Here is a 144,179-nt window from a genome sequence, read left to right as displayed (position 1 = left end):
ATTTCCTTACTTTGAATATGGGGGTGGGGGCAGAGATCAGTGTCTAACAAGTCGAATATTCAATAAAGCAAGAACATGCAAGTCTTCTGCTTTTGCTGGTACTTCATAAGAACCACTTTTGTTGTTCTCTTTGTTGATCTCATTTGTACACTTCCAAACTTCACTGTCACCAAAGAAAATTCTCTGAAGGAAATCACAAGGACAACACTCCACAGCCACAGAATAGCTAAGAAATAATCTGCAGTAGCACTTGTTCCCTTCTCACATACAAAATGTGAAAGACAATTTATTCCTCACAACCTTCTCCTCCACTGTCTTAGTAGTTTTAATCACCAGTTTAATTCTTCCTTCCAGCATTCTATGATCTGTCCAAGTGAGATATTACAGCAATGTTTTTCAACTGTCTGGAAGTCATACTACTGCAACCTCCAGATCAAATCGACAAAGCTAGTTGAACAACTGAATTAAACTCAAAGCAGGCAATATCAATGTAAACTGAGCAGAAGCAACTCTTTGGTCACCTAGCTAAACTATTAAGGAGTAATCATGAACAAACAAATGGAAGTTGAGAATTTATCAGGAATTTTTCCAAAATCAAATGAAATTAAAAATCTAAGTTCATGAACACAGCTTTGACCATCTTGGCTTACTGTTCTTCAGGCTTCTATTTTGAGACTTAACTATGAGTAAATGCGCTTCAATGTGTTCAAAGATATTCTAGACAACAAAGTTTCAGATCTCACAATTCATTTATACATCTTTTGAAGAGTCTGCTCAACCAACAGCAGGTATATCTACATAGACTTACTTCATCATATTGCAATGACATCAGAGTCAGACTCTTCACAAGAACTTTTAAACTGCTCTCAAATAAACATTTTAGATCCATCTTCTGATAGGCAGTAGATATACCTTTCCTTGTTGTTTTCATCCCAACAGGTATCAGGAAATACATACAAAAAAAATCACAGAAAACAAGCAACATGTTTCTCTATGAACCAAATTCTGGATTTTTAAAACAAAAAGATGTGAAACATAGTTATTTAAAAATATACTTTACAACTTCTTTATTTTTTCTCTAAATTATTTTTTCTTACAGATGGGATGTCTGGTAAACTGTAGTAAATTGGCATCCAGTTCCAGTGAGCCCCCCTCAGAAAGCAGCTTTCATTTCCAGGAGAAAATTTTTACTTAGTGGCTAAAAGACTTCCAAATTAATGATCCAGAACAGTCCAAGAGCATTTAAAAGTCAACAACACATAAATTAGCTAAGTAAAATTAAAGTATCTGAGGTTGATTTTGAGGATATAAAATCATAACTCAGACTTCCAAATCCTGTTTAATTTTCTTATAGAAATTCTGACTAAAAAACCAGTCTGTATCAAAATACTATGTCCCACAAAATCCATCACTGAAACCCTGAACAGAATTTTTTGTTAAAGGCCAATTTTTTTTCCCTTGACCATCTTTTTGCTAAATCAGACTTTTAATCAGAGGGATTAAAAGATACTCATAATTCACCCTCATTTTAGATTTACTTTGACATTTCTTAAGGATGCTAGAGCTTAGTCTAGCCAGCTCTTGGGTGGAAGACTTTCAGCCTAGGATTATGTGGCCTATAGGGCTGGTGGATAGGTCACATTCTTTCCTCCAGCTATACAAATTGATGTCCTAATACCATTTGAGATGGTACTATTCTGTGAGTAGACTCTTTTTTCAAATAACATGTAACTCTTCATCAATAAGTACCATTGTATTGTTTGACAAAAATGTGGCATTAACCCATTCTTTAGCAAATCCAGGGAATTAACTACTTTAGTCCCATAGCCATTTCAACCAGTTTCTTTTGATTTGGTTTATATATAAAAGCTTATATATAAAACTTATACTGTTGCTGTTAGAATATAGATCTTCATGTATATTTTAAAGTTTGTTTTGCTTTCTAAGTAGCGTTTCATTTGAGAAAACCTTTGAAAACATTCAATAGAATATCCACTTGTAAAAGCTCTGAGAGCTTTTAGAAGCTTTTAGAAGGCTCCAGATGTGTATAAAGAATTAGTTAATGAGGCAAAATCTAAAATCTCTTTTTGTGCTGTAGATAAATCAGACTCATGACACTCTGCTACCTAATATGCTAATTGCTGTAAGAATATATGGATTACTCTTTCTTTGGAATGTACGATTCACACCTTCCTTCATTTTTCTTTTTGGGCATCACTGCTACACAAGGATCCATGAATGAGAATTCACTGAGACAAGACATTTATTTCTTCAGAGGACTGAAAAGGAGAAATTTGGACTGCAGTGCCAAATGTACCATTAACATTCTATGACCATTTTATTCTATGTGCCTCAATTTCACCTAGAAAGAAATAGAGGGCAATATTACAGGTATTGACACAATTAAACTGTGGCATCCAAGTGTCTTATTACCCCATACATATTTCACAAATAAATAAAGTGTATATGGGCAACCAGATTTGCTTTCCAAAAAATGTAAAGTAGAAATAAGAGGATGCCATCCATTCTTATTGACAATTTGATGACATTCTGAAAGCATTTGGCATTAGACAAGCAGTGTGATTGAGCTAATTAGTAATGACGTTCTTAAATACCACACATTATTTAAAAAAACCCTAATAATAAACAATCCATTTTCATGATAGGGAAGCCACAATACTCTCTAGACATTAAAGCTATATTTTGCCAAGCATTTCAGGTTCCACTTATTATAATAGGATATTTGTTGAAACTGCATTCACAGGTTTAGACTGACTTTATAAATAGTATAATACACTACAATAGACAGGTATTGGATTTATCATGAACACATTTCATGGAATGTAGCTCTCTATTAACTGCCAAACAAAACAAAGAAAGTTTCAAAATTGGGGGAGGCATAGTGAGTTTTGTTTTGTCTTTTTTCCTACACCCCCTTCCCCCTCTTCCTAGCTTGTTTGTTCACTTACACAGTCTGTCCTGTGGAAGAATATTTCACATTCCTCTTCCTTGGTCTCCAATTTTCTATCTCATATGAAAGATAACGAGAACGGGCCAGGTAGCAGAGGCAGAGCTTGCTATGGTTAAGAGGGCAGGAGAGTTAGTGGGCAGCAGGGGACCAGAGCCATGCCTTGCCTTCACAGTACTGCAGCCTGCACAACCTCAACTGCCTTTTAGAAGGGCAGGTTATGTCCAAGAGGAGGAGTAGTCATCAAACAGCTCCATGGGGTTGTTGTAATAACACTATTCCATTTGTTGTCATCTTAGGCTCTGGAGAAAACTTTTGAGTAATGCTGAGTTTACATAGCTGCAGAAAGTTTGGTGAACTTCAGTTCATTCTGAGGCCTGTTAACAGCAGGAAAAGTCCAGCCTACAGCTACAGAGGATTCACTGCTTGATGACATTAATAAGATCCAGATCCAAGAGGTAGACACAGCTGTGATCTTCCATATCCTCTGCCCTGCAGGGTGAGTATGATAAAGCTTTTCATCCCCTTTATAATGTTCCCACACCCCACTCAAATGCTCAGGGTGAGGGGAGAACAGGAGAAATTAGTGCCTTAATTTTGCATTACTAAAAATTTGTAAACAATCTATGAGCAGGTAAAGCTTAGAGAGACTGCTGAAAAGGTACTCCAGCCTCACCAACTTTATAAACAGATACGCTCATTAGAAACAGATAAACAGAAGGTTTTTACAAATAGCAAACCCAGGACAAAAAAACCCCACATGCATAAAGAGGCTGATGTTAGAGTTTCTTTGATAAAGTCAAGATTCTGTAAAACAAAACACATTAAAAAATCTTAGGATGCACTAAAATATAGACATACTTAATAAAAGTGATTTCTGTGCCTACATAACTTATGACTTAAAAAGTGTGGTTTTCATGGACACACATATTACCACAATGTTTAATGAAATGCCCTTGTATTTTGTCATTATATTAGCATCACAGCTGAAAAATAGAGAACAAAAGTATCTGAGGAAGAAAAATAAATGTTCCTCTTGAAGTGTTTTAGCTTCCTCTTTTCAAAAAATTCTTCCATTTCTAATACAAGCAATTACATTAGGGGAAACAATTTGCTTAGTGTCAACTGTCATTTACATATAATTTTTATATAAAACAACTTCATATCCCAAGCTACGGAGACTAAGCAATTTACATTCTCCATTCAGGAAACAGAGAGGGCCCTATTCTGACAATAGTGGCTTGTGGGTAGCCACTGGTCACTAGTGGTATTTCTGCAGAGGTTAGCAGGATTAAGTCCTAACCTGTGCACCTGACTTCAAACCAACTAGGAAAATCTGCATAGACAACAGATATTTATCCTAAAGTTTAACAGCAACACAAAGGAACCACATCAGAGAAAACACAAGAGCCCTTTTGAACTGTATTTATTATTGTCAGGAAATGTATACCTTTTATCTCATGTAATGGAATATTTGGGTTTATTAATTCTAACTGTAATGGGTAGAACAGTAAGAAGCAGTTCAGTTAATAGTTCATCTTTTAAATTCAGAAGACATTGCTATAGTTGAAGAGATTATCAATAGAAGACACAAAAGATAAAGTCATTAACAATCTCAAAGATTCATTTATCATTACTCTAAACCAGCAGCTTCCAGCAAAAAAATTCTTTACTTTATGACTGATGAAAAACTACTATTACTACAAACTTTCTAGTCAGGAGCTGTTTACAATCCTTATAAAAATAATTCATTATCTAGTTTTTAAATAATTTTCATGGAATACACAGATTTTACTGCATAAAACTGAAGTTCAGAAGGAACTATTATCTCTAAATTAGTGAGTATTATTTTTTTTTCTCCCTTTTACATTACTTGTATTTTCAAAATGTGCATAACCATCAAGGAATTTAGCAGTTGTCTAATTCAGAGTTGCTATCCATGGTTGGCCCTGACTTTAATCATCTCAGTTTTGTGCCTATATCATGCCATAGAGTTGGAATCTCATTTAGGTGCCACACTGTAAACACTAGTAAAAAAGGCATTGCCTTCAAAATGAAAGTAAAAGAATAAGTAAGTCTTTGAAGGTGCAGAAAGTTCAAATGTTGCAGATGGTTCCTATCAAAAGACTGATACCTGGATGTGGCTTTATTGGAAAACTCAATGTTTATAAAATAATTTGGTCTTATATTTAAAGGTCATGTAAGTAAGCAAATGAGTAACATTAAATTAGTCACAAATGTTCTTAACATTTTGGTTTGCACCAGTAGAAAGTTGTCTCATACTTTACACATCTGACAAAGTGTTACTTCTTATTTTTAAAGCAATAAAAGCTTTTGAGCTGTTTCAGTCCTCTAATATTCAAATGGGAATTGAGACATGGCCTTAAGTCATATTTGGCATGATCTCCTACTCTTCCTCCCAATAGTAAAACTTACTGCTGAATTTCCCATTAAATTTCATAGCAATGTTCTTTGGACACAACTGGATAAATTCTACCCAGATTTACACTCTGGAATCCCAAGTAGAGACAGTAGGGATGCAAACTACAGCCCAGCAGTTATCTGCCAAAAGGTGGCATGCTGTGATGTGTTTGCTTGCCATCAGGATACTGCTGTGGAGAAAAATAATATTACAGTTATCCCAAGCACATGTTCAAACCCACTGCTCATACTTAGAACATTTAAGCAGTGTTTGGTTCAAAGAACACTAATCTGAATGTATGGAGAGTTATTTTTATGCAAATTACACCTTTGCCGGACACCTTTGCTGGTTGTTATAACCAACAAGTTATAAGAAATTCTGAACCAAATACAACAACATTTAACAAAACCCTAGCAGCATGTTTTTTGTAGAATTATTTTCATTTCAAAGCAGTGTTTGCCCAAGGTATGTTCAGTTTTTGTTTGCAATGTTCAAATCTACAATAGGTTTTGTCTTGATACAAACTGGCTTCAGTTTGTAGGTCATTTTGTTAGCATAAAGCCTAATTATTGGATTCACAATTGTATTTGAGTCCTCTTTTTCCATTTTGGGCATAGCTCTGCTGCTGAAAAAAAAAAATTACAAGGAAAGACAAGATATGCTCAAATCTTTTTTTTGTAGCATATGTCAAATAGTAATACATGGGTTCCAGTTCCTGCTTCAGTGATTGTCTGAAGCAAAATTCCAATTGGTAAAAAACCTCATGGCATCCTATCCTCTTGACAAAATACATAATAATATCCAGAAAGCTTAACACACTACATAATATATTTCAAAACCAGAACCACACTTATTTTCAGACATCTAATTCTCTAACCTTTTCCGTGATTGTAAGGAACTTTGGTCATCACATTTTCCACCCATCTCCCTAAGTAAACTTGACAAATATCTGCCAAGAGCTCAGAACTCCATATAGAGCAGACTCAGAGATTGCCACCGACTCCAACACTCTATAGAGTTCCTCCCACCATTGACATATAGAAAGAGGCTGACACCTCCAATCTGATACAACCTTAATAGCCTTAAAATATCTGTAAATATGAATTTGAATGCCAGTATAATTCATCTATTTAGTGTAAATTTAAATGCATGTAAATTTAAATCCATGTGAGAGCATTAAGGTCCTGTACTTTCTTCAAGGATTCCTCAGTTAAAGGAAATTGCAAAACTCTTGCTTATTTCACTGGGAGAAGAATTTTTTCAGAATTCTTACCAGGGACTACATCCTGTTATGCATGTTTTCTACATGAGAATCGTCTATATTCAAAAGTATTTTTGCAATGGGAATTAACACAAATAATGAGGCTCACAACACAGAATCCAGAGCAGACAGTCAGTTCTGTTTCTCAGCCCCTATCAATTGGCCATCTTATTTAGTCCCAACAGGCTAGTTATAACCCATTTCACAGGCTTCAGAAAGTAGGAAAGGTCCAACAACATTTAGCTGAAAAAATAATAAATGTGCAAGCTGAGCAGAGTGTCTAGGTTACTTCATTAACAAGTCCTAAGCATACACATGCTCAGTGGAAAATTGTGCACAATCACACTGTAGGACATTGTACTAACCCAAGCAGCTCTCACTGCAGTTGCTTTGTGTCCTCATGAAACAGTACTGTCCATTCCTCACAGTAAAAATAGTTAAATTTTCTGGTTGGACACGTCTTGCACAATGCTAAAGTCTTGGTATACAACCATTTCTAACACTTCCATAATTAACTTGAGCTCTGCCTTGTAGGGTGTTGGGGAAGGAGCAGGAGGAGAGAAAAAAATGTGTGTTAAATATTGTAAGATTTCCACTGTTTTATATGTAACTTCAGAAAGAGAGAACTTCTACATAAGGTCATTCTCATGGTTTTCATTATCATGTATAGTTAATCAAAAACACTTCAACCCCATGCAACCAACACACTGCAGAATATTAAGAGGGTATAAAAGCATCCTTCTCATTTGGAAACTAATTATCTTGGTAAAAAACGAAACAGTTTTTTGAAAAAGTACTGTAGTGTCAGAAAGGACTTGTTGATACCTCAGATTTACAATGTGTGCATACAAATGAAAGCCAATTTTTCTTCTGTTGAAGGTAATGGCAAAAGTCAGTCTCCAGTGCAAGCAGATCAGTCCTTTAACATTAGACTTAAATCTTGAAATAAACAGAATAGCTATGTAGTGCCTCAGATATTAAAAAAGGTGGGGGGAGGAGGGAGCTTTAGTTGCATTTTAGGCACTTAATTCTAAAATAACACTGAAAATCCTTCTTCAACATCTCCCTCAATTTTGCAGTGTCTCTGGTATTGTGAACTGTGTTATCTATTTGCAGTTTTACACAGACTAAACAGCTTCTTTCTTAAATATTTTACTGCTCCAATTTTACTGCTCCATCTTAACTTACTACTTAACTATGGACAGTTACAGACCTGACACTTTAGGGCCAAGACTCTTCCATTTAGCTATGGAGGTCTACAACATAGATGTCTCTTTCTGACATTGTCAGCAAGAATGTTTCTAGGGTTAAGAGAGATCAAATTGCTGTAATTAGTGGATTTTGGGACACAACTCCCATGATTTACTCAGAAGTATTGTGTCACAAATTCCACTCACTCTATCATCATCAAGACAAGTACCTCAGAAGTTCATACTTAGAGATAAGTAAGAAGAGGTCTCCCTATTTCTTGTCAAGCACTCACTGAGAACATCCACTGAACAGCAGTTGAAGCAGGATCTGCATAAAATGCGGTAGCAATTCCTTTCGTTTAGGAGGTATCTTGAAGTGCTGCCTTCACTGTTATACCAAGAGATCAGAGCACAGATGCAGGTTATGGACAAATAATTTGCTATCTGAGGACATTCCAGTTCATATCCCCAGACATGCCAAACCTTTCCACTTATTCACTAGTCTAATGACTACATCAGATTGATGGTTTCACACCCTGTTGATGGAGCTATTTCACTAAGCAATCAAACAATGTATTTTGATGGAAGAAGAATGCAAAAAGGAGTAAGGCTTAATGCAGCATGGCATGCAAAATCCCAGTCTGAACAGACTCCAGAAGCATCCTTTCTTCTCCATGGGAAACCTACCTCTCAGCATGAGCCCACATTCCCTTCTCTCACAAGATGGCCCTGCTCCAGTGTCTCATTCATATGGCATTCCATGACATTTCTAAATTAAGATCCCTCTGAAATCTTGAATAAAATGCATGAAACATCCAAGAGCAGAACAAATCCCACCTTTATTAACCACATTTCACACAAACTAGCTTGTGTGACTCTAATCAGCTGGTTCAGATTCTGTCTTGAGGTGTTTGTCTATATGAAACTGATATTAATTTGAGGTTACTTTAAGTGCATCAGTTTGATAAGAATACTGCTTCCTTAAGATGTGCTGAGTCTTCTGTCATGACCTTACAAGTGAAAACTCCTTGGCTAGATCCTATAACTGTATGGGAAACCAATAAAATTCTCAGCAAGGACCTTAATGTCTTACAGGAGTTTCTGATGAATGGGAACTCTAATTTGAAATTCTCCCATGTTGACTTGGATTAAAATTAAAATAGGTAAAATAAAGAAATAATTTTTAAAAAAAATCCTACCTTATAGTATTTTTAGAATCACCGAATCAGAGAACAATGATCTCAAAAACTTAGTACAGAATAAGTCCCAAGTCTTTAAAATTGCTACAGATGCCTATCACATACTGGGATATTTTAAGAGTTATTCTGTTGCACCAATTAATAATAGATAGAACACATTAGAATGGTTTTATTTACTCAGCTTTCTGTCACATGAAACTAATCCACACATACATTATTGAGAAATAATGTGCACCTCTCCAGTTCACAGCATCTAAATTATGCAGAATTAGAAACAGCTGACAAACCAATACACATAACTACTTATCCTAGGAGATATCACTGTATTTGTTGCCAGCATACTTGGTGAACTCGATCTGAGTAAAACCTGCAGTTTTATATATGGATGGGGTTTTTCTATAGAAACCACAAAGTCTGGCTTTCAGATCGATAACACTCTTCTACTCAGATAAAATCTGTTAGAATTAATTTAAAGGTATACAGAAGCATCATTTGAAAGCAATCATGTGGCCTTATAAAAATAAAAAGTTTTGCAGCATTTTAGAGAATATTAGCTTGCAAATGATTCAGTACAGCATTGCACTATAGTTGTTTCATCATCAATAAATAACCTTCTAGCAATGCTTTCTCATGCCTTGTTTTCACAAAGCAGTGTTTATTTTCATCTAGGAATGAAATGCAACATTGTCAAGCAATGTCTCTCAACAGTCATGAAGTATTTAGGACAATATTCACCTGAGAGCATCACCTAGTACAGATTTTCAAAGCAATAATCTTAGGTTACATTTGCATTGGGTTTCCAAGAGAAGTATGAGTTTTCCTATGTCGATACATGAGGCCAAATTCACCTAAACATTTCACCTAATTCATATGTGGAATGAATTTGGGCTATTCTCTAATTTCTTTGGATTAGACTTTGCATCTTCAGCTTTATTAGGTAGAAATAGTTATCTGAGAAACCCTCATCAGAATATTCTTTGTTTAATGTTACAGTATTACAGGGAAAGATACAAAATTTTGCATAGTTTGTTACACACTGTATGCTCTGCCAGTTATGGCTGAACAGCTGAGATGAACAATTCATAGGGCCAACCTTGTGAGGTTTGGGGCTTTTTTGATCACTGGGGCAATACAAGTACGAGATGAGTGCTTAAAACCCTAAAAGCAAGCCATTCGTCAAATACTGAAATCTAAATCCCATTTTATTATGTTGTCAATGAACTGCTGAGATTCTCCTTTGCTTGTTAACATGATAGCAGACAGATGAGAAGAAATAAAAAGTACTGGCCTGTGAAAGGCAAATCAAAAGGAGAGATTGAAGTGATTTCTCGAGTTACTCAGGTGAGTCTTTAAGCCCCAGCCAGTGACCCAGCTAGTGGTCAAAACGATGCAGGTTCCATTTGGTTGCTCAGCACTCCTAGACACGGCATCCGTCTGCCCAAAAGGCTGAGAATTTTCAGTTTCTTTGTAAGCTTACTGAACAATAAACAAAAGAGGGGAATTTGATACTAACTAAACAGAGACTGAATAGTCAATAACACTGTATAAACTTTTTCAAGTCACAAACCTTTATGCAGTAGGAGCAACTTTGCAAGTTACTAAAGTCTTCTACGGCAAAGATTTATTTTCTTGTTCCCTCCTCTCATTTTTTAGGTGTAAAATGTATTTTTCTAAATTGGAACCCTCAGCTGTTGGCAAACAACAGCACTGAATCACTAACTTCCATAAAAGAAAGGTAAACTATAGACTAAATAGAAGTTAAAGTCAAGATAATAGGAGTATTATGGTTAGATAGAGAGAGGTACTTAAATGTTTTGCAGAACTAAAAATTAATACTTTAAATAGAACAACGATGTTTTAAATCAATTTTATTACTTTCAACACAAAAACCTTTGTCGGGTCTCTAATTCTTAAATTTAAAGAAGTTCTTAAAATACCACTATCAACACTTTAAATAAAAATATATATCAAGTTCCGTGCTATCATAACTCAACAACTATGAAATGAGATGGCATGTGAAGAAGAAACACAAAGGACAAAATACAAACATAAGCATATCTGTACAACAATTCTGAGTGCAGTTAACCAGAGTTTATAGACCTAAATCCGAACACTCTTACAGAGAAAAAATTATTGTATGCATCATGGTGTATACTTTTCAGAATACATTAGCTGTCAAGTTTAAATAATACCTTACATGCCCTTTTCTTAACTTGCAGAACTAGCTTTATGAAACCCAGCTGTTTGAAATGAAGCCTGGACTAGCAGTGCCATCTAGCATCTTTTAAAAAAACCCAACAACAAAATCCCTGTGCACTTCACAGAAGTGGTAGGTTAGTTTTTATTAAGACTATCAATCTTTGTAATAGATCTATGCATCAAGTCATAACCCACAAGTGAGCAACAGGACATGTTTTGATAATCAATGTATTACCAAATATAATATCTGTACACGTCACAAACCATCTGGACAATAAAAATGTCAGAGAAAACTCTAGCCCTTAAAAGAGCTGAACTGAGACTGGGAACAAGAAGGCTGCATTTACTCATGCACTGTTGGGTTATAAGACATGGATAGCACGAAGCTGTGATAAAAATGGGAAGTGGGAACAGCAAGAGCTTTTCTTCCCTAAGCAATACAAAATATATAGAATGCTTTAGGTGGCCAAAGAAAATAGTTGCTCACACCAGAAAGAGAAACAACTGTTTTGCATGGTTTAATAAATGAATTCCGCATTCTGATATCTAATAGACTTCTGCTTTGCACAGGTATATATTGACATGTAACAATACATATTAAATATATTAATTTCTTCCTCTCTGTATGGAGTTAAAAGGCTTAAAATTTACAAAAGTATAACAGCAAGCAAAAATTTACCCACTTTTATTGTTTGTTGAACAGAATGAATTGCTTGGCATGGCATAAGACAAAACATAAAAACAAATACAGCTTCTCAGAGCTTACAGTATGGAAGACAGGCTCTGAAATGACAGGATGTACTGGGAAGCCTTGAAACACACTCATAACTATCGTCATTGTTAGGAGCAAGCCTTTAGAAGGAGCTTAAGTGTAAACAAGGATGAGAAGACACTGTAGTATAAGGAGCTCAGAGAAAGAGAAGTGAGTAGCTATTACAAGCTAGCCACAGCAGCCCCCTGGCACAATAGTGTGTAGTTACAGGTGCAAGCACACACCTTTGTCTCTCACAATCATTCCTATGTTGCATAAAACAGAGGAAATCATTTCACACGTGTCATAATCAGACTATGAATCTTTCAGTAGAAAGATCTTGAAGAACCATTACATTGCGAAAAACTATGAATTTTTTGAAACAGATTTCATCTGCCACTGTTTTCCCCTGACTCTGTCCATTTTTTGTGTGGATATTACCTGAGAAAAGTGTTGTAGATCTAGAAATGTAAATTCAAGATACAGCTTAAAATACCCTAGATTATGCTGCTTATTATTGTTCATTGTTATAGTGTTCATTATGCTGTTCAGTTATGTCAATGTAGCTGTTTGGCAGCCACTGTAAAGTCACCTGTAACTATCTCAAAATCATTCTGTTAGCAGTCTCAGTAGAAATGTTATATACCTAGATATACATTTAGCTCATTTTCTTTCAAAAACAGGTGTCTTTTATGAGTCAAAATCTACTTATTACAGGTGATATTATATAAAGCTTTGAGATCTTCAACTATGCCACAGCATATATCTGAGTTAGATGCAAACACTAAATACATATTGAATATATTCCCATTTTCCTTGTTAGGATGTGGACTGTTTGATTGTTTGTTTTCCCAAAACACTTTTTTTCCCAAAACTCATTTTTTTCCTGGAGAGAAATGCCACTCTGTAAGAACAGTTATTTTTTAAATATAACGTATTTGCAATATTTGCAAAAAGACCAGTAGGTTTTACATAAAGCAGTGAAAAAGCAGTCTGTCAGTACCATAGTTTGATAAAACATTTTTACTTTTGTAAAAAAATATACAAATGGTGGCAGCATGGCGTGTGTTTGCCAGTACAATCACTCTGTCTTCAGACTTACCAACAGAAAGGAACAAGCACTTGGAAAGAGAGTCTAAAGGAAATGTGGGAATGGAGACATGGCATATGTTTTACAGAGCTCCCTTCTGCCCTCGGTTGCGTATTTGAAGCTTTCTAGAAAGGAAACACTATGAGGTAGTAACCCAGGCAATGTTTTCTTTTCACACTCTTAGAATTTCTGTTTAAATAAATGCAAGTTAGTATCTTGCCTTTTTGTTTTGTTCTAACTAAGAAACTTTTCATTTCTAATTTTATTTGCATTTATTTGCATTTTATTTTATTTGCAGCAGCCAACTGCTGTGATTGGGAATTCATCTCTACAGGGTCTCTGTTTACAAACGTTGGGAGGCAAAGTACCTTGTATAGACCAATTTAGCTACTTATGCAGATCACATCAGATTATTCACAGGACTCATCATATCCCTGTAGAACTCAGGGCTTGATATGAGAGTGCTACCATTTGTTAAGCATCATCCCTTTAATGCTTAAATACTAATACCATTTCCAAAGTAAACCAGTAACAGAGAATAAAATACACAGATGGGGGAAACACATTCAAATCAAACACCCACACACAACTCTAACCTACTAGCACAAAACTGATTAGCTGACTAAGGCCACTGAGAGCATAAGCACAGGATGTTTTCCTAGAGGGAGGAGGGGCTAGCTTGACCTTTTAATTTATAAAAGGAAACCACACACCCAGGTGTTGCAGCTCTGCTCACTAGGAGCAATTAGGACATAATCTGGGTTGTTTATTTTGTTGGGTTCAGAGGTCCATGCTGAAAGATCAAAAAAGACTTATAGTCACTCAGTAAACTCTATGCATGTGATGTTTTTCAACTGACTTTTCTGTTGGTACTGCTTGGTTATTTGTATGCTTGGAAAGAAAAAATAGTCTCTAAGTAGACTAAAACACGGCAAATTGCCCCTTCAGGTTGATTGAAGTTTTATTTTAAAGGAAAAGAAACTTGAAAAGAAATTTATGCCTATAGAGTGAGCAGCAGCCATTTAGTTAAAGGTGAATTATTAAAACTGATTCAGACAATCATTTCTAGGTGAATTTCACTTTCATTGAATACTTGGTGAATTAAGGTATATTGTTATAAACAAACTTAGTAAAGAGATTGATGTAATGTATTTTAAACCAGTAACAGACCTCAGAGGCTAGAACAGTCCTGCTTGTTATCTATAGAGACATATGAACAAAACCAGCCATCAACTACAACAGGTGCTTTAAGGGACTCTTTGGGCAACAGTGACACTAGTGTCACAGCCAAAGTTGCGCAACTTTGCCAAAATTAAAAAGTCAAGCTTGTGTGGCCTTTCTGAGCAAAACTATGCCAGCATGGCAAGACAAGTTGGGCAGTATTTCAAAGAAACGTCTCCAAAGATTTACAGATGCTGTCATAAAAATGCTGCCAATTAATGTGGTCTCTGGTTTCTTTACAATTGTCCTGCATCAAAGATATGCATAGTAGACCCTTTGATCATGATACTGTTTCAAGGATAAATCTGACTTTTAGAACTTAAGTTCTTGTTTTGGCGGGGTTTTTTTTGTTTATTTGTTGGGTTTTTTTAGTGGAGGTGCATAGTGTGGTGTCTTGAACAATCTTCAAGCAAGAAAGAGTCCTTCTCCTCTACTACAATGCTCGGTATTTATCTGCCATCAAGTCCTTACAAGTGAGAAGGGTAAAAATAGGCATTCTTCACAATGAATTCCATTCCAAATCTTTTTGATTCCTTATCAATACCTTTTCTGTGGCTACTGTTCTTGAAGCTACAGCAGTCCTTGGCCAACAGGATGGCAGTCCAGCCATACAGTAGAAACCCTCTGAAATCATGAAAAGAAAGATGCCAGAAACTCTCCAATAAAGTTACTGCAATGACTAACAACAGGCTGGGATACTGCAATCCAATCACTACTCTTGCAAAGACTTGTACACAACCTCAAACTGACATACTGTTAGCCTGATGCAGAAAACGCTGACATTAACTGAGATGTTTTTCCAGTTGATGTGATAAATCTTTGACTCAGGAATTGTAAACAGCCTTGTTTATAGGAGTTGGGTTTCTTTCAGTAGGTGAACTCACAGAGATTATGACAGCAGCACCTACCTGGAACATGTTGGGATATGGCAGCCAAAAGGATTAGAAAGGAATTACTACAGAAAAAATACCTTTTTTCTTGAAATATTGTTTATTTCCAGTGTTTGGTGACTTTCAATCCTACGTAACAAGAAAATTTAAATAAAGACAAATTGACTGGTCTTTGTTTTCACTATTTAGAAACTTTCTCTCTAAGGTTTTCAAGAAAGGAAAATAAAAACCAATCTAACATCTCAAACTTCCAAAACAACCCGTAAGCTTAGGCATGTCCATTTTTTTTTTCTTTTTTTTTATTCCACAGAAATGAAGCAAGTATATTTTTCTAAAGAAAACTGCATACGAAAAAATTGGCACTGTAAGTTCTGGTTCACTGCAACATCTTCTTCTGTTCCATTCTGACTAACTTAAAGACCAGTGATGTAGAAATGTCAGCCCTCATTTTATATGACATTGATATTTTCTGAAGCTTTGATACTCTAAGACAAAAATTACAACATAATCAGTTCTGCTATCTTTAGCTTCAATGAAGAAAAACTATGGCATTCTGTAAGATTCACAAACTAATTTTTCTTTCATCAAAGCTAAAAGCTAATTTGCCCAAGCACAAACAGGAAAGACAAAGAAAATCTGTCTCTGAAGGCATCTGTTGTTGTTATGAATACAAATTTACATGAATTTTTGTTCTTTTTAACTGATGGAAAAGTTTTAAATCTCAAAAATACAGTAAGAGCACAAAATAAGATTAAAAAGTGTCAACATTTCATCCAAAAATAAATTTCCTGAACCTAGACACCAATTGTTTCACTTTTATGTAAATGGAACATGTTTTCATTGTTTCAATTCTGATTTATTTTTTCTAGGGGGAAGAGTAAGGCTATTGTGCAGATTCCCAAATTTCTCATCCATAAACCAGTGGACATCATAGTCAGATCTTGTTCCTCTTCACAGTATTAACTAGAATTCACTGTTGGAGGCTTCTGGAAAGTTACTTTTAACCACAAGTTATTGTACTACCTGCAGGAATTGTGTGAAAGAGAGGTAAGGGAAATACGATCTTTCTGATGCATACATTGGAAGGCAAGATAGATCTGATAGCCACAACAATTATTCCAGGCTGTAGTGTTTATGAATGAAACAGAATATTAGTCAATAAAGGATGTAAATTTTGTTCCATATTTTAAAGAAGGCCTACCATGTACAGAGCTACTGAGTTACAAGGCTGGTAGTAAATTAAAAGAAAGGCGAGATATAATTGAGAAATAGAGAAGCAAATTCAGTGATTCCTTTCATAGAATTTTGACCTACTTAAAATGAGCAAAATAGCAGTTGAGCAAATTCTTATAGTCAGCTAATCCAAAGTAAGTGGGCACTACGTGGGAAAAAAGAATTTGCACTATAGACAGAGAGAGTAGCAGACTCAGATTCTGGACATTTGGCTTTTACTTGGTTACTAGCCTTCTAGATTGCCTTGAGCAAGTCACTTCATAGAATCATAGAATCATAGAATGGTAGGGGTTGGAAGGGACCTTTAGAGATCATCTAGTCCAATCCCCTTGCAGAAGCAGGTCAACCTAGATCAGGTCGCATAGGAATGTGTCCAGGCAGCTCTTGAAGAGCTCCAAGGAAGGAGTCTCCACAACCCCTCTGGTCAGCCTTTACCACTGCTCCCTCACCCTCACAATGAAATAGGTTTTTTCTTATATTTAAATGGAACTTTTTGTGTCCCAGCTTCATCCCATTACCCCTTGTCCTCTTGCTAGCTACCATAGAAAAAAAGGGATGTCCCAGTCTCCTAACACACATCATTTAGATATTTGTAAATATTAATAAGATCTCCCCTCAGTCTCCTCTTTTCTAGACTAAACAGCGCCAGTTCCCGCAGCCTTTCCTCGTATGAGAGATGTTCCATTCCCATGATCATCTTGGTGGCCCTACACTGGACTCTCTCCAGAAGTTCTCTGTCCCTCTTGAGCGCAGGAGCCCAGAACTGGACACAGGATTCCAGATGAGGCCTCACCAGGGCAGAGTAGAGGGGGAGAAGAACCTCCCATAGCTTGTATCTCAGTTTTGTAGTGTGTTACATGGATTTCCTCCGAAAAGCATTTTGAGATCTCTTGGTTATGTTCTCATGGATAAAGTGCATTGTTTCCATATTTTACTGTGATCTTATCCTTTTTGAAGGCAAAATGTAGTTTTGGCATGTGAGATATAATTTCTCCCACAGCACTAGCCTTAGGCAATTAATGTTAACCCAGGGCTGTTTGCAGTATCCAAACTGGTATTTAAGGCAGACACGCATCTGATCAACTGAACTTTTGAAAACCTTTACTCAGAGTCTATTGAAAGGGCCTCGGGCTTCAACAAAGGTGCTTTGGCACCTACAGATCAACTTCTAGTGTGTAAAAAATTACCTAAGCACCTAAAACTGGACAGGACCAAGCAACTCTGCACATTAGTGCATACTTTGTATCATCATGTAAGCACATGTCCTCTTAAAATCTTGAAATTAAATCTGCTTATTTCCATAAGGGATTTGATACACTGGGTGTTAAAAATCATATGTGTGAGGGGACCTGAATTTCAGTGCCTGCTTGAACTGCTACTTAATTATTTTGCATTAGGCAGTCATAAAATGCATAAACAAACCATGGAGCAATGACTGGAACCTAGATCTTTATTTTAAGAGGAAAACTTTAACCCTAGGCCACAGTTGGTGTTTTTATGGACATAAGTGCATGCAAAGTGGAAAACTACATTAGAATTGAGTAAAAAGAGGGGGTATTATGTCATCTAATATGGCCTAAGCACTTTGTTGGAATGGAGATGCAAATCTGAATCCTCTTCAGGCAGAGAGATTTGAAATTAAAAGTGCCATCAAATTAGTAAGAACCTGTGGATGAAAAGCAATTACCACTTGTGCTTTAACCTCTGTTTCAAAGTATTGGTTCCTACTTTATTTGGATAGAGATTTATCTGAAGTATTTATCAATTTAAAGGAGAAGAAAGCAGAAACAGCACCTGAGTCTCCAGTAGACTAGTATCCATATCAAAATGTTTTCTCTTAGGTATAGAGACAACAATCTAGATGCAACAGGCTATAGTCTCTTCTAGAGGAGCCAAGCATCTGATACTTTGGGGTTATGATACTGATATCACAATGCTGAAATCTTTTATTATTATCAAATTCTCATGGTAGTAATATTGTACAGAAACAGGAGCTCATTTGTAGATATGATGGTGTCTCCAGACACCTAGCAATTTTTTACACTTCTCACAGTGTTTTGGTTCAGATTCTAACTACACAAGTCATATATTTTCTCATAAAAATGTGTAGAAAATAAAATGGTTTAGATATCTTGCACTTACCAGTGAGAAATTACATTCTGAAAGTCATATAAAGGCATAACTAGTAACTAGTCTGGCATGAATCAAAGAATATCCACATCTAGTTCAGGTCCTTAGTACCTTAACCTGCTGTAATATTTATTTCAGTTGATTTCAATAATGTTGACAAAAAGCTGTTAGTGGAAGGAGCAGGGAGTGAGAGTATGCATATGCATACACGTTTCTGAAGAGGTAGACTCAGTAAGGATTTGTAGCAGTATGAATTACGTCTTCTGGAGGTTTTATTGTTGAATTATTTGTTTGAATGATGATGTTCTGAGGATCCAATTAGTTCACCATTTTTCATATGTTTTACCTACACAGAAAATATCTCAAAATTTGGTTCAACATAAGACAAAGACAAGACTTCAAGCTGATGGAGTATTTACACAGTCAAATGGCAAGAGCTATATGACTAAACAGGCTGTGGAACTGGTCTAGGGCAAGTGATAGGACAAGGAGTAACGGCAAGAAGCTGGAACACATAAAGTTCCATTTAAACATAAGAAAAAATTATTTTACTGTGAGGGTGATGGAGCACTGGCACAGGCTGCCCAGCGAGGGTGTGGAGTCTCCTTCTCTGGAGACCTACTTGGACGCATTCCTGTATGACCTGATTTAGGTGGACCTGCTTTTGCAGGGGGGTTGGACTGGATGATCTCTAAAGGTCCCTTCCAACCTCTACCATTCTATGATTTGCAGGACATGTATTGTTAATGCAGCCTTGAGTAAGAGTGACAAGTAAACAGTATAATGACAGAAAAAGCCTTTCTGAATCACATAGCATCTCGTGACTCCTTTCCTCTCTTTTTACAAATAATATCACCAGGAAAAGAACCCTTCCACTAACTTAGCACCAGAGGAGTAAGAGGAACTTAGTCTACCTATTCTTTGCTACCACCATCTTCAGCTCAATACTTTGGTGAGCCAAGCATATAAACATATCACTCCTCCCACAGCCGCCATAGCAGACCAACGTCCAAGGCAGTAGAATGAAGGTAAATGAAGAGATCCTCTTTTTCTCAGCTGTAAGGATGCATTCTTCAGACTAATTGGTTACAAATGTTTATTTAACAAGCAAAGTTATTCATATGTTACAGTAATGCAATAGTGATTCTTGAAGGTTTTAAAAGTTGTTCACTTGTCTTTCTGAATCAAAATCACCCAGCAATTACTATGGAAAAAGAAAACAGTACTTAAAGCAAATGTCATTTTTAATCTAGAGGAAAAATGCATCTTAAAGTGTAATGGATTGTTAGTATTCTTTTCTTTTTTCTTTTTTTTTTTTTAACCAGAAAGTAAACTCTCTATATGAATGCATAACATAGCTAAAAAAATCCCAAACAAACAAACAAATACCTAAGGAAAAGAAATAAAAGTAGAAGCATTTTGCTATTTTGATTTTTTTTTCACTCAGGTATGCTCAAATAGTCGTACTCTCTGATGAGTATTCAGTGCACTGTGTGGACCAGACTGCTCCATTGAATTCCTAGTGGATGTGCACAAGTGACACAAATAGATTACAGTGAAAAAAATATATAAACAATGAAAAAAAAATAAGCATACACTAAATGAACATTACTCTTCTGTAGTCTACAATGGGAATTTCCTGGCAATTTCTAGAACTGCCACACCCTGAAATATTTTCTGCAGTTTGGTCACTGCAGGAAAACCACACAGAGTCTGTTGAAGTCAACTTCCCAGAACCAGCTGAAATTTGAGTTCTGTTTATTCTGTTTTTTGTAGAATTAGAGTTTTAGAGAGAGAATCCTTATAAAAAGAAAGGGAAAATAAATTGTTGTGAAAGGATGAGAGAGCTTGCACTGTTCTTGCTTATGCTGTAGTTTCTCAGGAATCACCACTTAGTAATGCAAGAATTTTGCTAAGGTTTTAATTGAGATCTATTTGCTTTCTTCAAAATCATAAAAACTGTAGGGAAATAATCCAACAATGGTCTAAAATGATCCTTGCACCAGATCAGGTCCACCTCAAGCAACCCAATAAATCTCTAACTTAATTTTGAGAATTACCATGGAAAAGATCGTAAAACCTAGTTGTTCCTTGTAATGCTCACCAAAAGCATTGAACATTGTGTCCATAATAATGACCTTCTCCTGAGAGGATACATAATGGCTATTTTGGTACGATTCTTTCCAGTTATGAAAATGTTAGCATCTCACAAGCTTGAAAATGTGCCATGCAAATTCAGGCTTTTACGCTCGTATTTTAACTAGGTTTTAATCCCTTTAAAATTTAGATAATTCTACTCCTGATGCCCAGATTTCTGCAAGGAGAATTATACACTTGAGGAATTTTTAATAAGCCACCTGAATGTCTTATTAGGAAAAGCTGAATAAACCTGCCCTAAGAGTACTTAAACACACATGTAGCTTTGAACATGTGCTGTCATACTGAAATTTATTGAAATATGCAGATGCTTAAGCACAGGCACAAAAAAATTGTCTAAATGACTGGCAAATGGCTGATAGATGTGTAGGGCCAAGCCCACTTTTGCATGAAGAATGCTAATGATTAGAGACTCTTATTTATGGGTATTCTTCATCATAATTTAATGAGTTGTATTTATTTCCCTGAAATTACCTCTTCATAGATAGGACTTACATATTTGCTGCTATTGTAGAGGACAGTACTTTTTACACATTAGCTGATGTCGATTGATTTGCTTTTGTCACAAATACAGGCTGGACTTACCATTCTTAGTGTCAGGCTGCTCCCTAATCTCAATTCTGTCCAGTGTTCAGAAAGGAGATCTACACGTGTCAACAGTCTATTAAAATAACTGTGGAGATGACATCAGCATCATCACTACAGATGCTCCTTGTCAAGTATGGGACAGGCTGTTTTCAAGGTCTGCATTTCTGAACAGATCTCCAAGAACAAGTTTTGGAGGATGTATGACTTCTGCCTCACATTTGAGGATACCAAGCAATTGCAAAAGAATGGAAGGATACTTATTCTGAAAGTTACCAGGTTGTCCAGTGGAGATGTGCATAATTTCTCAGATTAAGACTTCTGGAGGAGCAAACTGTAGACAAAAAAAAAAAAGACCTTTTTTTTTTTCCCCTCATTCCCTTTTCCTCAGACATATGACTTTTGGTAGATTATCTCATTATGTGATTTGTTGACAAATTTGAACACATGTCCATAGGGAAGCAGGAAAAATAAGTAACTAAATTGTATGGACTGAGTTAATATATTGTTTATAGATGCTTTTTAATTTTTTTCCACCTGATTGTAACTCAGTAACCATGAATCTAGCTATCTATCTCTCATGCCTAGAGTTTTTTGTAAGGAGTGTTTACCTGCCACTTTACTTACTAAGTAACTAACTAACAGAATTGTTAATTAACTGAAGAGTTTTCTGCTTTTTGGTGTATGTCTGATATCAACAAGTGAAGCTGACCTGGAGCAGGCAGAAGCAAGGGTCAGCACTATTTTGTTAAATAGTTTGTACAACAGACTCACAGAAGTTCAGAAAACATTAAAAGCACTTGTGTTGAATAACAGTGTTATATGCCTTGGAAGTTAAGTAAACAACTTTACCCTTGCATCATCTGTGGATATCATAGCTTGACCTATCTAGTCAGCCCTTCCATATGTTTTTCTCTGCTTAGACAGCATTTTGTATTAAACAGTGCTTTTCCACACAAAGAAATCAACATCAACCACAGCTAAGTGGCACAACTTGCCCTTTGTTGTTTATATATTTATCATTCAGATACACAAAAATGACTCAAAGACTACATTCTTTTCCCAGTAATTATGTGAATAGGATAACTTGGTGATTCAGGGATGGAAGGAATACCGAAAGCAAGGCAGCATCACAAGTAGAAGAGAATGAAATGGAAGTGTCCCTCTTCTTTGGCTTCTTCCTCCCATTCTTTGGGTGCAAGAAGCTCTTGTATGCTTTTAAAGACTGCTAGAACAATCTTATAGCATATACACAGTATCCTACTGCTTTTTATATCTCTTGGTTTGGCAATTTCTAGACTGGTTTAAGAGCTGCACTGAAAAAGAGCTGCAGCAGGTTTTAAATTTATTTATTTATTTATTTAAACACATTCAATGATGGTATTCTACCAATTATTGGCATGTAGAAAACAATGTGTATAATTTTTAAACTCCTTTACTCTTAGCTACTTGTAGGATACATGAAATGTGGTGTCAAGTGTACTGAATCTGACATTTAGAAGCTAATTATTATCATTAGTAACTGGCAATACAGTAAAAAATCTACAATAATTTGGATCTGTGTGGCCAGTTGCTACCCATCTGCTGTAAAGAAAAATAATCTTTTTAAGTCTTGTAGAATGAATCGCGCTTCTGAGAGTTGCTTAAATCTTTAACATGATGTAAACATTTTAAATACAACTGGAAAGAAGATATATTGTTATCCTTTGTTTATGTGTTTTGATCTTAATAAAGAGCTAAACAATCTGAAAATAAATATAGACCTAATTAAGCTGTTTTTCCAAACCCATAATTAGAAGCTGGAGACTACTCTATAACAGATCATCTTTTAAAAGATTACAACTTAGCAGTAAGCTGACTTTGTGAGACTCATTCTTTAATACAGAAACTAGAACAGCAGTAGAGCCTGGCTATTCTTTCCGAAATCCAGGACTAGATAATAAGAGAGTGTATTATATGGGCAATTATAGTTGTGTCATGGAGTTCTTACTAATAATGCTAAGTGTACTAGTATGCCCTAGGGTATGAAGTGCTTAGGAAAATGTCCCATGTATTTGAGCTGACTCCGCATTTCAGTTTTGTCTTCACAGTATATTCAATGAGATGCGACCTGATCTAGATGGACCTGCTTCTGCAGGGGAGTTGACTAGATGATCTCTAAAGGTCCCTTCCAATCCTTATCATTCTATGATTCTATGATATGCTTGTCACGTATATGTGAAAACATATGGTCTTAGGGACGACGGTGTCTAACCCTGCACAGCACTTCTGGGGAAACGCAGGTGGAATGTGTTTAGGTTGCCTGTAAGAGATACTTTGCTATATGTACCTCAAATGATTCCATATGTAGGAAAGCTGACAGGTGCCTCCTGGCTCATGGCAGCTTAGTCACTGCCCACACAGCAAGAGACACGGGGAGCTGCCCCTTACTTCCCAGCCCTGCCACACACTTTTCCACTAGAAAAGGGCTCACTTCCATCACCGTTTCTCATGCTGAGAGGTACCTACTCACAGAAGTAATTCCAATGACTGCTACAAATTAACTGACAAAGAAGAGGCAGTGTGAGAGCTCCCTCTGCAATGTGTGAACTATTAACTAGCTCAGAGGGAGCCCAGCTGGCCACCCTGGTTGCCTGTGATGAGGCAAGCATGTTCAGCTGTTGGGCTGATGTTCCTAGCTGTCAGCTCTCTTTCAAATAGCTCCACAAGCAATGCCTAGAAAAGACTTCTTTGGTTCCCTCCAATAGCACTCAAGAATGATGGAGGCTAGCAGAGCTGTAGAGTTTTGTTATGGCTTTGTTGCCTTTCTGAAAGGGATCTTGGTTTGATCCGAGTAGCACCTCTAGATTGTTATCATCTTTCAGAATACATACCTCTGTTCATTAAAAAAGCTTGTATAACTTTTTTGGGTTTCTCTCAGTTACATTCCACACAAAGACCTTTTCCAGCAAGTTAATATATACAATTGAAAGATACAAAGATGACATTTTAGTATCAAATTATTGGCATTATTGAAAGTTTCCTGTTGATAACAGGACCTTCAGTGTCACAAGCAAACACCTTGTTTCAGATGAAGCTTTGGATCCTGGGAATGAGTAGTGAAAATGTTTACAGTGTATCTTCAGAAGAATTTATATAAAAAGTTACAATAACAAGTATGGAAAAAGATAAAAAATTGTCATTACTGTCATGATTATCCATTACAAAAGAAACTCACAGGTTTATAGGTTAATGTGGAGACAGAATATATGCTTTCCTCTTGAAAAAAATGAAGGGAAGGGAGGGGAAGGGAAGGGAAGGGAAGGGAAGGGAAGGGAAGGGAAGGGAAGGGAAGGGAAGGGAAGGGAAGGGAAGGGAAGGGAAGGGAAGGGAAGGGAAGGGAAGGGAAGGGAAGGGAAGGGAAGGGAATCCTAGTAGCTTTCCCCTTGAAAAAATTTAGGGGAAGGAAGGAAGGAAGGAAGGAAGGAGGGAAGGGAGGAAGGAAGGAAGGAAGGAAGGAAGGAAGGAAGGAAGGAAGGAAGGAAGGAAGGAAGGAAGGAAGGAAGGAAGGAATTTGCAAAGATCTGACTCTTCCTGGCAGTTTTTGACATTTTAGTTCTCCCTCTATGATACTTAAGTGTCCTGCATTCAGGGTAGTTCTGTATGAAGTGAAAAAGGAAAACAAATCCTCTAAGATTAAAATAATGCTTTGAAAATACTGTCTTTTTGTGCTGCAGAGTGTGCAAAACTGGCTGCCAGCAGACCATTACTAAGCATAGTCAGTATCCAATATAGGTACATAGCTATTTATTGCACTGCAGCTCAATATCTGGGAGTCTGTAGGCTCCTCTAGCTGACCTCCATAAAACGCTTTTTTTTCACTTACTTCTTTTTTTTTAAATAGCTGCATTTATCAAACAAAGACCATACAAAAATTTTCAAATGGCACACATATCTGTAATGTCATTGTCAGATACAGCATTAGCTATAAATATTATTAGCTTTTTAAGAAGAATAAACAGTTTTCTTAACTGTCTGCTTAAAACACAGCATTCTGACAGTTTTCCAATACATTCATGAAAGAGAAACATGTACTGTAAATTATAGGGCAAATGCTGCCTGATCCCATAATTTTTATATCTGTTCAAAAGATAATAACCTGTGCAATTCAAAGAGCTGCCATGTTTTGATTCTATTTCTTAAAGAAAAACAAAAAACAGAGTTCTTTCCACATAATCATTGCTTATTACCAATGGCAGTGCTGGCCCAGACAGCCCTCATTCTTCCACCTGATAAGAGTATGTCTTGCTTCTCCTGAGGACTAGCTTCAGCCTGGGTAGGGCACTTGGCTGCCCAACTAGTGACTCTGTAAACTGGCTGAAACCAGCTCTGCCTGAATTACATTTTGGTTATCTCAGACTCATTTTGCAAATGTCTGTTGTAAAGTCTAACCTAGAAACATAATTGGTTTTGAAATAAAAAAGTAATGCTGAAACAAGCATTCTTCCCAATTTTTGGATAGTTATTTGGAAAAGAGTGTTCTCAGAGGAGTAAATATGCTCCACACACTAGGAAATCTCACTGCAGGCAGCTGAAATAGTATTGTCATTCTATCTCTCTTATTCCAGCTTCAAACACATAGATGAGGTACACCAACTTCAGTCTTGATCTTTGACAACGTAAAGGCTTATTTTACATTTCATTCTATACATAAAATTCAAATAATATTAGTATTTTAATATTTTTAAATGTCATGAAGGTACATGAAATAGTGAAATATAGATATAAATACAATGATAGTGACTGTGTAGATTTCTCGGAAGAAAACAACTGTAACAATGATTTTTTTTTTTTTCTCAAGCTTTAAGACATACTTTCTTCAGATAAAATGCTATGGCCTTCAGTCCCTGGTGCTGATAGGAATGATCTTCACACTGTAATAATTGCAGCAAGTAACACTGTATCTCAAATGAAACAGGTTTTCTCATTGCTAGCTAGTGATTGTAGACTTTATGTGCTATTGCCTGTTCTAAATAACTGAGATTATTGTTTCATAACACTATTAAATTCTGCAGTTTGGAATTCACACATAAATGAAGGCACTTGAGCTGCTACTGGCATTTGACATTCCTCACCTCATTTCTGGCAGAGCTGCCTCCCTGGCAGTCACATTCCTGGCCCAAATCTCTCTCAATGAAATCTCTGGCAAATTTCCCAGCACCTTGAATAAGAACAGGATTGGGTCCCACGACCAGAAGATGCATGTGCATCTCCCATCATATGGTGAGCGGTAAATGTTCATGATTGCTATCTGGCAGTACAAACTGAGATGCTGGTGATATCTGAGCGAGAGTTGATTACATTAAAACTCAAAGGCATACACAGAATTTATTTGCGACACCAGAAAAGATAACACCTTGTTGAAGGGATATCACACAAGGCAAAGTCTATTCCAGCTACCTTCAAGTATTACTTCTCTGATTCAAGTTATCTACTTAACAAGGTAAGAAATAATTTTAAAAAGGAAAAAAAAAAAAAGTCCCAAAACATTTCTCTTTGCTGATCAAAAGAGAAAAATGTGGAATAAGTTATTGCTATACAAGCTATTTTGTTTGGACTATTTTTCATGAAAATATACCTCTGCAACTCACTTCTCTGTACATTCTTTGGAAAGAAAACAGGCAGAAAGGAAAATTCCATTCCCTATTTTTTTACACTTTTTGGACAGGGTTTTTTCAAATTTCATTCTGGACAAGTCACTGTAATTCAGCATTTATAAAACTGTAGTACAGGAAATATTTTACAGAATCTTAGAGCAGTAAAAGGCAAGACAGAAACACCATTTTAGAAGCAGCAGGTACCATTTCTAATCTAGGACCTATTCTGAAGGTAGCTGCTTTTCAAGCTTAGCAGTGGAACAATTAATAAAGGGACCCATTAAGGTCTGATTGTTGCTGCTAAAAAGAAAGGTTGAATTTCAGTCCTTTGAAGTAACTGAGAATGATTCAGGCCTCATTACAGAGATATAATCTACATTCATACATTTATGTTAGTGATTCAAATCTACTGGGACAGATTGAATTCCGTTAAATAGTGCATCTTTCCTGTGGAACTTTTCTCAGGCTTTCTCAGGCTAACCTAAGATGTGACCTGACAATACAAAGTAGTGGAGTATTTAGGGATTCAACTGTGCTATGAAAGAAAGGCTATACAGAAAGTAGAAAAAAAGAATGAGATACAATCTAAAAAGCTATGTCAGCTTTTCATGTGGACTCTGTTTTGTAAATGCCCTCCCTGTCATCACACAGGATAGAAGAGGACTCTATGCGTTGTAGTAGTTTTAAGTACTGCACTGAATACTGCACTTGCCAGAGGCAGATTTAATATGAAATTCCAGATATGTGCATTTTGTTCTTAACTACAAGATCTTACAGCCAATACACATCGAATCACAGTCTAGGAATAGGTCTAAGCAGAACTCTTCTTGATGAAATTCAATACAGTAACCACTTTTTTTAAAAGTAGTGGTTAAATATAGCTGTTTGATCCCCCAAAACTGCTATTTTCTCCTGCTCCCAGAGATCCTGCCATCAGGGATCCACCAGGGACCCATTGTATTTTCCAGCATTTGATAGGGAGGAAAAAAAAAAAAAAAAAAAAGGAAAGTTTCTTCAAATATACAATTTTAAATCATTATAGTAATTATTTATTATTTAAGCTATTTGAATCAAAAGAACTTAAATTTTAGAAATAATGTGTTGAACCCTTCATGACCTAGACTACAAGTGACCTAGACATCAACTTTGTAGACATACATGTAAGCTGTAAAGCATTCAGCAAAAAGTAGGCTTTTGCTTTTCATTTTGCTTTTATTTATTCTTTTTCTTAGTTGCCACAAAAGGAAAGTCTGAATTGGATCACAAAAAAATCTTAAATGCTTTGCACTCAGTGCAAATACATGCAGAATGAATACTCTGAAGTACCATAAACAACATCATAAAACATATTGATTCTAACATTAAATGGTTTCATTTTTAAGGCTGTTTAAATGTCACTCCCAGAAGCTGAACACATAAATTTAAGAGCAAGCTCTCTCCAGAATAAACACTATAATTGGAGAAAATAATTTCTAATTTCTGTTGTGAAGTTAACAATATATTTAACATTCTAATCTAATGAATCTGTCTAATTCTAGAACTATTTGTTCTTTTCTGCATTTTCCAAATGCCAAATGTAGCTGCATCAGCAGTTTCCCACTGAGTTCCATGGATCTGTGTTATTAAATTGCCTTTATTTCAAAAAACTTCTGGGTTTATGTGTTGAGATACTCACTGTGTTTCTGTATCTCGTTACCTTTCCACTACTCCATTTTCTTAGTGAATGTTCCATCTGCTTGCATTCCAATACAGTTATTTTACAATACTAGATACTGAATCAAAATTCAATGCCTTGCATACTGTCTGTATCCTGTCAGCCTCTTATTCCTTATTCTGGTGTTAAAAGACAATACATCACACGGAAGATGCTTGTTAGTTATTGGGAAAGTTGACAGTTCAGTGACAGGCTAAAAATATTACTCTGTTGTAACACTCAATATGTGAAATGACAAATCCATTAGGAGAGATGGAATTAAAGGATGAATCCATTAGAAGAGATTGAATTAAAACCAACAACTTCTTCCCCTCCAGGAAACTAATCTTGAAAAATTGCTTTAAAATATCCTTGAAAATGGAAAATTTGTTTCTTTCTGGCAAAGGAAACTGCATTAGTTTGGGTGTTTTGTTTTGGTTTGGTTTTTTTTTAAAAAAAAGCAAAATATTCAGACAGATTTTATGGGGAAACCTTTGCAATCCCAATAAAGCCCCTTTTACTTTGAAGTCAGATGCGTAATTCAGTAAATTACTCATGTGAGCAATTAGAAAATGGTCATTTAGGGACCCGATTTCTTTTGAGACAAGGAGGGTGAGGGTGGGAAAAGAAACAAAATAATTCTTGAGAGGCTTAAGAGGAAGAGCAGACTAAAGTGTGAACTTTTTTATTTTAGCAACGGAAGCGAGAAATCAGTGATTCATTAAAGGAGGGGAAAAGACCTCCATGGAAGCTGACAAAGAAGGAAAAGGAGCTAATTATGTCCCTTCCTTTTTTTCTTACTCTCTCTGATCAGCATATAATCTGCTTTTCTAGGGTCTGCCTGTAGCATATACTTCTTTCCAACCTCTCCACCGAACCCCTCCTCGAGCGGGGGGAGGGGGAGATCTAACAGGCAACAAGCTCCAGGTGGCTTCCTCAAGCACTTCCCTGCCAAAAAACCAAAATTAAATCCTCCGCTAGAAAACAAGTTTCTGTTGGGGGGGGGGGGAGGAATGAAGGGGGAGGGAAACCTCCCTAGAGGAGATTGGTTCAGCCTGCAAGACAGGGAAATTAGTAAAGCATGAGTCTCCAAGCCATCCTGGTGGCCGGCGCTCCGAGGAGAAGGACGCTTTAGGAGCAATTAGCAGCCAGCCGAAGGCGGCAGCTGCCGCGGCCGCCGCTGAGCCCAGGGGGAAGCAGAAGCAGCTCCCGGGGCTCCCGCCGCAGCAGGCAGCGCTCGCTCCAGCGGCAAGAGGGTTTCAGATGTCCCACCGCTGCTTGACCCCCTTCAAATAAGGGTTGACCACCAGAGGCACATCCCACCTCTGACTTGTAATCGCTGACATTTAGGCTACAGCTTCCAACCTGATTACAACCAAAGGGGGAGGGAAGGGAAAGGAAAGGAAAGGAAAAGAAAAGGAAAAGAAGGGAGGGGGACAAGTTGGGATTTTTCCCTCCCTCTCTCTGGATTGATTGATTTATTTTTTTTTTAATACTGTTCTGGAGAATTCAAAGCAAAACAAAGAAACTGCCTCCTCTGGAGTTGTCAGTGAGAGAGGACGAGTTGTGCAACTAGCTTGGGATTTGCAAAGAAGGCAAGGGGGTGGGGATCAGAAGAAGGTGCAAAGCCACAAAGTGTGAGTGAGTGTGCCTATGTGTAAAGGGGTATATGTGAAAAATACCTTCCAGCACCCCATTTTTATTTATTTTTGTTGTTGTTGTTGTTCACTTTGCTGTCATCTATTTTTCAGACCTTTCTGCATCTAAGATGGTGAAGAAAGGAGTGAGGAAGAGAACAAAATAACTACTGGGAAGTCTCAAAAACCAGGTTGGGGAGTCTGTGTGTATGTGGGGGGGGTGGGGTGGGGAAGAGAAAAAGGAAAGAGGATTAACCACAGCAACCCCCCCTCCAAAAAAAAAAAAAACAAACCCAACAGCTCTTTTTTCTGAGAGAGGACTCGAAGGATTAAAAGGCAGCAGCTTCTGAGGCGATTTGTCCCCTGAGTTATGGATGTTGGTGCACTTACTTCAGGCCAGATCAGAGCTCAGAGGGATCTAACCAGAAGCAGCAACCACCGGCTCTCCACTTGCTTTTTACCAGGTCTTACCCTTCCAGTATGTTTCTTTTGATAAGACTTTTTCCAGCGCCCAGAGTTTCAGTACAATGTGCAAATGGATACTGACAAATGGTGCCTCAGCCTTTTCCCACCTGCCTTGTTGCTGCTTGCTGCTGCTCTTCTTGGTGTCTTCTGTGCCTGTCACCTGCCATGACCTCGGCCAGGACATGCTGTCCCCGGAGGCCACCAACTCTTCTTCTTCATCATCCTCCTCCTTCCCCTCGTCCTTCTCCTCTCCTTCCAGTGCGGGGAGACACGTGCGGAGCTACAATCACCTCCAAGGAGATGTGCGCAAGAGGAAGCTCTACTCCTACAACAAGTACTTTCTCAAGATCGAGAAGAACGGCAAGGTCAGCGGCACCAAGAAGGAGAACTGCCCCTTCAGTAAGTACCGCTCTCTCGCCGCGGTGCCGGGCATGGGCTGCCGATCGCCCCGGTAGTCCCGCAGCCCCGGTCCCGTAGCATCCGACTCCCTCAACTAGGGAGCGAAGGGGAAGGTGATGCCTCAGTGGGGAGAAGTCGAGGGCAGAGGTCGAGTGGCATCCTCCGGGACCCCGCTCCCCGCCAGCCTCGATCTCTAGATCTCTGATTACATTGGTTCTGCAAATGGCTTCGCCAAGCACGGTTTATTTCTTTGCCTGGCAGGAGAACAAATTAGGAAGATTTGTAAGGATGTGGCGCGGAGCGTGTGTGTGTGTGGGGCATTGTCTCCGAATCTGAAAATCGTTATCCCTTGTCATTAAAGTGCCTCGATGAGAACGCTGCACTGGGACAATACTTCGATTTCCCCACTCACAGCCGCACGAGGGCTGTCTGCTCCACGCTCTCTTCTCCTCGAGCCCAGACGGGGTTGGTTTGGGACTTGTTTTGTTTTCTTCCCTCCGGGCTGTGATTTTCCCCGTCTGTGCGACCCGCCCGGGGGTGCACAGCGGGCGCGGGGACGGTGCGCAGCAGCGAAGCCGGTGCGGTGCAGCCGGCGCTCCCGGGCTGCAGCGCCGCGGTACCGCTGCGCGCCCCATTGTAAACATCTGCGGCCGGCTTCACACAGACCTCACACGCATTGCATTGTCTCTTCCCTTTTTTTTTTTTTTTTTTTTTTAAGAAATGATTTCAAAGTAAAAGTCATATGGCTGCTTCCACGGCTGAAGTTTCGAGCTTTTCTCTAGCACTAATTAGGCTTTTAGTAATGGCATGCTTCTGGTTATGTATTTTTGGCTGTCAGTGCTAGAAATATAACCTTTATTCGGATTTCCTGTCTGTGCAATCTCAAATTGAAGTAAGTGTAGTAAATCACTGTATATTGCATTGTAACTCTTAAGTGACTGTGTCCTGCTTATAGCAGCATGCTGAGAAAGTAAGCTGTGTTATGCAATTGTTGGAGGAAACTCTTCGACTTGCTTTGCCAGTGGAAAACCACGTTTTGGTTCTTGGGTTGTTTTACATAAATCCAGATAAACCTGAGGATAAACCTTCTGTTACATTAAAACAACTTAAAATAACTTGAGTAGATCCCTTGTTAGCTAGCATATAAAGAATGGGGTACTTCAGCAAATTGCCATACCCTATGATAGACATTACTGTTAATTCAGCTGTATTTCTATTTAATACCCATACTAAAGGCTTTCCAACAGGGAGCAGAAGGCTGCTGTAGCATGTCACTACTTCACTTACTCCACCTTGCAATCAAGTTTTATCATAGGCTTTATGTTTGTAAAAGTTTTAGATGTCAGAACAGCTGAGTCTCTCTGTATTTCATAGAAAGCCAAACTCTTGAAAGACAGAGCTATGACAAATTTGATGTGGAAATGCACTATGTTTCTTAAATTACCTTTGTTTTTGGATGGGGACAGCATCATTCCCCTAAAGTGAGATTGTGAAGGCTTTGCGTGCATATCTGAGAACATCTAGCCATTCTGTGTAGGACATTGCTGCCAAAAAGACCCTAAAGAGAACCAATCTGACAACAGTGTACTCAGAGGAGTAACTACTCATCTGAGCAGTATCACTTAGCCAGCAGACCTATTCAAGTGAGTAAAATTGCACACATGCATAAGCTTCTGCACAATTTTGCCAAGATGAGGTACAAAGCACTGAAATGCTCATATATGTATTTCTACTTTTTCAGTCTGCATACAAGAACACCTCCTGCAACTACATACTATGAATGTTTTTTCCTAGTTTTTCATTCAGTGCGTCAGGAAAAGAACTGGCATTCAGGGTGATGTCCTGGTTATTGTCACATCTGCAGAGAACCTACTGAAAGAGAGGAAAATTTAATTTGTTTCATATGAAAGCAAAGAAATGCCTTAGTAGTGTCCTGTCTCAAGTTTATGTGCAGTGAAAAAAGGACTTCCACTGTCTTAAAACTTGCAACTTGCTAGCTGCACTTCCATCACAAAGTCAGAACCAGTGCACAGCATCCCTAAATACAAAACAATTAGGATCTTGTTAGAAGAAGGTAGGTCAAACGGCTGTATATTTTTCTTTAATGGTCATTATAATTTGCAGTATGGAACTGTAATTCCTGTAAAAGCACATAATCTGAGACCCTTTAAGAATATATTTACTCTGCCTTTATTTCAAGGGTGTCTGTGTAGGAAAACATTCCCAGTAACTCATAAAAATCTATACTATTAATAACCTCAAATGTAGCTATTCCTTCATAACACTGCTGTAATCCCCAGCTGGATTGATTCCATAGAAGTCTATGGTATCTTTAAGATAGTATGAAGTATGTAAATACATATTAATAGATTTCCACCAAATGTAAAGGGTTATCTAGCCAGCATATTAAAATTGTAGGCTGATTAATGCTAAAGGTGATTTAATCTCTAATTTAAGTTCTCCTTTGAAACATGCTTTCCTAAACAAGTAGTAGTGATTATTGACACACATGACTTTTAAATGTTCTGATTTGAGGGGCTAATTTCTCATATGCTAACGTTTAAAACTCACTTATGCTGTAGCAAAACCTTATCTGTAGGGCTGTAAGATCACGATATGTTGTGTAATTAGACAACAGTTTTCATGGCTGGCTGCCAATTAAACACTGTCAAGTAAGAGGAACAGTTGGAGAAAGTCAGAATAAACATTCAGAAAACAGAACATAGTCTCCAGTATTTAAATGACTCAAGCAGCATTCATAGATTTGCTCTATAAATATTGTGTGGAGTGCACTAAATTAAAGTTTGGCAGATGTTTTTCCAACTTGATTGCTTGGAACCATTCCATCAGCCTTTCTCTACCTATAGGGCAATGGGAACAGCGATGGCTTCTGACTGCTTCCTCAGAAGTCTGGGGGAACTTGCAGCATTTGGCATAGACAGTGTCTGTCACTTGATAGTAGTATAGAGTAGTTTGGGAAATTTGTTTTATTGTTTCTTTAATCAGGAAGTTTGTCCTGAAAATGCTGTCATTAACTCATCCTGTAGCACCAAAGCTGTGAAGTCCCTTGCCCGTATTCTTGACAGAGCCGTTTGTGTGCATGAATAAGGAGAGCTATACTGCTCTAACTTAAGTACTTGCTGGAGGAGAAACAAAAGTAAAAGGCTTGCAAAGAGCAATACCAAAAACTTTCCCTATAACTTGAGATCAATGGTGACTGAGAGAAACTTAAGCTGTATATGAAAATTGAAAGATAGCTATATATGTGTAGATTCTGAATTTAGTTGCACACAGAAAGCTTTCTTGAAGATAATGAAATTCTTTGAGTTTAATGGCTAGCATGCCTTGGGCTGCATGATATATGATGAGCTGGTTGAAGAAAACTTGGAAGTATTTTTGAATGTTAGATTATTTTCAATAGACTTTTAAAGCAACTGTTAATAGTGCTGTGAAGCATAAAGACTTCAAGTTTACAGGACTGATCTTAATAGCTGAATACCAGTAACACAATAAGCAATGCTTAACTAACAGCAAGTAACCTGCAGTCTTGTGGAGGGAGCTTTGCCTGTGCAAGAACTGGTCGTTATTTAGGTAGGTGTTCAGGGGGTGGAGTCGGTGTCAGTGAGCCTGAGTGTTAGTGGTAAGAATTGCTGGAGCGATTCCTGCGGTTTTTGAAGGGAGCAGTGCTTTGCGAGGCCCACGGTAGATGGCGGCACAGCCACTGCCTGGCGTCACCTCTGCCTGGAGGAAGTGGATGAGAAGGGAATGGATGCTTGGCTGCATGAGCTAGTTTAGCTCAAGCAAAGCTAAACGGGCTTGCACCAGATGAGGGGCTATTAATTGGCCTTCTGAGCAGCCAGAATGGGCTAATCCAAACCGTGCAAAGGCAGTACAATTTCTGAACAAGAGTGTTTACAGGACGAGCTACCATGAAATAATTAACTGCTTCTCATGAGCTAACCCATTCCAGGCTTTTCTTCTGAATATGCAATTACTTTTTATACATAGCCTTAGGATCTACCAAAGTCCCTGATAGTCTTAGGTTTTGCTTTAGGTAGTGCGGTATTGGATTAGCAACACAATGACTAATACAAAAAGTTTTGAGACTCATCTGTAGCCAAAAAGATTGTAAATAATCTCTGTAACTACTAGAAATGCTGAACACTGCCACTGTGGGATTTAGGGGTGTGCACATATGCATGACATATAAATACAGATTTTTACTATATATTGGGTTATATACGTAAAGATAGAAATAAATGTGTTTAGATTAAGTATACACTGTTTGTTACTCAGATGTAGTCAAAACATAAAGCTTGATAGGTACTTTAACCTTGGCTGTAAAGCTCAAACCATACTGGAATACTCAGTGAAATATGTTCGTTCATGAATTAACATTTTTCAGGCTAACTGTTCGAGGTTATCTGCTCCTTATGAGCTGCTGTTTGTACGTTAATGTAAGGGCTTTTCTCTGTTTTTCTGAAGAACAATTAGGATCCATATGTGTTTTGTTGTTTTGCTCGCCATAGAGATGTGGTTTATTTTTTTACCAATCGAAAGACCTATAGTAGGGAATAATATTGTTTTAGTGAGGTTATTTGAAACTTCATTTCTTTAGTATGAAATGTGAAAGTTCTTTCAGAGATGATTTCTCACTTTAAGTCTCTTTTTTTTTTTCTTTTTTTCCTGCAGAACTCAGTTACATGATTTATAACCAGCAGTATACAACCTTAGGCACTTAGGATTTATGAACAGGGAAAGAATTGTACTATTTAACATCTACATGACACTCTCCTGTTACTCTTACTTCATTCTGGCCTTGTGGACCCTCCATGCTGATACTGTAGCCCTGTCATATATCTGTTCAAAACATACGGTTGTAAGAAGACTTTTTGTCTTCATAAATCTAACTTATAGCCACTTGCAGGGGGGGAGGGGAAAGAAAAACTTATGGCCAGTTGGAAGTCTGCTTTCCTTAAAACCTCAGAAAGAAGAAACCAAGTGTCACGTGTGCTTATGTCGATGCCATACTATTCTTTTAATGGGAGAATTCTCAGGTAGGGGCTCAGTCAAAGCTTCCCTTGAAAATGGCATTATCTGAGTGTTATAGAATGTGCTTAAACTTCTGAAACATCTTGGATGCATTCACTCATAGGATAAGATCTGCTGTTTTGAAATAAGGCATTTTAAGATGACTTTCAGATGTCTTTGAACTGTGTGTGAGAAAAGGGGCGTTTTCACTTCAAATGTGAGTTAGAGGAATTTTCGTTTCTTTTATTTCACAGAGACTTTAATTTTAGAAAAGGAAAAATACTTCTATGAGCAAATCTTTTTAACCTGTGGTCTTAAGTTAAAAATAGCAGATATCTGTATGAATATAGGGCAACACCTTCTGTCATGGCAGATTCTTGACTTTTCATCTAAGTAATATAATTGCACCAGGAATATTCTATATAGGAAAAAAGAAACCCTGTAAACAATACTGTATTAATAATCTTTGAGATGATAGAAATATTTTTCTGCTTTACTGCCACTATTTGGTCAACTTGGGATTCCTTACATTGCTTCCTTTACAGCCTGTCTTTGTTTTCCCAGTTTTCTGAAGAACTTTCTCAATCCAGATCTTACAGTCCCTTGTTCCCCAAAACAGCACTGAGCCAAAATTTCAGTTCATACATTTGAAAACTTACTACCCGTGATTGCAGTTGCCATAAGACACTGAACTACCTTATCCTAATATGCTGAGGTTTATAATTGAATGACCTTTCTGCCACTTCCAACAGTATAAATAGTTTAAATGTTTAGCTGCATTAACAACCAATGTCAGCTTGATGAGACTGCATGGAAAAGTAACCTTTCGCTTGCTTTGGGCTATGAAAACCAAATTGTCAAATCAGAAATAGAGAATTCATTTAGTTAAGGCTGGTACTTACGTGTTTCTCAGTTATTGCTCTGATGCTTTGAACACAGAAAAATAGTCAATGGTATTTGGAATTGTTAATTCTGTTAACTAGAAAGATTCTTACCTTGCTGTATGAATACCTTCTATTTCTACTGACTATTTGTCATAAACATATTTTTTTAGTTACAAAATAGTAAAAATGAGACAGAAAACACTGTTTTACGAAGTTTTAAGAAGTCATCTCTGTATTTATCTAGAAAATTTGAATCTTCAAGGGTAGGAGTGAGGAGGAAGTGGACTAATCTTTAATCACTGAATTAATGTTAAAACTTAATTCATTAGCTGAGTAGATTATTAAAACTACTTGTGCTACTTCATGAGTACAGTGCAACAAATGGCAGTTGCAAGGAAAAGAAATGGTTACAAGTGAGCCAGGTCACACTCTGAATAATGGCTTTAAAGGCACTCTTTGCTTTTAAATTAGGTCACTAGTGTTCTTTCTTTGAACGTTCTGTTCTAATTGCAACAGTAAATCAAAGAATGCACTCAAAGTAGATTCCCAAGAAAAGTGGACAACTGGACAGTGCCTTTTTACTGCTACTAACACATGCATCCAATTACTAGGTTGATATACTTGCAGTGTCAGCTGTAAAGCATTCCCCTATTTTATAGTTAGACTAAAGAATTATTATCCTGTCCTCTTGCACATTTACCTCTAAATAATCTGTCAGTAGTGTATATCTCCTACATTTAAAGAGAAATTTTCACACGCATTGAAGCTGTAGAAAAGGGAAATGTTGAAATTGTACCAAAAAGTTTCATTTCTTTTCTCTCTCCTCCCTTCCATAATTTCTAGTGTTGTGCAAGAGAGAAAAAGCCTACGGATACTGGAAACACAAATGCTCATGAATTTTATATAAAAACAAAGTTCAGATCTTTTACAGTGTAATATGATACCTACTCCTTTCATGGTGGAAAACATATGTGAGGGACAGTTAACTTAGTTAATTCTTTCAGTTCCTGACTCCTCTTCCTACATGGGGAGCAGAAGGTGAAAATGGGGGGCCTGAGGAACCTAGTTGTTCTTCTTTCTGCCACTGATACTAGAGGTTCAAACAGTGCATAGAAATAAAAGAATTAGAAGCTTTCTTTCAGGTTCCTGATGCACATTTGTGCAGCTGTAGTCAATGTGTGTGGGAGTTGGAGAGGGAGCGCTGAAGCATTTTGGGAGCATTCAGGATGTTGTTGAATTGGAATTGAGGCGTGGTGCTAAGTGAAGACTGGGTATAAATCAATGATATCATGCCTGCCTTAGGTGAAGGGGGTGGGAAGTGTGACAAGTGCCAGAGCAACACTAGAAAGAAGGACAATAAAGAAACAGAGGAGCCTTGTATCATGAGTGGGAGAAAAGTGGGGAGAAGGGGAGTGTAGCTTACCTATTCTAGCAGCTGTAAACTGTCAGTGACATTGAAATGTCCTATCTCATCACATCATCAGTTTGCTCACAGACTGAACCTATGAAGCGATTAAGGCATTGAGTTTGTATAAAAATGTGTAATTAGTATTGGGACATAAACTCTTCTGACTCCCAATTCTGTTATGTCTCCTCTGATCCTGATCTACAGATACTCGATACTACTGGGTAAATGCTCTGGAATCCTCTTCTTCACGTTAGCTTCTTCACGTCAACTAATAACCTGATTTATTCCTAATGTGAAAGTCAGTATGGATTACTGGCAAGCAGAAAGGTGGTCAAACTTGCCTTTGGAAGTAATAAGCTATTTAAAGGGGCCACAAGCAAACCTGTGTTAAAGAAGAAAAAGGCTGGGAGTTTTGCTTGGTTTTTCAATTTTTCACAATGGAAGTAGTATCCACCGTGTCCATCACATATACCTGAAGTACATGAAGATATCCCAAATTTCTAAGTGTTTTAATCTTTTGAGGGTGGAATAGGGAATTTTTGTGACTCATCATTAGTGTTATCAAATGTCCTATTTTATAAGCTTATCTTTAAGATTTGAAGTATTTACGTAGTTACAAGTTCATACATCCAGTAACTTACTATAATGAGCAAGGGAATATATGTTCTAGTGGGACTATAGTCTCACTATAGTGGGATGACTATTTAATATGAAGTCAATTTTATAGGACTGCAAGTTTAGTGCCTTCTTGTCGTACATTTTTGATGCTTTAGGAGATGGTAAAGGTCCTGATGTTCACTGAAACAAGTCTTCTGACTTCAATGTGTACTGTATATTTCTCAGATTTTTTTTTTTCCCTATGATTTTGCTGGACATAAACATTAAAACTAAAATCATGTCAATTTGAGAGAACTCCTCTCATCTGCATGAAGAATCTTAGTACCTGTTCCTTGGAGGCAAGGAAGCTAATAAATATCTTCCCCTGAATGTAACCTTAGCTGACTTCACTGTGTCCTTTTCATTTTTCTTGGGAGAAGCAGAGTGGTACACTTGGCTCATGTTCTGATGACTGGACACCTTTCCTTTGTCAAAATACCAGTGCTAATAATTGCAATACAGATAGTATATGCTCATTGAGGATCTGAATGTGAAAGGATAAAATGAAAAGAAGTAACAGAGCCTAGAGCTAACCATACAAGCTGAGCTATGGATGCTCTCTTTTTTTTTTTCTTTTCAGTCTGCATGAAGGTCTAAATCTGGTTACTCAGCTGGGTCTACACATGATGGAAAGGTAACATCCCCTAGTAAAAGATACATGTGTGGATTTGCTGCTACCCTTACTAGATTGCAGAGTTAGAAGTAGGCAACTTGGACAAAGCATTGGCTAAGGCACCACCAAGTATAAACTAGAATAGAAAATTGGTAGAAGCTGTGTTTCACTGGGTGTTCTGAGATACAACCAGACATCCAAACCATTGCAAGCTCTTCAAATTTCACCTTTCCTGGTCCTGACAGAAATAACTTGGAAAGTGAGTAGTATGTCAAAAATGGAAGGAAATTATGTTTGTTTCATCTTCTTACAAGTGAAGATGCTGGCAGAAGGCACATTGCATGAGTACATTGATTATTATTAACACTAACATTTATTGTTATTTCTGCTAGCTTTTATTCACAGACAAGCATCACATCTCCTTCTGGACACCTGTGAACACATACAAATTTCTTCAAAGCAAGTATGTATTAAGGAGCTACAAGACCAAACCCATTGATGTTGCTAAGATCATTGATTCATTGACATTTTAAGATCACAGCATGTAAAATGCTTTGCTATAGGGCTTCATATAAAGAAATGCATTTCACCTGGATGATACACCTCAGAAAGCTGCTCCACCAAGGCTGCAACGACATTGCTTAGGAAAGAAAAGGTTCAATACTCGTTTTCATTGTAGAAGAGTGTGTGATTTTTATTTTTTTTATTTTTGAACATCAGAAAAAATCCAAATGGTCACAATTTGGGTTTTTTTTAATCAAAACAGGACTGAAAACCATAAAGACTGAAATAATGATCGAGGATTGTGAGAAGTTAAAGGTTTATGTCCTTCACCATGCATTATGAAGGTACTCTGGGCATAAAGGGTACTGAGGGACTCTTCTGAGTTCTTTATGCTTCCCCCCTGCTGATGGTAAAGCAACACAGAGGAGAAATGTGCTTAAAGGGAGAGAGGACTGAACAATTTGTCACAAAGGTAGACTGCAGTAACTAAACCTTGAATGTAGAGTGCCATAAAATGCTATGTATCATGAAATATCAGGTGCTGTATGTTTTTGTTATCCAGTGTACTCCAAAATTTATAAATATACTACTCTAATCGCTCTTTGCTACTTACAAAAATGAGGATATTAATGCTTCCTACATGAGCAAGGGTGTTATGAAAACAAGTTATTTCTGAAACGTACCAGTAACACTGTGATGAGTACCAGGGAAAATTTCCCACCCAGAGATTAATTAATCTCCTTTTATATAAAAGTTTGGATATAAGAGATAGCATGGGCACTTTTACCCTCTTATAGAACGAGAAAGAGTAGGCCACTTCTTAACTATTAGACTTAGCTGTTTGTCTTCCAATGACAAAAAGCTTAAGATTCCTCAGGAGAAAAAAAAAAAAATCTGTAGCCTCTCTTGCAAGCACTCTGTCAAGATTACTCAACCAATTTTTTGTGTAGAATAATACAGAAGTTAATGGCATAATAGCTACTAACCAAACAACATGGTCATAGGCACAAATTGAATTTGTCCTTCTGTCAAGCTGACCTTTCTTCCTGGTTGTGCTGCATGAAAATTATAGTCATAAGCATGGTCAAAATTTGTTTTGTTTTAAAGGTATGAACGTTAGGATGATTCAGCTCAAGGATTGTCGTAATCCCCAAGATTAAACAGTTAAAATATTATTGCTATTTCACTGTCTTTACTGTCAAGTCTATGAGTCAAAGAAATTTGACCACAATCTCCACCTAATATTTTTTGTATTTCTCTCTATTATGTGTTTTTGGGATGGCCTTGATTTCACTGAAATGCTTTGCAGATAAGCTACTGGAATTATTTGTTTGGGGTTTATTTCTTTTCCTACCCTTTTATTATTAATGCTCCCCCTTTAGTGTCACAGATATTAATGTTTCAGTTGAATTTATTACAGTCACTTTTATGTGTCACAACTTCTCTTTGAAATGACAGTCATCCAAGTTGAAGTCTTTTCAACTTTAGTGAAAACACATATGATGAGAATGACACTTGGCTCATGTGGTATTAATCTGGTCTCTTGGTCATTTCTCCTGTGTTTCTTGCCACAGCCTGCTCTCAAAAAAATGTATCTGCAGTTGGGGAGTACATAAGATTAACTTCCGCCTCTCTGTGGCTTCTTGCCTTAGACCACACACCAAATAATTCCTCAAAGCATTATCCAGATTTGCTCAAAAACACCATGCTTGCTTTATTCCTTCAGTTCTACATGCATTTGTGGATGCTCTTTGCGGCTGATTCTGCTTATAAAACAGGAAACATTTTGCAAAGATCAGGATTTGGAGACAAACATTATTGTAAAATATCTATGATTTTTTTTTTTTTTTTCCTGTAGAACTCTTCCCTTTTTGGCTTGCTGGTTTTATAAATGCACTAAGTGGACCATAAAGGCCAGCAAGGTGTAACCTTTCAGTTTTTAACTATACTCAGGGCATAACAAAGACTGATGCAGTTTTTCAGTACAGACCAAATTATAGTAATTGCTGTGTCCAAAATGAAATTTTGAAAATTTCTGTGCTTGTATTCAGGAAGATCTTTAGTGTTGTCTGAACTATTAAACTCAACAGTGCTACCAAAAAAAAAAAAAATCCGCTGTGCATGGGGAGGAAGTGTTAGTCAGCTCTCTTATCCAGTGACCTCCAAATCTATAGTGGAAAATCCTTACAAAGGGAGCCATGAATGTGAGCAGTATGACTACCACTGCACACATACCAATGTGGACTCAAGAAGTATCTGTAATGAGGAACAGGAAAACTAGCGTGTAAAAACATCCAAATACTTCCTGTTAATACAAGTTATATCTGAGAGTACCAGACACTTCTCATTAACTCCGGAATGGGAATGTAATTTTGAGTAAATGTCAGTCTAGCATTTTTTAATATCCTTCTTTTTTCAACTAAATGCTTTTTCATGGTTGTTTCAGAATTTTTCTGCTTTTCACACTAGTCAGTCATAAGTATACATGTAAGCTCTTCAGTTATAGATGTCTTTTGTGTTCCAAGCTAGGAAAATTTGACACGTAAAACTCTTGTTACATGCTCAGAGGTACACTGATAATGCAAAAGTAGATTGCATGATGATGCAACTTATATACCACATAAGATGAAGTTTCCAAAGAATCTGTAAGGGTCTTACATTAAGAGCACACTTACATTTTCAGTAGTAATCCTTGTGTAGCTGTTCGTGAGAGATGAGTTTATGATGTAAAAGCTCCCATGATATGAACCATGTTGAGAATCAATAGAAATACATGTCATTATTGCAGGATTTGGACACATTAGATTAATGACATCAAGATGAACATAGCAAATGCTTTATCAGGGAAGGATGACAAATGTTAGAGACTTCTAGATAGCTAATAATAATTTCAGAGTTTAATCAGTTAAAAAACCTCATTCTTGTGTTCTAATAAATATCTTGATAATTAATACTAGTTAACATGACTGCATGAAGAGTTTTGGACTCCCCCCCCCCCCCCCCCCCCCCCTTTTTTCCTTTAATTCCTTATCCAAGTGGTAGATTTGCTTCTGATTTTGAAGGAGAGCTGATACTCTCAAGTCATATGTCACAAAGCCACTAAAAGTGTCAAAATCTTACAGCAGCCCCTTGGTGGCTTGTTAATTTCTCTTTCACTTGCCCCCACTCTCCTTTCTTTTTTTAGAGGAAACAGACTAATTCACTTAGCCTGCTATAACCTATTTTTAAAAAAGTATCACCCCAAGTAAGATCTGTCTTATTTCTTCACCTCCTTTTCTTGGTTCCAACAATTAAACACAAAGCTGGAAAACACAGCTTTATGAAAGAGTTATTTCATATATCAGATAGAAAATAGAGGCTGCCATTTTCATAACATAAAAACATGCAAGTGTTAGAGCAGGAAAGTTTTTCTTTTCCTTTGTGCCCCATCTTCTAAGTTATCTTCAGAAACATGCAAAAGATAAACCCTTATGTTAAATGGAGAGACCAGATGTATGTTTAACCTCTTGCCTTCGTTTTTCTAATTGGCTTCCATTAGGAATAAAAAGTTAAAATATCTTTAAACAAAAATAACCAATATAGTAAGGTGAACTTTTCAACTGGACAAGAGCTTCTTAGAAAAGACAGTATTACAGAATCCTGTGTTAAGCCAACAGACTGTTTTACTGCAGTGATACGTCTATACTTGGAAAAATAACTCCGTGTTTACTTTTGATAAATAGTGACAGAAGCTTTGTTGAGTTGCAGCAAAAAATGAGAGCAACAAGTAGTTAAAATTCTTATGTGTTGAAGAAAATCTAGAAGTATCACGCTACAGATCTTAGGTTTTCTGTTCTGGGTTAAACTTTTTCCTCTCTACAAGACATCAGCTAACCAAATGTGGAAATATGGCTGTGTTATTTTTCTTCTTCAGAGACAGGGACTAAGGCAGAGACTTTAAAGACTGGGATTTTCTCTCTTTTATTCTTATTCAAGCTCATTTCACCATAAATCCCTGGACTGATGATTCTACTCTGTTCCTTATTTCATGTTCACAAATACAATGGATGATATTCATGTTCTTACCAGAAATGAGAATTGATGGATAAAATGTAATACTGTATTTTTTTAGATGAATACATCTCCAATATAGATTTACATGTATGATCAATTAAATGACAACTTCAATGTTAGTTAAAGATATACAAGGTAGAAGAAAAGTCTACAGAAGTGACTGAAAAGAGACAATAGGCAAGTCTTTCTAAAGATGGAGGTGTTGAAGAGTCAAGAAAATTGTCACTGTTTGAAAATTAATAGTTCTTAATGAGGAAAGTGAAGAGCTTCTGGTAGCCCATAAGCTACTCTTTGGAAGAGTTTGGGAACTCAGTTAATATATTCACGACTGATAACAGCTGGAAAGGGTATCTTTTTGGAAATGTATTGTCTTAAAACCAGTAGATTTTATTAATGGATTCTAAATTCATAGTTTTACCTCCTTCTTGTAAAGCTTTTATGGATGAGTTAGTGTTTAGGAGCCATTTAACTGCGGGAAAGTTATTCACCGAGGAACAAAAGAATACCGGGCTGTTTCTCCTACAGTAAAGTAGGAACTGACACTGGAAAAATTAAGAGACTCTCTCAACCAAGGAATTACTACCAGGAGTGAGCAGAAGAGAAGCCCTCCAGCAACTTCTTCTAACTGCTCTACTGAGAACTACTAAGTCTCAGCAGCTCATGTTAACATTCCACAATCTCCTCCATGCAAAGTCATATATCTTAGCTTTACTGGCTTTAAATGTAAGATTTCAACCATCCTGGGTGATATTACCTCAAACAACTTTACAATGGAGTGTTTAGAGAGTAGTAAAGCTCCTTCTGGGGAAATCACAGAAAGACTGTCTGGTATAATTTTTTTTCCCTTTAGTAAAAATTCATACAGGGATGTAGAATGTTTTAGAAGGGAAAAAAATAAAGAAAGTGTTAAAAGAAGTAAAATTTAATATTTAGATTTTGAACAGAGAGGTTGGAGCTCTGACTGTGTATCTAGATGTAGCAGTCCAGTATCTCAATTATACATTCTTCATTATCTCTGATATAGGCCCTGTAAAGTAGTCAGTTTATTCCCACTGTGATTTCAATTTCTATCAAGAGTGTCATTTCAGCACCTATAAAAGTATAATACCACCTTAGAACCTAGTCAAGGAGAAAATACCAGTTGATTTTATGAGCTGTACCAATCCTGGAAAGAAGTTGCAGATGTCAGCCCTCCAGAAAGCTGAAATAGCCAAAGGAGAAGGTCAGTTGTGGGATAAAGTGGAAAAGGAAATTAAAAAAGAATTCTTTGTGCTACAGGCTACAGTGGAGAAGCAGGAGCATCCTAAATTCACGAAATAAGCTCCTCATCTTTTGTGCCCTGCAACTAGCTTAGAAACATTGTCTTCTTGTCTGCATAAAATTCACAGCTAAAATGCTAATATAGGAGCCATTCTGATTCAATAACTTCAGCAGATAATTTTTGAGGAACAGGAATCTATGCATGCTGCCAACAGCATCTTTACTACACTTTCAGAATGCTTTCTGATCCACAAGTTGGGCACTTCCAACGGCCTCTCCCACCTACAAACATCTTTTCTGTGGTGCTTTCAGAGGTGTGAGTAGGTGAGGTGTAGTTTGTGGCTCTTGTCCTGGAACATGGAAGTTCTACAGAGCCTCGTAATATGTAACCAGTCAACTTACCGTACCAAAAGAAAGTCTCTACACATCTTTCTCTGTCTTCTTTTAACATCAGCTTTTGATGGATCACTTCAAAGTGGTCAGGCAGACCTTGTGTTTCAAGACCAGGAAATGGCCTGTGTTGCCGTTGTGGTTTACAATGACTGGGGAGCTCTACTGTGTGCACAGCCTTGCATTGAGTATTTGTTACACTTGGTTAGTGTGTGTCCATTAATTAAAAATATGTCAAGGCACACGAAAGCAGAACCAAGGAAAACCTCCTAGCAATCCTATCATAGCCTGTGTTATCACCAATGCTTGTCATCTAAATTTATTCAGAAGTTTATCAAGTTCAATTAACATCAGATAGGCTTGCTCATCATACTCCTTATCTGAGGGCTGTTCCACAACCTCACTTCTAAGAGCTGCAAAGGAATTCTTATTTTCAGTCAGAATACTTTAAAAGTCAGTGCTATTCTTCCCACTCTTTTGCCCCAGTAACATCCTCCACTGTCTCACAGCTTTTCTTCTTTAGAGTTAACTGCCACAATGTACTCATAGGAGATACTGATATTCTTTTTCTCCTTCTGCTAAGCATAATATGCCAAGTTCATTGCTAAACAGAGAACCATGTGCCGAGGCACAGCCTACCATCTTCTGCCCATTTTGGACATGGAGCAAGGTAGCTACATCCACACAGACTAGTAAGTTATGCATCTTGGTGGGCGTATTATTTCCTGTTTTCTCCGGGCACTCTGGAAACATAGCTATCTTACTTTCCAAACCAACATATAACAGCTTTTTGGGTATAGCTTAATTTGAAATATGTCTGTGTGTCCTCTGGTAAGCTCTGTGTAGACATGCCCTTTTCTTGTAAGATGATGCTTTCATGCTCCTCTAGAACTGCTTCTAGGTGCCAGATCTTAAACCAAAACTACATGCCATGTCCCAGACATAAAAATTCTCACATTGCCAAAACTCAAAAAAAACCCCAAACAAAGCTCACATCTGCCACTTGGCAAAGGCTACCCTCTGCCCAATTAGTAAAAGAAATGTGGACTATAAAAATCAACTGGGTTTACAGTGTGTTTTACAGGGCAGAGAGCTGGAAGGGTTGAAGTACTCATGTTAAAAGTAATGGTCAGAATACAGCAGATATAGACAAAGGGGAATTGAAACAAATTATCACATAGTGTTTTACTCTCACTGATTTGCACACAAGACTTCTCAGAAATTTTAAAGGAGACCATTGGTTTGTAAGTGTTGTGGTGTTTCTTAAAGATATTGAAATGCCAAAGCATTTTCCAATTACAGTGAATGTTAAATATTGAAACGGATTTTCTTAGAAAGTTCAAAATAATGTCAGTTTAGATGAAGTATGCTATTTTGAGGGAATTAGAAATATATACTGAAAACTGTCCAAATGGAAATATTTTTCTTACTATAGTAAGCTTAATAAGGTATTTATCTTCTTCTTTTAAAAATATTTTTTTAATAATTTTATCATAACTTTTACAGATTTGAATTGAAAATTTGTTTGAGGCCCATTATTTCTATGGGAAAATACAATTAATTTAGTGATGTTTTCAAATTAAATAATATTTTGTTATAATAGCTCCATTTATAGGTTATTCTTTTTGGAACAGGAAAAGAATTGGAGAGTAAGCAAGTAAAAGCTGAGAAGATAGTTGTAGTATTCTTTGACAAAATACTCAGGCTCTTCACTGCCGCAATGCCAAATGCAGAGAATGACTATACCATATGTCACAAAGACATGTGTCCAAGTTCTTGGTCCAGGCAGATAGTCTGGTGGTTTGTAAAAAGTCAAAGTTAATGCTTGAAGCTCATGGAACTGATGACTGTTTGTGTGATTGAAGGAATAGACAGTTCCATGTTAGGAAGTTTCAGTCCCTATGAGTTATTGAATTAGAAATACTAGAGAATTGGGGCACATATCCATAATGGCTTAATAATGTGCACACAACTGTTGTTTTCTGTGCAGAAACCTGCCCCATGGGTCATTACCTCTCTGTCCTACACATAGAAGGGAACAGGCAGAGCTCTGCTTTACTTTCTTGGCCTCATTCTCTAGTGTTAACAATGGCTTTAAAATTAGGAAATATGTTTTTCTGCTCTCAAGCATTGCTTCCCCTGACATTCTTCAGGATTAGCAAGATGACTGCCATTTTTTCTGAATACAGGGCAAGCTGAGCAAGAACGACTTTTTTCAGGAAATTGTATCGTTTTTTATGCTAAACACACATTTGTATTTAGAAAAGCACTTTGGGAAACAGTGTGTTTTATGTGGCTGTGTGTTTGCATTTGGTATAATCTATACAGGTCTCCTGCTTCTGTGTTGAGGAAGGTTGAAAAGACTGTGTTGACCTTTTTTTTTTCATATTGTGACAGATCTTTTCAATAACAGTATTTCCTGAAGAGTTTAGGTATAATTTCACTTGTTCCTGTCATTCTAAGACAGATATACCAGCCAAAGCTCTTCTTAACACTCCCCTGATGCATTAAGTGTGAACTGTTGCAGCTGATATATAGAGATAACAGACATCACACAACATTTCCACCCCTTCCCACCCTCACCCCCCCTTGCCCCGTTTTCCTTCTCTTTTACTGTTTCTACTCTGGCTTTAATCAAGAGCTTCTCCAAGAAATGCTGCAATTGTGCCTGAGCAAAGTCTTTGCTCTTCTCTCTTGTAGACCTGTGCATTGTAGGTGAAACTACATTAAGAGGCTCCAGAGGCTAATTATACCTGAAAGCTTCCAGTACTATCCACATCAGTTGACACTCTCAGCACACTGCATAAACAATCATTAGCAAAGCAGGAGAGCTGTGCTTGCCCAGCCCCCACACTGTCTGCTTGTATTTTGAAGCCCTCACATATGGTTGTACATTTTGCATGAGTCATTTAAGCATTCAAATAAGTTTGCTGGTCTGCTGCACATCCTATGTGTGATATTTCTTTCATACATACAAAGAAGAAGATTTATACATATCCTCCAAAAAATTAGTACCTAAGTAGTCCTTTCTAAAGATTTTCTTTTTATCTGGTGTAATCTTTCTTTTTTTAATAAAACCTTGAAGTATATATTGTATTGCATGTATTGTACTTGTCAAGAATTCTAAAGGTTATGTTATCACATTTTGCTAGTACAAAAATAGATTTTTCTCTGTTGTCCCATGAAAATTGCATATTAAGCTAGAAGCTAACTTTCTTTGGGAAAATAGTAAAAGACTGGTTAAACAGAGGTGTCTTCAAGAAGTGTGTAGTGTAAGCATACCATCAGACTGTTGCCCTCTTTATAATACAAGCCTTGTAGATGTTAGAACGAAAATGGAAATCGTAAGGTTTTCAAACAAAAGCAGTCCTCAGGACAATTATGCATCATTTAAGATTATTTCATTTCAAACCAAACTCTAGTCAAATAAGTTATCTCCTATGCAATACGAAGAAATGAAAGTGCAAGTACCTGCTTCCCTCTATCTCTTGTTATGATGTTCTCTTACATTCCAACACCACTTTCTGAGAAGAGGCAGCTTTATGCTTTGGAGTGTGCAGGAACAAGTTCAGGAAGGGCTGGAAGGTCAGCTAGTGAGCTCAAAGAATGGCAATTCACTTCTGTCTCACCTCATTCCTGCTTCTTCAGAGCAGCAGCACAATAATCTTTTAAATCTGTTTGATACAACTTGCATGTTTAAAGTAACTTGGATACTGCTTGCTCAGGAGCTGACTTGAATTTGCCTGTATGAGGTCACAGTGAAAAAGAAATCATAGGACACTCAAGGAATTCTCCAGGTTGCTAGATTTAATTATTGGGATTTCTAAGGAATTCTTTTGTACCAAAAATAATTGGATCATCATTTTTTTAAGTGGATTAGAGACAAAAATATAATGTAAAACAGTCATTACATTGAGATATGATGTGGGACATTTTTAGCTGTCAAAATGTGCTTAGAAATGTATAACAAATGCCAACATGATACTGCGAATTATGAAAAGGAAAAGACACAAGTTCTTCTGTTTGCTCTTACCAGTAAATGTCTACTTTTGTTTAGACATTATTACTACAAAAGCCAAGATAAGATTGTGACTTCCCAGATGTTGCATTGTGCTGTCCAACTTGGGCTTTGAATTAAAATATATATATATATGCCAAAAATTATGTTTATGTAATTTAGTTTGTTGTGTAATAAAAGAGTGTTAGGTAGTCCAGTTAATCAACTTATCAAATTCTGGCAAAGTGGTGTTAAAGGGAGTTTATAATTAATATCGGTTTTAGGGAGAGTGGAAGAAGAGTTGAATTCTACTTCATATTAATTGAAACAGACTAAGCTGTTGATACGATAATGCCTGTAAATGGCAATTAACTTCTATGTGATGGTAGAAGATAGCTTGGAAAAAGCTTGCTTTAAAACATAATAGTTTAAAGTGGAGCTTTTATTCCCTGTAAGCAAAAGTCTGTCTAATCAGCTGCTCTGTTGCAGAAGTGAGATGCTGCTGATCCCAGGACAATCATATACTGGGGAAAGATCTTTTAACTCATAGTGCAAGTCAAAAAAAAGAGAGTTAAATGTTCAGTGGTAGAAGCTGGCCCATGAGAATTAGCACACCTTATGTCAAATGAGATCTTGATTTTCAAAGTGAGACCTTTTCCATTTTTTGTAAACTAGGGGACATGTACAATTTAAAGGATGACATTCTTTATGTCAAAACACTATTGTAGCCACTTGGATCATTTTATTGAGGTTAAATATCACTCAGATGGAGGAGTTTGCAGAATTATCTTTGGTTTCCTTGCAAGTTACTCAGACATTTTCAGTTGGACAAAATCTGCACACCACAGCTTTTATGAGTTGTGTTTGTTGTTTACTTTTCCATTATCAAGACAACCAGTTGTATGTTTCATAAGTAGTTTTTTATTAAGCGTGTGGCAAACAAGCTCCATTCACCCCTTCTTTGGTTTGACACCCTTCCAGAATGCTAACACTTAATTAGTTATTGTCCGATCTGAGGAATTTGAATAGCTTGTTTTTTGTTTGTTTATTCCATCCCATCACTGAGTGGAGTAGTGTAAGACATATCTTGAAACAGAACACGATGTGAAATGTTTGTGTTGAAAATTGCTTATTATGGGTAACAGAAGTTAAACCATTGCACCATTCTTACATTTATGTTGATTGTGCAATTGGACATGACATTGCTCTAAATAACACATCAAAAAAAGGGAGGGAAGGATTAAAATTGTAGCTAAGGAAATTATAGCTTGAAAGTGAAATTAAACACTCTACTAGGAAAAAAAAAAAAGAAAGAGTGAAAATTTAAAAACACAATGTATATAATGCAGTTTGAAATAAAGCTGACTGAAAATTAACAACAGCAATTGTAACGAGTTTGTGCTTCTGAACATTAGAGTTTTAGTTTATTAAAAGTTTATTTTAAAAATTAGTTTATTAAAAGAAAATTCAGGTTTTAGAAATATTTCCACATAGATAAAAATTCCAACCCCGTTCTTTTTTGAATGATTTATGTAAACACTTGCAACAACTCAATCCCAATATGTTCGTTAAAGTCAACATCTGCTAAGCTTCACAATTTCTGGCTTTACTGTGAATATTTCTAGTTATTGAGAACCAGATAAACCTTTTTGTTGTTGTTTTATTTTTTCCTTAGTGTATTTTAGTATAGCAAGAAGCATAGAGACAGGTAAAATTGTTTCAAAATACTTTGTTTGGATCAATTAAAGGCAAACCTTGAGGCTTATATTTGTATGAAATCTTTCCTTTCATATTTCTTTTAAATTAAACAGTGTTTCAGATCTCTCACACTGGAAGCTAAGCCTTTGGATATCCACTATTAGTGTCCAAACATGCATACTTTTTTGTATATTCAACCATTTATAGCTGCTGTCCAGAAAGATCTGCCAAATAATTACAGTCTGCCTAAATATATCTTGACAAAATAGTTAGTAGATAAGTGAGACAAGACTCAAAACAATAAGGTAAAAGATGAGAAATCTGCTTATTTAAAATCGTAAACCAAACTAGCATCATTGACATACTTCTCAGGAGCATTTTGTTAGCAAAATTATTTACATAAGATTATCAGGTCTGTAGGAATTACCCAGCTGTAGGGGAGGGTATTAGGTGTCTTGTAGTGTTATGGGTGTAGAGAAACTGTAAGAACTGAAATGGGTAGGTGTGTGTTTGTGTCAGTGTGTGCATGTGTACAAAGAATAGTTTAAATAACAGACCTAACCTTGCTCAAAGTGGTTTACCATATAACTTTTTTTTTCAGTTTTGGAGTTTCTTTAACTAATCATTTGGCTTGTTATCTAGCTGCTTGTTTTTGTTCTCATGGTTACAGTTGTTTTACTCAGATACACTCATACATGAACATATATTGGAGGGGATTTGGAGGAAGGTTTTACAGTAATTTGCAGAAGTTAGCCACATTAATTAAAAGCATGGGCATTCCTGTTAGAAACCTGGCTTCAGCTAGTGTCAGCCTTACCACTGTTGATTCTAATGAACAGCAATGAAGCCTGCTATTACAAAGTGCAGGGAATCATCAAAGGTAATAAAATTGAGATCAGGCCAAAGCAGCATCTGGGAGTGAAGTTTTAAGTAGCAGACAGGAATGTGTACTAATTATTGCATTGTTAATATGTTGCATGTGTTGGTTGAGTAGAGACGGTATGACTAAGGGCAGGCGGTAGCAGTCAGTAGCTCTGGATTTTATCCATCACAGATTCTGTATTAAATCTCCAGCTGCTTTATAACTTTCCTAATATGACATATTCCCATGCAAAACCTGTCTGTCCAACTGAGCACACCATTTCTTTCAGATGTCACTATATTTATATCAGCCTGGGGCCATTTGGCTTCCCACTAAACTAGATTGAAAGCTTAGAAGAGACAGCTGGATGATGTTTCACTGCTACTAAAATATTTGCATTGTATACATCAGACACTCAAGTTCATCGATGTGCTTTCATAGCTTGTTTCCTATATATCCAGGGGGAACATTTAGTTGAGATGATGTTGCAGCATTACCTTCAAACACAGCATTCCAAGGTGTGTTTTATACTTAGAGATGACTGCTCAGCTTATTCTTCATTTTCACAAACCAGAAGGCTTTGGAGAAAATGTTGGCTCCTTTTCTATACAAGGCGTGCCAAAGAAACACAGAACAAGCACACTTCATTAGCCAAAAAAAACCCATTTTAAGTGCTTATTACTTCAGGTGTCAAAACTGTGAAATTGAATGTAATAATAATGAACCTGATTAATAGAAAAATATTTGCCATTTGTACCTCAAATTCTCTATAATGCTATAGCATCTTAAGCTAATTAATGTTCTGGAAGCACAGGAAGCAGTAAAAGTCCTGTAGTGCTTTGAATGTGATATAGCAGGATAATACAAATAGCTTATATGTCTATATGAGAAATAGACTTGAATATTAGCTGGAGTAATAATGCATGGTAAGTACAACCATCATTTTTCTCTATGAAGACTTCCAGATTTTAGGCATTTGCCACCAATATGTATTTAAAATGCAGAAAATTCAGCTGTTAGCATCATTGCTGTTTGTGTTCTCAGTTTATGTCTTACTCTGCTCCCAGGCATCTGCAGGCAATCTGATATTAATGAAAAATTATAGGATTATGTCAGAAGGGAAGGGAATTTGCCTCTCACACCTATTTGCCTCTTAAAGAAAATTTTTATTTCTCATGACAGTCTGAATGTTGTCTTCATATTACGGAAATATTTTACTTGTTTATATTCATACAAAATACAATTTGTTTATCAAAGACATTTGTTGAATATGATGGACAGTCTGCTAATGTAGTTGTCAATCCATAATGAAAACTTTTGATTAGAGTTTGTGAAAAGTAGAGATGCACTGAAGGTCTTTACAAGACCATCCCTTTGATGGAATTGCATCTATGATTTGAACAAGAGTATATGTAAGAAATAGTCACATTTCGTTGTGGTCACTGTCATGGGGCCATGAAGAAAGAATGCAGCAGGGCACAGGCCATCAGCTTGATTATGGTGATTTAGATCTACTGTACGATATTCAGGAATTTTTTTCTCCCTAATCATAAACTATCCACTAACCAGATACAATCCCACTAAATAATTTATGTTTGAAAAGAGAAAGTGTGCTGTACCTCTTCTGGACTCTGTCCATTCTCATGTGCATTATTTTTGCCAGCCTACCATTTGTCCAATTAGGTTTTTCCTGTTCTAATTTTGTGTTCAAATTCTAGTGTTGAGAAAATCAGATTTTTTTTTTTTACTCCTTAACTTCGTAGATTTTGTCACTCTTTATTTTCCTCTGTAACATATTTTGCTTTGGACACTATGACTTCAGTGTTAGTAGTGGCTTGATCAGCTTGCTTAATGCAGAATGGAAACACTTTTGAAACCTTGAAGTGTTTCCCGGGCTAGAGATATTGTTTCCCACCCAGCTCTCTCTAGCAGTCACATGTTTATCCATGGAATCCCCATATGGCTTTGTGGGTGGCAATGTCTAGAGGACAGCTTTCCCACCACAACAGTTTTCCTCAATGCAGATTTATTTCTCTTATGCCCTACAGAGTTTTCAATCTTAATTACTACTAAATTTAGGCCTGGTGTTGTAGGCCAATATTAACTGTGTTAAGAAAAGCCTATATTGAACCTTACAGCTCCTTGGATACCCATTTGTTACTTTTGTCTTTAAAATTGGATAATTATTTTGAAAGTTTCCTCATCCTGACTAGAGGCAGAATAGAATGTAGAAAATCTTGGCACCAAAGTTTTTATTACAAACTCTGTCCTGGAGGCAAATTGGTGGCTCTCTGAGGTTTGTAAACATCAGCCATGCAGAAAGCAAAAAACCAACAAAAGTAGAGTCCTCTGGCTGACTCCTGTTAGTAAGAGAGCTGTGGTGCTCTGTGTACATAGCAGGGGACAGGTAGCAGTCGACTCTTGGTATCTTTGTCAGCTCTGAAGTCAGTATTCCTCAGAAATTCATGGAAAAAATTGAGGGCAAAAGGATTGCTCTGAAATTGATAAATACTGGTTTGAAAATGTCTTCCATTATATAATGGTTGGCCTGAACCAAATTGAGTGTCATGTGTCTTGCCCTTTTAACTTCTGATCTTAATCCAGAAATTTGAAATGTGTACCTGTCTTTTGTTATTAATATGCTCCAAGGGGATGAGAAGTCTTTTGGTTCCAGTCCAGTAGATAGAGATCCTAGCTCAGATAGAATAGGCTTTTCTGCTATCTCTTACTTTGAGGAAATATTGCTATTATATTTTAAGAGAAAAGGGAAAGAATAAAGCACGTTTCTTATATCCTGTCCTCACTTAAGACCTAGGGTGCAAGAGGCATTTAATGCACAATGTGGGCTTCCATTGCAACCTGGTCCAAAAGTAAACATGACTTGAGACAGTGGGCAACTATCTCAGCATGTTTTGTTATTTTGCAAATGCTACTGCCTAGTATAAGAAAAGTATAAACAGAAGGAGAGATTGGTTGAGTCTAAACTCTGTATGAAAGTGTTAAACACTGCCATTCAGATGTTGGCATTCAGCTGTCTCTAATGGATACTGTTTAAGGAAAAAAAAAAAGTAAATAGTACCAGTTAATAAAGCACACCAAAGCAAATCAATCAGGTGCAATTAATTAATTTCATTTTGGTCCACATCAGTAAGTTATCCTCATATTCGTAAACATTACAAAAACAAAGCTATGAATTAAAACTAAGTGCAAGTGTACATACAAGCAAGCATCTACATACAAGCATTTCCTTTATCCTAGTAAAACACATAAAATAATCTTATCTGCTGTTGCTACCATTGAAAGAAAGATTGCCCCTTGAATTGTGTATATTGCTTGAAAACTAAGGATATTTTTAGTTTTATTAGACTGGAGATTTGAGATTTAGTGTAATAATTGTAGGAAATTAACCTTATAAAATGGGGCATATCCTCCTGGTTTAGAACCACAAAAGACTTCCTTCTCTAGTTATAAGCTTAGTGTAAGAAAAGATTGATTAAAACAACTGCAACATGCTTTGGAGTAAGTCGTATCACAGACACACTTGTCAAGTCGGGTGAAAACGATGAGACTGGTCCTTGGTGCAAACTCAGAGAATTAGATTAACATAAGGGAATTGAGCACTAAAAGGCACTAGAAAGTGATCATGCCCCTCCGTTTGCTTGAGTAAGTTGGTGTTGGTAAGTCGGCAGTGTATAAGAAACTAACATAAATAACAAAACTCTGATGAGACAGAAAGTTCAGCAGTTAGTGTGTGTTAGTGCCTCATCTTTAGAAGGAAAACGCTCAGAATAAACCTTAAAAGAGAACTTTTTTTTTTTTCTACAAGCAATTTCATAGCTCTGATATAGCCCGATTTCTTTGATAGAAAGCACTAAAGATCTCTTGCTTAAATCTAAGGCAAGCATTGTATTTATAATGTAAACCAAAATTATCTTCCCAAGACAGTGTGGTCTAATTCCCTTTCATTTTCTTAGAATTCTAAGTTGGCAAAAGTTAGTTTTCTGACAAAGTCAGTAGCATGTCCTCAGCAGATTTTATGCATGTGTTTGTTATATTACACCATCGTAAGAAAGCAGCTGGAATTGCAGGACCTGATGTTGTTCTCCTTCAAACAAGCATTTGTTTTGCCATTGACTTCATCAGGAGTACAATCAGTATATATTTCACTAGAGTGTAAACTACTGATTTCTGAATGACACTTCTAAAGTAAACCTTGAACTACCTTTCTCAATCTACAGTGTCATGCAAATTTTATGTCATAAGAAATAAGCCATTGAAAAAATACTGCCTTATATAGAACTCACACAGGCATTCCCAAAGGTGGTCTTGGTGAACAGCAGATATTAGAAGAGAGATAACTACATTAATAACAAGGAAAACCTTTATATTTTTGTCTTAAAATGTCATTTTATTTTCTTCAGTTACCACAATAGTTTAGCAGTGTACAAACTGACAATTTGAGACAGGTTCCCAGGTGCCTTAGATCCAGACTTAGAAATTCTTGTAATACTTATTAATATATTCATATAAATTCTTATAAATTCAAAAGTCTGTTGAAATTGCTGAGGTCTTAAGCATTCTCTTAACTTCTTGTCACTGAAATAATAAAGAAAAACATCTCTGGGTATTAGTTCTTCAGGGACTGCTACCAATGTTCAGCAGGTGAGAAAAGCTCTGGGAATCCCTATTTGACAGTGAATAAATCACTGAAATTCCAGAAACAAAAAGCTGCATTATGCTATTATGTACCACCAGTGCCTTTACATATCATAGAATTATAGAATCATAGAATGGCGGGCGTTGGAAGGGACCTCTAGAGTTCATACACCTACTAAAGCAGGTCCACACAGATCAGGTCACAAAGGAAAAGATCCAGGTGAGTTTTGAAAGATCCAGAGAAGGGGATTCCACAACGTCCCTGGACAGCCTATGCCAGGCCTCCCTCATCCTTATAGTAAAGTCATTTTTACTTATGATTAAGTGGAAATTTCTGTGTTCCAGCTTGTTCTCATTACCCCTTGTCCTGTCACTGGACACCACAGAAAAAAGCTCTGTCCCATCCTCTTGACATATAACTTTTAAATACACCCCTTAGTCTTCTTTTCTCTAGGCTAAACAGACCCACTTCCCCCAGCCTTTCCTCAAAAGGAGGATGCTCCAGTCCACTGATCATCTTGGTGACCCTATGCTGGACTCTCTTCAGAAGTTCCCTGTTTTTCTTGAGCTGGGGAGCCCAGAACTTGACACAGGACTCCAGATGAGACCTCACCAGAGCAGAGTAGAGGGATGCCTCCCAGGATGCCGCTGGCTTTCTTGGCCACGAGAGTACATTGATGGCTCATGTTCAGTTTATTATCAATCAGGACACCCAGGTTTCTCTCTGCAGAGCTGCTCTCCAGCAGGTCAATCCCCAGCCTGTACTGGTGCGTGGGGTTGTTCCTTCCCAGATGCAGGACTCTGCACTTGTCCTCATTGAACCTCATGAGATTCCTCTCTGCCCACCTCTCAAGCTGGTTGAGATCCCACTGAATGGCAGCACAGCCTTCTGGGGAATCAGCCAGTCTTCCATTTGTTGTCATCTGTGAGCTTTTTGAGGGTACACTCACTCATGCCTTCATGCAGGTTGGTGATGAAGATGTTGAATAAGACTGTTGTCACTCACAAAATCCAAACAACTTCATATCCAAGAGAGTCATTAAAAAGGGGGAATTTAATGCTATCCAAATTATATTAATAAATAGAATAAAACCTTATTGAAGTGTAAAAGAGGATATCATATTGATGATGAAACCCTTATCATCAAGTAGATGAGGGTTTGATGTTTTTCATTTTCTGAGTTACAAAAAGTTTTGTTTTGAATGGGAAGGCTTGATAGTATTTTTACTATTTCTTTTTCATATTCAAGTATATTCTTTTAAGAAGTCAAATAGGAAATGCCTTCATGCATCCGTTTGTGGAGAGTTGTTGATAGAGTGATTTTAGTTATCGTTTATTGAAGAAAAATTTGTCTTTCACTGTAGATTCATAAAAAACAACTGTTGACTCTATCTGGCAAAAACATCTATCACCATCATACATTAATGTGTAATTTTGATATGTTTTATTTTACAGACATTTTCTGTGTTGTGTGTATATTTTCAGATGTGCTAAAGTAATATCTTTTCTGATTGAGAGCTTTATTTGAGTTTTTTTGAGTAAAGAGTCCAGACTGAAGTTCATGAAAGTATTTCCACTGACTCCAATTAACTTTAAATATGGTCCCCAAGGAATTTCAATATAAAGTTGCCTTGTTTCCTCAGATTACTCAGACATACTGCCCTGCACTTTTGATTCACTAATGGAGGAAAATAGCCATTAGTTTCAACACACAAATTACACTTTTCCAGAGTGAAAATGATGGTATGAGATAGGACAGTTCCTACATTGTTAAGACATGTTGTTAACAAGCAGATGATTCTGAGGTGAGGAGAAGAAACATCTTTCAAACATACAGTTGGCTTACTTTGTTTTACTTCTAAGACTCATGACTTCAAGATCTACTCTTTACCTTAACTTTTAAACAAGTGTTCTTAAGTCAGGTTTAAATGCATTTCCAGAGAAATCAACTTCTAACATAGCTGTCCTGGCAGAATATTTGTTTTAAGTAGAGCTAAGAATTAAAGTGTGTTTTAATTTAAATAAAAAGGTTGAGAAGCCCAGAGATTGCTATATGCCTGTTTCTCAGGCTACCCAGAAGAATCCCATTCTATATTTCCAACCTTAAGTGATCCATAAAAATTATCATAGGCTTGGGATATATGAGGAGTATCAAATTCCTTACTTTGCCTTAGAGGCAAGCATACATCCCCCTGAAAAAATTATTCTAGATAGCAACTTCAACATGACTTTGAACTCACCTTTGACAGCATCTTACTCTGCATACAGTTTCATCTCAAAAGGCCCTGCTGTCCTCAAAGATCCAGGTCTCTGACATCTGGAGATAATCTCACTGTGATTGGTCTCTCTCATGTCCTACTAATCTTCCCTCAAACAATTTCCAGCTCTTTTTCTCAAACAGGCATTATTATGCTCAGAATTCATCTTTAGAGTATTTTTATCAGGACAGAGAAATGGTAACAGTACAAAGCTATGACTCATTGAACAAAATCTGTCAGTATGAATTCTGAAAACTGTTGCCTACAGAAACTTTCTTTGGCTTCTTCTAGCCATGTTCATCTTATTGACTATTGACTCTAGGTTTTGCAAATGCCAGTGCAATTTCTGGTCTATTCCTTCTCATCATTCACACACTTTCAAAAAGTCTGGAAAAAAAAAATGTACTATCCTTTCCAGTCTCTGCTTCCAATTAATATATCACAACATAGCCAAAAAACTTTTGCTAATTGACCATGCCATACTGTAGCAATGTTCACCTGTGCATGCTTATCCTATTTGCTGCATCTTTTCCATATTTTTTTTAGAGTGGAAACTGTTGGGACCGGGGTCATTTCAAGAATGAGTGTGAATACAGAACTCTCTAAAACAGGGCAGTACATCTTGTATGAAATCTCCAAGAGCCATTGCATCACTCCTGTTTAACATCTTCATTAATGATCTGGATGAGGGGATAGAGTGCACCCCTAATAAGTTTGCAGATGACACCAAGCTGGGTGGACGTCTTGATCTGCCTGAGGGCAGGAAGGGTCTTCAAAGGGATCTGGACAGGCTGGATCTATGGGTCAAGGCCAACTGTTGGAGGTTCAACAAGGCTAAGTGCTGGGTACTGCACTTGGGCCACAGCAACTCCCAGCAGCACTACAGGCTTGGGGAGGAGTGGCTGCAAAGCTACCAGGCAGAGAGAGACCTGGCAGTGTGGATTCTCAGACGACTGAACAGGAGCCAGCAGTGTGCCCAGGTGGCCAAGAAGGCCAATGACATCCTGGCCTGGATCAAGAACAGTGTTGTCAGCAGGAAGAGGGAGCTGACCAGTCACCTGTACTCAGCTTTGTTGAGGCTGCACCTCGAATACTGTGTCCAGTTTTGGGCCCCTCTCTACAACAAGGACATTGAGGTGCTGGAGAGGATATAGAGGTGGGTTACCAAGCCAGTGTGCCAACAGCATACAAAAATAACAAATAAAACCCACAAAACACTGTAAAGAGGAAAAGAAACAAACCCACGAAAACAAGTGTTGAGAAAACTCAGAAAACACTTGCCCAGCCAGTCTCTAGGCAACGATAGCCCTGATAAAATACCCTCCCAGGACAAGTTTTATTGCTGAGCATGGTGTCATAAGGTACAGAATGTCCATTTGTTTACTTGGGGTCCGCTGTTCTGGATATATTTTCTTCCTATTTCTTGCCTACTCTAAGCCCACTCACTGATGGGGAACAGTGAGAAGCAGAAAAAGCCTTGGCTCCATGGAAGCACCGATCAGCAATACGCAAAACATTTCTGTTATCGACCTTGTTTTCAGCATAAAATGAAAACATAGCACTAAACTAGCTCTTACAAAGAAAGTTAGCTCTATGCCATTCAAAACCCATACAAAATTTAGTATTGTGTTCGGACTTTTGTATACTCCACTACAATGCAAGTAATATATATTTATATAACACAGAAATTAAAGTGCTCAAGCAGTAGATACTGATGAAGCCCAACATTATGAATGGACAGGAGAATACAGGGTTGAAAGAAATACGGGATTGATTTTAGTGGAAGCATATTTAGCACACAAATGAAATCTTTAAATTTACGCCAATTTTAAATGTCACTGTGCATTTATCATGTTTGTTCACTCTGCTGGCACAAATAAAACATTACTGCAATAAATGAGGCAAAATTATGTTGCCTTGGAATTCGTATGATGAACTGTAAATGTTCTTGTGTACTGTAATATCTACTAATTCTGCAATATTCCCTACACTCTGATTTTTATTATTCATGATGTTTTCAGGAATCTGAGCCTTTTTTTTTAAAGCAGTAGATCATTAGCAATGCTGGCAAGGTTTCCAGGCTGTACAGTGAGACTATTTTATGTGGAGAAGTCAGAGAGCAAACTTGAGATTTAACTATAGCCGACACATCTCTACTAAAAGAGCTGTCACCACTGTATTTGCCAGCCCTATTTATGGCTCACAGGAAGAAAAACTATAAACTCCAGACATTTTGTGCACTCATTTTCAGACACTACATTTCATAATTACATTTCACAATTCCTTTTCAGCAAAGCCAGATAAATGTTTCATTGTGATCTCTTTATTAATGAAGTGTCCCTGCACAGAGAAATGATTTGATTATTTGATTATTAATTTGTGATGTATTTGTGGTTAGTCTGTGAACATGCTATGTGAATGCTTTTCAGCCCTGTGCTGAAGTGCACACTGCAATACAGTTCATCAGTTTCAGCTTCCATTGTTTGTTCTCTTTTATGTAATTTGACATTTCTACTCACTTATACTGAGTTTCTGCTCATTTATACTGGAAATCATGCACTGAGATATCTGGCAGACAATTTCTGAGGTGTAGAGAGAGATGCAGACACTATCCATGTAACATATGTGTTATCTGATGTCATCAAAAACAAATTGTGTGTTCCATACATGTTTTCTAACAGTTGGCTAAACACAGCTGAGCTGAAAAGAAACCCATAATTAGTAAAAGCCTAGAATACCTTCTAAAAGAGATCCTTGCCTGGTTTTAGCTGTTATTTCTGTTGTTTGGCCTGCCTCCAGATGGGAAATAGCTTAGATGAGATCTGTCCATTAGACAACATTGCCATCTGTCTTGTGGTAGAAATATAAGAAGGGAAAATGAAGGGTTTCATGCCCGTGCTTAAATATATCAAATTTTTAGAGAAACAAATTCACCTTGTACCTTTGGATTACACAAAGTATTTACAAGAGGTCACTATAATTTTGCCTGCATGTAGAATCCTGTAACTTTTTTTTTTCTACATCATTTTCTGATTCAGAAATATTCATTACAAGCTAGTGCACTTTATACATATTCCATATAATTTGAGATGAATCATTTGATAGCTTTGCAGTAATTTGCATTCTGATGGGAAATATGCCAGAGATGTCACATGAAGTTAGATATACTCAGAGTTTAATAGTACCTTTCTAAACTATATGTGAAATGCTCAATATGTATAAGTCTTCACAAACAGCATGTCAGTAATAAATATTCATATGGCTAGGTCTTTACTTTTCCACCAGAGAAACAGTAAGGTACATATAGAAGTACAATGATATGTATGTTTAGTACATATACATGTGAATAAAAAATATTTCCTACATATTGTTTAATGTTCTAAACAAGATAAATGTAGATATTTGCAGGTGCAAAAAGATACGACCTCTATCAATTCAATAGTGCTGTTGAACTTAAAAGTCATTTGGTTTTTTGTGTCTTTTAAGCAAAAGGACATCTAAAACTGTTCATGTCAACTCAGCCTTTACAACCAGATGCCAGTTTATAAATAATATCTGAAGACATGATAAAATAGGGACAAATGTGGAAACACCACAGCTCAACCGTGGTGTGAGGCCCACAGAAATACAGCATCTAAGGCAAGAGAATGGCTAATCACAGAGACTCAGAATGAGTCAAACAGAAAATGTGAGGTATATTCTGGATAAGAGACCAAGGATTTCTTCACTGTACTATTACAACACTGTTCAAACTAGCTTTAAACTAGATAGCCTGAGTATCAGCAGCAATCAAGCCACTGGGCTGAATCACTCAGATGTTAGTAGATCTAACACATTGGTGTGCTGAGCACATAGAAATCCATGGTGCTAATGCCGTTGTACTAAACTCAGTACAAGTACAAAACAGGAGACAGGTCATCTGAAAAAATATGGTAGCATTAAAAGTATTATTTGTTTGGGGTTTATTTTTTTACCAGACACAATGTAATACCTCTAAATGAGTTTTATTCAAATCACATTCTTTAACTCAATCACTGCAGACTCCTAGTCTACATGGGAGTTTGTCATACAGGCAAGGCTGATGCTGAGACATCTTAACAAGCAAACAAATCACGTTTCCCTCTACAAAAGTCTCTGCATTGCCTCAGTTGTTGCAAAACCTCTGTAGTTTGGCTTTAATTGTTCTGATAAGAGATGTTAGACAAGTTTTTCTAGTCACAAGTAGTAATGAATTCCAAAGTTTCAGAAGAGTGGTTTTCATTTAAACTGTGATATTTTTATTTCTCTCTAGCACACAAATTTTTATTTCCAGCATCTACCCATATGTTTATACATGTTGTCTCTGCACACCATTCATATGTATTAGAATTTTATTGTCACAAAGGTTCACAAAATTGTATTTGAAACCAACGCTTGTTTGAAGGAAATGAATGGCAATGTTACTTTGGAATTAAGTGCCAGTCAATATTCACTGGTCTAGCCTTGTGTACCTAGAATTAATTGTAAATATGCTGCTTTGTTTACAATACTGACTTATCTTGTGGTTTCAGGCAAAGCCACACAAGGAGAATGGATCATGATTTTAAGCAGTAAATATGGAATAATTAGGCACAGTTTTTATTTCTCTCAAAGGAAAAACATATTTGATATTAAAATTAAAGTTTATATTGAATAGATAGATCTACTAAGTCGTGGATCAACTTAGCTAACTTAAAAATATGTGCACTAGGGGAAAGAGACTGTGAAAATGCTTTGCCTCTTGGATTCTGAAAGTTATGTTTTCTCTGTCCTCTTCCACCTTCTTTTGTGGGGTGATGTTTGACAGTAGCTTCAAATTTTTACATATTTCTACATTCCCTAGGATATTATCTACATTTAGTAGTTTCTTTGTACATGAGCTATGTGTATTACTTTGTAATGAGCAATTAATTCAAATTAATTCAAATTCAAATAGCTGAAATAATTATTTTTATCTTGAACCAAATTTTTGTGTGCTTGGGGTTTCTGCTTTCTTTCTGATTTTGCTTTATAGAACTGAATTTTCCACAATAAATCCTATAGCCAGCATACAGCCTGTGTATTTCTGATGTCCCCAGGCATCTATGGTTTATTTCCACTACTTTAATTTATTTTTCCTGTGGTAGATAAATGGTCACCATCTAACAGAAATTGCTTAGTGCTCAGATCAGATTTAGATCAGATATAATAGCATTTCTTATAAATGCCGCAACTATCTGTGGCAGTTCAAAGCTGCTAGGAACCTTTTGTTACAACTCAGGTTTTTTATTATATGTTTTCTTTGAACTTGTGCTGCAATGAAGAATATGAAGAAAAGGCTATACTGATATTTGAAACACATCAAAGGCTTAAGAAACTAAACATGTGAGACAGATGCTTTTGTTAACGTGTGCTGTATCTCATTTCACTATCTTTAGCAGCTTATACAGCTTCATGATTTGACAGAATTACTGTTTAGCTGCTCACTGATGTGAAAATTTGAAACACTTGTTTCTGGAGGGAAAGTTCGTTTTTTTACAACAATTCTAACCTACAAATAATCTTGCAAGGAAAACCAAATAATGGATAATAAATTGCTAATATGTGGCATTTTTTAGTTCATTTTAAGAAAAGACGAATAGCATCTAGATTGACTGCTCTATTTCCTACAGTTACAGCTTCAGAGAGAACAGTAAATTCCACTTTGGTCATAACTAATATTTAACTAATCATATATATTGCAGAAAAGCATTAGTATGATTTGGAAACAGTAGGAGAAAGGGAATTTCTGTCTCTTCGTTCCACATGTAGATAGCCACAACTGCCCTTCCCCTTGAACTCCTGTATTACCAGCTTTTGATTTCTGATATTTTTTTTTCAAGTAAAACAATAAGGGTGGTGCTGATAATCCAATAAATTGCCTAATGATTATGAAATAGATTGGTTAATGAATGCTCCCTCTACTGCATCAACTCTAGGGTAAGCATAGGTCAAACCTGTTTACAATTAAAGACAATACTTCCTAAGGTCAAGTGGTAGACAGGCCTGTTCCAGCAGAAAGAGCTGGGTCCTATCCCTACTTTAGCTTTGTTACCATAAATTTGTTATGGTACTTTACACATACTGCTTTCCATTTGTAGACTTCATTGAAAATGCTCATTTCTAAATATTACCAGCTTTTCCTCTCATTCAGAATATGATATACCACTGAGATTTTCTTATCTTGTTTAAACTGAAAATGGGCATGGGCTAAGACTGTCAGTTTTGGTTTATTCTATTACAGTTAAAGTAGAAGCCTTTAATCAGTCCCAGTAATATTAGTGCCACAACAGTGTTTACATCTCAAATATGCTTCTAATTTTCCCAGTCAAAGGCAAATTGTTGGTGATATCTTAATGTTTTTTTAGGTAGCTAATGCCAAAATGCAAGGTTATGATCTTGATCTGAATATTTCCCAGATGTGTGGTAAGGTGAAAGGTGGAACAGCTAACAAAACTTGACTTCCTATCTGTGTTAGTCTAAGTTAAGTGAATTCTAAGTCAGGTATAATTAGAGAATGAGAACCACAGAAGCCTTCACCTTCACAACTGTTTGAGATGAAAGCTTAGTGCTTGGGTGGATGTAACATAATCCACATGTTGAAAGAGAAATAAGAATCAGCTGTCACTGTCGTCTTGTATATGTTTTATAGTGCCCCATTAGCCACCTTCTTGTCCTAAGTCAGTGATCTTCTCTGAGCTTAACGCTTCTAATTCATTTACAGTGGAATCAGGACCAGATTCTGCATCTGATGCTAGTTTTTCCACAGTGACATCCACTGAGGCTTCAGTTTCCATACAGCAGATCCAGATTTGGAAGAGATCATTGATAGAGATGGATTGTAAGGATTCACAGTAGTGGAAGCCACTTAACTCTTTTCCAGGACTGCCATATAACATAGATACTAAAAATAAAAAATAGAATTACTTCAATTTGGCCTCTGATATTTGGACTAGATGACCTCAAAAGGCTTTTTCCTACCTAAATTATTGTCTAAATTGAAAAGGGATCTCTATTTTTTTTTAATATGTCCCAAAACACTGTAATTGTTAAGCGATGAATCAGAGACTGATGTTCAAATATTTTCATTCGGAAAGTTCCTCATATTAAATATCTCAGCCTTACTGGATAAAGCACTGAAATATAACTCAGATAGCAGAGTCCTATTCCAAACTTTGCTCTAATAAACTTTGCTATAAACTTTGCTGGACTCCTCAGCTCAAGGAAACTGCTGGAGATAGTCCAGCGCAGGGCCACAAGATGATCAAGGGTATAGAACATCTTTCATACGAGGAAAGGCTGCGGGAACTGGGCCTGTTTAGTCTGGAGAAGAGGAGATTGAGGGGTGATCTTATTAACATTTATAAATATCTAAAGGGTGGGTGTCAGGAGGTTGGGACAGCCCTCTTTTCTATAATAGATAGTAACAGGACAAGGGGTAATGGGATGAAGCTGGAACACAAAAAGTTCCACTTAAACATAAGAAAAAACTATTTCACTGTGAGTGTGACAGAGCACTGGCACAGGCCGCCCAAGGCGTGTGTGGAGTCTCCTTCCTTGGAGGTCTTCAAGACCTACCTGGACATGTTCCTATGCAACCTGATCTAGGTGAACCTGCTTCTGCAGGGGGGGTTGGACTAGATGATCTCTAAAGGTCCCTTCCAACCCCCACCATTCTATGATTCTATGATTCTATAATTCTCCTATGTCACTGCTACAAAGATATCAGTCTCCTGAGTAAACAGTATTTACTAGCTTCCCGGCTCGGATACCTAACAATCCTGGAATGAGGGTCACACTCTTTCTGGATATTTAATATGTACATAAAGGGGAAATGGTATTCAGGGGCATGTCTGTTAACAGTAAACAGGTAATAACCTCTTTTTAATGCATAGGATAAAACATATTTTATAAGAGCAGATCAGGAAGATGTTATAATGGTCCTATAGCAAAGCCATCAGTGATTTCCTTTAGTCTTTTTGTTACTAAGAGATAAACCAGGTTTCTTGAAGTAATTTAAATACTCATGCTACTTTCTTATCCTAATAACTTCATCTGCTGGAATTTTTTATTCAGGTTTGTTAATGAATAGCTCAGAGTTTTAATGTAAACGAAAATATGGCTCTTACAGATAATAGTCAAGCAGGCAGAAAAATTACTATTAGTTCTACACTAAGAAAAAAAAATATATTTAATCTACCTCAAGCCACAGATCTGTAAGAATGTTGTACGTTTTCAAAGCTAGGTGTATTTTCTAAGACTCACAGAAATAACAAATTGATGAAATATCATGTGGTGATTACAGTATCTTTCAGGACAATACTGATCAATGGTTCTCTGTGTTATATGTGGACTAAGAAGAAGATAAGGCTTCATAAATTAGAGCATACTACTCATCTAAATCTATTTCTGTGCACTGCTTTTAATATGTTTTTAAGCAAATAATGATGAACTAGCTGAGAATAGCTATTCTCAAGACTGTTCATTCACCAATTCACCTGATATCTACTGTTGCAATGGATTTAAAGAGGAAGGATAGACCTGGCTTAAACTTAGGTCAGCCTTTGGAAACTTTCAGTCTTCCTGACAGTGGGTACTGTGCCTTAACTTGGGAATGTAGCCACAGATCTCCCTTTTAGTATCCCATAGAATTGGAATTCTTATTTTGTAAATCAGAGACTGATATTCAAAGAGTTAAGATCAATTAGAAGGGATTGCTGAATTCAGTGGGCATTGATTCTTGTCATCTGACATTTGCAGCAGCGACACTAATAGCTTTGAGATCCTTCTGTCAACACGGAGAACTATTTGCACTGCGGCTGTTCCACTCTGATACTAGAGAAACAAGACAGCAGTTTGCCAACTGGCATTTTGTCATCATTGTCTTCTTAAAGATTTTACAGAGGCCTAGCTGTTTTTCAGTTTGTACATGAAACATACAGGGGACAGAAATCAAAAATCACCTGCAAATAGCTTCAGTAATACATCAAAGTTATTCTATTGCCATAACAAAAGAAATATTTGCAATAAAATTTCTATCCTGATACAAAAATTTCTTACAGCTGTGCTACCAGAGACTGGTTTATTATCTTCTGCTTTCTCTGAGGGCTTTCGGTTTTTTTGCAGGCAGCTGACAATGGGACTGAACAGGGTCAAGCAGTTCAATTGCTTTGAAGTTCCATGGGAGTGAATTATGATTGTGCAGATGCATGACAATAGATTTAGCAGTGTCTTGTAACTGTTGGTTATTGTGTTAGTTTATACACAGCAAGGAGCTCCCAGAGAGTGGTCTTGGCACATACAGTTCAAAATAGCAAAATAAATAAATAGACTGACATTTTAAGGGCGGCCACTGTGATTCTTAGTCATATGTTTCAATTAACACTTTTTCTATCGAGGGTTTTTTTGTTAGTGTCTGCCACAAGGAGAGATGAGGAGACAATGTGGGTTTGAGGGCAAAAAGAGACACCAGGCAAATGATGACTAAAAAGAAAATAATTCACTAGTGGTGGGTAGAAGAGCATGGGCTTCAAGTAACAAATTTTCAGAAGCGGTTCTGTTATTTTCATGCTTTGCTTTGTCAAATACTTGTTTCTATCAGCTTTCTTTTTGAAAAGAGTTCCACAAATAGGTAAGTCTTGTAAGAACTACAGTTGGGAGTCCAGCTTTCAGATACTGAATCCTAAGTTCTATATAATGTACCAGAATGCAAGATCATTGATTTGGGTTGTTTTTTAAGTAAAAGTCACTTCAAATTTCAGTATAATAAGCCTAGTATTGTTATGATAATTATGCTTTTTATTACAGAAATAAATAGATGTCTCAATTCCAAACACCATTGACTACAGAGTTTAAATGATTTCTAATAAATCAAAATAGAATTACAGTTAGTGCCACATTTAATCTGATATCAACTAGGATCAATAAGCACAAATCTGCAAACAAAGATCATGAGGATGAGGGACCTAATTTCTGCAGTTTAGAGGCAATATCTCCAAAGTTTATACATAATTTGTAAAATAATGCACTGTGACATAACTTACAGTCTCGATGTTTTTGTGAACAAAATCTAAATTATCACAATGCTGCTGTCACCTAGAGCTATCACATCTCTGAGCTGATCTCTTCTGCTGCCTGGGCCTTTTAACAATTCTTTGCACTTCTTCTGGAACTCCAATGCATTGAAATATTGTATTGTAGTTCTGACTGGTTTCTGTGTAACCAAAAATTCTGAATATTTAAGAATATCAGCTGCATACAATGCATGCTTTAAGTCCATATTTTTCTGGAACTGTTTGACTCCCTATGCAAACATTGTACAGGATGTCGTTCTGTAGCATAGTAGATCCAACATCTTCAGGAACATTTGATTCACTTCTATGTGAAAATACAACTTTGTAGACTTAGAAGGAATCTCGGGAGACTAAGTGGTGCATTCCCTCATCCTACAATATACATATGGATGACACCTATCACAAAATCTGCTGGATATATCTATTATCTGCTCTTAAAGACCACACACACTCTAGCCTTAATAAAATCTGTTCTTTTTAATATCGTCTCTTACTCTTCTATACTGTTGAGATCATTGTTTCTGTTACCTCTTGCATGGAGTACTCCCCTCCTCTTTCCATGTATTTTTTAAGTATTTCAAAGAATAGTGATATGATTTCTGCTCTCAAATCTCCTCCTATTAAGATGAACATAATTAATTTATTTAATTTCCCATTTCAAATAATATTTTCTAGATCTGTAGGCAAGTTGGTTGCTTTCCTGAGACATACGTTGAAATGAGCATAGAGCCAGGTGTGACCTTCCAAGTGCTGGATGATGTTGAAAGATTTTCTTTTGCATTTCACACATTAATATTAATGTTTAAATGTGTCAGGAAGATGTTTGCTCATGTTGTTCACTCAAGCCCAGATTGCAGACAAGTAGCCACTCAAACATTTTTCTGCAAAATAGTGATCTCATTCTTTTTGATCCATATTTGCATTTCCTCAATACTTCTTCACTTTCTCAAGGTTGTCTACAATTCTATATATTTTCACTCCTCAAGCCATATCTGTTCCATCCTGCAAAGTCCTAACTTCTAATTATTCCTCCAATAATAGATAATCCTTATTTCTGATTATGCATGTTAGTCTTCCCTGTAACTTTTCTAGTTCAATCTTTCATGAGTTCAGAGACTAGGGTAGCATGTGTGTTCAAAATGCAATCACAGCTGGATTTAAACTTTATTACTATGTTTCTATCTCCTAAATACTCCCTACTCCTGTACTGAACAATGTAAATTTATGTTTGATATCTATTATAGGAATAAGAGGTGATAGTTGGGCCATAAACCATTCTGTAACACATTCTGTGTTTCATAGAATCATAGAATCATAGAATGGTAGGGGTTGGAAGGGACCTTTAGAGATCTAGTCCAACCCCCCTGCAGAAGCAGGTTCACCTAGATCAGGTTGCATAGGAACATGTCCAGGTAGGTCTTAAAGACCTCCAATGAAGGAGACTCCACACACGCCTTGGGCGGCCTGTGCCGCTGCTCTGTTACTCTCAAAGTGAAATAGATTTTTCTGTTTAAGTAAAACTTTTTGTGTTCCAGCTTCATCCCATTACCCCTTGTCCTGTTACTATCTACTATAGAAAAGAGGTATGTCCCAACCTCCTGACACTCACCCTTTAGATATTTATTAATGTTAATAAGATCTCCCCTCAGTCTCCTCTTCTACAGACTAAACAGCCCCAGTTCCTGCAGCCTTTCCTCGTATGAAAGATGTTCTATACCCTTGATCATCTTGGTGGCCCTGCGCTGGACTATCTCCAGCACTTCCCTGTCCCTCTTGAGCTGAGGAGCCCAGAAAAGGACACAGGACTCCACATGAGGCCTCACCAGGGAAGAGGAGAGTGGGAGGAGAACTTCCCTCAACCTGCTGGCTACACTCTTCTTGATGCATCCCAGGATGCCATTGGCCTTCTTGGCCACAAGGGCACATTGCAGGCTCATATTTAGCTTATTATCAGTCAGGACTCCCAGGTCTCTCTCTGCAGAGCTGCTCTTCAGCAGTTCAACCCCCCAGCCTGTACTGGTGCATGGGGTTCTTCCTTCCCAGATGCAGGACTCTGCACTTGTCCTTGTTGAACCTCATGAGGTTCCTCTCTGCCCAGTTCTCAAGCCGGTCGAGATCCCACTGAATGGCAGCACAGCCTTCTGGGGAATCAGCCAGTCCTCCCAGTTTGGTGTCATCAGCCAACTTGCTGAGGGTACACTCTGTCCCCTCATCCAGGTCATTGATGAAGATGTTGAACAAGACTGGCCCCAGAATCGATCCCTGTGGAACTCCACTGGCCACAGGCCTCCAACTCAACTCTGTGCCATTGATCATGGCTCTCTGGGCCCTGTCATTCAGCCAGTTCTCCATCTCATCCAATCCACACTGCCTGAGCTTTCTGATGAGGATGTTGTGGGAGACAGTGTCAAAAACCTTGCTGAAGTCAAGGTAGATGATATCTGCTGCTCTCCCCTCATCTAGCCAGCCGGTTATGCACTCATAGAAGGATATCAGGTTGGTCAAACAGGATTTCCCCTTGGTGAAGCCATATTGACTCCCCTGATAACCATCTTTTCCTTCATATGTTCAGTGATTACATTCAGGATGAGTTGTTCCATCACCTTTCCAGGGATGGAGGTGAGGCTGACCAGCCTGTAGTTTCCTGGGCCATCCTTCCTGCCCTTTTTGAAAACTGGCGTGACATTGGCCTTTCTCCAGTCCTCAGGCATCTCACCTGTCCTCCATGATTGTTCAAAAATGATGGAGAGAGGCTTAGCAATCACATCAGCCAGCTCCCTCAGCACTCTAGGAGGCATCCCATCAGGACCCATTGATGTATTAGCCTAAAGCTTGGCCAACAAGTCTTTAACCTCTTCCTCTTTGACCCAGGGCAAATCCTCTGCTGTCCTGGCCATCCTGTTATCCTTGCTAGACTGGCCTTCCCGAGGGTCAGCCCTGGCTTTAAAGACTGAAGCAAAGAAGGCATTCAGTACTTCAGCCTTCACTGCACCTTCAGACACCAGGGCACCCTCAGCATTTAGCAGTGGGTCCATATCCCCCCCATCTTCCTTCTGCTGCTGATGTGCTTAAAAAATGCCTTAACACTATCCTTAACTTTCCTGGCTAAATTCAATTCTAGAAGGGCTCTAGCCTTCCTGGTTGCACCCCTGCATGCCCTGGCAATGTTCCTGTACTCTTCCCAAGAAGCCAGCCCCTGTTTCCACCCCTCATAGGTGGCTGCTTTCTGCCTGAGTTGTCCCAGCAGATCCTTGGTCATCCATGGAGGCCTCCTGCCTCCTTTTCCTCCTTTCTTGCACATTGGGACACACTGCTCCTGGGCTTGCAGGAAGTGGTGCTTGAAGATTGACCAGCTCTCATTGGCACTTCTGTCTTCTAGAATCTTATCCCCTGAGATCCGTCCAAGTAGATCTTTGAAGAGGCCAAACTCATGGTCCTGCTTTGTGTTCTGCCCCTTCCACACAGGATCTTGAACTCTACCATCTCATGGTCACTGCAGCCGAGGTTGCCTCCAACTTTCACATCCCCAACCAGGCCCTCTCTATTTGTCAGTACCAGGTCCAGCAGCACCCCCCTCCTGTTGGTTCCTTGATCATCTGCTACAGGAAGTTGTCATCAACAATCTGTAAGAACCTCCTGGACTGCATGTTCTTGGCTGTGTGGCTATCCCAGCAAATATCAGGATGGTTGAAGTCTTTATAAATGTAAAGTTACTTTCTCTGTGTGCATTGATTTTACAATGTTCACCTACATCAGATTTTATCCAGTATCTTATTACCTTATCAGCTTGGATCCTCAGATTCTTCTGCAGTTCTCAGTTCCTTTAGATTTGCTGCTTTAAATAGTTTAGTGTAGTGAGCAGGGTTCATCATGATATTACAATGGATCATTAATGAATGTGTTGAGCATAGACAAAATCAGGACTTTGCTGATTGATTTCCTGAGAAAATGGATCACTTTTAACCCATTGTTTATTTATTTAACTATAGATCAGTTGCACGACATGTATAGGAAGGAATGTTGATGCTTCTTGGAATTTAATTGTGGAATTGGTTCATGCACAAGCGATAAGACATTGCATATAGTTCTATATTTAGTCTGTGCCTAGACTGTACAAGCCTCACACATGCTGTTGTTCTGACATTGCTCAGGGGTGTCTGTCTGCATATGCAGAGTCTCAGACAGCCATATGGCAGCTCTGTTCTTCAGCTACTCATTTCCTTAGCTGTCTAAGGATAGGTCTACACTATTAAATAACTTAACTCTCCTGATGGCTATTTGAACCAACACTCCTAACCTTTCACATTGCACATGTTAGTTCGCACTTAGATTGTTGTTTTGGTTTGGTTTTTTTTACATTAATAATTTCCTGCTGGAGTGAACCTCCACCAAGCTTTTCAGTCCTGCAGAGACGACTCCTAAGAAGGAATATGGACAAGATCAAACTAGGCTTATTTGCTTTAGTTCTATATGCTCATGACAGGCCCTGCAAGAGGTTGTCTACATAACCTTGGCATCAAACTATACAAAGAGCAAACTGGTGGGCTCTTCCACAGTCTTCACAATATGTCAGACACTCAGAACAGGAAAAAAAAAGACACATCTCGGGGCTATGGATAAAGTCTCTAGAGGAAATAGTCTGAGGAAAATTGAGCAATGCACAGTCGGGGATGCACCAGACCACCCTAGAAGGTGCAAGTATGATTGTCAGACAGTTTTCCCCAAATGGCCTAGGAGCCAGGTGCTCTTTGCTGTGTTAGATAGTAGTGTAAGCAGTGGTATATCTAAGTCTGACGTCTGTTGGGATCACAGGAGAAATCACACTCACTGTCCATTGAGTTGATTGAAGTTGGTTGGCTGAATGCGATTTCATGTTATTAGACTACAGCGAGCAGAAACCCTAAAATACAGTAGAATAGAAAAGCTGGAAAACATGCATCAAACCTTCTGAATTGTATTATCTGTTAACTGTCCCAAGCATAGTTTTGTATTTGTGCAAGAGCCTTGCATATATTAACGATTTCGGCAACACAGGTTAAGGAGTCAGGACAAGACACAGGCACAAGCATAAGCATGTGTAATTAGATCACATAATCCTGTGTGCAAAACATGCTTGTTAGCTGCTATCTCAAGATGTCAAAAAAGACAAAAGATGGGAAGCAATATAGAAGGAGGCTTGAAGATAACAAAAACAGAAGGGTGTGAAGTGATCATGCTCTGTAGATCAGCCTTTGAAGTTTCTGTGCAAGATTGACGATTTTGTCATCCAACCTTTTGATGAGGTGTTGAACGAATGTTTCAGAAGACAGTGCTTATCACTGCTCATCAAAGTTTAAAAAAACTGTTTGTACTAGAAGACTGAAGATACGCAGTCCAATCAGGCTAGGAGACAGTCAAGTATTAAAGATGAAAACACTGTGAAAGACATATATCAGGTGCTTGTACTATAGTGGTCAGTAGTTTACATCTGTGTTCAAAATTATAGACCTTGTTACTTGCTTTAGTCAGCATACTTTTGATGATGAAAGAAGTATATAGAATATATAAGAGAAAGTATAAATACAGCATTATATATAGGAAGCTGGTCACATAGCATTATAACAAGCATAACACAGTTCTTGAACAGTGTCTCTTCAGTTATAATTTAGGATGAATTAAGTACACAGAATTCTTTATTTCAGAGAAAATAAAAAAATGAATGGACAAAGCAATGAACTGGTGTTTAAAGGTCACTGGGTTCTTTTCAGATGCTGTTGGCCTTAACATTTCATATAGCAACAACTTGCAGTTAATTTTTCTTTATTTACTCCAAGACAGATCAATAACAATTGTTATAATTATTGTATCTTTCAATAAATATTGGGTTTTTGAGTTTTAGACAGTAGTTTGTTTGCAAAGTAGCCACAGGGTTATGAGATACAATATATGACTGATCATCTTAAATCTTATACATTAACTCAAACTATGTAACTATGAGTATAATAGTCAAAGACCTGCCTTTTGTTTGATCACATCCAGGTCAGTTAGTTAAGAAAAGAATTTGTGGCTAAAAAAAAATGCTACAAGGGAAAAACTGCAATCAGAATTTTTAAAGATACAGTGAAATACTTTTTTCAGTCATTTTCTTAAGACTGGTCATCCATATTGTACAGCTGCCCTAAAGCTACACTTTTCAGATGTAAAGTCTCTTTAAAAGAATTCATTATTGTGACCAAGCTGTATTAGGAATATTTGTGTTATTGTAGAAGAAAACTGATGAAAGTATGGATAAGTAACTGCATCCAAAGATAATGGGGGGGGGGGGGGGAAGTGATCATTACAGCTGTCCAGGGGTAGTCCTGCATCATAAATATATGGATACCATATTTTAAAATACCATTGATTCCTTTTTCCTCTGTGAGACAGACAGACATAAACTATTAGAATCAACAAATAATTAATATGCTAGATTAGTGTAATTGGCAACTTTCTAATTTGCAGGAAAAACACAAAAACTTTTTTTTCCCCCTCAGAGAAACATAGCTATAGGAGGATAATGCTAGGAACTGTACTTACTAATAGTCTCTTAAAGAGAAGCCTGTAGAACCTTGTGATTTTTCTATTTCACTCCACTACTATGTCATTATGCCTACACAAATTTAAGCATGGATCCTACCTGACGCTGGCAGTGCAATATAGTATAGTAATGCAGTGTTTCCTTGTCTCCTACCTTCCACTAGAAGATAGGTATTTGAGACTCGGAAATGAGAGACTATATTTTTCCAGTCCTGTTGTCTTGCATAATACGGAGTCAAGTTGAGATCCATCATAAGAACAAATGAGGATCTAAATTAAAATAACGGTTGAAATTGTTGTCATATTTTGGTATACAGCTGAGCAGCCTTAGGTAGAACAACATAGATTCATAGAGTTATTATGGTTGGAAAAGACCTTTAAGATCATCGAGTCAACCACTAAACCAATGCTGGCAAGCCTGTCACTAAACTAAAATATATTCCTCAGCACCTCATCTATTCAAACATCTTTAGCGATGGTGATTCCACCACCACCCTGGGTAGCCCATTCCAATGCTTAATAACCATCTTGTTAAAAAAATTCTTCCTAACATCCAATCTAAACCTCTTCTGGCACAACTTGAACCCATTTTCTTGTGTCTTTGCATTCATTAATAGAGAGAAGAGATCACCTCCTTTCAAGCAGTTTTAGAGGGTGATCATATCTCCTCTCAGCATCCTCTTCTCAGATTAGACAGCCCGAGTTCCCTCAGCTGCTCCTCATCAGACTTGTTCTCCAGACCCTTCACCAGTTTCTTTGCCTGTCTCTGGACATGTTCCAGCACCTCAACGTCTTTCTTATAGTGAGAGGTCCAAAACTGAACACAGCACTCCAGATACAGCCGCACCAGTGCTGTGTACAAGGGGACAATCACTCCCTGGTCCTGCTGTTCACACACTTTATGAAACAAGCCAAGATGTCATTGACCTCCTTCACCATCTGGACACACCACTGGCTTATATTCAGCCAGCTGTCAATTAACACTCCCAGGTCCTTTTCTCCTGGACAGTTTTACAGCCATTCTGCCCCAAGCCTGTAGCATTGCATGGAGTTGTGGCCAAGTGGAGGACTTGGCACTTGGCCTTGTTGAGCCTTATACAATTGGCCTCAACCCATCAGTCCAGCCTGTCCAGGTCCCTCTGAAGAGCCTTCCTGCTCTCAAGCAGATTTACCCATCCACCCAGCTTGGTGTCATCAGCAAACTGACTGAGGGTGCATTCAATCCCCTCATCCAGGTCATTGATGAAAATGTTAAACAGAACAGGCCCCAACACTGAACCCTGGGGAACACGATACAGTGTGTATCAGTGTCAGTGGGAGTCAACACACCTGTCATTTGAGTAAAGACTGTTGATAGACAAGTAGAGGTGGCCATCTGCAGCACACTGAGTTTCATAAATCTCACAACTTTCATACAATATCTCATAGGTATTCTTTTTTCACCTGTTAGTTCTATAAGCACTTCAGCACCCAGGCTCACTTCCATCTGTATGTGGAAATGTAACAGATCTGTCAGTGCCTAAATAATTTTGTCTCCATTTCATCATATTTGTGCATTGTTTGTGAATATATCTACTATATCTTCTATAAACTCTTGACCGAGCACCAGCTGACTGACTGAGCAGAGAAGGCATATCTTTCCTGAGATTAAAGGTGATAGACTCCTACCTCCGCTGGCAGTCACCATGCATTTTGATTGTGTCTTCTGTAGTGACACTGCTTATGTATGATCCCTTCCTTGTGTGTTACGATGGGTAAGAAAAACAGCCTAAACTCAATCCATTTTCTTCTAATTTGCAGAAAGTCAAACAAATGGTAATGTTCAGGAGGCAACTGTAACGATAATGAACGTAAAAGATAACTAAAGATTTCACTCATGTTGAGATAAGCAGCTCCACACACCACTGATAAAATTTACTGAGCTGTACTAGTCTCTTACAAGCTTTCCATTCTCCTGTGTATTTCTATGGAGACTTAGAAATCTAAGATTTGGCAGAAATTCTGAGTGCGTGGTCCTGTCTACTAAGTGGAAACATATATTAACTGCCAAGTTTCGATTAGGATTTGGATTGGGGTCCAAGTTTCCTTATAAACACATGAAGTAATCTTTCTGCTCAATTCAATACCCATCAGGCTTTATTTAGAACATCGGTTCAGTCTTGGGCACCACTTTAAAAAAAAAAAATAGCCAACTGGAAAGGGAACAGAAAGAATTGTTTAGTCTTTAGGATTTCAGGTTGATTTGTTTTCTATTCAGAGTCATTTCCAAGCCAGATCATTCCAATTATTTTGTTTATAGTGCTGCTATATATATATATATACACACACACGTGTGTGTGTGTGTGTGTGTGTGTGTGTGTGTGTGTGTGAATTGGACTGGAAAGCTCATGAGGTGTTCACATTTTGTCTATAGTTGATCTAAATACGACATATTAACAGCTTGCTCTGTAGTCTTTCATTTCTTTCACTTCTAATTTAGAGCAAGAAGGGTGGACGTCTTAGAAATATAATAAATAATAATAACAAAATAAATATAATAAATAATACATATAATATATACACATACATATTTTATAATAATACAATAAATAATTTTTTAAAACATCAAACTGATTTTAATTTCAAATAAAAGTTTCGTTTTAAGTCAAAGCTCGGGTTATGGTTCATACTGATTATTCTTTGAGATTCCTACCCATAACTGTGTCATGCCTTATTGTGAGACTTTAATCTTTAACTGCCTTTCAAAGACAAACTCAAATTCTGTAAGATTACATTTTTGTGGAACTATTTTTCTTCATTAAAAAAGCTTTCAAAAGTGAGTCTTGCTTAGCCTATCTTCAGGTTTTTAGGTTTGTTTTATCTTGGATTCTACCATCTTCCTCCTTCTTTTGTGAATAATTCTTATGCAAAACATATAAAATACAGGAATAACATTTGAGAGTGTTTTTAACTTGCTTTGCATAAGTGTAAATGGTGAAACAGAATAGAAACGGTGGCCTCATACTCCTCAGCACGTCTTTCTTGACCACATCCATCTAGTCTCTTATCTTCAAACCACCCTTTTTTAAGCCAATCATGGAAAGTAGCTTTTTGAACTATTAATTTTTTAATATTATGCCTTATCACCAACTTTGTTTAATCCAAGGCAGTGTGAGCCAAATGTATCCCTTCACAGAAGCTTGCTTGAAGGCCACAGAAACCCAAATTTTGAAAAGACGGTTAGAGGAATATTACCCAATTCCTTTCTCTCCAGTTACCCTCCAAGAGTGACAGTTTCTTGTCACCATTTGAGAAACTGTAAAGTTTTGGATGGTCTCAGTCATCCTCACATTCCATCCAGCAGGACTCACTCTTAATTTATGGTATTACTGCAGGCACGAGAAAAGGCAAAGGATGGAGAGATTGCCTGTCGGTTGCCACATCTATAGGATAATCTCTGAAAGAAGGAGGAAGATGCAAGGTGGTCCTGTTCATCCAAATTAAGAGGACTGCAACTAGGGTCGCAGAATTTTAAAGAGCATTTTAAGACCTTGCTACACAAATGATGCAACCACAGGAAAATGGTCACTGCTTGCACTTCAAAGGAGTTGAATTTGGTCCGAGAATCAAGTAGTTCTCATTGCAGGATATGTTTGGATCCATTGCAGTATTGCCTAGATAACACACATGGTATTCTGTCATATTTTTTTTCTTCATATTATCAGCATTTTTACAAAAACATTAGACATTTGGAATTAGCGTATAGAATTATGCAAGTGCAATTTTTCACTTATATTTTTATAGTCTCTCTGTGCAGAGCAAGTCAGCTTTCTGTTGTCTTGCCATTTATGTAATGATCACCTTTGTAAACTGCAAAAAAATAGTTTATTAAAGTTAAATATATTTGCTTCCAATTGGGAGTAAGTTTCTAGCTTTTGGGACCTGTAAAGAAAGCACATGCATAGCTGCAGGGCATGTCGCAAGTTGATATTTGAAATGTTTCTAATTATAATGAGTTCAAAATGGTCTGGGTATTAAAAGCTAGACTTTTACAGTGGATGTGGTCTAATGAGATTAGTTGTAATTGTTGAAGTTTACAGTGCTATGGCTGTAAAATAATAGCAATACTATCTGCTTTTAAATCATAATGGAGGCCACAGAAATTTTTTTAAAAATATTATTTTATCTTTTTTTCCATGTTCTTATACAGCATGGAACCAGCAATGAGTAACTACTAATAAGAATTTTCCCCCAAAGAGTAATAATTTTTGTAGTGCTTATTATCAAGCCTAATTACAAGTCACATTATATCTCAGAAATTACATATTTTACACATTTTCTTTGTATTAAGTATTAAGGCATGGAAATGGTCAAGCCCAAGAAATGGTAGAAAATCAGATATAAGAAACATACAAGGAATTCTTTTGAAAGGTCTTTTTTCAGTCTTCATAGAAAAAAAATCAAAACAAAACAAAACAGGAAATCCAAAAAGAATTGAAAATATTTCTTTATTTCATATAGAATATTCATATAAAATATTCCAATATTTCTTTGGAATAGAAAAGCACAAAATGAAAATTAATTGGATGATTTATCTGTTTTTTACTTGATAGCGTTTACTCACTCTGCTGAGAAGGTTGACAAGTCTCTAGAGAATTATTTTTAAAATTTGAGGAGAAAAATTACTCCGCTGATAACCGAAGAAGTAGTAAATATAACATCTGTCTTTAAAATGAGGAAAAAAACAAAGACCTAGAGACATCTATCCTGAGAAAAAATACGGGAAAATAATTTTTAAATACGTGTTTATTAACACCTAGAGAAATTACCAACAATAAAGAACCAAAAGAACATAGTTTTCAGCTGTGATAAGATAAAAATTTTCATGCATTGGAGAGAAATAGTAGATACTGTAAACCTGAGATTTATAAAACCGATGTCTCGGATTATATTCTCTTAACCAAGACCAGCAATCAAAATCTATGTGAATGTCTTACAGTATGGAAAGCTTTACTCAGAAATTAGCAGTTTTTCACTGTCAATCTCAACAGAGGCATCAAGTTCCACAAGAGTCTCTTCAAGGTATCTTCTAATCAGGACTTCATTAATAATGATGGAATAGAAAGTTGTAGTCAATTTGAAACTTGGAACAGTTGCAAGTAATTTGGAAGACTCAATAATAACTCAAAACAACATTGAAAACTTAGAGAAATTATAAAACCAACTCATCCTGAGTGTTATCACTGAACATATGAAGGAAAAGATGGTTACCAGGGGGAGTCAACATGGCTTCATCAAAGGGAAATCCTGTTTGACCAACCTGATAGACTTTTATGATCGTATAACTGGCTGACTATATGAGGGGAGAGCTGCAGATATCATCTACTTTGATTTCAACTTTTGACACTGTCTCCCACAACATCCTCATCAGAAAGCTCAGGCAGTGTGGATTGGATGAGTGGACAGTGAGCTGGATGGAGACTGGTGATCAATGGCACAGAGTTGAGTTGGAGGCCTGTGGCCAGTGGAGTTCCACAGGGATCGATTCTGGGGCCAGTCTTGTTCAATATCTTCATCAACAATCTGGCTGAGGGGACAGAGTGTACCCTCAGCAAGTTGGCTGATGACACCAAACTGGGAGGATTGGCTGATTCCCCAGAAGGCTGTGCTGCCATTCAGCAGGATCTCGACCGGCTTGAGAGCTGGGCAGAGAGGAACATCATGAGGTTCAACAAGGACAAGTGCCGAGTCCTGCACCTGGGGAGGAACAACCCGATGCACTAGGACAGGCTGGAAGTTCAACTGCTGAAGAGCAGCTCAGCAGAGAGACACCTGGGAGTCCTGATTGATAATAAGCTAAATATGAGCCAACAATGTGCCCTCATGGCCAAGAAGGCCAATGGCATAGTGGGATGCATCAAGTAGAGTGTGGCCAGTAGGTCAAGGGAGGTTCTCCTCCCACTCTCCTCTGTCCTGGTGAGGCCTCATCTGGAGTCCTGTGTCCATTTCTGGGCTCCTCAGCTCAAGAGGGACAGGGAACTTCTGGAGAGAGTCCAGCGCAGGGCCACCAAGATGATCAAGGGTATAGAACATCTTTCATATGAGGAAAGGCTACAGGAACTGGGGCTGTTTAGTCTGGAGAAGAGGAGATTGAGAGGAGATCTTATTCACATTTACAATTATCTAGATGGTGGGTGTCAGGAGGCTGGGACATCCTTTTTTTCTATAGTAGCTAGCAACAGGACAAGGGGTAATGGGATGAAGCTGGAACACAAAAGGTTCCACTTAAATATAAGAAAAAACTACTTTACTGTGAGGGTGAGGGAGCCCTGGCACAGGCTGCCCAGGGACGTTGTGGAGTCTCCTTCCTTGGAGGTCTTCAAGACCCACCTGGACACGTTCCTATGCCACCTGATCTAGGTGAATCTGGTTCTGCAGGGGGGTTGGACTAGATGATCTCTAAAAGTCCCTTCCAACCCCTACCATTCTATGATTCAATGAAGAGGCCACTTAACCTGGGCATATGTGAAGTACAACATTTAATTAGGTGTAATCAAATTCACTAATATAGAATGAAGAATGATTGCTTACATTTCATTCATGTATCCAAGGATGGTGCATCACAAATCAAACATGAATATTATCATGTTACTGAAAAAAAAAAAACCAACAAAAAGGAAGTATGCATAAATATACAAGTCTGCAGGAGTATTCCAAGGTCTAGAAAATCTGAAAGATTTAAGGAAAGCATTGCAAAACTGGACTTGTTTAGAGCTGCATTTGGAACTAAAAGGTTTCTAATGTAGATAGTGGAACAAATTACTCATAGTATTTCATAATAGCTCATAATATCTCAGTTTTAAAGTGTCATCTGTGGGGAATAGCTTTCCTAAGATCAGCAAAGTACCCACAGTGGTCAGGCATCTTTTCAGCCATCTTGCCTATGACTACACATGGGGTCTTACTTCCAAGCATGCAGCACTTGAAGACTATGAAATTTTACGAAGTTAACCTCGAGAGCCCATGGAAATAATATTTTTTTTATTGCAGTAGTAGAGAAGTCCAATTACTTGATGGAAAATATAAATTTTTTTTGTGCCCTCAAAGAAGACATTAGATGGTGAAAATACTACAGTTTTAAGCTTCATACCATATCTCTCAATTTCTCTTTTTTATACATTCCTGCTGAATTTAATAAGGACTGTGGAATAATGAAATACACACTTTCATCCTTAGATCTAAGGCATTTGGTATAAATCCAGTCTATTTCAAAGTTCTGAAATGTCTGTATGACTTCTGCATGTAGATCCATGTCAGATGAGATGGTGCACTGACGATGACCTTTGAGATGTGTGTCTACATCACTGACATCTATGAAAAGATTCCCTCTTGCCTTTAGTAGGTTTCTGTCAAACTCCCTAGAGAATCTCCTTTTGAGCAAATCTGTAAATAATATCAAATCATTTACAACCCAGACAAAAAATAGTTCAGTGCTTATAACTAATGTCTAACTCTGGTGAAGTCTCTAGGCTGTATAGAGAGTAACAGGCTAGAGGGATATCAAATGAGGTCCCTGTTGCCCAAGAGTTAATAGATTGGATAGAATATCAATTTCATTTGAAATAAAAATAGACATTAAAATTTCACCTTCTCCCACAAAATACTTCAGAGGTTAGAATACACAACATTATCATTAAACATTATGCATGTTTAACTTTCAAATACACAGAACACACTCAGCAAGAATTAATCCAGGATGACCATAAAGATGAACAGAGAGCTGGAGCACCTCTCCTGTGAGGACAGACTGAGGCAGTTGGGATTGTTCAGCCTGGAGAAGAAGAGGCTCCAGGGAGACATGATAGAACCTTCCAGTACCTAAAGGGGTCCAACAGGAAAGCTGGAGAGGGACTTTTTACAAGACCATATACAGATGGGATAAGGGTTAATGGTTTTAAACTGAAAGACAACAGATTTAGATTAGATCTAAGGAAGAAGTTCTTCCCTGTCAGGGTGGTGAGACATTGTAGAAGGTTGCCCAGAGAGGCTGTGGATACCCCATCCTTGTAAGGGCTCAAGGACAGGTTGGATGGGTCTTTGAGCAACCTGCTCTAGAGGAATGTGTTCCTGTCTATGGTAAGGGGGTTGGAGCCATGTGATCTTTAAGATCCCTTCCAATCCAATCCATTCTGTTATTCTGTGATCATTGACGATGAGATCAAAATGATAATAGTTCCAAATAACTGGGTGATGTTTAGCTCCAGTTAAATGGCATAACTAGGTACAATCAAACTAGTTACTGTGAATATAATGTAGTTATAGGAACATTTGTCCTTATTATGTCCTTTTAGCTGACCCACTGTGGACGTAGTGAAATGAGAGTGTAAACAAACTGTACCAGTAAAAATTGTTATATTTTTATGAATTATGTTAATGCTTTTGTTGCTTTAACTTAGATATTATAATGAAAGGCAGTGTATCTCCATCATACAAGTGCAAGACACTTAAAATTTATTAATTCAGTTCAAGTTTCTTGATTACGCATTGTTCCTTTTGAGCTGCAAATCTAATAGTTAATTGACACAGTCTAATATTGTGTTACTGTTACAAGGATTATATGGCAAAATGTAATTTATTTTAGTTCATTTCAACATAAAAAAGTAATAATGATACATATTTGTCATGGTTTTGCCCAGTCAGCAAAGAAGCACCATGACAGCCTCTCGCTCAGTGCCCCGCATTCACTCCCACCCTCCATTAGAATGGCAGAGGCCCCAGTAAAATGGGAGGAAAAAGATAAGCAAGGTTGTTGTGGATTGAGACAAGGGAGGGAGGGCTCTCTTCCAGTTGTGATTCTGGGCAAAACAGACTCCAGTACTCAGAGAGGAAAGTAGAAAAGTTTATTCTACTAGATACTAGAAACAGAAAAGAACAAAAGCAAAAAGGGGAGTAGGATGATGGAGAAAATTACAACCAGCATTTTAAGATGTCCCTCCCCAATCCTTCCTTTCTTCCCAGGCCCAGCCCACTGCTCTCGATATCTCTACCTTCTCCCACCTCAACAGCATGCGGGGGGTAGGGAATGGGGGATGTGGTCAGTGTCTCACAGATGGGATCTGTTGCTTCTGTCTTCTCAGATCAGGACAACTCCTGGCATTCTTCCCCTGCTTCAATATGTGGTCCCTCACACAGGACACAATCCTGAACAAACTTCTCTGGTGTGAGTTGTTCCCAGCAGCTGTGGCTTCTGGCAATATAGGGTCACTCACACAGGACATGACCTCCTCTGGCTATAGTTATTGCCCCTGGCAAGGGGTCTTTAATGAGGAAAGTCTCTGCCCCTGATGCAGGGTCTTTAATGAAGTGAGTCACTGCCCCTGATGCAGGGTCTTTAGCAAAATGAGTCTCTGCCCCCAATGTGAGGTCTGTAATGAAATGCAAACAAATCACAGCTTCACCAGTCCTCTCTGCAGGATGCAGGGGAGGCTCTGTTCCAGCACAACTCCTCCTCTCTTTCCTCACTGACCTTGGAGTCCACATGGTTACGTTTCTCTCTCTTCCCACTCCTCGCATCACCACCAGCCAGAGAAGAAAGGATAGAAGAAGACAACACAGGAAGAACCCTCCTCTTTGTCTTCTTAAAAAGTGATCATGGAGGCATCTAATTGCCTCAGACCCAGAAGTGGGTCCTATATAAGAATTCGGGAGAGTTTCCAGTAACTTCTTACAGGAGCCATATTTACAGCCTCTTCCCCCTTACCAGAAACAACTATCATGTCAAATCATGACAATATTATACCAGCGTCGGTTTTTGTAGTTACTGCTGTTGGAAACGAATCCACACTAGTTTTACTGGAGCCAGTTTTGGTTACAGCAATTAATTTCCATAGAAAAAACTAGCTAATTTTTTCTCATCACTTTTTGGCATGAAAAATACACACATAGACACACAAAAGTCATTCATCTAAATAGAATTGGCTGTTGTAGCGGCCTTCATGCCACATTCTTACTCTCTAATAGCTTGCCATCAGCATAAGACGCTTCACTTAATTCTGTTTGATTTTGAGCACAAATATTTTAGGAGATGTCATATGGGAAAGAAGAGCACTGCTCTATATTAATACTCTTGCAGAAAATTAATAAAACAACTTTTCTTTGCTGTCCAAGTGAAAAACATTTTAGGAGTAGTACAAGGATAACAGGCCTTGGACTCACTAGTCTGCCTATATGGGTTGCATGACACTAGTATATATGATCTTACTATCAAGACCTAATTAAGGAATACTCACAACTTTTCTTGAGATTACAGTGTATCGTTCTCTTCATATCGCATATGGAAAATGATATGTAGCTCCTCTGCAATAGTAGACAAGTTAGTCATGCAACTCCATCCTCAGCACTGCTGAATTTTCATGCTGCAATTAGGAATCTTAACATAAAAGTCTTACAGAAGAAGGCTTTATCAGTTGGTTTTGGTTGTTGGGGCTTTTTAAAATAATACATGATCATTTGTATCTGTCAACATTTATATTTGGATTTTTATATCAACATTTAAACAAAATAAACCTCCACTTTCATTCATAAGCTTGGATAAGAAACTTTTTGAAAATACTATTTCTACTTTAATATGGTTCATTTTCTGAAGGGCTTTGCTAGATCTTAGACTTACTGTTGAGGTTCTCACTTAGAGAACTCATATTCAAGGACTATAGACCTTGTAGCTGTGGCCAATTTAATGCTTCTTGTTAAGTAAATACAAAGGCTCTGGTAATTGCACTGGAATTTATAATTCTTCATATCACAATTTATGTAGTTCATGTATTATTAGAATTTTATATATATTTAAAAATGCATCCAGGAAAGGCCACCTTTCTTGACATTAAAAGGAGGTCTTTCACATTAAATTGCCTAGTTTGATGTGATCTGTCTTCTTCACACACATAAACTGTCATTATTTTACTTTCCTATAAAAATCAGCTAATACATTTTCATTTGTAATTCACAGCCACTGTCCTAACATCAAAGCCTCTACTTCTAGTCAAAGAACAAGTAACACTCTCTCTTCAGAGTTGCATAGACTAGTTCAATGGTCAAACAGAATGGCTATGAGGCCCTTCCAGAAAAAAATCATTGAATACCAAGTTGCACTATTGGCTTTAGTTGGTATATGGTTATAATAAGGATTTTTAAAGTAAATCTTTTTAAAAATGGATTTTACAGTAATGCCCAGCTCAGATTAAAAAAAACATACAATATATTTAGGATAAAATTATTGCAGATTCTTTTCTTTCAAGCAGATTATTTGTTGGCTCAGTCTAGAATGTTCTTTAAATTTCTCAGAATTTATGATACTCCTGTAATTTCATCATTTGTAGAGACTTAGAGAACATTAAGTTAGATGTGCTATTTTCTGACTGCTGTTATGAGGAGAAATGTTGAATCCAGACATACTAACGGAATAAACCATTTAGAAATTATTTAGTTGAAGCTATATTTATCCTGCATTAAGACTCAATGCTGAAACAACATAGCCCTCCAGTTACTGTAGTTATAGCTGAAAAAAGATCTCTGAAGTGACTATGTAAGTTGTACTACTACTTCCAAATTAGTATTCGAAAGGCTTTGCCTCCCATTACTGGCCTCTTGAGCTATCCAGAAAAGGTTTGTTTTGAAGAGAGAAAAAAAAAGTTACAGACAGAGCAAAATGTTTCAGATATCTGACAGTCAAAGATAACGTGGCCATTAGAGTTAGTCTTACTATATCCCAAAATGTCAACACACTTGCCAAAAGTGAATTTATCAGCTCAGTACAGCCAAGAGATTTAGTTTATCTAAATGTCTTACAAAAATAAATAGTTTACCACTAGTTTTGAAGATTGGGGTTAATCTAACATTCTATTGACATATGCTATAGATTTAATTTAATATTGTGGTTCAGATGCCTCATCTGATAAATTTTAGTAACATCTACATTAAGAAGAATGGAGTTGTTTCAGTACTCATGGAGTTTAAAATACAGGATTAACAAAGGAAACGTTAATTGAAACAATGTTTGTGAATAGTTTTGCAACAGTTTAAAGAATTTTGCTGATTATTATTGGTCATATGGTTTCAAATATGATAAATTTAATATTTTTCAGGTTTATTGTTTGCTCTACAATGAGAAAATTAAGTGATTAAATGCTTAACTTTTATTTTTTAGGCATATTGGAGATAACATCTGTAGAAATTGGAGTTGTAGCAGTGAAGTCCATAAAGAGCAACTATTATTTAGCCATGAACAAGAAAGGAAAAGTCTATGGCTCTGTAAGTATATTTTTACCCTCTAAATGGATTTCAGGACTCAGCATGGTTCCATATCTTACCTAGGGCAAACTCCCCTTTGCTGTGTATTGCTACTATTTAGAGCTGAAATGAGCTGTTCATCAAAAGTTCATGCTCTGGTAAAGCAGCCCCACTCTCTAAGAGCTCCTTGTTGCTCATATCTAAAAAAGCAGCTTCTGGAACTTATTATGCTTACTGCTTCAGAAAGGTCTCTTACAAAGCAATGGCCAACAGAAAGGGTCCTAAAAATGTAATTTTTAAGGCTATTTTTCCATTTCTCTGCAATACAGTCACATTTAGAAGTAATTCTGGGGGAGGTAAAATATACCTGAAATCCAGATGATGGAGCAGACACAACAAAGAATAAAACCACAACTATGATGAAGATTTCTAGATTAGTCAGCTTTAAATTGACTGTGTTAATTAATACATAAGATAATGGAGAGTACATATAGATACAGAGTTATGTATCATCAGATAGATAAAGTCTGACCAAGCAGAACTTAGCTATCATTTGAAAATTGCCTATACATACTCTATTTGTGTTTGTGTAAATTTGGGATTACTGTGAGGGGAAAAAATAAAACCAAAACCAAAACCACAACAACAACCAAAAAAACCAAACCCCACCAACACAATAAATCCCAGTGACTATCAAACTGTTTTGAGAGGAAGCAATATGATCTATAAATTTGACTGCTAAGCTCAAGAATACTCCCACACATTCACATTATTTCACAAATACCAGATTGTTCTGGTATTACATCCAAGTCAATTTGCAATTTTGCAACTTTTTTTTCCAATTCAAGTGAGCTTGAGCCCACATAAATACCAACTTATTTAAGTCGTCCGTAAAGGTTATGAAACAATCTTCAGGTAGCTCCATATTCAGAACATCCATAGACTTTAAAGATAACAGGTCACAGACAAGTACTGGGTCTGAGTTTATCCTCAGGCAGTGTATCTAAGCCTCCTACCTCTGCTGCAAATAATCAAGTAATGCTAGTCTCAAGAGAGACTAAGGGAGCTTGGAGTTATTTGACATTCTTTAAGAGAACATTTCCATTAGGTGGGTTTAGTTTATACAAACTATATAAGCTGTCGTCCCTCATCTGCACTGTGGCTAGTCACATCTGGTTTAAAAGGGTACTTCTTACTTTCTAAACTGGACTTTGTCAAAGACTTATTAAAGAAAGACCAGAACAGAGAAATGGCTCTTAAACACCTGTAAATGTGAATTTTAATTTCTATAATTACACTGGTCAGAAATACAGGATGATGAGTGCTCAGTCCTGCACCATGCAGAGGTAAAGCCTTTGTCAGTTAAGCAGCACTCACTGATCACAGGTATGCTTCTGGACATAGGTGAAGGTGTAACCATAAATCAGCATCTTCAATTCACACATCTCAGTTTTCAGAGTTTAATTTAGTTATTTCCAATTATCTATCCCAAAGCCTGAGATAAGATTTCCTACCCAAGTTTTTATCTGTGGTTGGTATGGTAAGAGTCCATCCCAACCCTATATACACACAAAAGAACTCAAAAGAGCCTTCATGTACCATTGGTGGAAACTGCTGCCATTAGATTCAGTAATTCATGGTGTATTAGAAGAGGAGGATATAAATGTGGAAAGCCTTTTTTTAAAAAAATCAGGCTAATTTTTCAATATTCACATCATAAAAATCACAACATAATGACTTATCAAAACCTATTCCATAATACTCTAGAGATTTCAAGAATGCTTCTGTTATTATTTTTCCCAAGAGTTGCAGGCAGACTCGTATTACTACAATGCAGCAGCTTGCAGATGGATAGGAAAAACTGAACCAATAAAAACTTTAAAAACACTCTTAAGCATGTGCACAGTAATCATGGGTACAGGGTAATGTTGAAATTTGTTTGAAATGAGCAAAGCAATCCTGGGCTAATGCTCATACCCCTGCCAATATGACTTGTTAACCATATCATAACATCACTCTTTATCTAATAGAGATAGAAGTTTGAATTTGAGAATAATTCTAAATCTGAGAAAACAAGTGAAGTAAGACTGTCTTACATTTATCAAACACTTTTCCACTTTACTGACTTTGGTTAGAATGAGAAAGCAAAAGAAGATCCACTACTTGGTTGCGGTTTTTTTGACAAAATAAGGTCCTGGAACAGAAGAGGCTACTGTGGTTTAGAACTGTGATTGATGGCCACCTGCCTTCTTAATACCTTGATGCCAGAAATGGGACTTCTAAATGGAATTTAAATAACTTGATAAAACTAAGAGATTTTACATGTGGGAGTTGTTTGTGGAAACACAGCATTCTTGGCTTTTTTTATAGAGAAGATCTATGTAAATGTGCATTTAAAATTATAGAAAAAGAAGTTTCCTCCTACACGTTTCAGCATGTTTGCAGTTTTTATTCTTTCTAATAAATTGATAAATGGTTCTTCGTTAAACTAGAAAATCTTAATCCCTGATACCATACACAAAATCACTTTCAAGATTATTTAGCTAGTAAGGTACAAGATTGTACATCTTACTTTATATAAGAATTAGACTTATTCCATGCATATTTTTTAACATAAGGTATCAATAATCTGGTTCTAGATATTTAAGAGTTATATTTGTTAAAACTGAAATATGACAAATGGCTCTAAGATTGCTACTTCATACTTTGAATAGAATTTGATACTGTTGCCATACACCAACACAGAAAAGTTTATTTTCAGCCATGAGTGAATTATTTCATTTCACTGCTGTAATTATGCACTGAATAATTGATTTGTCTTTTGTTGTTTTCACCTTTTGAAGTCTAACTGATGTGGCTTTATTTGCTGTGGATATTGTTCAAATTTTATTTAAATACACTGTAGAATCCTAAAAAGGTGTCACACACAGAACATTAAACTCTTCCAAAATATTTTTAGAAATTATTTACCTTGAGAATGCTACAACTCTGGAAGATTATGTTTATTCTGAATTTTTGTGTTTGATTTCTTCTTTTAACAGAAGGAGTTTAACAGTGATTGCAAATTGAAAGAAAGAATAGAAGAAAATGGGTATAACACATATGCATCCTTGAATTGGAAGCACAATGGAAGGCAGATGTTTGTGGCTCTGAATGGAAGGGGAGCCACAAAGAGAGGACAGAAAACAAGAAGGAAAAACACTTCAGCTCACTTTCTTCCAATGGTAGTAATGTCATAAATGAAGGAACTATTTTATTGTTGCAGCTGAACCAAAGGCTCTTATACCAAGAGTATTTGGTAATCTTGAAGAGCAAATGCAAAGAAATAATGAAGACATCTGCTTGATTGAATAGAGAGCAGGTGAAGCATTGAAGGTTTTATACTCATTGCTGGCACATGAAATACTTTTACTTAGTTCAGTGTCTTATCTTATAATCAAGATATAAGCTGGATCGAATGGGATGGAAGATATTGCCAGTGTGAATAGTTTTGTTTTGGTTTTTTTTTAATCTTTGCAACAGAATTTAAGGGACGCGCAAAAATCTGTTGAATGATCTTCATGGGGAAAGCTATTTATGGAATACTAACTCATATCAAAGACCTTAATTGCACGTTGAAGCTTAATGATCCAATGAACAGTTAAGATATGCAAGCATTTACTGGAAGCACTTGGGTCATATGCACAAATAATGACATTTCTGAAGAAGCCTTGTGGAAGATGGGATAGAATTAAGAAATATAAGCAAAGTAGTTTAAAACTATTCTAACAAAATGAATAGTCTGCCTTGCTTGTATGTTCTCAATTCATTTCTTTTTATTTCTCTCTAAGTTATTTATTTAATAGGATGTTAAATATCTTTTTGATTTGAAATGTTTTCTTCATTTGCTTCTTTGTTGTTTTCCCTTTTTTCTCAGTACTTCAAACAGGTTGATAGGTTAAATGTTAAAACCTCACAAGTACTCTGAGAACAAGTATTAGACAAGGCTTTAAAGGCAGAATTTAATGTGTATAATCCATTTTTTTCCTAAACTGTCTTGCACTTAAGTGAAAAGACCAAACAAGCAGTGCTTGGATATATGATATGGAGTGTCTTTATGTTGGAGAAATTTTTCTACTTGTCAGAACTCAAGAAAAAACTTCAAGAAGGGTCTTTCTGCAATTTTGAAATTGAGAGAAGGGGCCACATCTGTACTTGGGTGTCAATGCATCTACGTGTATATTCATCTGACTTTGATGTCAGTTTGGAACTGAGATCTAATGTATTGCGATCAGTGCAATATTCCACAGCAAACACTGGGCTGGAATCTAGATATGGACAGCCCTGCTGAAGTGATTGAGACTGTAAATGTTAAAATTAAACAGTGTATAATTCCCAAGTGTAAAATTTGGCCTCTGAAAGGTAAGTAAGACAGCAACAGTCCTGCACTCCTTATTCAATCAATATGTCTATTCAGCACATTTGTCCTTGTTGCCAGCTTGTAGAATCACAGGCATAGAGTGGGAGCAGTACCTAAGTAAATTCTAAGGGACAGGAGACTCAAAATCATGCTCATGCATTTAACAGAGATTATTATTCACATGTATATAACATATCAGAGCCAACCAAAAAGCTGTGCTGGTATCCAGCTTTAGCATATCTTTCATATCCATCATAGTAACTGAAGGCTCAAAATACATAATATCCAGCACATTTTTATGAAGTGTTACTAGTCCCATGGCTTAACTTGAGCAACTACAGTATAATAAAGTTAAGCATAAAATGAAGTCTGTTCAATTAAAAGTACATAAGGTTTGTTTTATGTTTTGCTTCACTCTGTTATTTTAGAGAGCTCTGGATAACTCACCAATGTAACCATATTGACATTCATTTTGTTAGAGCAGATAAATAGAAAACAGTACATCAGTTTGTACCACTGTCTTCACATTGTATTCCACTAAATAAATAAGTCTTTGCAGTGTCTTTAGTAAGAAACAAAAGTAGCATAATATTATTTTGTTCTAAATACTTTAAGTGATAACTATGAGATTATATTGATGCTGCAGTTTTCTCTTCAATATTTCTTGTGAAAAAGTTGGTTTTATTTTTATTGTTTGGAAACTGTATTTTGGTACAAAGTAGAGCCTTGCTTAATGTGTCTTCTTGAGGATGTTTAACCTCTATAAAGGCTGGTGGTGTTGGAATCTTCTATAACTTATTTAAGTCAACATTTAACCAGCAGTTCAATCTTAATCTTTTATTTAAATATTAGCTGTTTTTTTTATAAAGGAAAAAAAAAAAAATCTTACCCATAAAATATTAAGTGGTCGGGTCATATTCTGTGTCCTTAAATAGAGTCAACTGTTTTAAACCCAGGAATTTACCGAGAGACGTTTTAGCTGATAGCTGACATTGTATCTCATGGTACTTTATCTACAGCAAATGAGATTTTCCCAGAAAGTAAAATCAGAATTTCAGACTTTAAATGTAATTATAGGTCACGACAAAACTTGACTAGCATGATAAAAGCAAATTTTTATTGTTTAAATTTGTAATTGATAATTAAAATTGACAACACATAATAGACCACCCTCATTGAACATTCAATCTGATCTTGGACAAATGCAATATTGGATGACCACTTAAAGAACATTTAAGGTACAAATGAAACACTCTTTTGACAGAATTCCCTAGATGACTTTGTCAAAGGAGGGATTATGCATAAATATTATCATAGTACTCAAAACACATGCTGCTCAGAGGCCAAAATCAGGAAATATTACTTTTCCAAAGTGAGTCAGGAGCCATTTGTGACATGAATAGTGGTTTCTGAAAATTAAGCGAAGTAAAAAAACCTTGAAGGAATCAATGATTTCTGTGTGTTTGGTATACTGTAATATCCACTGAAGTGGGAGCAAAATGCAGGCACTCTACTTAGAGTATCACAGATCCTGAAGCATAAGCTCTGTTTTCTGTCACAGCATAACAGACTTTTGAGCTAAAGGAAAATGAAAGGGGATGTAAAAAAAGCATAAATCACTGAGCAACAATGTATAGTATGTTATATTTAAGTAAAAATAATAAAATGTGAGAATAGAGAATAAGATTATTGTCCTTGTTTGTTTTATTAACCTGAAATAATACCGTGCAATAAAAAAATAAAAGGGAAAAGATCTATTGTATTACAGGATGTGGTTTGGTGCTGTACAGCCCCAAAACAAAACAAAAATCACTTGAATATTTGTAAGTCTCTTTAATTTTTTGCATGTGTGAGTCAGCTATCTCCACAGTAATAACAACCAAATGCTTTAGATTCTTCCTGTAAGTTTCAAATCCACCTAGCTTATAGAATTGAAAAAGCAATAAATTTAAAACAAGTACATTTGATGAAAGAATTAAGAGGTTTAGGAAGAAGAACTTGTACTCTCATTTTTTAAAGTAAACTTTAGATATGTAAAAATGCTTATATTTTATGTAAGACATCATTCCTGATGTTTAAGGTTATAAAGTTCCCTAAAGCTTAGTAAGCTTTAGTAATACAAGAATTCCAGTGTATGAGCACAACTTTCTAATTTGTACCCTTGCTGAAACTATTTGTTTCTACTCACAACTGCTGTAAGGAGTGGTCTTGAAACTATGTATGAAAACAGCCTCTCTTTCAAATTATCATCATTTACTCTATTAAGTTAGACTGTGGGACAGAATTCATCCTCCTAATATCCTATTAAACTGTAGAAAGACAAGTACAACACGTAACATGAACACATTTTCTGCTGTAGCTAGTCAATGAGTGATTACTGATGGTATCTTTCATTAAAAAAAAACCCCTTCATTGAAACAATTTCAATGCAACTGCAAGTAATAAAAACACACAAAAATAGTTATTTCTAATAAAAGTAACGTATCAGATTCTGATTTATAGTTATGATTACCTGCTTAAATATTTGAACTGCATGTTTAACTATTTGGAAGTTTTCTCAGAATAAGTTTTGGGATCTTCTAGTTAAACACGGTGAATCTCAAATGCCCAATGTCTTTTCACTCACTAATTCCACAAAAGATATATACTGTGTTGTTTGCCCACCTCAACAATGTAAATGCGCTCTTGTGAAAGGCAAAACAAAAGAACCATGACTAAGCCTCAAGTAACTGATACAGGAGCACTGATCTCTCTAAGTTACTGCAGTATAAATGAGGAGAATTTCACTCCTGAAATTCCTCACCAGGATCTTTAGCATTGCCACAGTATACCTTTTGATGCATGCAAAGTATTAACTCATGCAATCAAACAAGTGCAACTGGCTTTGTCTGAATATGAGTCTATGGGAATTGCAATATCTGAAAAATAAACCCCTCAGAAAGTACCCCATTATATAGTTCTGTGCAAAACATTTAGGGCACCAATAGTGTGTGGATAACGTACCACAGTGGAAAAAAACAAAGTCTGTGTTTACATCAAAGCTCAGACGTTATATTTATCTTGCAATAATATAGTAAAAGAAGAATCAAGATATTACACATTCCTTATTAAGACTGAAATGTAAAGTGTGCATACCTTTGGTACAGAAGTGCATCCAAGCTCCAGATGTACTATTTCACTTTCCAAACCATTCTGTGGCTTGGTTTAAATGATATTATTTTTTTATTATGATATAGTTTTACTCATTGCTTAAGGAACTTTCAACCCTTTAATTTGCCAACAGAAGTCTGGGAAAGGCCAAACACTGGTCTACACTCTAATCCACACTTTTTTTTCTAGCTACAAATAGCTCAAAAAGTAGATTACATCAGACGTTGTACAAATAGGAACTTGCCTGATTCAGTGAGGAGTGTCTGAGCGGGATGAAAAATCCATCTCTCTACTACATTGTTTCTTGATGTCCAGCTAAACTGTATACTTTCTTGCATTAGAAATACTCTTTAAACCCCACTTCCCCCCCTCTCTACCCACCCCCTGTTTTTTTTTTTTTTAATAAGATGAGACGGCACTCAGTAAAGTAATTGCTTTGTCAGGATCCTCTACACACAATTTAACATTATTTCTAAATTGTACTGAAATAATCCATTCAGGACAACCAAAATCTTTTGAGTCTGGTCTTCTAATATCCATATCAGCAAGCTTCAGATACTTTAAAAATATATTTTATTTATACTCAGTTATAGAAAGACTAGTCCAGGAACAGCAGAACCTTGGAAAAAACGCTCAATGAATATCTTCTACATGTTAAAGTCATTAGGTTCAGACTTTTGAGGTAATATTTCTAACAAATCACAATAACAAATTACAATATTGGATGTAAATTTAAAAACAAAAATCACAACACAATTAGTCATGTGAAATATTTAAAATTTTAATATTTCCACCAAAATGTGAACTCAAAAAACACAAGCTTCATTTAATCTTTTAAAAAAAATATAGTGTTCCATTTACTTATACTGCTGACTAGGTGTCCATTTACAGTAATTTTGTGCTATTTCTTCCCAAGGGAACTTGCACAACTGATGTCTACATTGAATGTCATTAATGTCACAAACATAAGACTCTCATTTCCGACTTCATGTAGAACATAACAAAGACATCCCATAATGCAGTAGTGTTTTGATAACCCTTGGCTTATCTGTAAATATCCTTATAGTTACTAGCAAATACATATTGTCAGTACAGCTTGGCTATTACAACTACCACCGTGCTCAAGATACTTTGCAAATGAAAATGTGTTTTTCTCCTTTCCTTTCCATGGTTCACTCAAGGAAAGGGAAGTAGAAAGGAAAGATGTAACATTGTTAGTGTTATTTTACAGGCTCCTTTATTTTCCATAATTGCTAGCCGATACATGATCTATACTATCTCTGACTGGGCCTTACTTCAGTGATGAAACAGAATAGAGATATCAGAAGGCTTGTAAGAGAAAGTTCAGCCTCTTTCTCTTCCTTATGGTCAGCCGTTTTGACTTACTGAGTGCTACTGATATAGCATACAGTTTATGTTCACTTAAATATAGATTAAGCTAGAAGATTACAGCTCTGGAAGAAGAAATATGTCTCTGCTTATCCTATTAAATGAGAACTGTATCCTTTGCCTGACAGAGATGGATAAGATTTAATTCATTCATTCATTAAACTGATCGCTTCTTAAATGCTCTGAGGTGAATGATATACTGAGAGAAAAGTCTTGCTGATTATCTGTAATTATTACATTTCTCCAATAACTGAGAGGTGCAGTGGGAAGGTAGGACGTCAGGGCAGTTAAAGTACTTCAATACGAAACCCTGCAGCCTATCTTCATCCTGAAAGCCATTGTTGAGTTGTAAGCGAATGCCTGGGCCTCCAAATCAAGGAGGTCAGTTACCCAGAAGCAACGGTAGGTACTTTGCTTCCCTTACTGCTCTAGTGTCTTAACCATGTTAAAGTCCTGACAAACTTGATTCTGATAATTTGTACAGATGGAGAATGTGAAGCAAATCTGTTCACAAAGTGACATCAACCAACTTTAAGTCACCTGCAGCAATCATGTGCTTCTTCTCCTTCACTCTTCTAACATTTCCTCTGAAATTCTTATCTGAGTCCTGACACAAATACAGTTTGTCTTCATTGCTCTTGCAATACAATACAGCATGAAGTTTCATGCTTTGTATACATTTATGTATACAAAGTATGAAGGATGAAAATTCACTTGTGGGGAAAAAAAAGCAAGTAAAAAGTGTTTCAAGGTGTCTCAGGGGCCACCTTGCAAATACAACCATTGCTGAAAGCTGCCTGTGACACACAGGACCAGATGTAAGAGCAGACTACTCCTCAGCGCTTATCTGACAGTATTCTGCTTGGGGTTAAGCCTTACATATATTAGATTTTACCCAAATTTGTAATTTGTTTTGCCATAAAGGATTTTGAAAAGTTTAGACAGTTCTCTCAACTTGTCCACTAAGGACTCATAATATACTGGGCCTTGGCCCAGGAAGTACTTGAGTTGCTTAGTGCTGCTCTTTTGAATTGTTGTTCAAGGAAATTCTATAAAATGACTCAATTTTTCTGCTCATCCCTCTTGTCAGACTTTTAACCTCACTATTGGAGGCAGATTTTAGTCTGGAACACTACAATTGTTCTCACACATTATTTGGCATGTCAATAATCTATTTTGGCTTATAGACTTCTGCTTTTATACAGAGCAACATGTAAACAATACTTCAGTAGCTGGGTGTAGCCAGCTCCATTCAAACTGACCACAGGTACCTAAGGTCATTTGTGAAACATAGACACAGTACATACAACATATCACAGAAAGCCAGATCCTCACCTTCCTCTCTATGTATAATACTCATGCCCAAGAAAGATCAACATACTAAGGCACTACATAAGAAATACTTGAACATTTATGCTCAAAATATTTATAGCAGATTGCAGAAATCAAACTGCAATGAAAGAGTTATCCAGCAACAAATTCTGCAAAATTCTTCTCCAAAGCTGCAATGTTTGTGACCATCATACGACAGCATTTCAATGTTACCATGTACAGCTATTTTCATCTGACTTTGAAGTAAAACCATTGCCACTCAGGAAGCTACTCTGTTTCCAGAACCACTAGATTAGTTCTTCAAACATATTGAAAACAGTCAGAATTGCTTGTGTTGATTTTTTATATATGTCCAGTTGGGCTATTCCATTATGTTGATGAACATAACATCTCTATTTTCACCACACATAGTTTAAAAACAAAATTATCACACTGAAGTAAGGGAAATGTAAATATTTGAAAAAAAAAAAAAGTTCTTCACACTAAGAACTCTGAATTAAATTCATTAGGAAAATTGTAAAATTCTGAGTTTTAAGCATGTAAGAGTTATCAGAAATATTTTACTTTTCTGATTTTGCCACAGACCAGAGGATGGACTAGCTCTATTCCAAGGTCCCTTATAACAGTATTTTTTAGGATTCTGTGAACTGAATTTATATAAAACACTAGGCAGACAACTGCAGTCGTAACTTTGAATTATTACTCAAGCAAGTAACTAGTAGAGATACTATAAAAAAAGCTAAAACAAAACAAACCCACCAAAACTGCATCCAGGTTCCCCATTCCCCTACCCCCAATTACTTTACACAAGTGTGTTGCACTGTTGAGCAGGAAAGAAACATAAGTAGATAAAATCTTTCTAACTAAAAAAAGTCAGTCATTGAAAGCAGTCCCAGTGTAAGTTTTTTCAGCAGAGCACAAACTCTTCCAGGAAATATCAACAAGATGGTATTCGGTCCATTTTTACTAACCGTTATAGAGAGATGCAATCTGGGTCTGACTCAAGTTTTCATTGCACACTGATTGCAGGAAACGAAACTCTCCCAGGCAGTTACAATACACAAAGGTCGGTATCCACCTCCAGTTGACATTTAGTAGTTGCACAAAAAGCAACAGATAATTTTCATAGACTATTGCTATATTTTCCAGTGGTTCTTGCAAGAATAATTCCACAGCAAACAAACCTCTCCATTAACCCACTCCTTCTCAAAATGTGTTATATCCTAATACCAGTTCACTTATGATTAGTATCCAAGAACCCTTATTTGTTTCAGCCATCACTAACAGCACTATAAATTAACCAGTAAATCATGTAATAGTTTGCAGTGCTTGGTTTGGTTGGGGGGGGGAGGGGGGCGGGTGGGTGGAGCAGGGGGGAGGTGCTGAGGGATTTTGGTCGTTTTTAAAGTGTGGTACTTATCAAATGACAGATTGAACCTGCATTACATAGAGCCTGCTGTTTATACTGATGGCAGCTCAGCCACTCATAATTTCTTCTGTTCTTGAGAAAAGGCAAAATACACAATCATGTGCATTCTGTTACACCCATCTCTAAAGTTCACAGGTGTTTATGAACCCATAAGATAGGGATAGGGATATCTCATGAGATACATAGTATGCTACACAACCTAAACTCCACTTAATTAAATCTTAATGTATGTGATGTAATAATATTTACACTCAGTAATTTACACAGAGGCTTATACCATCAGCAGTTTCCTAGCAAACTCATTATGTTGGGGGATTTTTCCACCCTATAGGAGCACCAACATTATCTTTTTCTATTGTTTCTGTAACTTTGGTAGAAAGTAAGCTTAGCCAGTATTCTTCAAAGATACACCCATCTCTAAAGTTCACAGCTCTTTATGAACCCATATGACAAAGCCTTGTACCTCAAACTCATTAAGGTAGGTATACTCATTTGTCTTTATATTTAGCAGCTGTCAATTTACTATTCATAGCAAAAGTGCAATTTCTAGCTACAGTGACTGCTGTTATTAAGACTCCATTGATTTAGGTGCCAAACAATAAAAGGGAATGGAAGACACATTACAGCTCCAATATGATTATAACTCACTTGTCTAATCTTGTGGAATCCAAGAAGAAATCTCTTACTGAAGAGATGGAATTTGTGGAGTAATTTATGAAAAAATAAAGGGAAAACTCTTTTAACTCAGAGGATTGTTCCTCAGTCAAAAGGAAAGAACGTGAACAAAACCCTTAAAGATATACTGAAGGCAGAGACATCACAGTTAACATCACAAGATTAATAAATCATGTAATGCATATCAGAGATAGACTCAACGGAATGCTCTTCTTTCAAATGTGGTCAAAGAAAGAAAGACAATGAAGGCATGTCAAGCCCTGTGATAGAAGAATGATTTTAGCAGCTGTGTCCTTAATACTCATGAGGGAACTCAGCACAGCTGGCATCTGAGCCAACCAGCAATAGGATGTAATCTTTCAAGTAGGTAATGATGGTCTTCTCAGAACATGGTACACCTTTCTCATATGATAGGTTCAAGAAGGAATTAGAAGTAAATTGATGTTTACTTATTTGAAATATAGTCTCTAAATGACGTTTTGTTATTTAATTTAGAAAACAAAGTTACCAAGAAAAACATAGTAACCGGGCAAATATGGTTGTGCTTTGAAAGAAAATATTACCTGTATTTTAGAGTAGCTTAAAATGAACCTTGCCAATGCACTGTAACGACCAACATAAAATTCTCAGTATTGTTCCAAAGTGGCAGGATCAATTGTGTAGGTCAAGAGCTGCAAGAGGGGAAAGTGGATAAATGTAGTCACACATGAAACTTTTATTGAAACTGTTTTGCCTCTAATTACTGATTCTTTAAACAAGTCATTCTTATAGAGCTATATTGCACTAGAATGAAAGAGATTATATCAGCACTGTAGAGCAAAATTAGGGCTCTAAGTGCAGCAAGCTGATATAAGGAGTTTTCTGCATAAGGGATCACTGTAAGTAACCGCTGGGCAAGGATAGACATCATATCACAAAAGCAACAGAAGAATTTAAATGTGGCTAAACCAGGAAGCACAGCAACGGAAATGAGTATTGGGAAGAATGAGTTAAATTAACTTTGTAGAACCTCACAGAAAAGGTTCAATTTAAGTTCTGGACACTGCCTGAGCCTTAGGGAAAAGTTCAAAATTTCTTGAAATCTAGTCCTAGAAGCAAGTTACTTTTTGTTTCTAAATATTAAATTAAATGTGATTTTTGTTTGTTTCAGTCTCTCCCAGATTGTCTATGTTGTAAACATTGTACTGGTAGTGTTATTGTGTTTTATGTAAATGTGGAGAACTTTCTTAACTTGATCCAGATCACATTTGAAACAAGCACTATGTAACAGGGACGGTCCTAATTAAGCAGAGAACAGTTGGCAGTACCATTGCAATACACAGAAATCTTGTGCTGTTTCCTGTCTTTTTTTATTGAGCATGAAATCCACAACAGATTTCTTGCCACCTAGGTAGAACTGAACAAGACACACTCTTGCTCTTACTTTTCCTTGAAAACATGTAGAGCCAGTACTATCTGGAGCCACAGCATTGTCTGTGGGACTGTGCAGTCATCTGTGTTTACACATGGTATGTAGCCTGTGCCAGTCCAGGTTCCTCTACAGGGAATGTGACAGTTAACATCCATGATAAATCCTATCTCTATGACTGAATGTTCTTCAGAAACTCCATCAGAGAAGAAGTTCTTCATTTTGGCAGTTGTTCTCAGTTGCCACACAGAAAAAAGACATCACTCTTTCATAGGATCATAGAATCATTACTGTTGGAAAAGATCTTTAAGATCATAGAGTCCAACCACTAACCGCACACTGCCAAGCTCATCACTAAACTGAACCATACCCCTCAGCACCTCATTTATGTGTCCTTTAAATCACTTTGGAAGAATGAACTGTTTAATGAACCACTGCCTCCAATAGTTGGTCAAATATATATATATATACTTGGATATAGAATTTTTCAGTAATTGCTTTTGCAAACAAGACAACTATCTTGTTCATCTCTCATACACACAAAAAGCATGAAATTGGAAGAGATTATCAGTTCATCTTCACAAATTTCTCTATCATAGCAATATTTAACTCAATCAGGTTATATGTAACTACAGCTCAACTTATGTTTGACTGAAACATATTCTCCTGAAAATGATCTTACCTTGACAGGAGTATCTGAAGAGAGAGAAAGTCGAGTTTTGTTTCAGTTACACATTTTATTTAAAATTTATGTTTATCTAGCTTTATTGCAAATGTTACTTTCAACTCTACCCTTCTCCACTAGAGCTAAAAGGCAATTATAACTGGTGTTTTACTCTCTGTGAAGGACCAGAGTCATAGAATTATAGATTGATAGAATGGTAGGGGTTGGAAGGGACTTTTAGAGATCATCTAGTCCAACCCCCTTGCAGAAACAGGTACACCTAGGTCCAGGCGGGTCTTGAAGACCTCCAAGGAAGGAGACTCCACAACCCCTCGAGCCACTCCATTTCCATTGACTCTGTAAATGGGCTGAAAACTGTTCATCTAGTATAAAGATGATGGCTTGCTGTAGGACCATAACGAATAAGAAAATCTGTGCTGGTTTTGTTTCTTATGAATCATTAATAATGAGTCACATACAAAATTTGGCTGCTTATCCAGTGAAATAACCAAGTAATAAATTATTGAATCTCTCTGAAAATTTATTTATGATCTATTTGCCAGGTGTTTCTTACTTTATCAGGGAGATGGAGATATAAAAATGGTAATTTTCTATTCTAGACCCTTTGCCCGAAGTATAATCCGTTACCTAAGACCATCCCTGACAAAAGTACATCTAGCAGTTTCAAAATACTTAGTTTTGTATACCAAATACTACAAAATTCTGCAGCTTCTTCGAGAAGACTGATTGAGTGCTGGACTGGCCTTTTGATGTGAAAGTTTCTCATAATATCTAATATAAACGGTCCTTGCTACAAATCAATCTAACTAATTCACATTCTTTCTGTTTCAGCGATGAAAACACTTCATCACCATCTTCTGTGCAATAACCTTTTATGCGTTTGAAGCCTGTTATCATATTCCTTTGCTATTCTTCTCTTTTCCAGACTAAAAAAATGACATTCTTTTATACTTGCTTTGGAGTTCGTGTTTTCTAAACTGTTAATAATCTATATTATTTATTATGACTTATCTCAATTTCTTTCAAGAAAAGTGTCCCTTCTCCCAAAATGTGCTCATCAATAACAATTAGCACAAAATAAATGCATCCTAAATCTAAGAACACGGTTTTAATAACTTTCTGGAGTTATATTTGCCTCTTTTGTAAATGAATATTTACTTGCATCCATAGTAGAGTCATGAAGATGATCAGAAGGCTGGTGCATCTCTCCTGTGAAGCAGGCTGAGAGATTTGGGCTTGTTCAGCTTGGAGAAGAGAAGGCTCTGGGTAGACTTTATAGCTCCTTCCAGTACCTAAAGAGGGTCTACAACAAAGCTGGAGAGGGACTTTCTACAAGGGCATGTAGTGACAGGACAAGGAATAATGTTTTTAAACTGAGAGAAGTAGATTAAATAGATATAAATTCTTTACTTTGAGAACAGTGAGGCCCTGGAACAAATTGCCCAGAGAAGTTGTGGATGCTCTGTTCCTGGAAGAGTTCAAGGCAAAATTGGATGGAGCTTTGAGCAACCTGATCTAGATGAAGGTGCCTCTACCCATAGCAGCAGGGATGGAACAAAATTAACCTTAAGGTCTCTTCAAACTCCTCTCTCTGCCCTCCACCCTTACCCTCTATAGACACCTATCTAGCTCTTATCTAATCCTGTTCTAACAATTTAGTTAACAGGTTTGCCTCTTCAGATCCAGAAAGTAAGAGTCAAGCTAAGTTGTCTGGGCTTTCCTGTGTGTTTACTCTAGTTAGTTTACTCTAAATTGTAACATGTGTATTATATTTACTTTAACACTCGCCAAGCCTGAATGTCTAACAGACAGCTAACTGTGTCTATAATCATCTAAAGCAATCCTATGATACCAGGTATCATGTTTTAAATATCTAGAAATGAGTAGTTGATCTGTGTGTTGTAATAAAACATTTTCTGACAATTACCCTCAATATTACATAATATAGAAAAAACATGAATATTTGTCATGGTTATGAGCAGTTAATAAATTTTTGTCAGCACTAGAAAGCCTTTTAGATTTTTGCGTCTCTGCCTTAGGATAGGAGTGATCAGGATGTAGTACATCCATGAAATGCACTCTACACAGCTTGTGAGCATGCCAATGGAAAAAAGAAATCACAAGATTCAAAAATCCAGAAATAATTCCATATTGATCTTATGAAAGAAATAGATATTTAAAGATTATTTAAAATTACTTAGAAGCAAAGAAATAGCTGTACAAGGTCAGACAAAAAAAAATTCCTTTTTGGAAACACAAATACATAACACCACACAGTTACTGTGCATCAATTAAATTACATTATTCACAACTTTTCCATGAAGGCATAGTTTTCCCTCTACAGTTTCCATGTTTTTCTACTCCACTATTACTGTATTTTCTTTGCATTTACTAGTTCTATTTGTCAGTAGCGTTGAATCAATTTGCCTTGCATAGTTTTTCTTTCAAATGTCACATATAGGACAAGCAGGTGATCAGGCCCAGTCAGCATGGATTTATGAAAGTCAGGTCCTACTTGACTTATTTATCTCCTTCTATAATAAAGTGGTCCACTTAATGGATGGGGAAAAGGCTGTACTGTTTGTTTACTTGCACTTTAGTAAAGCCTTTTGCAGTCATGGAGAAATTTCCTGCTTATGGCTTGGACAATTGTACTCTTCACCAGGTAAAAACCTGATGAATGGTCAAGCCCAAAGAGTGATGGGGAATGGAGTTAAATCCAGTTGTTAGCCAGCCACCAGTAGTGTTTCAAGGGTCTCACTGTTGGGGACAGTTCTGTTTAATGTCTTTATCAATGATCTGGAGAAGGGGATCAAGTGTACCCTCAGTAAGTTTGCAGATGACACTAAGTTGTGAGGGAGTGTTGATCTACTAGAGGACAGGAAGGCTCTTCAGAGGGACCTGGACAGGCTGGAGTGATGGGTTGAGGGTAATTGTATGAGGTTTAACAAAGCCAAGTGCCAGGCCCTACACTTGGGCCACAACAACCCCATGCAACACCACAGGCTTGCATCAGAATGGCTCAAAAGCTGTCTGGAGGAAAAAGACCTGGAAGTGTTGGTCTGCTGTGGCTGAACATGAGCCAGCAGTGTTCCCAGGTGGCCAAGAAGGCCAAGGGCATTCTGTTTTGTGTTAGAAAGAGTGTGACCAGCAGGACCAAGGAAGTAATTGTCCCCTTGTACTCAACAATGGTGAGGCTACATCTACTGTGTTCAGTTTTAGGCCCCTCACTACAAGGACATTGAGGTGGTGGAGCACGTCCAGAGATGACCAGTGAAGCTGGTGAGGGGTCTGAAGTTTGATGCTGAGGGAGCTGGGGTTATTTAGCCTGGAGAAGAGGAAGCTGAGTGGAGATAATGATTGCTCTATACAATTATCTGAAAAGAGGTTGTAGCGAGGTGGGAGTTAGTCTTTTTTTCCCAAGTAACAAGTGATGAGAGGAAAAAGCCTCAGATATTAGCAGGGGTGGTTTAGATTGGATATTAGGGGGTAAAAATACCAATATGAAAAAGAGTGATCAAGTACTGGATAAGGCTCCCAAGGAAGTACTTGAGTCATTGTCTTTGGAGGTATTAAAAAGATACATAGATGTGGTGCCTACAGACATGTTTTAGTGATGGAAATTACAGTATTGGGTTAATGGCCGGACTACAGAATCTTGAAGGTCTTTTCCAAACTAAATGATTCCATGATTCTATTATATAGGAAAGTTTTAATAGAAAACTAGTGTCACATTTCAGCATACTTACCTCTGAACTCAGCAGAGGAGAAAAATACTAACAGTTTTTATCATAGCACACCACCTAAATGGTTTGTTTGAGAATATCTTTTTCTGCTATTTTTTAAATAAAAATTCAAATTATATTTCATTAGTAAACATTAAGCTAAATGTCAGCAGTGAAAAAGATTGTTCAAACATTCTTCATGAAAAACATGCTGTCTTTAAAAGACTTTAAAGCAGTTTATTTTAAACAATTCTAGCATCATTATGCTTTGAAGAAGGAATTCAAAGGTTGTCAAAAAGTTTTAATTTCTGTCACTCCCCTGTGATTATATGTCCAGCCTTAGCCAATTTATAACAGCTGTTAAGCCTACATCAAGCTGCTTTTTGATATAATGAATACCCTGGAACCAAGAAGCAATACCTGACTCTTTCTGTCCCTGAACACGTTCTTGAAATGGATACAAGTTAACTTTGCTTCTTTTGTCTCTAGCCATACTAATTTGGTCCCTTGATTGAACTATAGGAATCATGATGGTAAGATAATGGACACCTCCTGTACACCTTCTAAACTTCTGGTTATGTTACTTTCTTAGGAGCCAAAGGATGTTAAATGTCCTCTGATTATTACATGAACAGTGACTGGTGAGGCTGTTTTCTTCCCTGATTGTGTTTTGAAGGAAAAAATATATGAAAAGATGTAGGTATTTGAGGTATAAAGCCCTTAGTGGAACTCTTTCTCTATCAGGAGCTGGTTCTGCAATGTGAATCCTATGATTACACAAACTTTGAAGGCAGAGAGGTGTAGGTATGGCCAGGGGACCAACAAGATCCAAGACATCTCTTCCTTGAGTAAGCTTGGGCTATACCATATTGACGTGAAGGCCATCAAGAATCCTAGTATATCTCAAATTCTTCCCCTTTATTTTTAGGGAACTCACATCCTTCATTAAGAGTTTAAATTCTACTTTCAAGAACCAAGTATCAAGAAACTGCCTTCTCCAGAACTGGTCACCATGTAGTTACTAGGTAAATTTTATAAGCAATGTATGATTCATCTTTCTTTCCTTTAAGCCTAGAGCCCATACACTTCTACACTTGCACCTTGCATTGTCAATCTTCCATATGCAGTCAGAACTTCACTATCTGCTCACATTATTCATGGAACCAAATAAAAACCCTACAATTTCTGATGTATACTGTTTCACTGAACATGCAGAGGCGAAACAAAGAAGGCTAAAGCCCTCTTGGAATTAAATATGGCAAAGAATGTAAAGGAAAGCAAGAAAGGCTTCTTCAAGTATATGAGCAGCAACAGGAAGATTAGACAGAATGTGAGCCCACTGCTGAACAAGGTCGGTGCACTGGTGATGGCAGAAGGTGGAACTGTTGAATGCTTTCTTTGCCTCAGTCTTTACATCCAAGGCTGGCTCTCAGGAAGTCTAATCTCTGGAAGACAGAGAGAAAATCTGAGGAAAGGAAGACCTTCCCTTGGTGGAGGAGAATAGGGTTAGGGATCTAATAGGAAAGACAGACACCTACAAATCCATGGGTCTTGATAGGATGCACCCATAAGTGCTGAGAGAGCTGGCTCATCTTATTGCTAAGACACCCTCCACCATTTTTGAACAATCATGGAGGAAGTGCCTGAGGAATGGAGGAAGGCCAATGTCACTCCTGTCTTCAAAAAGGGCAAGAAAGATGACCCAGGAACCTACAGGCTGGTCAGCCTCACCTCCATTCCTGGAAAGGTGATGGAACATCTCATCCTGAATGTTGGCACTGAACATATGAAGGAAAAGATAGTTAACAGGGGGAATCAGCATGGATTCACTAGGGAGAAATCTTACTTGACCAACCTGATAGCCTTCTGTGATGGTATAACTGGCTGGCTAGATGAAAAGAGAGCAGTGGATGTCCTCTGTCTTTCTTTACTTCAGCAAGGCTTTTGACAGTGTCTCCCATAAAATCCTCATTGAAAAGCTCAGACAGTGTGGCTTGGATGAGTGAACAGTGAGGTGGATGGAGAATTGGCTGAATGACAGAGCCCAGAGGGTGGTGATCAATGGCACAGAGTCGAGTTGGAGGCCTGTGGCCAGTGGAGTTCCACAGGGATGAGTTCTGGGGCCAGTCTTGTTCAAAATCTTCATCAATGACCTGGCTGAGCATACCCTCAACAATTTGGCTGATGACACCAAACTAGGAGGACTGGCTGATTCCCCAGAAGGCTGTGCTGCCATTCAGCGGGATCTCGATCAGCTTGAGAGTTGAGCAGAGGGGAACCAAATGAGGTTCAAAAAGGGCAAGTGCCCCTGATTGGAATTGATGATCTTAAAGGTCTTTTCCAATCATAATAATTCTATGATAAGTGCAAAGTCCTGAACCTTGGGAGGAACAATCCAACGCACCATTTGGGGGTTACCTGATGAAGAGCAATGTTCCCTTGTGGCTACGGCAGCCAACAGCATTCTGGGTGAATTAAGGAGAGTGTGTCCCTGGTGAGGCCACATCTGGAGGACTGTATCCAGTTCTGGGCTTTCCAGCTCAAGAGAGACAGGGAAGTGCTGGAGAGAGTCCAATGGAGGGCTACTAAGATGATGAGAAGGCTGTAACAACTCCCTTACACAGAACAGCTGAGAGATTTTGGCTGTTTAGCCTGGAGAAGACTGAGAGGGTATCTTATCAATGCTTATAAATATCTGAAGGGTGGGTATCAAGAGGAGGGGTCAGGTCTTTTCTGTAGCGCCCAATGACAAGACAAGGGGTAACAGACACAAGATGGAACACAGGAAGTTCCACTTGAATGTGGGGAAAAGAATTTTCCTGTGAGGGGGAGGGAGCCCTGGCACAGGCTGCCCAGAGATGTTGTGGTCTCCTTCTCTGGAGGTTTCCAAAAATAAAAGCAGCCAGTCATCAAATGCAAGTTTTTTGTTTTTTTTTTTTAAAATTTATTCATAAAAAGAAGGCAGCCTCTTATTTTCGAGACATTTTTGAAAACATATTGTAAATATAACTGATGACATTTCCGCTACACACAGTTTGAGATGTTTTGTATGTCACTGTTCCAGTAAAACAAAAAAGTTAAGACACTCGTGATACATGGGGTCAAGAAGGACTGGAAGTGAGACAGATCTTTAAAACACATTGGACTGTGTTTAGGTGATAAATGAGCAGTATGAAGATTAGCTTATCTTTGAGGCTAGAAATCTACAAAGGCTCTGATATTATGGTGCATACTAAGAGCAGGTTGCTGAATATAAACAGTGCCTTACCAAAACCTGCTTGATGCTGGAACTAAGGTGTTTAGGCTGATGCACTGGTGTGATTTAATTTCAAAATTACTAGTTAGTTTTGCAATTATTTAATACTGAACTTAGGACCTCAAAATAGCATGTTTTTCAACGGACTTTCAGGTGTCCTTAGTTATAAGAGCACCAAAGCATTAAGAAACTTCAGATGAGGAAAGTAAGTTACATAATATGAAAGTTCTATTTTATTTGGCTGTGACAGACTGAAATTGTCTTTCCAGACTAAACTGGAGAAAACAGGAGAAAACCCATATTAAATGTATTATTGCAGCCTTATGCTCCACTTCTGAAGGGTAACTGTTGAGTGTTAGATCCTTGTGTCACCTAAAAAAACAAAAGCTATCTCTCTTTGAAATGTTTACTGTAGAAGACATGAAACCTATTTGCAATCTTAACAACAGTCCAGACTTTCCAAAAGATGTCTCTAGCGTCTAAGCATAAATATAATCTTCTGGGTACAGTACTGGACTGGAATTCTAACCTCAAATCTCATCTGCCAGCTTGGCTATATATGACCGTCACATGACATACTAAAACAGATATAAATAAAAATGTTTCAAATAACATTTTAAAAATACATCCGTGAGATGATAGGTTCCTGCATCAAAATCTGTAGTCTGACAACCTTTATTTGGTTGCTGCTTAAATTCCACAGGTAATTACTCTTTTTTTTGGTCAAGATTCCCTACACTGTATGTGTTGTGTAATCTGCCATCTCTCTTTTAAGTATCCTCCTATGAATGTTTTTCTTCTATGTGAGGAGCTGAAGATTCAGGTAGCTGATCTTACCATAATAACAGAAAAATGGCTGCTGTTTTCCACAATACAGTGACTGGCAGAGCTATTCTTTTTATCTATCCCTCAGAATAGTGTTCTCAAAACTTTGTAAGTGTGACATTTTCAAGGATTCACCCACCCTTGTGGGATAAACCCCTTTTCTCTGTTCATCACATCACAGTTGCAATTATTAAGGAAACAACTAAATAATTTAACTGATTAAAATAATAACTGATTATACTTTTCTCCTTCTGGTACTTCACAGAGTACCAGACACTTCCCTGTATTCCATGGTGAGACAGGGGCTGTCCCCCTGCAACCCATGGAGTGTAATAGTGACACTGAGATTTATTGGCAGCTCATGGAGAACATCATTCCAGAGGTGACTGTGCCCAGAGGAGCTATGACTCTGTGGGAAGGCAACGGTGGAGCAGAATGTGCCTGGAGTTCTGCTGCCACCAAGGAGACCTGTGCTGGAGGAGTCCACGAGGAACTGCAGCCCCTGGGAAGGGCTCACACATGAGAGGTTTGTGAGGGACTGTGTATCATGAGAGGGACCTCACAATAAAGCAGGGAAAGAGGTGAGGAGTCCTCCCTCCAGAAAGAAGAGACAGAGACCATTTGTGAGGGACTGACTGCAACCCCCATTCACTGCCTCCCTGTGCTACTGATTGGGGAGGAGGTAGAGATATCACGAACAGTGAGCTGAGCCCAGCGAGAAGGGAGGGTAGGGGAAAAAAGATCTCAAAGTGTTGGTTGTATTTTTCATATAATCCTTCTCTGGTTTTCCGTTTTTTTTGGGTTTTTTTTTTCCCCCCCAGTCTATTATGTTGAGTAGTGGAGTCTGTTTTGCCGAGAACCATAATTGGCAGAACCCTGCCCTTGTCTTAATCCACAAGGTCCTTGGTTACCTTTTCTCCTCCCATCTTACTGGGGCCTCTACCATCCTGTGAAAGAGGATGATGGGTGGGGATGGGGATGGGGATGGGGATGGGGATGGGGATGGGGATGGGGATGGGGATGGGGTGAGCAAGAGGCCGTGTGGTGTTTTGTTGCTAACTGGGTTTAAACCGTGAAACCCACCTACAGCCAATTTGTTAATTAACTTACTGCCTAGAATAAACTACAGTTTAGGCTATCTGCCAAAGAGGTAGAAAATCTATGTTTAAGTCTGTTCTATTTTTCTGCATGTCAAAAATTTTTCTAGCTCTTACAGAATCAAATGCTGAATTGAGATTTGTCAGAAACTGCAGACTTGGGCACATAGAATCATAGAATCATAGAATCATAGAATCATAGAATGGTAGGGGTTGGAAGGGACCTTTAGAGATAATCTAGTCGAACCCCTTTGCAGAAGCAGGTTCACTTAGATCAGGTCACATAGGAACATGTCCAGGCAGGTCTTGAAGACCTCCAAGGAAGGAGACTCCACAACCCCTCTGGGCAGCCTGTGCCACTGCTCCCTCACCCTCACAGTAAAATAGTTTTTCTTATATTTATGTGGAACTTTTTGTGCTCCAGCTTCATCCCATTACCCCTTGTACTGTTGCTAGCTACCATAGAAAAAAGGGATGTCCTAACATCCTGACACCCACCCTTTAGATATTTATAAGTATTAATAAAATCCTCCCTCAGTCTCCTCTTCTACAGACTAAACAGCCTTAGTTCCCACAGCTTTTCCTCCTATGAAAGACGTTCCAGTCCCCTGAACATCATATTGGTCCTACGTTGGACTCTCTCCAGAAGTTCTCTGCCCCTCTTCAGCTGAGAAGTCCAGAACTGTATACAGTACTCCAGAGGTTTAAATCTTTCCTATTAACTTGTTCTTCCCATATTGCAGACTTTTCCTCCTGCTACAGGCAGAGCTCCGAAGAAAAAAAAATTGGGGTAGGTTACCTCCACACAGGTTAACACTAAGGTATGGAGAAAATTTTCTCAGTATAAAACGTGTGTCATGAGAAGTCAGTTGTCTTCACATTAGCTACAAATGAAGCCTAGTTATCCAACTTGGGCTAGATACTAACTTCCATAAAACTAAAAGTGGATCAGACTGTCTAAAGACTTTAATCCCTTCAGAAAAAATACTGTCCATAACCTTGATCGGAGCTTCTGTGGTATAAAATAGTAATTAAGCTATTGTTATTAAAATTATGCCTTCTCTAAGTTTATGTCTTATTTTAAGCAATGCATTGTAACAGCAAAAAGCACTAACAGATACTTCCTACTCTTTGCCCACTACAGAAAGAAAGGAGCTGCTCACTTTTTATTTCTATTGTCCAATTAGACTCGCTGGTATTAATTAAAGTCTCAGATCAAGATGAGACTAGTTTAACTAAGCACAGTTAAATGTAACTCACTAATCTCATACCAAAGCTCTACTGTGCAGCTCCTTCATTCTGACCCCAAGGAGGTCTATATAGGGTTTATAAGCTCTTGTCTTTTACAAGCTCTTCAAGATTGCATTTGATACAGTTGTTCAGTGCTTAGGAACAGTACATTGTTATGGGATGTTTGTCCCAATTCATAATACCACGACATTAAACATTTTCAGCTGAACATAACATCTACAGAATGTTCCACATGTTTGGCCCACAGATGGTACATGCTGTATGGATTACAGTGTTGATGTTCTCTTGTTGTGGACTTGGTTTGAATTGTCTGTGAAACATTGGAACCGTAAATCAATTTTTCTCCCTCTCAAAGAAAATAAAAAATATTTCAAAGACAATTTAGTGCAAAATGGCAAGGGTCACAGAGACTAGGATAACCTTCCACTTCACGTTAAGGAGGCCTTCTGAATAAAATAAAGAGGAGGAAACTACCTGAATAAAACATTGTTTTTTTCTCCTGACTTCATACATCAGAAAGAAAACATCCATTTGGAACAATCTATAATGGAAGGCAAACTATACTTGACTATGTCTTGCACAGATTTCCAGGGTTGGCAGTTGTCCTCAAGGACATCATAATAATTATCAATGGAAGACCGAGTTTCCTGGTTTCATAGGGACAAAGTTAATTTTCTTTCTAGTAGCTGGCACAGTGCTATGTTTTAGATTAGGATGAGAATAACGCTGACAACACTATTGTCTGTTGCTAAGCCATGATTATGCTAAGTCAAGGACCTTTCAGCTTTTCACCCTGCCCCACCAATGTGTAGTCTGAGGGTGCACAAGAATCTAGGAGGGAACACAGCCAGGACAGATTACCCAAACTGGAAAAAAGGGATGTTCCATACCACAGGACATCATGCTCAGCATATAAACTAGGGGGAAAACTGGCCAAGGGGCCACTGCTTAGGAACAGGCTGGACGTCAGTCAGTTGGTGGTGAGGAATATATTTTTTAGTTTGATTTTCTTTGATTTTATTTATTTCTCTTTTTGTTATTTTCTTTTCCATTACAGTAGTAGCAATAGTAGTAGTAGTAGTAGTATTTCAGTTATGAAACTGTTCTTATCTCAACATATGAGTTTTCTTTAATTTTGCCCTTCTAATTCTCTCCTCTACAACACCAGGGGCTGGAATGAGTGAGCAGCTCTGTGGGGCTGGAATTGCCAGCTGGGGTTAAACCACAGTACTGAGTCAAACTCGATATCTAGCAAACTGTTCATGGCTGGAAGGATTGTAAAATATTATAACAAAATGGTTTTCAAGCTGAGTGCTGAACTAGATGACAAGGTAATCTCATGGCTTGATCAAACATAATATAATTATTTTGGTGTATATCGACACTAAATGTCAGTTACTCTCGCTAACATCTTTATATGGGAACTGATCATTAGAATTACGGTGTTTAGAGAAACTCTTTTGATAAAAATGTCAAATGATTTTTGCAAAATTTTATCTTTTAATCTTGAACTTGTGTTTCAATTATTCCCAGACCTTATTGTGGTTTCCTGCACAAAATTATATCCTTAAGCATGCCAGTCTAGCATTTACTACAGACGCAGGATAATAAAAAGTCAGCAGCAGGAGACAATATGTTTTAAACGTGCAGTTAACTTTACATGGTGCTGGAAAATATTGGCAAGTGGCTCTTAATTATGGTACCCTTGGATTCTTAAAATGTATCAAGAAATACAAAGGCATATTTATTTACAACTTTTCAGAGGTATCTTAGAGTACAATTTCAAGATGTTATAATTTTGGTAATACAATTATTCTTTCCTATTTATTTTTAAACAATTCTCAATTAATAATTGTATCAAAAGTGGTTTCATTTGAGAAACAACGCGAGGCAGATTTCATTCCATGGGTTTTGCCCCATTGGCTCTGGGTCTGTATGTTTCAAATAAGACCAAAGGTAGAGGAATTTCTGCTCCACTGCACAATATTTAGTTCTGGAAATATGACCAGTGATGGACGGAACCATGTAAAATGAAAGGTAGGGTACAGAGAGCCAACAGTGAGAAATTTAAGTCTCTTTCTCATTGAGATGAACATGAAGATGATGGAAATGCCGGGCTCAAAATTCTTCAGAAATAGAAACAAACCAATGATATGATGATCAAACTTTTCTATTTTCTACTTAGTGATGCACTCAAACTCTCACAGTTTGTCTTCATCTAGCTAATATTGTCCAAAGTTCTATGCAGAAACCAAATCTTATTTATTTCATGTCCTAATAAAATGTTCTAACAAGAAAGGAAACTAGTTTAACATAGTCATATGTCTAACTAAATGCAATGAGAGCAAAAATTTACCAGCTGACATTAATCTGCTGCTTTAGTAGCTTGTGCAAGAATAATTTTATATATCAACATATCAACAAAAACATTTGGGATAGTAAACACCTTCTAAGAATTGTAACTACTACCTACATTGTAGTATGCCAGTGTATACTGTACTACTTCCTCACTGCCTGAAAAAGATTAATTCAGGGTCTGACTCAAGGGTCTTTGGAGATATAAAAGGAAATTCTGGAAAATGTTCTATGAGAAATTTTCAACTAAAGGCGAAAATGATAAAAAAAGGATAGATATAAAATACCTTTCTCAAAATACAAAAAAAAAAAACCTAGAGGAATTGGCTTCCTTTTAGTGTATTGTAGGCTGACAATTTTCATAGATTTGTGATTGAATTTCATTAGGAAAGTAAATCCATAACATGATGATCACACATGGATTCTGCTAAACTTGATAATGCTCTACTTTCAAAAGTGTTAATTTTTCCTTTCAAATACTGCATTTACTTTCACTGAGTGCTGCAGACAGCATTACAGCTCAAACATTGTGTTTTATAAGTAATCATTTTTGTTGCTACTCTGGGAGAAGTGTGTTATTGAGTTATTATTAAATTCAGTACTGCTACTTCTGAGTCACACAAATGGAGGAAGAGGCCAACATTTTTTTCTTACCAGCCCCATAATTTATTGAAAATATTTCGTTTTGCCACCTTGATTTAAAAATACTGACATTTTCCTCATTGCAAAAACTTCAGAAAAACAGCCATTCCTGTCACTCTTTTTCATTCTCTTGTTAGTACCAGGACAGTGCATAGCCACAAAATGGCTGTTGGCATTTCAGTAGCACATCTCTCGCCACCTGGAGATGTGGAGCATGAACGACACAAGGCCAAATTCAAGGGGCTACAGTTGTTAGCCACTCCTGCTGCCACTATCTTGATTAGCAGAATAAAAATTGTTGGCTTTTTTGTTGTGTTGCATTTGGTTTCAGTTCTAAAAACAACAGAGAAATCTTTGACTGGACCCTTTTCTGATGTGAGATACTGTTCCACTCACTTTAGTGGTACCTATGTTGATTTCTACCTGCTTATGTCTATTTCAGTGTGTGTCTCTGTGTTATATCCAAGGCAGAATCTGAATCTGTGTTAAGCTCTCCTCCACAATGAAAGGTGCAAAATCAGCATAATGAAAAAGCCATTGCCATGTAAGAAACTGGTTTCTGTTCTGTTTTCTAGCCTCATTCAAAAATATCTTCAGTCTTTGCACACAAGATCAAAATGCAATTCATAGAAAATGAAGACACCATAGATTTGAAGTTACAGAACCCAAACAACTTCTACAAGACAGATTCTTCAGCCAGAAAAAAGTAATTAAAAGTTCTCTGTGACAAGCTTGGAGGAAAAGAATTCTGCCCTGCCTCAGCTGCTAGGAACCTCTGGGTATGCACTTGCACTCACAGATGTGGCTCTAGGAATACTCACCGTCTTACATTCTCATTCTTCATATTAAAGAAAAAAAACATGCCACTGGGCATTTCCTGCCTTCCTAAAGTATATAGCACAAGCTGACCCAGGTATTTTACATGGACTTTGCAGTTAGGCCAGCAGCCCAGAAGATGAGTCTTTGTTTTCCAAACATTAGGAGGGTAGATTATGGCACATTAAAAATTATTTTTTAATTTTGTTTGTACTGTGCTAAAAAGTAATTACAATATGAGAACATGTAAGTACTTTCTTCAGACACTTAGAGCAGTTGCAATATAACCAGTTAACGTACCTTCACACTACTGAAAACGTTGTAGATACACAATTACTTTAGTTAAAAACTTATCATCACAGTAAGTAGTCAAGCACTTGTTAAGCACTTGTTCATCATCTAGTAACAGTTCAATCAATTAGCTAAGCACTTGCAAATAACTCAAACACCTATTGATTAAGTAAGTATTTATTTGAACTATATAAGGATCAAACTGAAAGAGTTACATACCACACCTGATGGGGACCTGTTACCTTAGCCAGGTAACTTACATTACTACTAAGTACATTACTACTACTGGTAAATGTATTTGTTAGGTTACCTTGGCTGTTACCTTAGTTGTTACTAAAACAAAGGGACTGATATCTTTTTTTTTGACCAATCACTGTGATTTTGGAAAATTTGTGTTTGTTGGAAACCAATCAAGGTGAAGGGCTACATTGATAGATGGATATTTTATGCATGCTTTTGTTGGCAAATGCGATTCTTTTGTTTGAGCTGTATAAAAACCCTGAAAATGATAACTAACAACGAAGCATGGAGGAGCTATGGAGGAGCTACCCCACGTGTTTTCCCAGCTCTGCATAATAAAAGTGTCTGGCTTATCTGCATTCCTGTGTAGATAAGTTTTTCTGAGATTGCAGATCCATCAACAAAAAAAACTGGATGCAAATATTGATCTTTACTATATAAATTGATATTAGCCAGACTAGCATTTACTTATGACATCAGGAAGAATGGTATCCTTCTTTAAAGGAAGGATAATGTAATGCTGTGGTTTTATCTTACTTTAATTATAATGAAGAGTCTGTCAAACCACAAAGATGTTAACTAGTTAAACTTTACTTTGATCCTTTAAGATCGTTCTGTCTCATTAAGAAGTTACATCTACAGTTTCTACTTCCTTTTCAGATGATATATCTTTGTTTTTCCCACATTTTAATTAAATAAAAATTTTGCTAGATTGGAAATTCTTTCCGAAAGTATATTGAGTGTCCTTCTCTGGAGACATTCAAAACCCACTTGGATGAGTTTCTGTGCAACCTACTCTAGGAGGTCCTGCTCTGGCAGAGGGGTTGGACTAGATGATAGTTTAAAGTCCCTCCCAACCCTTAAGATTCTGTGATTCTGTGATTTTTAAATCTGCTATTTCAGACGATATAAATAAATGACAATGGAAGCCCTTCTATTCAATGTACAAAGTTACATTTTAGATGGTATAAGTCACTCTCCAAAGATTACAACTCTCTTCCATTGACCATCAGAGGGAATCCCTTAGCTTAAGAGAAGGGAAGAGGTGACAAAAATCTCAGGTTCCCAATAAAATAAAATGTGGACTTTCAGATTTACTGATAGACATTCTTTGGACACAGGGCACTTCTGTAGCCATGAACAAAAAAAAACCAATAAATCAAGTGATGCATATTTTCACCACTCTCTGGGAAGTATTTTGCAGATACAATATACACAACCTCCCAACTATATTTACAGGATTTTTAACTGAGCATAAACGGAAGGAGTAAAGGAGATTAAAAATATCTCTGATATGCCTACACCTTGGAAGTCACTTCTAAGCATGTATCTGAAAACTAAAAGAATATATATTCATGTTCATGAAAACCAAAACCTTTCTCTTACTACTGCTAACAGAATCTCAACATGAAGACAGACAAGAGTTCTGTTCTGTCCATGAAGAGAGACAGAGCATTTGAACAGAATGTGCATTTTCATCAAGTTAAATCTAACTGAAGTATTTTTCAGAGCCTTAAGAGCAAGGCCATTTTAAATCTCTACCATGTGGAAATTACACTGAAATATAACATTGTGCCCATAATAAGAGTGAACATTAATATACACACAAAAGTTGAAGCAGATCTTTTCAGTATTCCAGATTAGCCACTGAGTTTTTTTATTATAGGTATTGCATATATAACTATTGCTGAGAGGGCAGGTCAACATTATGGAGCAAAAAGAATTCCTCAAAAAGAGGTAGAATACTGAATAAGCTAAGAAGTCAGAGAAGAAAAATTGTTAAAAATGAGAATATTTTGAAAATCACAGCTATACATTTTTCTTATTCTTCTACTGGTCTTTTTAGTGAAAAGATACAGCATATGAAACTAAAGAGTCAATGAAATATGTTAGCACTAAGTCGCATTTAAGATCAATTAATGCTGTCAATGTGTACAGCAGTGTGCTATTACATTTCAGTATTCAGAAAATAATGAAATCTCTCTCAGTCTTTGGTCTCCAGGCTCACATAACATTCAAGAAGTTCACCAGCAATCTGCTAAAGTGCACTCTTGTTATAGCTTATTATTGTATGTCTCAGTGCGGCTTCCACATGTTCCAGTTTTTAAAACTGTCTGACATTTTTCATTAATTTTGTTGTGGCTAAATATATGCAGGAATGGTTACTTATTTAGTTATTTTTAAATGATTATTCCAAAAGTACCACTTCATAACCACTACAGGGAGGATTGGGTGGGCTTACAAAATTACATTTCAAAAAACAATGCAATGTTTGAGTTAGAGAAGTGTGGAAGAACATCTGAAAGCAGTAACCATACTTTTTCTCCTTTTTTTTTTCTGTTTTTTCATTTGTATTACTGTAATTTGAAAAAGAACCAAATTACTTTCTCAAATATTATGAAAACAAATACGCTGCTGGATTGAATACCTAAGTGTCAGACTGGGAAAACATTTTTATGACCACATTAAAATTCTGTGAAAGATATCAAATGTCTTACTACTGAGTGGGGAATAACTCAGGTTTTAAAGCAGTTGTGTTCTGCTTTGCATTGTTGCACCCATGACTAGAGCTTCAGCGCTCTTTGAGTGAGCAAAAGAGCACATAGATTAGGATCTCATTATAGCTTGTGGAACTCTTGAGCAAATTCAATGGTCCATTCTTTAAGTGATGAACAAAACTGCCTTAAAACATTATAGGAATATATAAAATAATCATAGAACAGAAAAAAAATCTTTGAATTTTTCACTGGAACAGGCTGTCCAGATGGCTTGTGGAGTCTCCTCCTCTGGGGACATTCAAAACCAACCTGGACAGGTTCCTGTGTGACCTACTCTAGGTGGTCCTGCTCTGCTAGTCAGGTTGGACTACGTAATCTCCCAAGAACCCTTCCAACACTTAAGATTCTGTGATTTTTTTTTTTAGATTCCTATCAAGTTTTAAGGCAGTTTTGTTCATGTCTTAGAGACTGGAACATTCAATTTCCTTGTTTTTCTCTTATTTTTCTTTCCATTTTATTTTTTTTCAGCCATGTGGGTTATTCCTGTTCAAAATTCTCTTTCTATTAGAAATTAAACAGAACTGGTTGACATTTAACCCCTATAAAAATCTCTGTATCTATTTCTCACTTTACTTATTCTCTTACAGCCACTTCAGATGGTTTAATTATATATAATTCTTATTCTGATTTTTCAACACTTCTTTACTTACATCCAAAGATCTCATTTCCTCCCTTTCGATTTTACTTTTTAAAGAATCATAGAATGGTAGGGGTTGGAAGGGACCTTTAGTGATCATCTAGTCCAACTGCACTGCAGAAGCAGATTCAGCTAGGTCAGGTCACATAAGAACATGTCCAGGCAGGTCTTGAAGATGTCTAAGGAAGGAGACTACTAAGGCAGTCTGTGTCACTGCTCCGTCACTCTCACAGTGAAACAGATTTTTCTCATGTTTAAATGTAACTTTTTGTGTTCCAGCTTCATCTCATTATCCCTTGTCCTGTTGCTAGATACTATAGAAAAAAAGGACCCCTCAACCTCCTGACACCCACCATTTAGATATTTATAAATGTTAATAAGATCTCCCCTCAATCTCCTCTTCTACAGACTAAACCCCAGCTCCCGCAGCCTTTCCTCATATGAAAGATGTTCCAGTCCCCTGATCATCTTGGTGGCCCTGCGCTGGACTCTCTCCAGCACTTCCCTGTCCCCCTTGAGCTGGGGGAGCCCAGAACTGGACACAGGACTCCAGATGAGGCCTCAAAAGGACAGAGGAGAGGGGGAGAAGAACCTCCCTCAACCTGCTGGCCACACTCTTCTTGATGCATCCTAGAATGCCATTGGCCTTCTTGGCCACAATGGTACATTGCTGGCTCATATTTAGCTTATTATCAATCAGGACTCCCAGGTCTCTGTCTGCGGAGCTGCTCTCCAGCAATTTGACCTCCAGCCTGTACTGGTGCATGGGGCTGCTCCTTCCCAGGTACAGGACTCTGCACTTGTCCTTGCTGAACCTCATGAAGTTCCTCTCTGCCCAACTCTCAAGCCGGTCCAGATCCCACTGAATGGCAGCACAGCCTTCTGGGGAATCAGCCAGTCCTCCCAGTTTGGTGTCATCAGCCAACTTGCTGAGGGTACACTCTGTCCCCTCATCCAGGTTGTTGATAAAGATGTTGAACAAGACTGGCCCCAGCACCCATTCCTGTGGAATTTCACTGGCCACAGGCCTCCAACTCGACTCATGCCATTGATCACCATCCTCTGGGCCCTGTCATTCAGCCAGTTCTCCATCCACCTCACTGTCCACTCATCCAAGCCACACTGCCTCAGCTTTCTGATGAGGATGTTGTGGGAGACAGTGTCAAAAGCCTTGCTGAAATCAAGGTAGATGACATCTGCTGCTCTCCTCTCACCTAGCCAGCTGGTTATGCACTCATAGAAGTCTATCAGGTTGGTCAAACAGGACTTCCCCTGGTGAATCCATGTTGACTCCCCCTGATAACCATCTTTTCCTTCATATGTTCAGTGTCAACATTCAGGATGAGCTGTTTCATCACCTTTCCAGGTATGGAGGTGATGCTGACTTGCCTGTAGGCTCCTAGGTCGTCCTTCCTGCCCTTTTTGAAGACTGGAGTGACATTGGCCTTTCTCCAGTCCTCAGGCACCTAGCCTGTCTTCCATGATTGTTCATGGAAATGATGGAGAGAGGCTTGGCAATCACATCAGCCAGCTCTCTCAGCACTCTAGGATGCATCGCATCAGATCTCATTGACTTATGAGCCTTAAGCTTGGCCAACAAGTCTTTAACCTCTTTCTCCTCCTCCCAGGGCAAGTCCTCTGCTGTCCAGGCCATCCTACAATCCTTGTTGGACTGAGCTTCCCGAGGGCCGGCCTTGGCCATAAAGACCAAAGCAAAGAAGCTGTTCAATACTTCGGCCTTCAGACACACAGGTATCCCTGGAGAGATGCCAGAGGATCCTCCCCAGTTTGACTCTCCCTCAGGTGATCAGCCTTCTGCAGCTCAGCACAGTGTGCGTATTAAGGGCACTTATCCTGGCACTCCCTGTACTGACCTGTTTCCCTGATAAAGAGGATAGCTTGTTCTATGTTGCTTCTTCCCCCACCCCCATGTCCTTTAGTTTAAAGTCCTCTTGAGCAAGTTGGCTAGCCTATTCCCAAATATTCCACTGCCCTTATGGGAGAGATTAATTCCATCCTGTCTTATCAAGTTATAGTCGCCAAAGAAAGATCCGTTGTCACAAAGTCCGAAACCTTCCCGCCAGCACCAGCCTTTCAGCTAGGAGTTCACTGGACTTATTTTTTCACTGTTGACTTCCCCTTTATCTCTGGTTAACAGGATGGAGGAGAAAAAAATCTGAGCCCCTCTATCTTTCACTTGTTCTCCCAAGGTTTTGAAATCCCTTTTGATTTTGAAGATGTCATGCCTCATGACATCATTCATATCTACATGGTACACAAGTAAGGGATAGTAGCCCACGTCCCTCATGATCTGTGGCATTCTCTGAGCCACATCACAGACCTTGTCTCCTGGCAGACAGTACACCTCTTGTGACTTCTTATCTCATGGTCTCATCTCTTAGGCCTTCCTGAAACCAAATCAAATTTGGACTTCTTACTTCCTCACCCATCCTGCTTGATAAAGTTTCTTGCAAAATGGTCAGATGAAAATACCTCACAGCCCACCCAGTGAAGCTGCAGCATTATCAGTTGAGAACAACGCTGAGCTACCATGGATCAAGACCACAAGAGATCATAGCAATTGTTTACTATTTCAGAAATGCATGCGACAAAAGATAACCCATAACTAGGCTACTCCTTGCCTTTAAAATGGGAGTCCTTTTTGTTTCTGCTTCTCCTGGTCTGGTTTTCATGTTTTCTCTGTGTAGAAGCGACAGCTGATCTGTTGTAGTAGTGCAGGCAATATTCACTTGAAGACATAGAGAGTCTAAGTAATGCACATGCAGAGACGTACAGGGGCAACATAGTACAACCACCAGAATTGACTCGAAGCCACCCTTCCTTTGCTAGCTACCTCCTTATATGCTGCTTCTGCCCATGAGATCACCCAGGGCCCAACTGATTAACTTGCAGCACCTGTTTCTGAAGTAGCATGCCAGCTGCATTAACTTATCCCTACCATCAAGCTGGCTGGTCCAAGCTACATCTGTGCCTACAATTCCCCCCTTTTTCTTTTTTGAACCAGCCAGCCTTTAGCAACACATTTCAAAATTAAAGGTACATGAAGAAAACAAAATATTTTTACCCATGGCCATGGGTCTACAACAAAAGGTCAATAACAGCTACATCACTGAACAATACAATACAGAAATCCACAAACTCTAAATAAACATAATCTGATATATGTTGCTAGGAGGGACGCACACTGGCAGGAAGGGATGAGTTCTTGGTAACTCCACTCATATTTCTTTTTCCTGATGTAGTTCTGGACTTCTCTTCAGATCCTTTAGCATGCTGATCTGTGAGCATTATCTGTAAGATGGAAGTATGTCTTCATCCATAGAAAACACACCATTTTTGTTTTCAAGCTCCCAGTGGTCATCTTAAGTTCTTCAATTTTAATGCAATACAGATAGCTGGAGGAATTTATAGTAGCGTACGTAGTGCCACAGTTGCGAGGGTTTACATTTTAATAGAGTGATGGATTGAGGGTGGATCACTTGGTTCTTTCCTCAAGATTCGTTTGTTTTTTTTTTTTCATTGGTCTTACAGTTAAGTCCTTTCAGTTGATGTGGCTTGATCCATTTTGCCGGAATCCATCGGGGACCTTGATCTGTAACAACACAAGCATAGCCTCTCCCCCACGTTAACAGATCTGCAGGTCCTTGTCACTCTCCAGTAGTGGGATTCTTATACCAAACTTTAGGTTTGTCAGTAAAATCCAAATCCCGACTCATTTGGGCAAAGTGTGTTAATGCCAGTGGTTCATTCCGGTTTGCCACAATTCTGAGATGATTCATTGTATAAAGGGCTTTCATCAGTCTATCTTGAGGGCTCACCCCCTCTTTCCCTGTTTTTTGTTTTTCTAGCAAGCGTTTTAAGGTTTGATGTGTAAGTTCAATAATGGCTTGACCGGTCGAATTTCCTGGGATTCCAGTAGTATGTTTAACACCCCATAAGTTTAGAAACTTACGTGTTTTACTGGCTGTGTATCCCGAGCCATTATCAGTTTTTATCTCTCTTGGAACACCAAGGACTGCAAAACAACTCCTCCAATGTCTTATGACGTCTCGAGAACTGTCACAGGTTAAGGCTGTGGCCCAAACCATGGCTGAATAATTATCAATAGTAACATGTATACGTTTAAATCGTCCAAAAGGAGTATAGACAGTGATATCTGATTGCCATATACCTAATGGTGCCAGACCCCTGGGATTGACTCCTACTCCTAGGTCGATTTGATTCTGGCACGCAGGGCACGTGGAAACAATACCCTGAGCGTCTGATATGGTCAGGTCAAACTGCTTCGCCAACATTTTCGCACTTTGATGAAAAAAATCATGCGATCTTCGGGCTTGAGAAAATTTGTCAATTATTGGCCCCGTAGGTATCAATAAAGGAGCTGCCACTATCTTGTCAACAATTTCATTGCCAACTGCTAGGCCATCTTTTAAGCCCGAATGGCTTCGAATGTGTCCAATATAATAAGCAATTTGACGTTCATTTACCTGATGCCAGAGCCGCAGGAATAAGTTATACAAATTCTGATTAGAGATTTCTTTCAACAACGCTCTCTCTAATCGAGTGATGGCATCGACCACATAGAGGGAATCAGAGATGATGTTTAATGGGATGTCTGGCCATTTCTCGAAAGTTTTAACTACAGCCATCAGTTCCAGCAGTTGAACTGAACTGCCTGGGGAGTGAACAGTTAGATTTTGCCATTTTCCATTCTCCCACCAAACCACTCCTGCTTTGGCTTGGATCTTACTTGCGTCGGTAAAAACAGTCAGGCCTTTAACGGGTACTGCTGATCTCAACGGCCGGTCTTCCATTTGAAATTTAACAGAAAACAATTTATGGGCCGGATAATGATTATTTATAGCTCCTGGATATGACAATAAGGCCCACTGTAATTCATCAGATTGTTGCAGTGCCCAGTTCAAGAACTCATCTGTGAGAGGAACGAAAATGACGTCTGCCTCAATCCCTGCTATTTCCAGCAGACGTTTCCTGGCCTTAACTATTATTTTCGCAATTGCCTCTAGCCTCGTGGTAATTGTTTTTTGCTTATTATATGGCAAAAATATCCACTCCAAGATCCTCAATGGGTCTTTCGCTACTGAATCCCATTGCATCAAGACTGCCATTACATGCTGGTTTTGACTTATCACAGCAATGTTAATTGACAGGTCAGGATCATATCGATGACTGTAGTTATTGACTATCTTGTTTCCTATTTTTTCTATTGCTTGGATTTGCTGCTGAGACAGTTTTCGCGCACTATCAGCTTCTACTGAGCCCTTTAACAAAGGCATTAGTGGCGCAAGATCCTCATTTGTGATACCACATATGGTTCGTACCCATTGGATATCACCTATTAGCTTTTGAACATCTGTTAAGTTAGCAATATCTGTTTTAATTGCCACCTTCTGAGGATAAATGCGCGCATCGGTGATGATATTACCTAAATATTTCCAAGAGGCGTGCATTTGTACCTTCTCTGGTGCGATCACCAACCCGGAGATGCTTAACTGCCGGTTCACTTCTTGTAGAATGTGATGCTGGTCCAGGTCTTTTCCTGCAATCAAGATATCATCCATATAATGGTAAAATAAGACATGAGGGTATTTTTTGCACAGAGGTGCCAACGCCCAGGCAACATAAGTTTGACAAATAGTTGGCAAGTTCGTCATTCCCTGAGGTAAAACAGTCCATTGACACCGTTTTGCTGGCGCTTGTTTGCTAATAGATGGTACTGTAAAAGCAAATTTCTCACTGTCATCCTCATGTAGAGGAACTGTGAAAAAACAGTCCTTTAGGTCAATCACCAGCAGGGGCCATTCTTTTGGAAGCATTGCAGGAGAGGATAATCCTGGCTGTAAAGCGCCCATGTCCTGCATCACTGCATTAACAGCTCTTAGATCGTGTAACAACTTCCACTTCCCTGATTTTTTAGGGATAGTAAAAATTGGTGTATTCCATGGACTGGTGGATGGCTTAATATGACCTTTCTCTAATTGTTCATTTACTAATTCATGAATGTGGGCGAGCTTTTCTTTGCTTAGTGGCCATTGATCAATCCAAACTGGTTTATCTGTGAGCCAGGTTAACTTCAGGATTGGTTGCCCATCAATGGCCGCCATTAAAAATTTTCATTTGACAAACGAAAGCCAATTTGGCTTAAGGCATCTCTACCTAAAAGCCAAACTGAAGTATTCATTACATAGGGTCTAGTTTGCACACATCTATTCTCTTCGCCCTGTATGCATACCAAAATCAGGTCTGTGCTAATTTTTGTCATCTATATTCCTCCTACTCCAACAGGGGTGTCTAAATTCCCTAAAGGCCAGCTTTTTGGCCAATAGGATAATGGAACAATAGTAACATCTGCTCCCGTATCCAGTAATGTGTTGTATCCAACCACGTGTTCACCATTTGGATGTTGGAATACAACCGTCTGAGTGGGCTTTCCCTGTGAAAGTGGCACTGCCAGTCTTACCTCAGGTACTCCAGTGGATCCAAAACCACCGTCTCGACGCTTACGACTTCCTGCAAATGGAACTTTAGCTCTGAAAGGAACTAACTGAGCTATTTTAGTTCCTTTAGGTATATGAACTGGTGGCTGCCAAACTTTTACCATTATTCCAATGTTTCCTTCATAATCCGCATCAATTACACCAGGGAGCACAAAAATACCCTGTCGAGAGGCCGATGACCATCCTAAAAGCAAAGCACTTAATCCATAGACAAGGGGTGCGTTAGCATTAGATGAGATAACTGTTACCTCCGTGTTGTGGATGGTTACATCTACTACTGTTTCCACATCCACTCCTGCGCTTCCTGCAGTGGCTGATCTGACGCCATCCAGGCAGCTCTTGGTGTTGAAGGGCGTTTGTGTCATCGCGCTCACCCTTTTTGCGCTCGTTAACCCATTTCCCTTAGGCATTGTATGTCTGGCCACTCGAGAGAGGCACTCAGTGGCTCTATGGCCAAACTTACCACATCTGTAACAATTACCATGAAATCTGCCATTGGACCCAGATGGCCTGGCGGAGCTGTTTGTCCATACCAATGGTCTGGACCGACATTGATTTTTCATGTGTCCTATTTTTCCACAATTAAAGCATTTTGGCCTCCGATTTCCTTTGTGAGGTAGAACTAATGGTTTTAATGCTGTTGCCATAGCTTCAGCTAAATGGGCTGACGATCCTACCCTAGAGCAGGCTTCTATCATGTCGACCAAAGCTGCTGTCCGCGGGAGAGCTTGCAGGATCTTTTTGCAGTCATGGTTAGCATTAGCAACTGCTAAGTGTAACCCTATTTCCGCCTTTACTTCAGTTGACATGTTTGGTATACGATCCAGAGCTGCTCTTAGACGGTCTAAGAAGGTCATGAAAGGCTCATTAGGTTTCTGTATAATAGTTGTATATGAGGGAACTGGCACCCCCATGTCAGGAACAATCTTAAATGCTTGACGAACCAGCGTCTATGTTTGCTGCAAAATAGCTTCATGCAGTCGGGCTTGTACCTGAGGGTCAGCAAATGGTCCTTTACCCAACATCATGTCTGCTGTGACGACTCGCCGCGGATCTCCCTGTTGTAAGTCCATATTTTCTACTACTGCCAGATCAACTCTTTTTTCCCATTCAGACTCCCATAGTAATACCTGAGTGGGCTTCAGGAAGGTTTCTGCTAGCTTCCGGCAGTCAAATGGAGTCATTAATCCACTGGCAAAAATATGATCCAATAACGTTTGGACGTATGGGTTGGACAAACCATATTGCATTACAGCTTTCTGGCCTTCCCTTAGCAACTTCCAATCCAAAGGTGCCCATTGTCCTTTTCTCTGTGCTACTATTACTGGAAAGGCTTGTGGAATAAATTCTCCTTCGATTACCGCATCACGTATGAGGCTTCTCCATTTCTTAGCCGGATCATAGTCATCTGGCTGGGGGTCTCTGAGCACCTGTGGGGATGAAACTTTAATCTTTGATTTGGTTAATTCATTAATTCATTCCAACAGTTGATTAGCTGTTGCTTTTGGTTTTTCCATCAGTTCCTCCAAGTGGGCCAAAGTGTTTCATATCTTCTCCGTGTCATATTAATTCTTCCTTTAATAATTGTCTTTGTTGATCTTCAACTTCACTAGATGTTGGGGGTGATGATGGAAGAGGAATGCACTCAGGGATTGATGAGCTCAGGGGCAATGGCATATCGACATTGTCATTTGTAAAACGTACCTTTCATTCTCTGCCAGGTACTCCTTCAGGCATAGCAGGAGGATGGGATGGGGCAGGATGGTGAAGGGTGAGTGGGAGGGGAGGAGAAGCAATGCACACATTCGGCTCCTGGAACGGTGCTCTAGGGGGTTCTGGGGGAGGTGGGCTCACATCCATGCTCTCCTCTTCTAGAGGTGGAGCCGAGGGTATTACGACATTATCCCCTCCGAAGAGTCTCTTAGCATTTTCTTCTAGAGGTAGAGCCGATGGCACTATAAAGTCACCACCTCCAAAGAACCTTTTAGCATCTACCGGGAACGCAGATGGTACAGCATTTTCTGCTTTCATGGCAGCAGCTGTAGCACGCTCAGCATCTAGCTGGTGTATAATGGGTGATACCGATTTACACAAGCCGATAGCATCATTCAACATGTCTCCTAGGTTTTCCCAGTGTCCGTTTTCATATACTTCTTGGGGGGAAACAAAGAGACCTACTTCCTGTCCCCATCTTACAAGTCTTAGCAAATCCTCTCTTTCATAACTGAATTCTTTCTCAGCAAGGATATGCTGGAGGGTGTCAATAGGATTTTCCTCTTTGCTTATGATTTTTCCCATTATATCAGTTTACTCAGATCACTTGCCTTTTCAAGCAGGAATCCAAGTGCTTTTCTGCCGAGGGTTCTTAATCCAACCAATTCGGCGTATCACGTCGGGGTCACCAAATGTTGTAGTAGTGCAGGCAATATTCACTTGAAGTAGAGAGTCTAAGTAATGCACGTGCAGAGATGTGCAGGGGCAATGTAGTACAACCACCAGAGTTGACTCGAAGCCACCCTTCCTTTGCTAGCTACCTCCTTATATGCTGCTTCTGCCCATGAGATCACCCAGGGCCCAACTGATTAACTTGCAGCACCTGTTTCTGAAGTAGCATGCCAGCTGCATTAACTTATCCCTACCATCTTTATTCAAGCTGGCTGGTCCAAGCTACATCTGTGTCTACACTGATCCACAAGAGAAACAGATGAAAGAACACTGTAATGTGTGTATTTATGGCCATTCCTCATCCCATAAAAACTAAAAACACCACAACTCAGTTTTGTGTAAGTTGAATCATTCGCACTTCCACAGTGTTTTGACCAGTCCACACAGGAATGGAAAAAGACATTCCACTCAATGTAGTTTATTTTTTTACAATAAGCAGCAGTGGAATATTAAATTTCTAAAAAACTTCTTTCAGTCACTTGAAAATACAGAGAAGTGCAGGAATAGAAATGGCTCTTAATTGCGAAATTAATAGCCCTTGATCATTGCTAAATGCTTCATACAAAGCACTACAATACCGTCATTTTATTCTGACCTATTAGAACTATAAATTCTCTCTATTGCCTTAAAAAAATGTGTCAATATTAAGGCAAACATCTTTCTGAGAATACCATTCAAGCAATTAATAATGTAACCTAAAATCAGATTTCCACATTCACTGAAGAACATCTCAATTTCCTGAAATTGACCATTTTCAAAAAGAAAAATATTCCAAGAATGGAAAGGCATGAACAGTGTTTACATCTGCACATGCACCTATATTTACATTTATGATTTGAGATACATGGCTTGAGACAAAATTGTGATCCTTGTTATAGAAATCTATAGGTGTAGTCTGAAAGGCCTAGTGGGGACTTCTAGTCTAAATCTCCGCCTAAATCAGAATCTGATCTTCCCTTTGTCATTCCTGAATGATGTTTTTGGACACAATTTTAAAGTGTTAAGTAATGGAGATGCCAGAATTATCTCAAAAAATCTGCTTTAGTATTTATCTGTATTTAGAAAATACAGGGTTTCTTTTTCATCTTTAATTTACCACATTGGTGCATAAACATATTAACTTCAGGAAAGAGTTATTTCCTTACTTTTACTAACCTTTCACATTTGTAACGAAAATCTAAGCATGTTATTTTGAACAAAATACAAAATAACTATACTTTTTGTTTTTCAAAATACAGGAAGCTGTAAAACCATGTTTAATGGAATATATATAGATATGTACTGTAACCCATTACATTAAAATCTATTGCTTATTTCCATCTTGAGCTATTCTCTCAATCTCTTAAAATTGCTTTAGAAAATTCAGTTGCCTATATCAATGTTAAACAGTAAAATACATTGGCCAAACTTACACGTTCTGGCTAGAGTCGAACAGATATTCCATACAGATACCTAAAACCAATTTGATGAAAATCTTGAGCATATTGATAACAATTATTTTCTTTATTGCAAAAAAAGTGGCAAGGGGAGTACTATATAATAAAATGCAGAGAGGAAAACCTTGCAAACCTTGATACAAATATGATACGGATCCACCAAAACGTCACAGCAAATGGTCTGCAAAATGTTTACCTAAGACTGAAGTTGTCAAAGCAAACGATGATATTACTGATCTTGGAATGATAAGGCAGATTTCTAGCTAAGTTAAATTGTTGAATGACTGCTGGGCTTATATCACTATAATTTAATCAATCAGATGTTATTAAAGTAAAAGCTGCATAACATGAGGCAGCTTTAATGACAGTTAATTAATTTCCCTTTCTTAGGAATCAATACACAATATTTAAGGTTTTAGCTAATAAAAAAATACTGGCTTAATACTATATGAAAGAATGAGCCTATTATTTCCGTAAGTCTTTTTCTTGTTCTAAAAATATCATTAGCTCTAATCTCTAATTAAGTGCTTGCTTCTGTTACTCTATATTCTACCTTCCACTGCATAAGGAGAAAAACACAGACTGGGAAAAAAAAAAAAAACCCAAAACATCAATTTGCCAAAGACTTAAACATCAAAATAACGGAGCCTGAATCAGAATGGAAAAACATTCAAAAAAATTCCATTATTACATTTGCAGACAGGCAGTGTTCAGTACTTATTTGCAAGTCTTGATGTTATAGTCAACATAACAAAGATGAGTGAGCCCAGCACTTAGTGCTTTGTGCAAGGATGGAAGGACTCTTTATTTAATTGGGATCCCACTCAAACATTGTGGTTATCATGTTTGTTTTCTTCCTAAGAGACTGAAATAGGAAGAAAATCCTGCTATAAAAGTGGATTTAAAATGAATCACAGAAAATAGGCAGAACGTGAAAAAAATATTAAAAGGCACAGAGTAAAGAAAGAACAAGGGAAATTCAAATGGAAAACATACAGGTGGAATTAAAAAAAAAAAATAAAATGAAGTGTCTGCTTTTGCTATCCCTGGAATGTCCTTCACACCTTATAACAAGACCAGGATTTTTTTTTTCTTTTTTTTAGTTAAAAAAACCTCCCATATTTTTGGCAATGTTTATTATGCATTTTGTAGAGTGCCTATGTTCTCAGTGTTTAACATCTCAACTGCTCTAAGATAAAAGCAAGGCAAGTGTAGCTTTTCTTTTCATTTGACAAAGCTTTCTACATTTGAAAAGTGAGTCAATACAAGTAAAGTCATTACACAGTCTGATTTGGAAACTTTTTTTAATTTTAGCACGTGACGAAGAAGTTGAAACTACAGACACTGACGTAAGTCTGTGCCCAAGCCATCTGTTTCCCACTGTTTGGAGTTTTATAAAAAGGGAAAGTGCGATTTCAGAGTTACAGTGCAGAACCACACCAAATTCCAAAATACATCATAAATTATTATATAAGAATGCTTAGGCAGTATGGGTAATATCATAATACACAAAATTCCCAAAGCAAATTGCTCAATTGTAAGTAAGATGATTGCCAACAAGAATAAGACTTGCAAAACCATACACTGCATATCTCACAGGTAGAAAATGGGTTTAACATGACAAACTTGATAAATACCAGAGGATGGCCTACTCAAACCTATTAGTGCTGTATGTGAGCATCTTTCAGTCATGCATTAAGAAACGTGAATGATGGTCTCATGTCCCTTTTCCTGTCAAGTGGATTGAACAATTTGGTCAGTACCACAAAAGTCAAGAAGCCAGAGAATTTTGTGATCATTGTTAGATCACAACACAGTTTTAATCAATTAGAGACAAATTCCTGCAGAAAAGAGAACTGGCACAAAGGAATTTATTGTAATTACATTCAAATATGACAATCAACATCTTCCTCCTGGAGTTTTTTACCTATCCTAGACCAGGTAAGTATAATCTGACAGCTAGAGAAGATCAGAGACTACTTCCCAAAGGCACATTGCAGGTTATTGACCTAGTTTTAAGGTTAAGACAATTTACTAGTACAGACAGGGTCGCATCATGCTGGTTGGGAACAGTCTCAGTGCCTGGAAACGTTTCGCTAAATGGTAGGGGTGGAGGTGAGAGGCACAGGGAATCTGGCAATTGTGAAGTGGTATCACAGACATTTGTCTGTCATGCCTGCCTGCAAGATATCCATATTGAACACCATCAGTCACTGGAAAAAAAGACATTTGAGAGAACTTCGTATATTAAACTCAAAAAATATAGCACTTATTTTTGCACTTAACATTGGAGAACAAAACAGCATTTTTTTTCTCTTAAAAACATTGTTTTTCAACTGTAAATGAACCAAAGGAAATTCTACTACTGAAAAACAGAGATAAGATTAACTTGCCATGTACAGCAGCTGACTTTGTCAAGATAGATAAGTCAATGCCACCTTTTGAGCCCCACCTTTTCCCCACACATCTACCAAAATCATATCACTTCCTAGTCATTTTTTACCATATCTGATTCCACATTCCTGTTTACACATGTAAAAACTAAAAAGTTTCCTTTCCAACTCTTGCTGCATAGCTCTGGAAAACAGCACATAAACCTATATATATATATACACACACATTCCTATGGAAATAGCAGCTCAGATCAGATAAAGCAGCAGTAAATTCAAACTGACATCTAGAATATGAATGTTTTCAAACCTTAACAGGTTTGTGACAGGCTTACTAATGTGGTATTTATTGTTGTATATTTCTAAAATCCATTTCCTTCTTAGGTCTCATTCTAAAAAATCACATGAAGACAGGTATTCTCCAAAGATTTTGCATGTCTTTGATTCTGGACAGACAAAAATAAATTCTTTCCTTGTGATCTATTAGGACATATGATTTTAATATTTCTCCTATTTGTTTTTTGCTTAAATAAGAAAATACAAAGATTTCAGAATGCACAAGTCCTTGTGTTATTTTAGGTATTCATTCTCTGCTAAACACTGTTCTATTCTAGATGCTTTTAACATTAAACAGATCCCTCCAGTATTCTTTAACAATATATTCATCAGGTATTCTAAACCTGAGATTGTCCTTTACAAGGGAAAAGGCAGAGGGGTGTGGATACATGTAAGAGATAGGGTCTCTGTCAACAGAGACTTGAATAACTGCCTGCAATATTCTAAATTATAAATTTTGGTCTCATTCTAAGTTTAGACAGTATTCAGAGATGTTCTGACATCTAGCCCAGTGTTACAATCACACATATAACGATCTACGCTCAGAGAGAATGTGTGGGATATCTGTATATAGTGTACACATTCATCTCAAAAGCCCTTCATATGCCATACGTAGGTCACTTCCCACATACTAAAAAAGTAATAGTTCAGAAAAAAAGTTCAAAGATTGCACATTTTAATGACCATAGTCCTCAACCAGGATAAATCAGCATATCTCGCAGCCAGAATGTCATTGATTTACACTGGCCAAAGCCTACTCTAAATGCTTGTAAAAGGCATCCTGTATGCAAACCACCCTATTTTATATCAGTGCTATATTCCATCAATGAACTTTAAAGTGATTTCTATTCTCCTAAACACAATTACAGTCATTAAAACCACAATGACTTATATGGATTCTTGACAAACACAGAAGAGTCTTAAAGTTAGATATTTTATTCTAGTTGCAAACCAATCTTTATATTGTCTAAGAGATTTATGCTACATGTAACATATGTATCAGACTCTAGCTTTAATTTCTTCTTTCTTGTGTTCTCTGTGTTAACAAATAGTTTTCTTAGCTGGGAAGCTAAAGTGAGGTCTAAATAGGAATCAGCATTAAACCACTTAAGAAAAGCAGACATAACAGAATGAAAAGGTGAAAGAAGTTGTCATATGGGATAGGCTCAAGCCTTTGTCTTTTTCCTCTTTGGAAATGAGGCAATTAATAGCCAATTCAGAGTATTATTTATAATTTTCTCCCTATACCTGTGAATAAAAACATTGGAAGAGAAGATGATTCCCTCTGGACTGTCCCAGAACAGATCAAGTGTATATCCATTATCTGGACTTCCAATATCAGGAAACCACTGAAGTGATGATGGACTATAACCATGTCTATTTCTGAGATTTTGTTAAGGGAAATACACTATATTCAAATTTTTATTGAAAGGTCTTTTTTGCTGACACACGTTAGAAACACTACTGCTTGTGTATCCACTGCTGGGCACGTAGCATGCTAAGAGGAACGCTCACAGCTTTATATGCAAAAGCTTAGAGAAAAAGCTTATTACACAATGAAGTAGCAGAATGCAGCCTCCTGGTGTTTTGGCCTGACTTCCACGTTATTGGGATGCATTGCTCCTGAGCTTGGAGGAGGTGAACCTTAAATAATAACCATCTTTCTTTGACCTTTCCTCCCTTCAGGACTTTTTCCCATGGTACTCTGCCAAGCAGATCCCAGAAGAAGCTAAAGTCTGCTCTCCTGAAGGCTAGGGTATTGAGCTTTCTGTGTTCACTCCTTGCTGCCATAATGACCTTGAACTCCACCATTTCATGGTCACTGCAGCCAAGGCTGCCCTTGAGCTTGATGTTTCCCATCAGACCCCCTTGTTCTCATGAACAAGGCATAGTACCTCTTCTTGTTGGCTTCTCTATTACTTGGAGAAGGAAGTAATGATGAAAGTATTCCATTAACCTCTTGAATTGCTTATGTCCTGCTTTGATGTCTCTCAAACAAATATTGGGATGGTCGAGGTTGTCTATGACAAGCAGGGCTCATGAAGGTGTGGCTGCACCTGTCTGTCTACAGAGGGCATTATCTGCTTGGTTTTCCCAGTCAGATGGCCTGCAGCATATCCCCACTAAAAGGTCAACTGTCCCTGCCTTCTCTTTAATCCTGGCTCTTATGTTACTCCAGCTGGTCATTGACATAAAGGATGACACCTCTCCTCGTCCCATCTGCCTGTCCTTCCTAAAAGAGTCAGTCTCTTTCCATTCCAACACTCCATTGATAGAAGCCATCCCAGCATATCTCCATAATGCCAATACAATTGTTGCCCTGCAGGAATGCACAGATTCTAGTTCTAAAAAATATGTACTATTAGCTAACCAATTAACTAACAGCAATGAACTTTTCAGACAGGGGCACCTTTGATACATAAATAGTTTTTAGGGAAAAGACACACAAAGTTTATATGCAATGTGTAATATTACATAGAATTATGGATACATTTTGGCTGAAAAAGGTCTTTAAGATCACCAAGTCCAACCACTAACCTTTACACTGCAAAGCCCATCACTAAACCATGTTCCTCAGCACCTCATGAAACATGGCTTATAAATATCTCCAGGGATGGGGACTCCATCACTTCCCTGGACAACCTGTGCCAGTGCTTAACAGCCCTCTCAGTGAAAAAGTTCTTCCTAATCTCCAAACTAAGTCTCCCTATCACAACAACTTGAGCCCATTTCCTCTTGTCTGATCATATATTACTTGGGCAAAGAGAACAACCCTTACCCTGCTAGAATCTTCTTTCAGCTAACTGTAGAGAGGGATCATGTCTTCTCTCAGCCTCCTCTTCTCCAGACTAAACAGCCCCAGCTCCCTGAGCTGCTCCTCATCAGACTTGTTCTCCAGACCCTTCACCATCTTCATTGTCCATCTCTGGATATACTCCAGCACCTCAATGTCCTTCTTGTAGTGAAAGGCCCAGAAGTGAACTGAAGGTCCAGCCTCACCAGTGCTGAGTACAGGGGAACAATCACTTTCTCGGTTCTTGCTGACCACACTATTCCTGATACAGGCCAGGATGCCCTTGGCCTTCTTGGCCACCTGGGCACACTGCTGGCTCATGTTCAGTTGGTTGTCAATTAACACCCCAAGGTCCTTTTCCACCAGACAGCAGATATATGAAACCTAACAAAAGAAAAAGCTGTAACATTCATCAACAGATACAAGAACAGCAAGTGCTGCTGTAATGATTTGTGTTGTAAAATACTACAGTAATGTTCTTTTTAAAAAGTAACAATATCTTAGCATTAAATTCACTGGCACTTTTCAGTCTCTATTGTTAAGTGTGGAATAAAAAATAAATATTGCCACTTATTCTGTGTAATTTTTATTTACATAGGCAAATACCACTTCAAAGTTGTAGTAGCTTTGTAGTATAAGTTGTCTCTTCCTCAGGCATGGAGGTAGGTAGGAGAGTAGAGAGACTTTGTTTTTTTCTTTAAGAATCTAATTTATTTTATCAATTGTTCCTTCATAAAAAAACCTTGAACACCTAAAGTCAGAAGACACAAGCAGCAGAAGATAAAAAAAATCTTTTTTGTGTCTTATGATTTTCAAGAGAATTATATTTTAGTGAGGCAGAATTGAATTATGGAGTTTTGATTGTCTGAAAGAATATCATATATATGAATGTTGCATGAATTGTGTCTGGGATAATGAAACAGAAACCCAAGTGGAATAGCAACTCTATTTTTACTCCTCTGAAGTAACTTGAACTCTTACTATCACATCTGAAGGTGCCATATTGAAATCAGGGATCTGCTAGAATTCCACGCAATCAGAATAAGCAAGAAAATGGAGATTTATACCCCAGCCAAAAGCAATTTCCTTACAATTTTAAAAGTGAAATGCTAGGTTTCAAAGTTATGTGATTGAAGCCAGAAAGAAAAGAACCTGTCTCAGAAGAAGTTTAAAAGCATTTGTCCTTAATTTTCATGATCACATACAATCTGTGCATTTAATAAATAAAAAACCCTACAATAACAAAATAGGATAGATATTTTCCTTGCATTCAGGCTCTTTGGTGACTTGGATTCAATTTCTAATTCAGACTGTCTACGTAACCAAAGTTGGTTATCTCAAAACATCTTCTGCCTCAATTTTCACAAAAATATGAGGCAATGCCTCCAAATGTCATAGAAGCTTTCTGAGGATACAACTCATTCACATGAAAAGTTCTGACACTACAAAACTGTAGGTGATTTGCCAGTACAGTGAAGGGATTCAAAAGTCAATTTTTGCAAGTGTCTGAAGCAGTGACTATATAGCAACAGCAGGCTGGACTGTCATGATGACAGGCCTTTTTTTAGTCTTCTAAAACAAGAGAGAAGTGGCTAAAATAGGAGTCTCTGAAGTAATCATTATGCCTTCTGCTATTGAACAAAAAAAATCTGTAACCAGTATGATCTTGTTAGAGCACACTACAAGCCTCTTAGAACCAGAATCTTCTCTGATCCTGCAAATTATGTCACTTTATAGTACTCCAGTAAGAAATGGTTGGTCTTGTTGGAAAAGATCTTAATACTTCCTTTAACACTTTGCATCAACTTGACAGGAATATCTCGACTTGATGACAAAAACCTGGTCTTTCTAACCTGCTAGGCAAGTGTCAAAATGGATAACCTATTCTAGATAGAAATGAAATAGGTAAAACCAGCATGGTTTTAGCTCTATTACTATTCACTTCTCAAAGTCAGTTCCTCTCCCTTGCTCTTACTCTGTATCTTCTTATAATCCAAAGTTAAAATGAGCAATGCAAAGTCTGAGGCAGCACCATGTGTCAGAGAGTCTTCAGAAACAACAGAAATCTGCCCTGTGTCTGTGTCAGCAGGCACAGGATTGAAAAGACAAATGTTGTCATAACCTCCACCCACTGGAATCTGGTTGTTGGTTTAGTTAACACATCTTCTGGTTATTTGAACTGGTCACTCAAGAAGTCAACAGTAAGTCAAGTTGTCATGCATTCCTTATTAGTCACTTCCTCCCACAGCTGGATCTCCTGCATTCATGTTTACAAATCAGCTGAAATCTTATTTGTGCTTTCAAGGTGAACTGAAGACATTAGAGAAATATCTACTGTTCAATTCTGCAAACTAAGTAAATTTAGGTTTCATCATTAAAGCATACTCCACCAATTTGCTGCTTGCCAGTTATCTTGCTACTGTGGAGTTGCACAGAGTTTCCAGCATCTGATTTTTATACTTTTTTTCTTTATGGGGAAAGTGGGGAACACAGGCAACATAGCCTGTGATCCCTTCTACAAAACGTTAACAGACAGGAATCTCAGCTATTTTCAGTGAAGGAAATGTTCTAATTATTTCATGTAGTTTTTGCTTGACATGGCAGCACCGTGCAGTTATGTTTGTTTGTAGGAAGAACAACTTGCATATAACGACTTTTTTAAGGCAACAGCTATTTCTGGACAGTATTTCCAGTTATTTGAGCAACTTTTGATACCATCAGTCAAAATAATAGCCTACTTTATCTTGGTTTCACGGAAGAGAATAAAAATTCTACCTTTAGGATTTTTTTGAGATTACTGAATTCAGAACAGGCAGGTAACTTATGAAAGCAAGCAAAATGGGCATGAAAAGAGGAATCTGGAAAAGTTCTAGCCAAATCCAGCCCCTTGTCAATGTTATTTCTCTTGATATATTGCATTTCTTGGCAGAATTACTTTTTCTTTCCTCTAGAGAGTTACCTAAAACACATCCTACCCTGCCATATTTGACTGGTATATCACACAAAGATATGCCCACAAAGATCTTTACTCATTAAATACAGAGGACTTCAGCTGTTTATTTTTTTCCCCTCAAGTGTTCTTGCTGGACTTACCTTTTTTTTGACATACAAACACAAATTTAATTATATTAAGAACTCTATGGAGAGAATGTAGTATTACCTGCAGAAAAGTAGATTATACTTGCATGAAAATCAAAGCAATATCAAATGAAAATGTCCCATTAGTCTATTCTGAAAGGCACATTGCTTATGTATTAGTCAGAAAATGTTTAGAAATATGTCTTTTAAATACTTAAAGTCAGTTTCCAGAAATAACTACTACCTAATTATCATCTTTCTGGAGAAGTGTTTGTTTGGGGTGTTTTTATGACATCCCATTCTAGAGAGATTAATAGAATATACAATATATGAATGACAAACATGTCTACTGAGTTGGAATTAAGACTCACATCTAGCTTTTGAATACTTAGCCATATACTCCTCTTTGACTTTAACGGCAGATAAAAATGCCAAGACTGGTGCTAAATTGGCTACCGAGACTAAGGAATCTAAGCATATCATCCATGGCTGGAAATTCTGACTAATGCTCAGATTTTACAGTACTTGGTCATACAAAAACAAACACAGAGATGTCTCTCCAGGGCAACATTCCAATGCTTAAGCTGATGTTTTTCCCTACAGTCCCCCAAGTCCCATCATTCACCAATAACAGACTTATGACTAACAGGTTCTATAAGCAAGCCAAGAGATGTATACTAATTCCCACTGGGGCCCAACCATTATATACCTTCAAGGTCTGTACCCATCCACCTACAAATTGATGATAAGGGCTTCTCTAATAATCACAGGGAAATTTCATCAATTGTCTTTGCTTTACCATGAAAAGTGATATTTCATATTGTTATTTTATGCTAAAGCTCCTCAAGAGGCTTCTTCCATAAAAAGTCTCAAGCAGTGTCAATTTTACAGGAGAGACAACCAACAGATATGGGCCAAAGAGGTGAAAAATCTTTCACAGAAGTTTTATAAAAAGGAAAAAAGTTTTATACAATGTTTAATGTATTTCCTATCAGGCCTTTTCAATCTTTCTAATGAGTAAAAAGTCTGATAAAAAATAATTCCAGGGCTTGTAAATGAGAGAGTTGTGGCAAAGCAGATGCCAGTTTCATTTGTGTATATTATGAGGAATTAAGTACATTTTGCAAAAGCATCTGTTTGCACAGTCAGGACAACTCTCGGAGTTCATTTCACAGTAACCATTTTCTTAGTTTCAGATGAGACTTATCTTGAATCAATCAAATATACATTATAAAGCTATTCTTCCACCTATATGGAGATAGATTAACCCCTTGACATCAAATGTTTTATTATGTGCTTGTTGCCAGTAACTAAATGTCCAGAAGAAAAATATGTCTAATGGCACTAAGAATTTTTTTCTGCCTTGATAGTGAGGTTACTCACACACATGAGACTCACTTTGCTCAAGTTCACATTTCATAGAATCATAGAATGGAAGGGGTTGGAAGGTACCCTCAGAGATCATCTAGTCCAACCCCGTTGCAGAAGCAGGTTCTAGATCAGGTGGCATAGGAACATGTCCAGGCAAGTCTTGAAGACCTCCAAGGAAGGAGACTCCACAACTCCTCTGGGCAGCCTGTTCCATTGCTCCATCACACTCACAGTAAAATAATTTTTCCTTATATTTAAGTGGAACTTTTTGTGTTTCAGCTTCATTCCATTACCCCTTGTCCTGTTACTATCTACTATAGAAAAAAGATCTCCCCTCAGTCTCCTCTCCTCCAGACTAAACAGGCCCAGTTCCTGCAGCCTTGCCTTATATGAAAGATGCTCCAGTACCCTGATCATCTTGGTGGCCCTTCCCTAGACTCTTTCCAGAACTTCCCTGTCCCTCTTGAGCCGGGGAGCCCAGAACTGGACACAGGACTCCAGATGAGGCCTCACCAAGGCAGAGGAGAGGGGAAGAAGAACCTCCCTCGACCTACTGGCTACACTCTTCTTGATGCATCCCAGGATGCCATTGGCCTTCTTGGCCACAATGGTACATTGCTGGCTCATGGTTAGTTTATTATCAACCAGGACTCCCAGGTCTCTCTCTGCAGAGCTGCTCTCCAGCAGTTCGACCCCCAGCCTGTACTGGTGCATGGGGTTGTTCCTTCCCAGGTGCAGGACTCTGCACTTGTCCTTGTTGAACCTCATGAGGTTCCTCTCTGTCCAACTCTCAAGCTGGTCGAGATCCTGCTGAATGGCAGCACAGCCTTCTGGGGAATCAGCCAGTCCTCGCAGTTTGGTGTCATCAGCCAACTTGCTGAGGGTACACTCTGTCCCCTCAGCCAGGTCATTGATGAAGATGTTGAATAAGACTGGCCCCAGCACCCATTCCTGTGGAACTTCACTGGCCACAAGCCTCCAACTCGATTCTGTGCCATTGATCACCATCCTCTGGGCTCTGTCATTCAGCCAGCTCTCCATCCACCTCACTGTCCACTCATCCAAGCCACACTGCCTGAGCTTTCTGATGGGGATGTTGTGGGAGACAGTGTCAAAAGCCTTGCTGAAGTCAGGGTAGATGCCATCCGCTGCTCTCCTCTCATCTAGGCAGTTATGCACTCATAGAAGGCTTTCCCCTTAGTGAAGCCATGTTGACTCCCCGTAATAACCATCTTTTCCTTCATATGTTTTGTGATAACATCCAAGATGAGTTGTTCCATTACCTTACAAGGGATGGAGGTGAGTCTGGCCTGCCTGTAGTTTCCTGGGTCATCCTTCCTGCCCATTTTGAAGACTGGAGAGACATTGGCCTTTCTCCAGTCCTCAGGCACCTCACCTGTCCTCTATGATTGTTCAAAAATGATGGAGAGAGGCTTGGCAATCACATCAGCCAGCTCCCTCAGCACTGTAGGATGCATCCTATCAGGTCCCATTGACTTATGAGCCTTAAGCTTGGGCAACAAGTCTTTAACCTCTTCTACCCAGAGTAAGTCCTCTACTGTCCTGGCCATCATGGAATCATAGAATGGTAGAGGTTGGAGGGGACCTTTAGAGATCATCTACTCCAACCCCCCTGCAGAAGCAGGTTCACCTTGATCAGGTCGCATAGGAACATGTCCAGGTGAGTCTTGAAGACCTCCAAGGAAAAAGACTCCACAATCCCTCTGGGCAGCCTGTTCCACTGCTCCATCACCCTCACAGTAAAAATAGCCATCCTACTATTCTTGTTGGACTGGCCTACCTTATGGTTGGCCTTGGCTGTAAAGACCAAAGCAAAGAAGGCATTTAGTACTTCGACCTTCTCTGCATCCTCTGTCACCAGGGCACCCTCAGCGTTTAGCAGTGGGCCCACAACCCCTCTCACCACTCTTCTGCTGCTGATGTACTTGAAAAATGCCTTATTGCTGTCCTTAACTTTCCTGGCTAAATTTAATTTTCATAGGTGGCTGCTTTCTGTCTGAGTTGTCCCAGCAGATCCTTGCTCATCCATGGAGGCTTCCTACCTCCTTTTCCTCCTTTCTTACGTGTTTGGACACACTGATCCTGGGCTTGCAGGAAGTGGTGCTTGAAGACTGACCAGCTCTCTTGGGCACTTCTACCTTCTAGGATCTTATCCCATGAGATCCATCCAAGTAGATATTTGAAAAAGCCAAAGTCAGCTCGCCTGAAATCCAGGGTCACGGTCCTGCTTTGTGTCCTGCCTCTTCCACACAGGATCTTGAACTCTACCACCTCATGGTCACTGCAGCCAAGGTTTCCACCAACCTTCACATCGCCAACCAGGCCCTCTCTATTCCTCAGTACCAGGTCCAGCAGCACACCTCTCCTCATGGTTCCTCAGTCACCTGCAACAGGAAGTTGTCATGAACAATCTGTAGGAACAGCCTGAACTGCATGTGCTTGGCTGTGTGGCTATCCCAGCAAACAGCAGTGTGGTTGAAGTGCCTCATGAGGACAAGGGATTGTGATTGTGAGGCAGCTCTCAACTGTTCATAGAAGGCCTCATCCACAACCTCCTCCTGATCAGGTGGCCTGTAGCACACTCCTACAACAATATCACCTGCCTTGCCCTGCCCATTAATTTTTACCCATAAGCACTCTACTCCTCATCCCCACCCAGGCACACTTCGGTACACATTAATTGCTCTCTCACATAGAGAGCAACTCCACCTCCTCGCCTTGTCAGTCTATCTGTCCTGAACAATACATAACCCTCCATGGCTGTGCTCCAGTCATGGCAGCTGTCCCACCACGTCTCTGTGAGCGCAATGAGGTCGTAGCCCTGCATCCGCACCCACATCTCCAGTTCCTCCTGCTTATTCCCCAGGCTGCGTGCATTGGTGTAGAGGCAGAGCAGGGGCTTACTCAAACACACAGGTTCCCCTGGGTAGGTGCAAGAGGTTCCTTCCCAGTTTGGCTCTTCCTCAGGGTGGTCAGCCTTCTGCATCTCAGCCCAATGTGCAGATGAAGGGCATTTACCATTGCATTTCTTGTCCTGCCTTGTTTCCCAGCTAGAGAGGACAACTTGTTCTGTCTTGCTTCTCCCCCCAGCCCCTAAGTCCCTTAGTTTGAAGACCTCTTTATTAAGTTTGCTAGTCTACTCTCGAATATTCCAGTCCCCTTACAGGAGAGATGAATCCCATCCCATCCTATCAAGCTGTAGTCCCCAAGGAAGGATCCATTGTCAAAGTATCCAAAGCCTTACCGCCGGCACCAGCCTCTCAGGCAGGATTTCACTTGGCTGA

The 144,179-nt window shown here is 37.8% G+C and overlaps 1 protein-coding gene across 2 annotated transcripts; it reads left to right on the top strand.

Annotated features, from left to right (window-relative positions):
- Window positions 1–30,133: 30,133 nt before the first annotated feature.
- Window positions 30,134–92,097, top strand: FGF10 (fibroblast growth factor 10). Of its 2 annotated transcripts, none has more exons than XM_062018539.1 (4): window positions 30,134–30,262; window positions 30,377–31,126; window positions 88,243–88,346; window positions 91,367–92,097. In XM_062018539.1, exons 2-4 carry the CDS (start codon window positions 30,790–30,792, stop codon window positions 91,562–91,564), a joined length of 639 nt encoding a protein of 212 aa, XP_061874523.1. In that variant the 5' UTR covers window positions 30,134–30,262; window positions 30,377–30,789; the 3' UTR covers window positions 91,565–92,097. The 2 variants fall into 2 exon arrangements, with proteins under 2 accessions (XP_061874523.1, XP_061874524.1); XM_062018540.1 differs by having other exon boundaries at window positions 30,227–30,266.
- The last annotated feature ends 52,082 nt before the right edge of the window (window positions 92,098–144,179 follow it).

This window comes from Colius striatus, chromosome Z, assembly GCF_028858725.1.
Source record: "Colius striatus isolate bColStr4 chromosome Z, bColStr4.1.hap1, whole genome shotgun sequence".
Lineage (NCBI taxonomy): Eukaryota > Metazoa > Chordata > Aves > Coliiformes > Coliidae > Colius > Colius striatus.
This window is presented reverse-complemented; position numbering and strand designations above follow the sequence as displayed.

Excerpts from the sequence above, each read along its gene's own strand:
- FGF10 (XM_062018539.1), top strand. The coding sequence starts at position 30,790 with ATGTGCAAATGGATACTGACAAATGGTGCCTCAGCCTTTTCCCACCTG. Across the intron at positions 31,127-88,242 it reads GAAGGAGAACTGCCCCTTCA|GCATATTGGAGATAACATCT; the intron begins GTAAGTACCGCT and ends TTTATTTTTTAG. Across the intron at positions 88,347-91,366 it reads AAGGAAAAGTCTATGGCTCT|AAGGAGTTTAACAGTGATTG; the intron begins GTAAGTATATTT and ends TTCTTTTAACAG.